This window comes from Aedes aegypti, chromosome 1, assembly GCF_002204515.2.
Source record: "Aedes aegypti strain LVP_AGWG chromosome 1, AaegL5.0 Primary Assembly, whole genome shotgun sequence".
In the NCBI taxonomy this organism is placed as follows: domain Eukaryota; kingdom Metazoa; phylum Arthropoda; class Insecta; order Diptera; family Culicidae; genus Aedes; species Aedes aegypti.
In genome coordinates this window covers 238,586,649-238,700,423 of record NC_035107.1, presented here as the reverse complement: position 1 = coordinate 238,700,423, position 113,775 = coordinate 238,586,649, and the positions used below count along the sequence as shown (strand labels likewise).

Sequence of the window (113,775 nt, the reverse complement as noted above, 5' to 3'; positions counted from 1 at the left end):
TACTAGAATACCTCTACGTAGAGTGTAATTATATAATAATTCAAGGAAAAATATAAAACTAGTGATGCATAACAAAAAATTACGCAAAAATTATGTTTGAAAATGTCATGTTAAGGTCGCCTCGTACCGTTCTATGTCACCATTTACCGTGCACACTAGTGCACCATTCACCGTGCGTATAGTTTTCGTCATGATTTAATTTTGTATCTTGATGAAACGTTGTTGATGAAGCAACTATGTTGCTAGAAGTGTGTGCACTCATTTTTAAGAGTTAAATAATCTTCACTTACAATAAAAACCATAAAAAGTTTAAAAATTGGGTTAATAATATTTTTTCCTTAAAATCGTTATAGGAGGTTTGACTGTATTGTCCTAACCATTCCATATTCACTCATAAACTAAATGTAGAGTTGTTTATTGGCGACATAACAATAAATTTAATATTACCGAATAATATCATGCCTTTTACACTAATGCACGGTAATAGGAACCATATATATTAAAAAGGCTCCTTTCACCGTGCATTTGGGTTTCGTCTGAAACACAATAAAAATTCTAATTTGCATTAAATCTCCTTGCTCATACGATGAAATACATCTCACTAATAGTATACATAGCGAAAACTTGTTGAAATTTTGAAAAATTTCATACCCTATCGTTAAAATGAAAAACGGGAATTTTTGGCGTTTCTACTAAGAGTGTTGAAAAATCTCATTATCAAACAGAATTCACATGATTTCGACTACATAAACTAGGTATTTCAAAATGTTTTGTTACAAAAACTACTTCATTTTATCAGTTTTATCTTATTTTGCTGACAAAAGAATAATTTGTGGAAATTGTATGAATATTCTGTGGGAATTTGTTTATGTGCACGGTGAATGGAGACCGCACGGTGACTGGTGACTTAACGGTACCGACATTTTTTTACAAATGTCATTTTAGTGCTAAGAAATATCTCTAAAATAAAAAATCAGGGAATCTCATTTCGGGGTGAAATTGATCACTTGTCAATGCGATTATTGTTAGTTTTCAAACCAACTCTATATAATAAATTTGAGGTCCCTGAATCCGAATATGCTTGCTAAATTCTTAACAATACAATAGTTATAGAAATAATGAATAGTTAAATTTCAAGAATTACGCGAAAAACACTTAAATGTATGCAATTTCCTAGGGAATTTCTCGATATCTAACAGAAAATTAATTATTTTCACCAAATGATCAAATTGGTACGAGTTTTGGTTATGAAATCTGGTTTGACGATATATCTCAAGCATCCTCACAAACTTTCAGGTTTATACCATGTTCATATCATTGTTTAGAACTAGAAGGCTATGAATGTTTGTCAATATTGCACCGCACATGATTTTGGAATTTTACATTATTTTCATAGAAATAAACATTTTTCAACGCAAAAAACTTAACAACACAACAAACTTAACAATTCAACAATAGTTACAACAAACAACGTTCATTCACTGCAGGTAAAATTGATATTTGTGCTCCATTAGGAAGAAATAAAATCGAGTGACACGGTGATCAATTTCAATCTACTGATCAATTTCACCAGAATTTTGCTTCATTGTTTACTAAAGATTCTCATCAAAGTATTGTTCTGAAATACGAATAACGGAAAATGAGATAAGATGTGTACGTCGTTCTCCTAAGAAATCTGAGAATATTTCCGGATATCTCAATGATTAAAATTCAGACAGATTCTAAAAGAACACACTTTAAATAAATCGCAGTATCCTGTGAAATAAATCACCGAAATTGAACTGTAAACAGTAAAAATAAATATTCTCCTGTGAAATCTACTATTCTACCGACAAATCCGTGAAATCAGCTATTTTACCGGAGAAAATCGGTGAAATCTACTATTTTACCGAAAAAAAATCCGTGAAACAAACCATTTTACTGTAACCCTGTGAAATACTACGAACAGTTCGGTAAAAGCATTATTTTTACCGAACTTCTGTGAAATCGTTTGAAAGCCGCTCTGGCAGGCTTAAGTTTCCTTTTGTTTCAGTTTTTGCAGACTACTTACAAGCAGTGTAAGCTGACTCAGTGGTAGCAAGCCTGCTTCCTGATCGGCAGGTCGGGAGTTCGATTCCCGGTCTATTTTTCACCGAACCTTCAGCTGTTGAGATTACGGTGAAATTTCACCGTAATCCGTAAATTTTTTTTAAGTGTGAAGACAAGATTTTTTAGAACTTGTGAAACAATCGAGCAAAAAAATCGAAAAACAAAAAGGTTATTTATTTATTTATTCACCGTCCTTGACTACACGTCACACAGACTGAAAACTTAATATTATGTACTTTACTTAAATTCTATCTCTTATCCTATTAACAAAAACGTTTTTTGACACATTGAAATCGAACGAATCGCTGAATCTGTTGAATTCTCGTAGGCAAGTGCATTAAAATGGCCATAATTTGTCCGATGGTGTGGTATTGCTAGCATCGAGGAGTAACGAAGCTGACGGGGTGGCACGTACAAAGGGATTTGTTCAAGCAGCACAGGGCTGTCGATGTTGCCTGGATAAGGCGGAAGATGGACGGGATCATTCCACGGAAGATTGCGTAGTGCAAACCTAATGAATTTCTTTTGTAGGGGGATTAGGGGCATAATGAACATACGGGGCGAGATGGACACCCTCTCAATATCTGATAATACACATAATTCATCAAAAGTTCATTCACTGCATGAAATCTGTAATGCATTTGAAATGCTTGACGGTAAACAAAATATTTTTTTGCTTCAATTGTTCATTAAAATTTGACTTAAAATTTTTCTCAGTTTCAAATTGGCATATAAGCAAGACCGTGGAAGAATCTAATTTTTGAGCAAAGTAACGAACCCAGAAAGGTTCTTTTTAGCTATTATGATTGAGGGAGAGTCCTTTTGCATATCGGAATGATTGACAGTCATTGAATATGTTGGAATAACTAAATTTCATACAGGTGTTCATTTCGCCCCGATACCTTTTTACCAGCCTTGTTTTCGACCCAATTTTCTATCTCGCTTTTCTGACATATGATATGATTTTTATCACTATGAATGAATGTGGCACGTCGTACTAACATCAAACTTGAAAACTAGCCGGGGGTAAATTAAAAACATTGCCATTTAAGGGTCTTAAAACGAACATTTGCTTAACGTGTCCATTATGCCCCTAATTCCCCTACACGTTCAATTTTGAGAATCAGCGTAGAATAATAAGGACACCATACGGGAGCAGCGTATTCAAGTATACTACGTACAAGTGAGCAGTAGAGAATTTTCAGTGCATAAATGTCTGTGAAATCTGCAGCATGCCGACGAATAAATCCAAGAGCGGAAAAGGCTTTGGCCGCGGTAACCCCTATGTGTTCGTTGAATTTTAGCTTTTCGTCGATGATAACGCCCAAGTCGCAGATAGACGTCACCCTTTGCAGAAGAACCGAATCGATTGAGTATTCAAAAACGGTTTTGTCACTGCATCTACTGAAGGAAATGACCTTACACTTGGTACCGTTGACGCGCATTCCGTTATCACCGCACCATATCCCTTTCGGGACGGACCATATTTGAGTGATTATTTCAAAATTTACCTTATAAACTCATCATCTCGTAGAACAAAACCTTCTTTATTTTGGCTATTCTATCACTCCATGAACTTTTTAGGGTCAAATTTATTTAGGGTCAAATAATATCGATAAACGTCATCGTCACGTGATGTTTTGAATCTTAGAGAGAATATGAAGTATTTTTATCTCTCGTACATTGTTTTCGTTCCATTTATAAAAAAAATCATATAAATTAAAGTATATTATTATTTCAATGTACATTAAAAAACATAATTATTTCTGAATTTTTGGGTCACCTTATCTTAAGAAAGAACACCCTAATGACGAAATAAAAAAATACGGGTCCAAAATTTTTTAAAAAGGCATAACTTGAACAATTTTCTAAAAAATAAAAAAAAATTTTTTTTTTCGAACATCGACCACCTTGGGGACGGACCAGCACAATTGTCACTATAGGCACGGCAATAAAGTACAGATTTTTATTTTTAATATATCAGTTTATCTAAGTGTTAATATAATTTTAAACGTAAAAGAAATGAAATGATATTTTTTATATGAGCGGATAATCTAGACTCCATAACTTCATACATTGTTTAATAGTTAAGTAGAGTATTTCAAACGCATTTCATACATCATAAACAACATATTTGCGAGTAATTCCAGTAGGGGCCTTCCTTAGCCGAGTGGTTAGAGTAAATGACTAAAAAGCAAAGCCATGCTGAAGGTGTCTGGGTTCGATTCCCGGTCAGTCCAGGATCTTTTCGTAATGGAAATTTCCTGGACTTCCCTGGGCATAGAGTTTCATCGTACTCTCAGGTAATAACTATGGAAGTGCTCATTGAACACTAAGCTGAGAAGCAGGCTCTGTCCCAGTGAGGATGTAATGCCAAGAAGAAGAAGAAGAAGAAGAAGACCAACATGGGCTGCATACATCAATAATATGCAATTTAAGGGACTCTGTGGTTCGGAAGCAAATAGTAAGTAAAGGTTTTCAGAACCGGCATACATTGTAGAACACCAAAATGGATTATCGCGTCAACTTGGTATTGATCGATTATCAAAGCAATGGAAAATTCAAAAATTACGTCCATTGTTTTTAAGTCAATCTAAATCCTCCCCATGTTCACTATTACGCTTTTTCCCACATGCACTGTTGCACTTTCATACACCTCCACTCCCCTAAATGATTGACGTAATTTTTGAACGTTCCCCTAAACTTTTACTTTGTCTTAAACTTTGCTATAGGAGATTTAAAACATTAAATGTGATTCCCAATCTATTTCAAATATGGATGTATAAAAAATTAAAGTTTTTCAACCAAAGCTATGAGTTTCTGTTACGTAGTTTTAGAACGGTACATCATCCTTGTGATTCGTATGAAATCACTCATTCATGTTTTAATGTAATATTATGCACTATTGTGGACATTAGAACCAGATTCAGTCACTTAATTCGATCAAAATACTGAAAATGAAAATTGGTAGTCCACAACGAACATCGACCGGGTAAGTGCCGGCACCAGCACAATTGTGCTGGTCCCACTTTGTCCCTCCAGAAATATTTGCTGTGTGAATCAATTCTCATTTGGTCTTCACCATTTCAAAGAATGACTCTTTCACTCTCGATTCGTATTTGTACATACCTAGAAAAAACGAATAGTTGAAAAGTTGCGACAGATAAAACTTTTTCAATTCTTACGGTGTTTGTTTACTTTTTGTTTACCCTGAGCTGGTGTTTTCTAAACACGATGTAAACAAAAGCTGTTGTGCTTGATTACAAGTATCAATGATAATTCAATAATCGAAATCAAAAAAGTTTAGTAAAACAATGATTTATTGGCTGAAATAATCATTCAATGTCAAGGGTGCCGAACAGCACAATTGTGCTGGTTCGTCCCGAAAGGGATATCAGCAGCGTATTAACATCCTCTTGAAGTGCAACACAGTCCAGCTGCGAAAATATTGTACGGTACATCTTCATATCGTCAGCAAATGATAGAACGAACGACGACAGTAGAAGACTTAAGTCGTTTACAAATATGTTGAATAGCAACGGTCCAAGAACGCTACCCTGAGGTACGCCCGATGTGATGGCAAACGATCGAGATCTCGCAAAGTTGATCACCACGTATGCGGATCGGTCTGATAAATACGAACGTAGCCACTCTATGATCCAATCCGGAAATCCGATATGCATCATTTTATTGACGATTGTAACATGTGGAACGGTGTCAAAAGCCTTTGCGAAATCGATATAAACGGAATCAATGTGACGTCTATGCTCCAATTCACGAGATAGTGTGGTAACGTAGGACATGAGATTTGATGTTGTGGACCTGCGCCTCATGAAGCCGTGTTGAGTGTTGGAGATGATCGGAACTGCTACATTGTACAGTATGATATGCACCATTTTTTCAAATATTTTGCTCATGCAGCACAGAATAGAAACGCCACGATAATTAGAGACAGAACTGCAATTCCCAGATTTGTGAATAGGGACAATGCAAGCCTGTTTCCACAATGCTGGAAATGTCTTCTCACTGAGAGAACGATTGAAGATTTTGGTGATAGGGTCAGCTAACATAGTAGAGCAATTCCTTAACAGGAGAGGGGGAACGGCGTCTGTGCCCTGGCCTTTCGAAACATCGAGTTCATTGATAGCTTCTAATACTTCGTTGCAGGAAAACTGGATAACAGGAAGCGAGATGTCGATGGTTGGGATGTGAGCGAAACAATCACGACGGGGTGCTGCTCTGCTGAATACACTTTCAAAGAATGACGCGAACAAATCAGCGGCTTCTTTGTATGTACTAGCGTGGGAACCATAAAGATGGACATTGCTGGTGATGCGAGTAGTGCCTTTTTGTTTTTTCACAAAGTCCCAGAATAACGAAGGGTTTTGTTTCACGTTAGTCTGGATCGTGCTGACATAGTTTTCGTGAGAAGATAGTAAGAGTTCTTTGTATGCAATCTCCACATCATGCAGATTTTCACGTTCACTTTCGGATTTCGTCAAGAAGAACCGTTTACGTGCCTTTCTTAAGATGTTTCGCAGATTCCTCAGTTCTGCACTCCACCAGGGCTTGCTGAAAGATGAAGTGAATTTTCGCCTTTTTCGGGGAACGTGCTTGTTGAAAATCCCATACAGTTTGTCGTAGAAGCTGATTAGCATTTCATCCACGCTGCCGCACTGTAGACCAGTCAATGGCGGCAAGTGCATCGTTCAGCTGGTCGTAATCACAAGCATTAAAATTGAAATTGGAATTTTCGATGGAGTCGTCAGGTTCAGATATCAACTCCTCACATTCGTCAAAGATTAAAACAAAGGGCATATGATGGTTGTCAATGGTTAAAAGTGGGATAGGTGGAGGAATGAGGTCAAGATATTCCGGCAGACTAACAAATGCCAAGTCTAGCAACCTGTCGTTGATGTTTACGAGATTGTTGACTTGTTGAAGACCGATTGCCAACATGGCCTCCACAAGGGACTGTTCAGGTTCAGAGGAAATGTTTGATGGAATGTACCCGTTCATAGCGTCATCCAATTGCCAACGCAGATTGGGAAGGTTGAAGTCACCAAGCGAAAGAATGATATCCTTTTTGGACGAGATGTTAGCAATGTGTTCAACCGCACTTGCATGAGCAGAGTAAACATCGGTGGGAGAATTCGGGGGAAGATATACAGCCACGACATACAGTGACCGGTGTGACATCTTCACTCGGATAGTCACTTGCTCAAGATGTTCACAACTCGACAGCGAAACTAACTCGCATTTGAAGCGGCACTTAACGGCAATCAAAACCCCACCTCCTCTTGAATAGTGACTAGTAGAGCTGTTACGGTCGCATCGATAAAAAACGTAATCCGGCGAAATTTCTGCACTATCGATGTCAGGTCGAAGCCAAGTCTCAGTGAAGACTAACACGTCGTAGTCGCAACTGGACAATAACAACCGAAGTTTTGATATTTTGGTGCGTAGGCCTCTCACGTTCTGGTAGTAGAGTGAGAACAAGTGTTTTCCGGGTGGTGCAGAGAATGTGCCATCACAGGTCGTCGGAGGTTGTGCGTTGTGGTCTAATTGCGGCGTCGATGAAACACTAGAAGCAGCGGATGTTACTGCAGAGAAGTTGCTCAGCATTGGACTGTACTTGCCTGCATTCACGATTCGGAAGACCTCCTCTCCATGCTCAAACACAGGACCGGGATGACTGCTGAACGCTGGCAGGAGGGGCTCGACTGTGATGAGAGGATTGGAGGCTTCCTTTGGGCTAGCAGGCGACGTGAATCCCGGTGACCACAGCGAATTTTATTGCGTCCCAGTTCCTGGATGATTTGATGATGATTTATTGCACAGTTTAAGTCAAGTTCATCACAGGAGTGTCCGGAGTAAAAACATCGCGGTTGCTTGGAGTTAAAAAACGTGGAACTTTTGAGGGAAGTTGAGATCGTTGAGCGCCAAAATCTTCAAATTCCCGAAACTTAATACCTTCGGGCCAAGTAGCTGGGTCTAAGGCTTTGGATTTCAGATCCGCGTCAATTCCAATTTTAAATGACACGAATGTCAACGAGCTGATATCCATTCCCTTTGGGACTAATTTGACAACAGTAGGGTCTGCTTCTATTTCCAAATTGGCTTTTACCGTTGCCATTACAGCATCGGAAGAAACATCCGGTCGAATCCGAGATATGTAAAGCCAAAATTTGGTATCCTGTTGTTCGACGTAGGTAGGAACGGCGACTACGTTACCGACAGATTGTTTAGCGCCAGTTTTACAAGCCTCAGTTACACGAGTTTCATTCTGCTCCTCGCGTTTGCGCTTAAACTGCATGCGTTGACCTACAACCGGCCATCTGCTGCGTGCGACTGGGGTCAAAGAAGATGTAGTTTTAGAGGCCATCTGTTGAATTTCCGTTCGGAGCTCGGTAATAGCGGTTGTCAGCGACGATAGTGGCCAATCATCGTTTTGTGGTACAGAGATTGCTCAAAAATGTGAGTTTTCGAACAATTCCGCACATTTATCACACATCCAGAATAAATTCTTTTTGTGCGACGTGAAATACGACTGCAAAGCGCGAGTCACAGTGGTGCAATTCATGTGGAATGCAGATCTGCAGTAACCACGGCAGGTAACCAGATCAAGTCCAGTAATTGCTTCAGCACATTTGCCGCATGATTTTGCCATTTCTGCGTCCACGCGTATGGGATGTGAGCAAACGCCTTTAATTATGCACGTACGGTGTTGGAGAAGCAGACAAGCGTTTTGTGTGTGATGGTTGTTGAATATCCACAACGGCTACGGAATGCCGTGCAAGCTTGCGTGCAAAAATCAATTTGTCGTGATCACCGCAAGATGTCGCTGTTCGCAGAAAAATGAGCGTGGGTTGATGGAAGAGCTCTTTACTGAATCGCGATAAACACTTTTTAATAACGCAAAACACAGCACTTTCAGGGCAGAATATCACAAAACTCCACTAATATGGGTCGAATAGTGCAAAACAGAGTCCGAAAGTAAACAGTCTATGAATTAAACAACTTTTTGTAATTTGGGATGGTGCACAAATTATGTCCCACTTAATATCAATTTTTTCGACCCCCTCCCTCCCCCTTGTCACACTTTTTGCATGAAACCATTGATAACAACATGCTAACAATAAAACGGCACTGGGTCATTAGGATGAAGTCATTTTTTTTCTTCTAAGCAATGGGGGGATAATCTGCTCAACAGACGCCGTGTGGGGTTAGGGACCATTTACTACATGCAAGCAGTAAACAGGACTACACCCCCGACCCACTAAACCATTTCCATTGCCGCCAAACCCTTCGTCTCTCCGGGACCACCACGAAGGCATTGCTTCGGAGAGGGGATATTGCACATCGCATCCTCCAGGTTAGCTGCGTAGCCATGCAGCAACGAACATCGATGACACGCTTATGGGGGTCCACCAAGGTAGCATGCTGGCGCATTGCCAGCTTCCCGGGTGGTCCTCACCTCCCGTTGTCCGCTGAAAGCGGGCAGGGTCGACCACTAAGCCCGCGCCCAGCTGCACCGCAGGTATCAAGAACTGATACTGCGGGCTTCGCAATTTGACCTACTGAAGGCTCAGGCCCTATCAGCTAGCACCAGCTGGGATTGCTGACGAAGGGGCCTCCACCTGCCCCGAACAACCAGAGGCTCGTATCCACCCAGTAGGCCGGCGCCACGACAGCAGCGCTACCAGGATGTTCTCCCCGCGGCCACTTAATCGCTGTAAGGGTCGATTTCGACCGTAGGGCACCGGTATGACCTACGTAGCCGACTGCGAACCCTTGGACCACCTGTTGTTTAGCGTCTGCACTAGCCACTCCTCGAGTCCACTCGCCACCTCCTTTGCAGTTCCGAGACGATGTGGGTGATAGCCGATGAAACGGCATTCCAGCCAAACTCGTCTTCACACATCCTCTGGACCAAATTGTCCGGAGTCGTGTCCCGACCGCATGTGGCAAACATGCGGTCACGCATTGTGCGGAAACGCGGGCACACGAACAAAACGTGTTCCGCCGTTTCCTCTAAGCCTGCACAAACTGGACATTCGGGAGAACCCGCATGACCGAAACGGTGTAGATACTGTCTAAAGCATCCATGGCCCGAAAGGACCTGTGTTAGGTGGAATGTTAGTTCCCCATGGCGCCTATTGACCCAGATATCTAACCTCGGAATCAACCTGTGAGTCCACACTCCCTTGGTGGAACTGTCCCACGCACGCTGCCATTTGACCATGGAGGTCAGTCTGGCAGTCCTGCGTATGCCTCTTGTGCCGCGCCTTTCGAAACACTCTATGTCTTCCATGATAAGGATACCAATAGGCATCATACCGGTGATGACACAGAGTGCATCGTGTGACACGGTACGGTACGCGCTCGCAACCCTCAGGCACATTAGCCTATAAGTACTCTCTAGCTTGCTACGGTAGCTATCGGTTCTCAAAGCCGTGCCCCAAGCCGGGCCACCATACCTCAGTATGGACGAGGCGACACTGGCCAGAAGCTTACGCTTGCTGGCGTACACCGCAGAGCTATTGGACATCATCCGGGACAGTGCCACAATAGCTGTGGAGGCTCTCTTGCAGGCATAATCGACATGGCTACCGAAGGTAAGCTTGTCGTCGATCATCACCCCCAAGTGTTTGACGGAGCGCTTCGAAGTGATCGTGCAGTCGCCTACACTGATCACCGCTTGCTGCACCGACTTTCGGTTGTTGACAACAACAGCCTCAGTTTTGTGGTGAGCCAATTCCAGTTTCCTGGAGCTCATCCACTCCTCCACAATTGCGATCGAGTGGGCTGCAGTCAATTCCACTTCTTCGATCGATTCACCGTAGACCTCCAGCGTAATATCGTCGGCAAAGCCAACGATGACCACACCCGCCGGGAATTTTAATCTCAACACCTCGTCGTACATGACATTCCATAACACCGGACCCAGGATGGAACCTTGCGGGACTCCTGAGGTTATGTGAAAGCACTTCCGACCCACCTCTGTGTCATAGACTAATACCCGATTCTGGAAGTAACTTCCGAGAATCTTGTACATGTACTCGGGTATCCCCAGACGCAGGAGCGCATCAGCAATAGCCGCCCAACTGGCACTTTTAAATGCGTTCCTTACATCCAGAGTCACTACTGCGCAGTAGCGAATACCCCTCCTCTTACGCTGGAGTGCTATCTCAGCGGTTTTCTTAACCGACAGAATAGCGTCTACGGTGGACCTCCCTTTCCGGAAGCCGAACTGGTTGCCTGAGAAACCATTTACACCCTCGGTGTACCTCGACAGTCTGTTGAGGATGATCTTCTCGAGCACTTTCCCCACCGTGTCAATCAAGCATATTGGTCTATACGCCGACGGGTCACCGGGTGGTTTCCCCGCCAGGCTCTGCCTCTTCCACGCATCTGGAAATACTCCCTCGTCCAGGCATATCTGCACAGCAGATCTGAACATACCGGGAGCCTCCAAGATTGCGAACCCTACAAGTTCCTCATCCTCACTCTATCCTCATCGCCAGCCCCAATCCCCGGCTGTCCTACAAAAGGAGGCCATGGGCTAGGGTTGTGGCGCGGGAAGAGCCCCTCGATGATCCCCTCCAGCATCTGTGGAGATTGCTCCGTAGGAGCAATTGCACCTCTTGTCTTCGCCATAACGATCCTGTAGGCATCACTCCACGGGTTCGCGTTGGCACTCAGACAGAGTCCCTCGAAGCAGGCCTTTTTGCTTGCCCTTATCTCGGGCTTCAGCGCGACTTTGGCAGCGGTGAACACCGCCCGTCGTTCTTCACGCTCCTGCTCGGTACGTGCTCGCTGCATCCGTCTCCTGGCCCGTAGGCAGGCACGGCGCAGGTTCGCAATAGCTTGAGTCCACCAGTACGTCGGTGGTCTCCCATTCCTAGGGTGGACTTTTCTAGGCATGGTCGCATCGCATGCACCCGTAAGCACCGCTACCAGTTCGTCCCCGCTTAGGCCGAGTAGGTTACGCTCACGGCGAAGCGCTTCCCTAAGTACTTCATCATTAAGTACGATGTCTTCCACCTACGAGGGCTTGGCCTTGACCTAGCCGCTTCCTCAACCCGCTGCCTGCTGTTGTTGTAGTCGATACTGTAGCGAACCGCCAGGTGGTCGCTGTGAGTGTAGGCATCGTCTACCCTCCAGTTCGAACTACTCGTTAGGCCAGGACTACAAAAAGTAACGTCGATAATCGACTCCACTCCGTTACGGCATGATCGACATCTAGCACGGCCAGTGCCTCTAGCAGGATTTGACCTCGCTGGTTCGTGTTACGGCTTCCCCATTCCACGGCCCAGGCATTGAAGTCACCCGCTATTACAACTGGCCTTCGCCCTGTCAGCGCGGTCGTCATACAGTCCAGCATCTGCGTGAACCGCTCGGTCGACCAACTCGGAGGCGCATAGCAGCTACAGAAGAGGACCCCGTTTACCTTGGCGATCACGAAGCCCTCGTAGGTAGTAGACACCAACTGCTGGACAGGGTATTTACCCGTTGTCTATATCGCCGCCATTTTTCCGGATCCATCCACGACCCAGTTGCCGTTGCCGGCGGGTACTCGGTATGGGTCCGATATGATGGCGATGTCCGTCCCCCACTCAGCAACTGACTGATACAGCAGTTTCTGAGCTGGGTCACAGTGGTTCAGGTTCAGCTGCGTTACCTGCACTGTGACTTTTCGTTAATGGCTCGTTTGAAGGTCGGGCACCTTGAGCCTCCCGTTGGGTGATTGTTGTTCACGGACTTGCCGGAACAAATCAAGCACTTGGGAGGGTTCTTGCAGCCTAGTGCCTTATGACCTTCCTCACCACAACGCCTGCACAACTTGGTCCTATCAGGGCCTTTACAGCCCCAGGACTTGTGTCCAGGTTCCCTACACCTAAAGCAGATCACCGGTTGCTCATGTATGTTCAGTGAACATACTGACCAACCAACCTTGATCTTACCTACCTTAGCGGACTTATTTGCGTCCGCCACAGGTAGGTGTACTAAGGCCACCTGAGTACCTGTCGGACCTTTCCGTAGCTGAACGGCGGTAATGGGCACCTGAACTTCACACTGTTGCCGCAGTGCCGTGACGAGCTCTTCTGCGTTGGTGATCTCATCAAGGTTCATCACCTTCAGAGTCACTGACTGCGTCAGAGCCCTCACTTCAACACCAGCGCCAAGGACCTCTTCCGCCAAACTTTTGTAGGCGGCGCCCTTGCGCTCCTTGTCGCGCTTAAGCTCGAGAATCATTTCACCTGTACGAGTGCGTCACTGCGCATCGCCTTCAGGACTTCCGAGTACTTGGACTCTTCCGTCTTGATGATGATCGCATCACCCTTTTCGCGCTTGGCACCTACCCTCCTACCTTTCTTAGGTCTGGTATCCCTGCACTCCTGGTTCTCCTGTTTCTTCTTCTTCTTCTTCCTCACTACGGTTGTCCAAGGGGCTTCCCCCCCCTGCTCCGCCCTGACCTGTGGTGATGGAGGACCTCTCAAAGGTCGCAACCCCCTGTTCCCATCACTCCGTGAGGGGCCAGCCTTTTCGGGCCCACCCTTCTCGGCTTTCCGGGACGCCTGGCTGGGGTCCGATTTTCCGGCACTTCTGCCGGTTTTCGGGGTTAGTATCCGCCTGGCCTTACGAGCGCCGCCGGGTAGCTCCTCCCCTGACGGCTGCCTCGCGCGCTTCTGCGATTGCTTGTTGTAAGCATTCGCTTCCACGCTTTTGGGGCTACCCGCGAAAACAAAGGGTTCCGTCTGGGTAGACTTCGGCACCTTCAATTCCACGGGTTCTGCCGCAGCCGCAGTCACCATGGGTTCAGCATGGTTCTGCTTGGTCGCCAACATTGACTTACGAAGTCTAAACAAGGCCTGCTTGAGGTCCTTGCTGATGTTAGACTTCAAGGACGCAAAGTCAATTATGGAGTCGAGCTGCTGTGCAGCCACTTCCATCGCAGAGAGCCCATCTTCACTTTTATTGATGGCCCTCATCAACCACGCTCCATCCATAACTTCACCCGATGCGTTAGCCGGGGATGAAATATGGTTTCCAGCACTGGCACTACGTGCGCTGCTGCCTCCTCCTGCTTCTACTCTCCTCAACGGAGATCTAGCTAGCCCACTTCTTGCGAAGGGGTTCGCTTCCCTACTACTGCTACTACCTGCACTACCACTACTATTCTGATTATTGTTTGAAATTGTATTCATTTTTGGATCCCACGAGTAGCACGGGAAAAGAGGTCCACCACGCCAGAGCCTTGCATTAACGCGGTAAGGGACAAAATACTGTGAGGGGTGCCCAGGTGCCCCACAGGCTCCGTTAATGGCCGAACATCTTTTTCACCCCTTCGACCATTCATTCCTCAGCACGGTTTTTCGCATCACACCTTGAATTGGGGTTACCCCGTTTGGTGGACTCTTACCACCGGAACAGGTCGTCCGTAGTTCTATTCTATACGCCGGAACTACACGGCTAAGGATGAAGTACATTGGGTTGAATACATTGTACACCACAGTAACCTTTTTCCGGCCCCGAATTCATTCGATGAAACTCGCGGACCGACCTTCGACGTTCAAGGTGGACTGGAACAAGCGGCTGACACTGGGCGACCTAGGCACACGCGGTTCAATCGGGGTTTCGGATTAGCACTAGATGTTCACGGGTGGTAGGTTTAACAAGACTGACTTTTATTCAAAGATGGGGCTTCACTTTTATAGGGTAGCATATTGGTTAGTATTAGTATTAGAATAGTTAATGCGCATGCAGACGATCTTGATGAAATCTTAGCGGCAACAACTTTGTTGACGTGGAGGGTAGTCTTACCAATTCCAGAAATTACTTTGGATGAGGATGTGTTACAGCGAGGAAGTTGCAATCTTCGGCATAAGGAACTGGTGATGAAATTCTTTTGAGAGCTAGAATCTAACAGACAGCGTGTTACAATTTTGTGTCCATTCTTTCCATTCCACAAGCGCAGTCGGAAAAATTACTGTCGTCGAGACACTAAGCTCCTCACAATTCATCAAAGCAACGTTCGATTGGTTCTCTTGAGGTTGTTATTCTGGACTATCCGATGGAGTAGGACTAGTTTCATGCACGAGAATTCCAGGGTTGCTAGGGCATGGATGACAGAACTGTGCGCCAGTATGTGATGCTTTTTGGAACATCGATGACAGGTTTTCCACGGGCACGTCTGAGCTGAATGATTAACCCTTCGAAGACAGTTAAAGCAAAGCTTCTGAATTTTGACGAAATTCAGTCTTTCGTCCTCGGAGCACTCATTGAACTCGGGGCAATGAAACAAAAAATGATCTCCACAACACATCTCACAATCTGATCGGGCCGACAGACTGCAGCACTCTCGCATAGTTTTGCAGATAGTTTACCATAGACACGTATGAAGGTAAAGATTCCTCATCATCCTCTTCTTCGTCAGCGGTACCACCCAGAATAGCTGCCATGTTGTCGGAATTAAGACGGACACAATGATTCTCCCATTTCCTCAGGGTGTTCGGATCGATGCGAATGGACAGCTGGAAAACTAACAGCGAGCTCCAAGCCTGTGTGTCTTCTCCCAACCGCTTAAGCACTGATAAATGCTGCTCGAAACTGTCGACAAGATTGAGCAACTCTTCTGCCGATTCTCGTTTCATCGGCGGGGTATCGAACAATGCTTTAATGTGGCAACGAACTATTTGACGCTTGTTTTCGTGCCGCAATTTCAAAGTTTTCCACGCATCACGGTACCCATCCTGACTATCCGGAACGGAATTCACTATTCTTGATGCGTCACCCTGAACCAGACCCTTCATATACTGAAACTTTTCGTAGTCACTGATTTCTGAGCGACAACCGATGGCGGAATCGAAAGCATCTCGAAAAACACACCAGTCTTCGAGCCTTCCACTAAATTGCGGCAAACTTAAGGCCCAAGTAAAAATGGAGCAAATGTCAAAAGTGAAAAAGCAGTTTTCGGCGTTAAAATCGACAAATCGAAAAAAATAAAAACACACAGCTGTTTTATATGCAACATAAAAAGGCTGTGTGTTCTTATTTTTCCGATTTGTTGATTTCAGGACGAAAACTGCTTTTTCATTTTCGACATTTGCCTCATTTTTTCTTGCACCTTAACTCAGGATACCGAATGTGCGATACTGCTTGCGCGCATTGTTTGGGTGTCGGAGTACACCTTCCCTTTTGTAGCTTGAGAATAATGCCACGCATACCATAGTATGACTAACACCAAAATCTTGGGAACAGTTCACTACGACACAAAGTCTCTGCAGTCTTCACTAACATACGGCGAGAGAGCTCCGAAATTCACTGCTGATATTTCAGCCACAGCGATCACGACGGTACGAATTAGTGAATTTACAACGCAACGACACACACTATCACCGTTGGCCCGTAGAGGTTCCGGGTTCCTTGTAGGGATCGACCGGGTTTCTGGTTCATCGAACAGAACCAGCGAAGAAAATGTGATCACCTACAAGCGAGAAAAATTACCACTACGCGCAGATACAGTTTGATAGTCGGCGCTAACACTTTAGCTTAGTTAAGCCGACGGCACTACCACGGGAAGTTTGACGCTGTTACACTCGCTACACGTGGTTGGTGTTAATCGTCACTCACTCAACCAGCGTGGCTTCCGAACACGTGCATACGCCTAGGCGATCTCGCGAATAGCATACGCACACACGCGTGTCTCCAATAGACGCAATACGCGACAACGAACAGCGTAGCACAGCACACGCGCACTCGATTCTGTGGCTGTGTATGAGCGACTCGAACGACGCGCACTTTCTTCACGCTCTCTTTTTTTGCTGTTTGAGCCACGTTTCTCACACTACCTACGCGCAAGTTGCATGCGCAAGAAAAACAACGAACCACGCGGCTGGTCCGAACACGTTGACGCTTCGAAATTTTCACTTATCACCGCGGCTCCACCGGTCAACTGTCCAAAGAATCCGGCTCGAAGGATCACTTTGTTCACCACAGTAACCTTTTTCCGGCCTCGAATTCACTCGATGAAACTCGCGGACCGACCTTCGACGTTCAAGGTGGACTGGAACAAGCGGCTGACACTGGGAGATCTAGGCACATGTGGTTCAATCGGGGTTTCGGATTAGCACTAGATGTTCACGGGTGGTAGGTTTAACAAGACTGACTTTTATTCAAGGATGGGGCTTCACTTTTTTAGGGTAGCATATTGGTTAGTATTAGTATTAGAATAGTTAATGCGCAAATTTGTATTAATATTGTATATAGAATAATATATAAGATACAATTCTATTGGATTTACAGTTTCAAGGCCAAAACAACTTTCTCTCTATACAATCTGAAGCTTTTTACCGTTAAGGCTCCCCCAGACCTAAGCGACTTTTTACGGCGACAGCTACAAAAAATCGTCGCGATTTGGCTGATGTTTCGCTGCATGCATTGTTTGATGAGCGCGTCTAAGCCACAGCAACGCGATTTCGCGTCGTGTCAGTCAAGATGGTTCCATAAAAGAGTGCTTGCAGCAACACAACAACGAAATCGCGACGGTTTTTTGTCGCTGTCGCCGTAGAAAGTCGCGTAGATTTGGGGGTGCCTTTAAGTCCGATTTGAAGTTAGTTTTAAGCTAGGATAAAGTATTACAGATTCATTTTTATTTATTTGGTATTAAACATACATTATTAAGTCCAATGTGTCATAAAGAAAAAAAAAGTTAAAACGAAGAAAAAATAATCTTTATTAAAGAATGAAAAAAAACTATTTCCTGTAGTGTTTTGAAAGTTACGGCCTAACGAACATTGGCCCGATAATCAATTCGCTCTAACAAACTTCGGCCACTTCGGTCCAACGCAATTCTACGTAAAAGCCTAACAACCATTAGCTCTTCTTCTACCAAGGGGGAGAAAACTTACGTCAACTACCAAGGGTCCAAAAAAAGTTGGAAGTGCAACTTTGAACATGCATATCTCTGTCTTTTCGAAGCGATTTTCAAAAAAAATCAGCAACAAAACCGGACAATATTCAAGACTGATGTTATTTTTTGGGTTTTTGAAATAGATACCCAAAGCAAAAGGCACTTCCTAGTTTTTTGAAAAACGCATTTTTTCACAAATCCAACAATAAAACAAAATTTTAAGGAATGATATGTAGTTTTTTCGACATTAATTCGATTGTTTGAGTGTAGTGAACATGTTTGAGCAGAAATTGAAATATTTGATTACACCCAAAACATTTTTTTAGTTAAAATATAACGAAAAACCCTATTTATTTTGGTCCCGTTTGCCTGTGTTTCAAAATTCGAAGCCATGATATATAGTTTTTTCGACATGGAATTGATTGTGAAAGTCAAGTGAACATGTTTCAGTAAAAAAATGAATTTCCGATAACACTAATAATTTATTTTACCCAGAAAACCACACAAAACGTGATTCCTGAGCTTTTTGTTTGTAAATCAAAACTGAAGGCTATGACATATATTTTTTTTTGCAAAAAATACTTGTGGAAGTTGTTTGGGGCCCAGATAGCCGTAGCGGTAAACGCGCAGCTATTTAGCATGACCATGCTGAGGGTCGTGGGTTCGAATCCCGCAGGTCGAGGATCTTTTCGGGTTGGAAATTTTCTCGATTCCCAGGGCATAGAGTATCTTCGTACCTGCCACACGATATACACATGCAAAAATGGTCAAACGGCAAAGAAAGCTCTCAGTTAATAACTGTGAAAGTGCTCATAAGAACACTAATCTGAGAAGCAGGCTTTGTCCCAGTTGGGACGTAATGCCAGAAAGAAGAAGAAGAAGAAGAAGTTGTTTATTTGACTATCACAATAAATTTTACGCCGAAAAAACTATATGTCATCGCTTTGAATTTTGAGTTGCATAAAACGGCTCTAAAATAGGGCCTTCTTTAGTAGTTTTTGTAAAAGAAATTTGAGTGTAATCAAAAATTTATATAACTTTCAAATATGTTCTCTTGACTTTAACAAACAAATTTGTGTTGGAAACATTTGATGTCCTAGGTTTACAAACAAACGGATCCAGAAAATAGATTTTTGTAGTACAGTCGACTCTCCACATCTCGATGTTCTACATCTCGATATCTCTCCCTATGTCGATGATTTTTCCGGTCCCTTCAATCTGCATACATTTTCACTCTCCATATCTCGATATCCTCCTTATCTCGATATCTCTCTATCTCGATGTGATTATCGTTCCCAATTTTCTCTCCGTATGTCGATATGCCCATTATCAAAGGTTACTAGACTAGATTTGAGGGATTCAAAACAATTTGCGAAGACGAAATGACATCTGTTTGTTTTTGATTTTCCTAGTAACGGAGTGATTTTCAATCTAGTATTCATTAAAAATTTGTTCTAGGTCTCGATCTCTCCCTATCTCGATGGTCCCTTCGATATCGAGATGTGGAGAGGCGACTGTATATTAAATAATACAATTTTTGTGTCTTATCAAAAGTTTATATTTCTGCTCAAATGTGTTCACTTGACTCCCACAAGTAAATTCTCGTAAAATAAATTTTAATTGAAAATCAAAACTTTCTGTTTCTACTCAAATATGTTGAATTGACTTTTATAAGCAAATTTGTTGCGGAAAAACTACACGTTATCTTCTTAATTGTTGATTTACAGATGAAAAAAAAAACTTTATTTGTGTTGTTGGCTAAAATTAATTTTGAGTGTTATCGGAAGTTTATTTTTTTTACTCAAACATGTTCACTTGACTTCCACAATTAATTTAACGTCGAAAAACTATATGTCATCACATTGAATTTTGAGTAACAGGCGTACGGGTCCAAAAATAGGGTTTTTTTGCTAGTATTTTAGATAAAACAAATTTTGAGTGTTATCGAAAATTCATTTTGTTACTCAAACATGTTAACTTGACTTTTACATTCAATGTCATATCGAAAAAACAATACATCTTCGCATTGAATTTTGAGTTACTGACGACCCGTTCGGGGTCGTTTTACGTAATATTATAGGTAAAAGAAATTTTGAGTGTAATCAAATATTTCAATTTCTGCTCAAAAATATTCGCTTGACTTCTACAAGTAAATTCAAATGTAAGGTCCCCCGGGGCAAGTAGGAACTAAAAAGTAGCAGTTCAGCAAATTGTTCAATATAATTTAAAAAATATCAAATATTTTTCAAATTTTATAGCTTAGTCACCTTACGTCACCTTATTTGTTGATGGTGGCACGAATAGGCAGTGATGATTACGAAATATACAGTCGATTCTCCATAACTCGATGTTCAAAAGACAATCGACTCATAGAAATATCGAGTTATAGAATTTACCGTTACAAAAAATCCTAAAAACAAGGAGCAAAGTTTTTTATTTCCAATACTGTTATGATAACTTCTGTTAGGTAGCAAAGTTTTCAAATAATAGTTTTTAAAATACCATCAAAGGTATTTTAAGAACTATTATTTGAATTTTTTTTTCAGAATTATCGAAAAAACTTATCAGTTTTACTGATAAATAAAATTTTTATTTTTATGTTTTTCTTTATTTTTCATAACAACTTGCAAGTATTCATTTATCTCCAAACAAGAATTACTACAAGTTTCCTCGAATAAGAAGGATTTTTTAAATAGATATCAAGCTACGGATAGAAATTTACCTCTCACATGACATCGACTATTGGAGATATCGAGTTATGGAAATATCGAAATAAGGTGAGTACGTAGCATGGAAATTTAAAGGGATCGAAAAATCTATCGAGTTGAAGAATATATCGAGTAATAGAATATTGAGATGTGGAGAGTTGACTGTATATCAAAATATGGGTTGTTGCTATCAAACGAAAAATCAATCATAGGATTTCATGTTGGACACATATTTGATGTAAATGAAGTACCTACAATGCACCATGATGGCTACAACGTAGCGTCACGCCAACGACCATCCCACTGAAGTTTGCCATATTTTTCATGCCTAATAATATTAGCATCTTTATACACATGAAACAAATCTTGATTCATGCGTCTGAGTCGCATAGTATTTTCTATAGAACTATAGTTTCCCACAAAGTTTTTTCCGCAGCACTTTACACTCGAAAACACCGAAGGCTTTCCGGTCTGCCGCATTTAAAACCTTCCGTTTCATGCTCGTTGAGAGCCACCGGAAGAATCAATGTTTTATATAAGGCGAATTTGGTTTCCGTTTGCAAGTTGCGGGACCTAAGCTGTTTATGTAGTTCGTAAAAGGCCCTATTCGTAGCCGCTACACGTTTTTGACGTATGACTACGCCTTTCTTCTCTATACAGGAATGAAAGGTTAATGTCGTTTACTTACTGAATCCCACATACCAGTCCAAATAGTTTAATAAGTGTTTTAATAGAGAACGTTGATTTCAAGCAAATTTATAAATAGGGGTGCAAGAGAAAAGTTGCCGTCATTTGCTTTTCATTCTTCGCTTGGCAGGCAAAAGATCGGCTTGCTCTGACCGGGCGTGCTTCTCAGGCACAGACATCGAAAGCCCCGTGCTTCTCAGGTACAGACCCTCCCCGCATGTCTTGCTTCGCTCAAATCAAACTGGCCGTCGACCGACCGACAGAAGATGCCGTCCGAAGCCAAAGCCATCACTGCTGCCGCCACCAAGAAGAAGAAGAGGAAGCAGTCCACAGGAGAATGAGATGGTTGTGGCCGCCATCGCAGCCCTAAATGAACGGAACGGGTCCTCCCTGCAGAAGATCGAGGAATACATTGGTGGGAACTACAACTGCGATGTCGGAAAGATTGCAAGATTGGCAAGAGGAAGGAGGTGGAGAAAATGAAGGCAGTTCCCAAGCAAAATCCCACCAAGTTTCAAAGGCCGGCGCGATGAAGAAGCCGCCACCGCAACCCTCATCGGGCGAATTCAACAATTCAAGGATGTACAATTCAAGGATGTACATGGATGTAGGATCAAGGATCATCGAATGTGTACTAAAGAATATGTGTAATATGTGTTTACCACATACAGTCAGTGACATAAGTTAGTAACCAAATGCTGTTTTTCCATACAAAATGCCCAAGTTTGGGGTGCTGTATCTCAGCTTCTGGTAGTCCGAATTGGCTGAAATTTGGATGACGAACTACAAATAACTTGAAATTTTGCCTGTAAGGGAATCATTACATTCCAGTCATTTTATATAGAGTTTCAGAGGGTTGTTCAAAGACAAAAGTATGTAATCGAGTGACTTTTTAATTTAATTCTAAAACGATAAGTTGTGGGTGGTTGGTTTGTTGTACAAAGTTGTTCAATTTCAGAAGTCACACAAATTTGCAGAACACACCAACTTTCCACGAATTATTGTTTTCGAATTTAATTAAAAAGTCTCTGTGCACGTCTCAATACTCGCTTCATACAAAATATAGTCAGTTTGTCAATAGTTAATCAAGTTAAAATTTAAATCTCGCTGTCAGTTTGTGTAAATAGCTCTGAAAAAAAAGACATCTCTAAGCAGTGCTCTACACAGAAATTCACCAAGAAATTCCTTCGGGGATTTTTCCTAGCATTTCTGCGCGGATATCTCTAGGAATCTCCTAAGAAATACCTACCTGTAAGAACCTCACAATGCATCAACTTGTTTTAAGGAGAAGTCCTCTATGATGCATGGTGTACAGCGTATGAAGCATATTAGCGAGATCATAGGTCAGTTCCACAAACTCCCTCTTGATCAGCGCAATAGATCGATTCGCCATATGTCGCCGTCTATGTTGCATTAGCGGTTGCTCGTATTCAGATGAAAATGTTTTCGGGAGTTCAACGTGATTATAGTTCTTCACAATTTCTTTCTCAGCTCGAAGGTTGAAGTGTGCTCATAGGTACAGTCAACACTCCCTTACTCAACCTTCGTATGTCAATATCTAGTTAGAGAACCATAGTAAAATTTGGTGTTCATGGTTACTTCCATGGTCCCTTGAATCGCATATTTGCACTGGTTTAGTATTTATTCTGTAACACGATATCTCCCTCGATGGTCCCTTCTTTATCGAGTTATGGGGAGATGACTGTACATCATATCTTGTGGTTGCTTCTCGTGCGATTATTTGCAAAAGCATCATTTTTACAGCACTTTATAAGGCCTCCAAGGACCGAAGTTTAGTTGTTTATGCTTTATTTTTGTTGTTTGTTTTTTGTACCCTTCATTTATGAAAAAGCGAATTATGAATTAGATTCTAGTTGTTAGATTAACATCTTCACTGTCCGATCATAGAGGACAAGAGCTGTCCGGCCATAGAGGACTTGCAATGGTTTACAAAAAGGTTGCTTTTTTTTTGAAATTCGACATTTTCTAATAAATTTTGCATTGTGATTGATGCAAAACTTACTGAAGAGCGGTTCCATTTGAATTCGAATGTCGGTTTACTTTTGTATTTTTTGATTTGGATGAAATTTTGCACATGCTTTCTTTATGCCCAAAAATGCCTTTTTGCATCATCGGCTCGCCATTTTGACTCTAGCCTTACTTTTGAGAAGGGCCTAAGAAAAAAATCCTTAATAATTTTCAAAAAATAAAACTTAGCAACGGGTTGTCCGATCAGTTTGGTGCCTTCCGCAAAGTTTTAGATTATTGTTAGGACTATCTGGAAAAAATATACACTGTAAAAAAAATGTTGTATTTTTATATATCGAAAAGAAAGCTTAAAAATCAATTTTCTCAAAAATCGTATTTTTGATTTTTTTTTATATGTTAAAGTAGACAAAAAATGAAGTCTTTTGCACAGTGGGTCATGATGGAGAAATCATGGACAAAAAAGTTATGATTTTTTGAAAATAGTTGAATTTTTGAAAATGGTCATAATAAACTTTTTAAATATTTTTCAACTCGATATTATGAAAGTACGCAAAATTTACAACAAAAAAGGACTGCTGAAAAATCAGGCTAACTTTTACCGTTTTAAAGATACAGCGATTTTAATACAAAAACATGATATAATTTTCAATTTTCGGTCATTATAATATAACTAGAAACGGTTTGTCCGATCAGTTTGGAGTCTTCCGCAAAGTTTTAGGTTATTGTTGGGACTATCTGGAAAAAAAATATACACTGTAAAAAAAGAAATGATGTATTTTTTTTATATATCGAAAATAAAGCTTATAAATCAATTTTCTCAAAAATCGTATTTTTGTTTTTTTTTTATTTTTTTATATGTTAAAGTAGACAAAAAATGAAGTCTTTTGCACAGTGGGTCAAGATGGAGAAATCATGGACAAAAAAGTTATGATATAAAATTTTGTTGAAAGTGGTCATAATAAACTTTTCAAATGATTCGGTAGCAATTAGCAAAATTTTCTCATACACCTTTTTTGTTGAAAATTTTGCGTACTTTCATAAAATCGGGTCAAAAAGCATTCAAAAAGTTTATTTAGACCATATTGAAAAATCAACCTTTTTTAAAAAAAATCATAACTTTTTTGTCCATGATTTCTCCATCTTGACCCACTGTGCAAAAGACTGCATTTTTTGTCTTCTTTAACATATAAATAAAAAAATCAAAAATACGATTTTTAAGAAAATTGATTTTTAAGCTTTATTTTCGATATATAAAAAATTACAACATTTTTTTTACAGTGTATATTTTTTCCAGATAGTCCCAACAATAACCTTAAACTTTGCGGAAGACTCAAAACTGATCGGACAAACCGTTTCTAAGTTATATTATAATGACCGAAAATTGAAAATTAAATCATAATTTTGTATTAAAATCGCTGTATCTTTAAAACGGTAAAAGTTAGCCTGATTTTTCCGTAGTCCTTTTTTGTTGTAAATTTTGCGTACTTTCATAAAATCGAGTTTAAAAATATTTAAAAAGTTTATTATGACCATTTTCAAAAATTCACCTATTTTCAAAAAATCATAACTTTTTTGTCCATGATTTCTCCATCTTGACCTACTGTGCAAAAGACTTCATTTTTTGTCTACTTTAACATATAAAAAAAAAAAATCAAAAATACGATTTTTGAGAAAATTGATTTATAAGCTTTATTTTCGATACATAAAAAATACAACTTTTTTTTACAGTGTATATTTTTTCCCAACAATAACCTAAAACTTTGCGGAACGCACCAAACTGATCGGACAAACCGTTTCTAAGTTAAAATTTTTTGAAAATTATTAAGGATTTTTTTCTTAGGCCCTTCTCAAAAGTAAGGCTAGAGTCAAAATGGCGAGCCGATGATGCAAAAAGGCATTTTTGGGCATAAAGAAAGCATGTGCAAAATTTCATCCAAATCAAAAAATATAAAAATGAAATTTGGGAAAAAAGTCGTCATTTTCTGTGGAACCGCTCTGAAGTCAACGTACGGAGACAGTTCAGCTTAAATTATAAGACACATTTGTGGCTACACTTGTATGAAATTTTATCGTTTCACATTTTTTTGAGAGATTGTATCAGAGTGGAACTTTTAACAGCTACTGTTTGTTTACGTTTGGACATGGAAACGTCATAGTTTGTATACACTGTAAAAATGTGTTTTGGTGTAATCCTGGAATACTAAAATCTTAAAATCATTATTCGTTTTTGGAAAATTCAAACTGTCCGGGCTTAGAGGCTGTCTGGCCATAATAATAATAATTTCAGAGCGCCCGGATTTCGAAGCAAAAATATCCGGATACATATATCGTCGAAGCAAGAGTGTAATTTATTGAACGAGTTTTTATCAGTTTGAATATCATCACTTGTTATTTATAATGTCATATTGTAAAAAAAAAGATTATTTTTCATATTTCAGTAAAATATTTCATCCTTTTAGTAGTCTAGGAGACGCTACTTAACGCCCACTGCAATTTCACAAATGTCGTCCAATCAGTTCAGATGAAATTTGATACTTAATCAATTCTTAAGGTGACACGGGAGACCGTGTTATTTTCCCTATCTTTTGTCTCACTCTAACAATTATCATCAACACTTTGTGGAAGCAAATCTCGAGTTTTAGTGAACCGATGAAGCTTTATTGGGTTGTACACTACATATATAGAATCATAGTGATACATTTTTCGCATCGATATATGGAGTGGTTCTAGGGATTTGCTTCTTCAAATGGATAGGGTGATTATGATGACGTCCCGTGCGGCCTTAATATGTCTCATCCAAAAGTCAGTTTCATTTCATTATGAACTGCTCACCATAAGGAGAAAGTGGCTGGCACTGGCCAATATGCGACCTAACTGTAGTTGTATACACCTGTCAAGAATCTCAAATTACGTCACAATAAAATTCTGTACAGAACATGCGCAATGCGTGTCGACTGGAACCGATGCAGCCAAAATTGGATGTAAAACTCGAATGTTGGTTTGAAACTACCGTTACTCCACATCTTATAATGTAAGTCGGGAATCTATCGTCCTTATTCCACTTATGTCTGGTGTTATACCCAGGGATGGGGTGCGACTCAAATCTCTTTCGGTGCTACACGCGCTGCTGCGAGATAGCACCCAAAATTCGAAAGAGACGTGCAGGAGTATATTTCTCTGGACTGCACCCTGGCTGTGCTGACACGCAATGTGCTTTGGGATGCATGGTATCGAGTTGTCTCATTTTCACTCTTTGCGTTTCGTACACGCGTAAACAAATTCACTTGAATTCATTTCATTAATATGTGACTGTCACTACTCTTAAACACGTTGAACATAATTCGTCACCACCTTATGTTTCTGACTTTACCAAATATGTCAAGATCCACAACAATAAGTTTTTGCAAAGCACTTATTAAGCTTGTCCGCTTTCAAAGCATACTTTGTTGAAAATATTCTAGAGTGGATTTTGTGCTATCACGAAAGAGACTGAAAGAGTAGAGATTGTGCTTTGCTTTGTCTCGCACAAAAACAAATAGTCTCCTGCGCCTTGCTTTGAGCTTACTCGCAAAGAATGGGAGACGCACAATCATTTTCTGAGTGGCACGCATGTTTTTGGCACTGCACTGAGTTTTCAGACATTCCCTGGACCCCAACTGGGAAAGAATTTGCTTCTCAGCATAGTGTTTGCATGTGGTCTTTCACAGTTAATAAACGAGTGAGCCTACTTTAAAAAATTATCATTTTTGTTTGTGAAAATGCCTTATGAGTTGTAAGCACTAAAAAACCCAATTTCAATGTGCCTACATCAATATGTTAACAAAAAATATTATTTCCAATAATATCAAAATTATTGCGTAGTACTGAGATAATCAAACTAAAATTTACCCGACACGTCATTTTAGAGATTTTTTCGCTCTAAGTTTTAGAAGAGATGAATCCAAAAGTACAATTATTGTTTAGAGTTTTTCTACAGTACCTTGGCTCCAAGATAGGCTCAAGATAATTCGGTTCAAATCCTGTGAGTTCGAAGGTCATTTCTCTTCCGCCATAAAGCTTGAAACTGGCGTTCGCTGAGACCGCTTAACACATTTGGCTTGATTTTACAAAAAGTTGACATCAAAAATGTGTCAAACTTATTCCTCATGAACATAATATTGAACCATGAAGAAGTGTTCAATTTAATCTTGGTTGCAAAAAGCCATGCCATGCCACATTTGAAGCAATTTGCGTATTGTTTAAATCCTATTACATTAATATTCGTCTGCTGAAGCTAAAACATCAATGTCACAAGAATAGGCACAAGAGCCTTTAACAGTAATTGGTGTATCATGATGTGACAATCATGAGATGTAGATAAAATACTCCAATTTAGTTAATCAAGCTACTATACAAAGTTTCTGTGCTTGATTAAATGTAATCATTACCAAACAATCTACAGTTCTCGAAAACTTATTCAAATAGTCTCAAGTCAGAAAAGTGAACAAACTTACTTTATCGATCCTACGTGTTTCGCAGACGAAATTCCACAATTTCCGCTCTCACCCAACTAGATTTTTAACTTGTAGAACGTTTAATTCCGGATTTACAAAACGACGAAAGTAAGATTTTCAACTTTCGCAACCTAACCGCTACTTTCGCCGCTCCGCTGTATGGAGAGACAAAGTGACTTAACCACGAATCAAAACAAAACACTACTTGAGCCGATTTTACACTGATAGAAAAACGACGAAAGTAATCGAATGAAACGGCTTATCATTTTGTTATAATTATTTTTGTGGAAAATAATAGAAACTACCTAGTTTTTGAACGCGACCTGATTGTAAGCAAAATTTATGCGATGTAGACGGCGAAAAAATGTTTAACAGGTGATTCATTTTAAAACGGGTTTAGAAGACAGGTTGTGATTCTTCTTAATTAATTTTCTCAAAACCGTATGAAAGTTACTTACGTCGATTTGAAAAAGTAATCGAGAGTTCTAGAAACTAAGAGACGAAAATCACCTACAACCTTCAAGAAGAGGCAAGTGATAGAGATTTTAGAACTTAAACACAGACAAACAGACGTAACGCTTAGAACAAATTTCTTCAAAATCCATCGCCCAATCACACCATCATCATCTGGTGAGCATGTTGCACGAAAAGGTGTTTCGTGACTTAAAGATCCTCTATTTCGTAACATTATTGCAGGTATGATATGTCTCGATACACGAATCTAAAACAAATCGACTAGAAACGTAAACCTGTGCTCATTTTATAGCAGGTTTTATAGTATATGCATGTCTATTCACCTTGTAGTGTTTGAGTTGTTAGCTCTGCATTGCTGTTAATGCATTTTATGATTTTTTCAAGTATTAATTGAATTTTGTAAATACACTTCATGTCCCTTAAAATAACTCTTGTTTTCTTATGTATTAATAGCCTTAATCAGCTGAATATTACGCTCTCAAATCCATAATCATCCGCATGTTTCAATACCATTCTCTCAATCCCTACGATACACGCAATCGGTATGCACAACACGCATGCGTCTGGTGTAGGAGAAGCAAACCATCACTTCTACATTGACAGCATCCGCGAGGGCACGTGCGTTTCAGCGGTTTCAGCCGGCAACAAGAACACGCCGATGCCGGTTTCTGTTTGACTCTATGTAGGTGTAGGTTTACGATAATATAAACTTTATTGTCCGCCGGTTAATCGCTTCAACATGGAATACGCTCTCTAAAGTTGGACTGGTGGTTAAAATGGGAACTAATTAATTGAAACTGTTTGGAGAAGTTTCCCTGGATAGGACATTGTTGCTAGAAGACGTTGTCCATCGAATCTTTAGTGATGTTCATTGTGGTATGGGCCATTTTCATAGCGAAAACGTCAATTGAAAAGAGTAAACACCTAAAACATGATGTCATCATCCCAACTAGCGCCACCAAGCGGAGAGCACTGTTATATTGGACGGCCAATTAAAAAAAAAAGATAAGACGTCTGTAAACAAACGCCGAACTGTTTTGGCACATTTTTAAACAAGGGAGTGTTGTTATTGTCCATAAAATCGTGCGAGATTCAGATAAGGGCAAATCTACGATAATTCAAATTGACTTGGGGTATTTTAGGAGCCGGCTAGAATATCAGTCAGTGTTCCGGTGACATTGAACGTGAACGTGTTTCTGTGTGTTTTTAGTTGTGTCGTGATAAACTTGTTGCAAAATGGCCAATCCCAATCAGGAGATTAAGTACACCAAGGTAAGTGCGGGGATCGGAATGGATGGATGGATGGGCCTGTTGGAATTTGGTTACATCAATAGGAATATTTTCCCACGATTCAGCGATGGTCACGCAATGTGGGTGTAATCCATCGAACAGATGAATACTACATGCCCACCTAGAGTTTACTAGCTACCCGAGTAGGAACGTATAACTAGCATATTGATAGGTACATACCGTATTTAGGTATTGTTCAGTAGTTCAAATATTGAACACACCTTATTCAGTATTATTATGGGATTAACATATTGATCACAGCAGCCAAAAATGCCTCAGTGAGGTAGAAGTAAACTATTTTAGTTATTAACGTTTGCTGGATGTATTTAACTACAATTGAAAAATTTCATCAATTCTTCATGTATTATTTAAGTATTGCAATGCTTAATCTAACTATTAGTTTGGTGTTGTTATTTTTAGTAAGTTAACTCTTATGTAGAAATCTTCAATACCTTACTCAACTGATAAGTATTGGAAATTGGTAGAATATTTCAATTTGTTGTTTTGCATCAAATTTCTCCTGCTCGGGTAGGAATGAAATGTGTCGAAGTCTCAGCCAGCAGTGAAAAACGTGAGATAATCGGTGTTTACCGTGGTTCAGCAGAATTCTATTTCGATTTCAACACACGCCATGCAAATGAAACAGCAGCATATTTTGCTCCGTCGGGAATGTGCTGCCGTACGTACGGTTTGAAAGAGTAGAAAAATTAGCCCGACATGCCCTACTGGAGGCGTCCTGCTGGGATGCAGAGCTCCCTCCGAATGCAATAACTACCTTAACAATGTTTGAGTTACTCGAGAAATGTCTATCCAGAGTTTGGAATAATGTAATGTCGTGTTATTGTATTAAAAAGACATATTGTTCAGTCGGATGATATCGACATAATCGATGGAAGATTCCGTGCATGCTCGATGGTCAATGTTGCTGGAAAAACTTTATCTCATTCCATACTTACTAATCAGTATAATTTAAAACATGACATTTATATTCCCCTTAGCCGAGTGGTTAGAGTCCGCGACTACAAAGCAAAGCCATGCTGAAGGTGTCTGGGTTCGAATCCCAGTCGGTCCAGGATCTTTTCGTTATGGAAATTTCCTTGACTTCCCTGATGGACATGGAGTATCATCGTACCATGAACCACATCGTATATACGAATGCGCAAATGGCAACTTTGGCAAAGAAAGCTCTCAGTTAATAACTGTGGAAGTGCTCATAAGAACACTAAGCTGAGACGCAGGCTCTGTCTCAGTGAGGACTAGGGTTACCATATTTGCTCTCACTGAAAAGAGTACATTTTGTCAACTCTGTAAAAGAGTACTTATGAGTACACTTAGCCTTCCTTGAAAAATTTTAAATGCTTTACTAATTAATAATTTTGACATTTTCTTGCAAAAAAAAATGTTTGATTCTTAAGGCCCAAACGCAATGATAGCGGAATGGTAAGGGAAAGAGGAACCGGTTCGCCAGTATGAAACACACCGTCCTGACTGAGCTGTCAACGAACGGAAGTGAACCAAGTCTGAGTCGACAAACATGCTATAGTTCATGCTGGCGAACCGGTTCCGCTTTTCGTTGCCGTTCCACTATCATTGCGTTTGGGCCTTTAATCACAGCCACTTTTCATACATTTCAATTAAAATTAAGTTTTTCAGGGAGACACTATTCTCAACTTTTCATCAATTATTTTACGAAATTTAACTCTTATTTTTCTCATGCTATACTTTCTTACTATATTGAACATTGACTCTAGGTGAATCGATTTTGTCAATAATTTTTTTTTAATTATATTTACGATACCAAAAGTCGTTCGATTTTTGAATATAATATTGTCTTTCAAATGAGGTTTGTTGTAAAAGTTCATAAGAAAATGTAGAACAATTTGAGTTTGTGAAGGTACCGAAAGATATGAGAAGAGTGAAACGTGGATTTATAGAGAACCTCAAGCATTGTCTTCGATTTAAGTTTTATTGAGGACTTTTTAAAACATTATGAAGCTTAGAAACTTGATTGATTTAATAGTTTACTCTTTATGATTCTCATACTACACTTCAAACTGAAACCTTTTCATTCCCTCATCTTTGTTCATAAAAAATTGCATCGTCAAAACGACGTTCCTATAAAAAAAAGTTTGATAAAAAAAAGTTGCTACAATAAGATTAAATAGATCAAAACAAAGTGATTTTGAATTTTGACTGATTTTTTTTTAATTGAAAATAATTAGTAGGTTGATTGTGTGCCAGTTTTAGTCGAAAATCGGTGAATTATCTGTATTATCATGGAAAAAGGTTTCTTCAACAAGTTATTCGATTTGACGATTATCGCCAGTACTAACTGAAAAAGAGTACACTTGAGCCCGTTTAGCAAAAAAGAATAGTACACAAATTTTTAAGGTAAAAAAGAGTACTTGTAATCTAAAGTGAGTACGTATGGTAACCCTAGTGAGGACGTAAATGCCAAAGAAAAGAAGAACATTTATTTTTATAAAAGGGTGTTCTGTGCATTTTTAGACATTTTTATTTTCTGGTGATAAGTAGATATAGACATCTTAATTAATTACATTTGTCTAGAATACCCTCAATGTGATTTTTGAAAGTTGAATGAGTCTTAGATATTTAACTTGAACCAGAATGAGTCTTAGATATTTAACTTCATCAGATCAATTTATTGAAACCCCTCTCATCGCGACAACATGTCTACTTGTCTACTTTCAAATTAAGAGCTTTTGGTTTAAGTGGGAATATTATAAGTTGAGTTTTGGATGCATTAGGAGAAATCTTCCGTTTTTGCGGACAAAAAATACCCAAACTTTTTTGCAATCCATTACAGATGACACGCTGGCTTCGTCCTTTAGCGGAGAGGTCTATGTCATCCGCAAAGAAAATGCGTAACACCGTCTCTTTCAAGAAGTGTTTCTGACTTGGTGTTCTGATAATTACATTGAAATTAACGATTAGACAGATAACTTTGAATTATTCTAACAATATATGCTGGGAAAATAAAGTTTCTTAATTTCACAATCAAATGCTTTTTCTATAGCTACAAGAGCAATACCAGTAGAATAGCCTTGTTGGAACGAATCAAATTTGTTACACGTAACAGTTGATAAGTGGTCGAATGTCCATGGCGGAATCCGAACTGTTCATTGGCAAAAAATATTTTTTTGTTGATGTGGACCATCAATCTGTTCAAAATGACCTTTTCAAAAAGTTTACTGATGGAGGAAAGCAAACTGATTGGACGATAGCTAGAAGCTTCTGCAGGATTTTTGTCTGGTGTTAGCATTGGAACAACCTTAGCATTTTTCCATTTGTCAGGAAAATATGCCAATTGCAAACATTTGTTAAATATATCAACTAAGAATGATAAGCTACTTTCTTGAAGTTTCTTGATGAGGATGTAGAAAATTCCATCATCGCCAGGGGCTTTCATATTTTTTGAATTTTTTAATAATAGTTCTCACTTCTTCCCAATCAGTTCCCCAGGAATTTTCGAAAACGTTCTCTTGATTGAGAATATTTTTGAAGTCCTGAGTAACTTGATTTTCAATTGGACTAATAAGTCCTAAATTAAAATTGTGCGCGCTTTTGAACTGCATAGCAAGTTTTTGAGCTTTTTCGCAATTTGTTAGTAATAATTTATTTTCCTCTTTCAGTGCGCATCGTACCTTCGTGCTGTGCGTACACGAATTCTCTCTGCTCTTGGAAGTTTTCTTAAAAACTACCTAAAGCAATAAAACAGTACTTTTCAGTGCTACAAAAACAGTACTTTTCAGTGCTAAAATTAAAAACGGTACTTTTCAGTGCTACTAAAACAGTACTTTTCAGTACTACTTTTTCTACTATTGATCCCTTTACGATCCTTGTTTGGACCCGTGCCTTCGATTTTTCGTTGGACCCGTTGGCGAAAGCTAGCGGTGGTAATCCTTCTTGGACAACGTCTTGGGAAAAAACCTTTTAAAGGTCACGTCTTCTTTCGTTTATTAATTAAACATGGTATCAACAACAAACAAAAGGAAGGGTGAATCTCTGAATTCACTACTTCCTTCCAAAAAAGTGGGTTTTAAAACTGTCACTACACGTGGAAAGAATGGAAGAAAGGACGCTTCCCCGGAATGCGAACTTTCTTCCAAGGGTGAAATGAATAATTGTATCGAAATGAGCAATCAGTTCGATGCTCTAGACAAATTTTCCGAACACCAAATCGAAGCAGCCTCTAGCCCAGGCTCTTTGATTCAAGTGAGGAAGCAAAGAGTGCCGCCTATCGTGGTCAGTTGTTCCGAATTTGGGGGATTTAGGCAGGAGATCTTGAACTCCATTAGGGGAATCAAGGTTTCCTTCCAAATCGCAAAGAAAGGAGACTGTCGCGTTTTGCCGGAAACTCTTAAAGATCGTGAGCTTCTTCTCAAACATCTTGAAGAGAAGAAGCACAAATTTTTTACTTATGACGACAAAACTGAACGTTTGTTCAAAGTTGTCTTGAAAGGTCTCTCAAGTGACTATAAATCACCTGAAGAGATCAAAAATGGAATAAATGATTTACTTGGATTTTCCCCAGTCCAAGTAATCATTATGAAAAAGAGAACCCAATCTGGCATTGTTCGGAAAGGGCTTTCTCAAGAATTTTATTTAGTTCACTTTAACAAAAAAGAACTAAATAATATTAAAGCTTTAGAAAAAGCGAAACTTTTGTATGATGTCCGTGTAACATGGGAACATTTCCAAAAACCTGGAGGAAATTACCAGAACCCCACTCAGTGCCGTCGGTGCCAAAAGTGGGGTCATGGTACAAAAAATTGCCGCATGGATGCTAAATGCATGATTTGCGGAGGTTCTTCTCACGCCAAAGACGTCTGTCCAGTGAAGGAAGATACCACCAAATTCATATGTTGTAATTGCGGGGCTAACCATAAGTCCAATTTTTGGAATTGTCCTTCACGCAAAAAGGTCATTGAGGCTCGTGCCAGGCAGATGAAAGATAATATCCGTTACGATAACGGTCGTTTCCGGAATTTGCCTGGTAGAGTATCGAACAATGCTCATTTTTCAGTTAACGATCGCTTGATCATGAATCATACCCATCAGGAAGATCATAATCATGCTCATTCACAAAATAATTTTAATCCGTCGGGTAGCCGTTCGAATCTTTCTATTTCGAATGTATCTACCCACGGTAAATCCTTTGCCGATATCGTATCAGGAAATTCGAACTCCTCCCCTGTTCGATCCATGGGTACCCATTCTACTTGTTTCAAATCAAATGGAAAAAACCCTACCGCCACAGGTAACTCCGCTTCTTCGTCTACCGGAAATTCCAATGGGAAATCACATGACATGTCTGCCTCTGATTTTAATTTTCTAACTGAACAATTGAATCTAATGATTGATGCAATGTTCAAAGCCACCACTATGACTGAAGCAGTCCAAGTAGGTGTAAAATTTACAAATCAAATTGTTATTGGATTACGTTTCTCTAATGGATCCAAATAATAATTTAAATATTTTAAATTGGAATGCTCGTTCTCTGAATGGTAAAGAGGACGAGCTGTTTAATTTTCTTACGGTTAATAACGTGCATATAGCAGTTATTACCGAAACGTATTTAAAACCTGGATCTAAACTCAAAAGAGATCCTAACTTTTTTGTTTATCGTAATGATCGACTTGATGGGGCATGTGGGGGAGTTGCAATCATCATTCATAGGCGTATAAAACATCAACTGTTTTCATCATTTGAAACTAAAGTTTTTGAAACTTTAGGTGTTTCTGTTGAAACACAGTTTGGTAAATATACTTTCATAGCTGCCTATTTGCCTTTTCAATGCTCTGGGCAGCAAGTTAATTTGCTCCAAACTGACTTGCGTAAATTGACTCGCAATAAGTCAAAATTTTTTGTCATTGGTGACTTTAATGCCAAACATCGGTCATGGAATAATTCTCAAAGTAATTCCAACGGCAGAATTTTATTTGATGAGTGCTCCTCAGGATATTTCTCAATTCAATACCCTGATAGCCCCACATGTTTTTCCTCTTCTAGAAATCCATCTACGATTGATTTGGTCTTAACCGACTCTAGTCATCTTTGTAGCCAACTGATTACTCATGCTGATTTTGATTCTGATCATGTCCCTGTTACATTTCAAATATCCCAAGAAGCGATTCTCAATCCTATCAGCTCCACTTTCAATTATTTACGAGCCGACTGGAATATATATAAAACGTATGTTGACTCCAATCTTGATGTTAACATTTCTTTAGAAACTAAACTTGATAGTGACAATGCTCTTGAAACTTTAACAAATTCCATTGTTGAAGCCCGGAGCATCGCAATTCCAAAATGTGAAGTAAAATTTGAATCCGTGATTATAGACGATGATCTTAAACTCTTGATCCGTCTTAAAAACGTGAGGAGAAGGCAATTTCAACGCACTCGCGATCCTGCTATGAAAATTATATGGCAGGATTTGCAGAAAGAAATCAAGAAACGTTTTGCTCAATTAAGAAACAAAAATTTTGAAAATAAAATTTCTCAATTGGACCCTGGCTCTAAGCCCTTTTGGAAATTATCGAAAATCTTGAAAAAACCTCAGAAGCCAATACCGGCATTGAAAGAGGAAAACAAATGATTACTAACTAATTGCGAAAAAGCTCAAAAACTTGCTATGCAGTTTGAAAGTGCGCACAATTTTAATTTAGGACTTACTAGTCCAATTGAAAATCAAGTTGCTCAGGAGTTCGAAAATATTCTCAATCAAGAAAACGTTTTCGAAAATGCCTGGGAGACTGATTTGGAAGAATTGAGAACTATTATTAAAAAATTCAAAAACATGAAAGCTCCTGGCGATGATGGAATTTTCTACATCCTCATCAAGAAACTTTCAGAAAGTAGCTTATCATTTTTAGTTAATATATTTAACAAATGTTTTCAATTAGCATATTTTCCTGACAAATGGAAAAATGCTAAGGTTATTCCAATTTTAAAACCAGACAAAAATCCTGCAGAAGCTTCTAGCTATCGTCCAATCAGTTTGCTTTCCTCCATCAGTAAACTTTTTGAAAAGGTTATTTTGAACAGAATGATGGCCCACATCAACGAAAATTCAATTTTTGCCAATGAACAGTTCGGATTCCGCCATGGACATTCGACCACTCATCAACTTTTACGTGTAACAAATTTGATCCGTTCCAACAAATCTGAAGGCTATTCTACTGGTCTTGCTCTTCTAGACATAGAAAAAGCATTTGACAGTGTTTGGCATGAAGGTTTGATCGTAGAATTGAAAAACTTTAATTTTCCAACATACATTGTTAGAATAATTCAAAGTTATCTGTCAATTCGTACACTTCAGGTTAATTATCAGAACTCCAGATTTGAAAGACTTCCTGTAAGAGCTGGTGTTCCTCAAGGCAGCATTTTGGGACCAATATTATACAATATTTTCACATCTGACTTACCTGAGCTACCTCAGGGATGTCAAAAATCTTTGTTTGCGGATGACACAGGCCTCTCCGCCAAAGGACGAAGCCTGCGTGTCATCTGTAGTCGATTGCAAAAAAGTTTGGATATTTTTTCTTCATACTAGCAAAAATGGAAGATTTCTCCTAATGCTTCCAAAACTCAACTAATAATATTCCCACATAAACCAAAAGCTCTTTATTTGAAACCTTCAAGTAGACATGTTGTCACGATGAGAGGGGTTCCAATAAATTGGTCAGATGAAGTTAAGTATCTAGGGCTCATGCTAGATAAGAATTTAACTTTCAAAAATCACATTGAGGGCATTCAAGCCAAATGTAATAAATATGTAAAATGTCTCTATCCCCTTATTAATAGAAAATCAAAACTTTGTCTTAAGAACAAGCTGTTGATATTCAAACAAATTTTCAGGCCAGCCATGTTGTATGCTGTACCAATATGGACTAGCTGTTGTAATACCAGGAAGAAAGCTCTGCAGAGAATTCAAAATAAAATTTTGAAAATGATTCTGAGGCTTCCTCCCTGGTATAGTACCAATGAGTTACATAGAATATCCAATGTTGAAACATTGGAACAAATGTCAAATACAATCATTAATAATTTCAGGCAAAAATCGTTACAATCTTCCATTGCCACGATTAGTGCGTTATATGTTTAGGTTAAGTTAGGTTAGGTATATTAATTTTTTTTTTCTCTTATAAGCAGGTGAAATCTAAGGGTATGCGAAATACCGAATGATTCCGTCAAATACGCTTCGAAACGAAATTCCGCGGAATTCCACGGAACTCGCACAGGCGAAATTTTTATTTTGCTATTTCGTTTCGTTTCGACAAATTGTTAAAATATTTCCACGGAAAATTGAAAACAAACGAAATAAAACGGAATTTCGCGAAATTCGAGTTTTATTTCGAACAAAAAAAAAGCAAAGCGTTTGCTTCTACTCCTAGTTACAGTCAAAAATGGGTCCGTATTATGGATCAAATCGACTCATATCATGGATCAGAACACTATAACAGCAAATTATCTGCGAGGCAAACGAATGGTGTGCTAGTGAAAGCATACGTTTTGGCGTTTCTTTATGAATCGTCTTATCTTGGATTCATAACTGTGGTATGGGTTTCAATGCCCCACAAATATGAATCTAGGCATATGTATGACAATTTATTTCCTACGAATGGAGCAAATGTGTTTAAGGTGATTATAAAACGAAGCCAAACTTCGAATTTTCAAGTGTACAAGACGAGAAAATCTGACAACAGTTCGCTTTGAAAATGAATCAAAATGCTTGCTTGCCGGTGGTGACCAATGGGATAGATTTTCAACTGCGGAGCACTGTTTGGTTTTCAAGTCTTGTGTTCTTGAAAATTTGAGGTGTAGCTTCGTTTTATAATCACCTTAAGCATGTTATTGTTGATTGCGATGCTGTATAGATTTATGGTTCGCGTAGGTAAAATGGGTTCTGCGTATTTGCTACTCTATTTATTGAGATATTCTCCGTTTAATCCAACTTTGATCCATATCTGTGTGCTATTCATAACTGTGGGATGACTGTAGTATTGACTGGTCCGCAGGATATGATAAACTGCACTGCCGTTAAGGTGAAACATCTCGGAATGCAAAGATGGCCGGCACAATGGCCGACTTCTCCACCTACTCACGTTTTTAAGGGCACAAAACTGGGGAAATAGTTGGCAAATGTTCCTGATCTTCTTATTTTAAGCTTTCTGCTAGTGCACAAAGCCAAAATAAAAAGTGCACTGTTGTGGGATGCTTTTGTCACGAGATTTGTGCCTTTGAAGTTTTAGTGCAATCTTAGAAGTTGATTCCAAACTGTTTCACCTTAAAAAGTTTCCAAAAACGCCCATATGCCCTAAATTCCTCGCGGCGAATAGCCCAGGAAAGGAACAACTGCGTTTGATGAACTACCGCAATGTTATCTTCCATAAGAATGAAGAGAGCAAAACCACGGTTTCCTCCGGGGAATATCGCGTGTCCTTTTGAGCAAATCCGTTAATATATCGCAAAAATTGTTTGTGCACAAATGTCAAAAAAAAAGCTGCGGAGCGTGAGTCCCTGATGTTCTGGATTTGCTCATGTGGTGCAGATTATTGATCCGCGCATTAGTTCTCTCTCTTGCTTTCCCGCTATGACGTCACTTTGAACTCTGCATAAGAACAGCGGGAGAATAGAAGAGAAAACTAATAGTACGCATCAATGAGTAAAGGCTCTCCGCGATTTCGTTGTTGTGTCATAAAAGTCTACATGTAGCAGCGAAACCGCAGCGATTGTTTGTCGCTGTCACCGTAAAAAATCGCGTTGATTTGGGTGATCCAAAGCCACACCTTAAACCTTCAAGAGCACAAATCTAAAGAACCAGAGGTTCATTCAAGCTGAAAACTCTATCGTTTGGTTACTCGATGGTCAATCGATCAGGTGTTCAGTTTGAACCGCTGTCAGGTACGTTAGATTTGTGCTCTTGAAATTCTGAGGTATGCTTTCGATTTACATTCACCTTAAACAAGGAAGATGCATACATTATTTTATATCGAAAAATGAATCTAGGTTCATTCACGCTGTACCACACCACCAACTCCCTCTCTCCTCTTATAACGTGACATAATTTCCTCACGACCCCCAATTAAAAAAGCGAATATTGATAATATATCATTACAAAATTCTCTAGTTTCGCCATCTTTCGATCGATTTTGATGATTTGTTTTAGTAAAAATCACAAATCAGTTATAAATTTGCATGTACCGTCAAAATTGTTTTTTTTTTTTTCGATTTTCGCACATCTAAATCTCGAGAAAAAAAATAAGCCAATCATTAAATTTAGCTGATTGGAAGACGGATTGTCTGAACGAACATTGGTGAACTTGTCAATCTTATTTGCGGTTCCTCTATGCTATGTAGCCCAGGTTCAAAACTTTTTTTTTCGAAATTTTCAAATATTTTTTAAAATACTCTCGAGGCTCAAAATTTAGGGAAAATGTGATTTTGTAGTCAGTTTTACACAAAGATTCTGAAAATGAGATAATATCAACAATCCTTATATCTTCCAGAAATCGTCCAAAAATTCCTTCACAGTTTGCATTCATCCAGATTTGATCCCTCCAAGAATTAATTCTCAGTTTATGCAAGGCTTTTCCAGAAAATTTATTAGGAATTTCTTTCTAAATTAACCCCAACAGGCAATCCTGGTTAAGTTGCTGTCGCAATATTTCTTGGAGTTTATTACTTTTGCAGTTCTTTTAAATTTATCTTGATTGATTTCTTAGGTATGTGTTGATGGATTTTTAAAATTTAATTTAATTCAATACCCCAGCAAATTCTAAAGCAAATATTCCAGTGATTCCTCTGTTCTACTTATTTTTCTTCATCTTTCTGGCGTTATGTTCCAACTGGGACAGAGTCTGCTTCTCAGTTTAGTGTTTTCATGATCACTTATCGACTTGTGTCGTCCCCAATCACATTCATTCAAGCCACAAAGCATAAAGTACAGCAAAAAATGAATGTTTTATGGTATATGTTAGCATAACATCAAATCCACATGATTAAAAAAATTGTAAGGCATTTCTAAAAATCAAATTAATTTTGGGCTCCTCTCATTTTTTGTTTTAAATGTTTGTAAGTGCTTTTCAACCTACTTCTTAGTTGTGGCATTTAAATTAAACCCATTCATTGCCTTGTGTGAGTGTTAGATATATTGAAATGAAACCTTATAAAGTTATTAAGAAGATTTCAAAGAAACAGAAAAAAGTCTTACCAAAACATGTAAGGATTCCGCTGAGCAACGCTAAGGTTTCCATATGATAGAGGATTTAAAAATACGTTTTTTATGCCTATTGTCAAATTTCCAGCTTTTGACAAGAAAAATAACTTAAACGTGTATTCCGCGAAACAAATTCAAAAATTTCGTTTCGTTTCGAAAAATTCCGTGAGATATTTGATTTCGTATCGAGTTACACGAAACATTTTTAAATTTCGTTTCGTTTCGTCATTATCAGCGCAAGATATTCCGCGTATCGTTTCGTTTCGTATCGACATGGAAAAAATCCATATCGCATACCCTTAGTGAAATCAACTCACCTGTAAAAAAAACTGAACTGCTACGGCAAATGAAATGTAATATGTTGTTAACAAAATGTTAATGAAATATTAGATTTGTTTTACCAAATTAGGATGATAGTGTAGTCAAATTACACAGAACACCTAGATATAAGAAATGAATGTAATGTTTGGAATGATACTAATGAAGAAATTAAAAAAAAAAAAAAATATATATATATATATATATATATATATATATATATATATATATATATATATATATATATATATATATATATATATATATATATATATATTTTCCTCTTTCAATGCCGGTATTGGCTTTTGAGGGTTTTTCAAAATTTTTGATAATTTCCAAAAGGGCTTAGAACCAGGGTCCAATTGAGAAATTTTATTTTTGAAATTGTTGTTTCTTAATTGTGAAAATCGTTTTTAATTTCTTTATTTCCTAGTATATAGATCCTGCCTTATAATTTTCATAGCAAGGTCGCGAGTGCGTTGAAATTGTTTTCTCCTCACGTTTTTGAGACGAACCAAGAGTTTAAAATCATCGTCTATAATCACGGATTCAAATTTTACTTCACATTTTGGTGTTGCAATGGCTTCAACAATGGAATTTGTTAAAGTTTCAAAAGCATTGTCAATATCAAGTTTAGTTTGTAAAGAAATGTTAACATCAAGATTACGATCGATATATGATGCATATATATTCCAGTCGGCTCGAAAATAAATGAAATTGGAGCTGATAGGATTGAGAATCGCTTCATGGAATATTTGAAATGTAACAGGGACATGACCAGAATCAAAATCAGCATGAGTGACCAGTTAACTTCAAATGTGGTAGAGTCGGTTAAGACCGAATCAATCATAGATGGGTTTCTAGAAGAGGAAAAACATGTATGGCTATCAAGGTACAGTCAACTTCCGTTCGTTATAAATATCAAACCTGTAGCCCACCTATTGAAAAACTGTCACCAATCGGGCTGTTTTCTTAGCTGTAAAAATATTGAATGCAATAGAAATTCAGAGTTACCAACATTGATAAATCGAGCTTCATGTCAAAAAGTGACATTTATCTTCGTTTCAAGTGAGCTATAGCCCACCTAACGGGAGCCCAATTAAAACGAAGCTTACCTAAAGGGAAATATTCTTGACTCTTTGCGAGTCAATTTTCTCAAGTCAGTTTGAAGCAAATCATTTTGCTGTCCAGTGCTTTAGAATGGCAAAAGGACAACCATGAAAGTACATTTTATAAGCTGTGTTTCAAAAGAATCACCTAAAGTTTCGAAAACTTTGGTTTCAAATTACGAAAAAAATTGGGTTTTTCACGCCTATAAATGATGATTGCAACTCTACCACATACTTTATTTAGTCGAACATAACGATAAACAAAAAAGTTTGAATCTATTTTGAGTTTGGATACAGATTTCAAATCAGTTAATCTATGTAATATATGTCATTAGCAGTTGGAAAAATAAATAGCTCTTCCTCTCACCTTTCAAATAAGGAGCATTTCAATTCGAAGTTTGTATTTATTTATTTTATTTCATTTATTTATTCATATTAGTAACTTAAGACTAATTGTTTGAACGTGAATATAGCATCCACAAGCGTTATTTTCATTGTTTTTGATAGTAAATGTAATTTCTGATTATTGTAGTGTATTCTGACACAATTTCGCTATCCAGGACAATTTTTGTCATATATTTCTTACTGTCCTAAATAATGTAATGAAGCAAATAAGTGCAAAGGTTTTGTTCGCCCAAAGCTAGAAACAGCGTCTGATTGTCGTATACTCTGGTGATAAACTTTCCACCTTGCAAAATTACACTTTATTGTGGAAAATTTTAGTTTGTTTGATATCAGAGGATGGAGGAGTTCTTAGAGAACGTGTTTTTCATGATCACAATAACATATTTTGCCAGGGTCATAGTTTTGAGGCCATTTGCGTCTTATAGGTTTGATGTGGCTTTTTTTTGTTAAGGTTGAATAAAAAATAAATACGGAGGCCTATAACAAATTTTTAAGGATGAAATTTGTGCCATCGGTTAGAGACAACTTATATCAATACCAGCTCATAGGTTTTGAGCAAAACGGAGCCGCTTATCACACTTATATGAAGGTTCAATCAAAGCTCTCCAAAATTAGCCGTTTTTTCGAAAATATGTTTAAGTCTCCAATTGTCCAGGTATGAACCAATTCTCTCATATGATATGGGCGTATGCTGGAGACAAGGCCTGTGAAGAATCCCACGCCATCGTTGATGTCTTAGAAGCTTTCATCACATATTGAACTCGTCGTCCGCATGTTAAAACTTGAAGGTTTCACTCCAATTCCAATCCAATTCTGGTAAGGTGAAAGTAACAGATAAAAATCATATCCAAAGCGAAAAACTGAGTCTAAATAGATAAGTGAAATAGTGCAAAGAAAATGCATCTTGCCGTATTCTAAATCCGTCGTATCGTTTTCAGTTCCGTCGCAATCAGTTTCCAGATTCGTCTCACAACTTACGGCTCACTTTGATATATTGAGTGGTCAAATCACAACATATCAACGCTATAACATTCTCAATTTTACGCGGTCGGAGAGGAAATTTCATGAAATTTCGTGAATTATAGAAGTTTTACGGCGTGTTATTGGAATGAAATCCTTCAGTGAAAAAGTACGAAGGTTTCCCATAGCGAAAATAAGTGCCCGGCGATGTAAGTCACACAGGGGGCGGGAAGAAACTTCTATCATAAAGTGGTGTGGCTGGTGTCGATCGTTAAGCATTTCTTTCAAATCGTGTTCGTCCATGCGATTTCGGTGAAAAAGGAAAAGTGGATAATTGAACCAATTGAACTGAAGTTATTCAACAAAATACAGTAGTTTTAGTGCATTTTTGGTGAACAAGTGTACAAACTATGACAGCTTTCACAAAAACACAATGGAAAATGAATCTATGTTGCAGGTAAGTTGGAATATTCGCCGTAGTGGAACATTTTAAGTTTGATACGATGAATAATAGCGCTTACGACGAAGTAGAACGAAACCCTATGTGTTATTTGTGTAATTATGTGAGACAAATATTTTTTTATGAATTTTAGCGGTTGATCAGTGGTGATACGTGTAGCATAATACAGATCTTTTGCTTTTTTTATTAAGTTTACTTTGCTCGTAGCCTTTTATACAATGCATGGACATTTTCAGTTCACTTAAACTTCCATTGTTCAAATGATAAATCCTGATTTACAATCGCTGTCGCAATGCTATTATTGAACCGAGAAGTATTTTTGCGATTCTAGTTACGACATTGAAAACTCCTATGTAATGGAGTAGTTTTGATATGCAGAAAAGCGAAAAGTATATCGTGGTTTTAAAGTACTGGTATAGGGAGCCGGATCCTATTCTTGGCACTTTTGATTCCCTTGGGCAGTGGGGTTTTTGAAAGCTACTGAGCTCATATTTGGCCACAATATGCGTTGTATTGAAGGGCTTCTTATAGGTCTTTTCACAAGACGTTTCAAATCAGCTGATTTGGAAGCTGTTTAACAGTTCTTGTTCGGAAATGACAGCCCCTGTGTGCACCGCTCTTCGGCAGATGTAAACAAATGCATAGACGGATCTGTCACATGAAAAGGCCTATGCAAAGTTTTAGACAATTTGGCCTATAAAAACCCTTCATGCCAAAGTGAACCATGGATGTGCCCAAGTAGCTCTGTACTAAACAATTTCACAAAAATCAAAATTTCGGGGATTCAACCAGTCACCCCTTAGTTCTAGTTGCAATACTAAAACAAACTACCAGACAAATTTTTATCCAATTTGGCGAAGATTAGGAGGTGCCTCAAGTCGAATTTGTGTTTTTTGGCTATTTTTTACATTCAAAAAATTCTAACGAGAATTTGGAAAAACGAAAATTAAAATAAATACCAATAGATGAACATATTATTAGTACTTTACAACTTTGAGAACACTGTATGCCGATTAGAGATGGTTTTGACCTTATGAAATTAATTTCTGTTCATTAAAGTACCTGTAAAACATACATTTCTCTACAGTTTTTGTTCTACAAGATTCTTAACCTCATGCCTAATCATGAAAGTTCAACCGTAGTATCATTCCTTTGTCATTTCTGAACATTATTGTAGTACACCATTTTTGTATCCGAATTACGGATAAATTGTAAAAAATCGTTGGAACTACGACATTCCTCATTCCCCTGTATTTAGAGCTGCTGCCAAATGGCGCAATTGCTGACATGTTACAAAATTGAACATAGTAGCTTTGCCTTTTCAATGATGGATGATGATTGAAGAAAACAGCTATCAAATGTCATTAACGCAGTCGTGTTTCAAACAACATTCGCATTTACATATGTGATATAGCCCCGAGGTTAAGCTTCTTGACTACCGATCTTGAGGATTTTTTTTTTATTTCAAAGTATTGTATATTTTGGTTGAATTTGTTTAAAATAATTACATTGCAATTAATTACATTTCAACTTGTAGATAAAATTCTAATTCGTTGACGTCTACTACATTATCACAACTATTGATAAAGATAACGTAATTGATAAAAAATTTTAGAATTTCTAATATTTGATTTCTACTAACAAAGTTTAGATCTGGATGTATTAATTCTTCAAAAGATAGTCGCCTTCGGCCTTGAAGAGCAATCGTTACCAAACGTTGTAGACACGTCCATGCCGCCGTCACTCTTGGGCACTCGCTAAATTTATGCTTGATCGTTTCGGATGTTGCGTTGCAGTGTAAGCAACTCTCGCTGTCCACTCGTCGAATCGTATACTATAGTTTGCGATGCTCATTTTTTTCGTTTGTGAGCAGATACCATCTACTGCGCTGCGAAGATGTCAGTCTCTTGTTCCCGATGTTATTCCATACATGCTTCCAATTCACTGCTGGGTAACGTGTTTCCACTCGTGGTTGCTCGGTTTGGTTGATGTACAATCGATGAATTTGGTCGGAAGATGGATTTTGCTGAATACGAGGTGGCAATCGAGGAAATACTTGCAGATTTGTGTTTAGACATGGAGTATTTGTTGGAGGTTGGAGGGGAACTGCTTGAGTGAGGTAGGAGTTGTAGTATGGCATCGAACCGATCTCCTGAATGTGCCTGTTGAGCAGTAGTGCTTCGGATTTTAAAGCTGGAAGCTGGAGTTTTAACCCCCCTTGATCTCGTGGTCGTGCAAGCTGTTGCATCGGAATTCGTGCTGGATGTCCTCTCCATAAAAACGTTCCCATAGTTGCAGTAAGTTTTGCTACGTGGACGGCATTCAAAGGGAGAATTGAGGACAAATACCAGACCTTTGCCGTGATGAAGGTATTTAGCAGGATTACTTTCTGATGTATAGTGAGTGAACGCAGGGAGTGAAGAAACAGCTGTTGTGCTACTTTTCCGACCAACGCATCCCAATTAAGGCTGATCATACGGCGGATATAGTTGGTAAATACTACACCCAAAATTTTTATTGTGTCATCCGATCTTAGCCAATCAACTTGTATGGGGTTTCCATTTACGAAACCAACATCAATGGAAGTTGTCTTATTCAGGTTTAATAGTGCTCCAGATATACTTCCGAAGCGATTGAATATATTGCGCATGGCTTCTATGGTGTTGGCAGATGAAACGAAAACACTAATGTCGTCGGCATATGCAACGATCAAGTCACTTCCACAAACACGTTCTAGTGAGGAAAGTAGAGGGTGTAGGTAAAGCACGAACAGGTGCATCGAGATTGGGTCCCCTTGTCGCACCGATCGTTCGATGGGGAACGCTGCCGTCAAATGCCCATTTATTAAAAGACGACAGTTAGACATGGATGAGATTCGAGAGAGCAGATCCACGAATCGGGGATTGAAACCGAGAGTGCGCATGTTGTTAAACAGAAATGAGTGTCTTACCCGGTCGAAGGCGTGATCCAAATCAAAGCTCAAGAGCTTCCCTCTCTGTTTTCGGGCTGTGAGCTGAGCAATCCTGTCTTTCAGCGTGGCTTGGAAGATGTTTCTGTGATCGTTCGAGCATTTTTGTGAGTTGCTGAGGATTCGATGGGCACTCATTATTTTTTCGAGACGCATTTTCGAAATACGGGAGAGTAACTTGTAATCGAAGTTGAGGAAGGAGATCGGTCGGTACGAACCGACAGTGTTGCCACGCCCCCTCTTTTTAACTAGAACGATGACACCGTCAATGAACTTCGATGGAAAATTAGATGCTAGAGCATCGTTTAGAACGAGGTTCAGCTCCCGATGAATCACATCAAAAGCCCGATGGAAAAACTCCTTCGGAAGTCCATCAGGTCCGGAGCATTTTTTTGACGAACTTGTTTTGATCGCGGTCCATATATCCGCCGTAGAAATCTCATCCATACACGCATTATTTATGGCATCATCATTTGGAATGATCCGGTCACACTGGAAGTCGTTTTGTTGATCTATTCTCGCGAAACATTACTAAAGGACCTATGTACAAATGAGAGGCTCTCTTTGTTTACTTTCTCTTTGATCAATAACTAAGTCACATTAACCTCTTCTGTTGCGTTTTTTGTATGAAACGCTAGTCAAGGAAATTGCCTTTCGATCTGTAGTGAAAAACTTCCCAAAAGCTTTAGTATTCCACTGTTATAATCGCAAGAGAACGAGAGAGGAGAGAATCTCTCATTTGTACATAGGTCCTTTAGTAATGTTTCGCGAGTATTGCTCTGTTTGGTTCGGAGTACAATTCGGAGAAGTATCGGTGCATATGTTGTTGGATAGCTTGCGAATCTTTGATGGCCTCTCCTCGCTCACAATCAATGTTTGTTATTACCGTGCGTTTTCTTCTCCTATCGCCAAGCTGGAAAACAGAGATGGGCTCTCCGGCTACCAGATGCTCGTTTATTCTCACGAAGGCATGTGAGAAATTTCGTTGCAAGGAGAGCATTTCCCCTTTGAGACGGTTGATTATTGACAACATTGCTGGATTCTGGTAGTAGCTATTGTAGGCTTGTTGCAAGTGATCATGGAGTGCTTGCTGCGCGTGATGAAACTCTTCGAAAGTTTGTTTCGATTTCCATTTGAAGAAGCTAGAAATTTTCGGTTTACCGTATTCTAGCCACCAGTCGATCCAGTTTCGATAGTACCGTTTCTAACGAGTCCAGAATTGCCGTCGTACCTGGAGCTCCGCAAGGTTGTCTTCGGTGAGCAAGTGCGGACGAAGCGACCTGAATCCTCTCCCTAGCGCTTGTCCGAGATGAGGTAAACAGACACGGAGAGAGACAGCCATGTGATCACTAAACGAACATGCGTGTGTATGCACTGCTCGTAGTTGCTCGCACAGCCCACCGCTAACGTAGATGCGATCTAAACGTGAGGATGAGTTCGCAGTAATGTAAGTACGGCCAGCATCTCTGGAACGTAATTTCAGCCAAACATCGTGTAGTTGTAGTTTTTGGATAGCGGCTTGGAGGGAAGGGCTCATGTTGTGTCCCGTCGAGTCGCACTGCCGCAAAACGCAGTTGAAGTCACCCGCCAAAACAATATGTTCAGTAAGGTGACGAAGATAGTAAGCGATCGTATTATTGAAGAAGCGTTCTCGTTGAACTCGGAGAGCCGTTCCCGATGGTGCATATACACAGCAAAGAGTGATGTCTTGAACGCGCACAGCCACTAGGCGACCATCCAAGCTTTTTTCTGTATGAGAAAATTGGATGTGTTCCTTCAAGGCGATTGCAGTGCCTCTCCGTGTGTGGTCTCCATACGTGGCTATAACGTTGTAGCCTGGAAGAGTGAGTTGTTCACTTTCCACCTCCTGCATAAACAGAATATCGATGTCGGTTGTGCGAATGAATGTTCGTAGCGCATTGATTTTAGTAGGGTTCGTGATGGTGTTCACGTTAACCGTCGCAATGTTATAGCTGGTGAAGATGGTAGCTTAAGCAAGGGGATCTGTGTTTGGAGCGTCATCGGCATCATCACACCGCATCTTTTTGCCGGCCGGTCGTTTGTGTGATGATCTACTAGAGGTCGACGAATCGGTTTCGTTGCCATCCGTTTTCTTTCCAGAACGGCGCGTTACTCTTGTCCATGAGTCTTCCTTTTCGGTTTGCTGTGTGTTCGGCGGTGGTGGGCAGTCGTTATTTTTCTGCACCACATTTGCCGGAGGGGGCATCATACCACTGGTAGATGGCTCGGTAGCTGTCGGTTCAGGTATCAGCTTTTGCTGTTTTGAGGAGATGGGTTTCGGAACGAGCGGTTTTGTCCCGAGCTGCTCCGGTGCAGGAGACTTGCGAGCAGATTGGAGGTTTTTTCTGACGTCAGCGTATGACGTGTTGCTTGCCGCGAGTTTTTGCAGCAGCAGTTTTTTATTCTGCACGCAGGAAATACCGTTGTGCGCTAACTCGTTGCAATGTCTGCAAATGTGTTGCTGGCCAAAAAAAGACACCATAGTCGTTTCGCCGTCAATATTGACGTAGGATGCAATGTTTTTCTTGACAATCATCCTCACGATGCGGACGCCGGATGGGAGCCCGTGGAAGAAGTGTTTCTCGTCCCATAACTCCTCTCGAATAGAGAGTGTCTCTCCGTAGGCGCTCAGAAAGCTAACGATTTTGTCGTTGGTGACATCCTCGGATAGGTTGTACAGTTTGACGTCAACCGCCCCGTCCTCCATCACCAAGCGAAGCTTGTACGATTTCCCGTCAACGGTCAATTCGTGTTTGTTGTCGTTGTTCTCCACGGCTTTTTGTGCTACCTCTAGGCTAGCGGCTTTGACAAAAGCGACTCCGAGATTGCGGCTGTATTGGACCCGCAGCACTTCTTCTCGTTTCAGACCGAGCGTCTCGCCTACGAAACGGTGAACCATTTGATGATGACGGCATTTTCGGTACATTCGCATAATCAATGCGGAATGTGTTCTCGCGGCGTTTAATCGCGGACATAGCGCGGCGGTGTTTGAAACGCGACGCGAAAACTCACGGTGATTACTTATCGTGGTATATACTTCGAAAAAGAAAAGATCGAGGATAGCCGGTGAATGGCTCCCGCAGACGACAGCGATACAGAGATACGACTATTCAGCTCGGAAGTTGAGCACTAACTGAGGATCAGAGTTTGATTACGGGAGTTCATTAAGAGTGTTGTTTTTTTACCATGGACCAAATGACTCATAAAACCATAGGAAGTTAATACGACAGAGCAGAGTGTTTATATCCTCTAAGGATTTATGCAATTATCTATCTATCTGACAATTTAACCAAGTTTCATTTATGCAATAAGTGACTACAATATCCTCATTGGTCATTGAAATAATTTGTTTGAATTCATTGAATTTGTTCATTTGGAGGGCACAAAATCTTTAGCTTTTTACACACCATATCGAAAGCTTCGCTTTTTACACACCATATCGAAAGGTATTAAAGCCGATTTCATTACTACTCCCGGAGTGCACCAATTTGCAGAGGTGTTGTTAGTTGAAACATTATCTATTATCGTAAGTATGTGTGAATAAAATTCAAATAATATTTTTAATATTTTCAATATAATTCAATCAAATGAATTACACAAAATTGCGAATTCAACAAAATTCTTGTAATGTTCAATAAATTGCCATTTAAATGGCATTCCAGCAAACAGCAATCGGTAGTAACAGTAGCAACATCATATCTCCAACAGCAGCTGCAACGTTTTTGACTTTTAGTAGAGGATACCAACGATTGCTACGCATCGGATTTGAAGGATCTCAAGAACTATATAGGAGAGGCTAATTTGTTTTTGACTTTCAGGCTAGAGTCAAGGAAGAAATTGGGAGTGGAGTCACAGGAAAAACTGAAAGGTCTATTAATCACGTTGTCTTTTTTTTGGATTTTCATTGCTTCTTCTCTTCAATATGTTTGAGAAAAAGTTCACGACCTTAAAGAATTTTATGTAAAACGCGTCAGTCTCCTTCCTTTGCGATTTGGAAGGAACCCTTGATTCCCATAAAGGAAATCAAGATCTCAAGCCAAAATTCTCTAAATTTGAAACAACTGACCTCGATTGGTGGCACCATTTATTTTCTCACGTGACTCAAAGAGCCTGGATTAGAGGTTGCTTCCATTTGCCATTTGGTGTTCGGAAAAGGTGTCTAAAGCATCGAACTGATTGCTCATTTCGATTCAATTATCAACATTATCCATTTCACCCTTGAGTGAAAGCGCGCATTCCCGAGAAACGTCCTTTCTTCCAATTTTTGCCACGTTCAGTGACATTTTTTAAACCCACTTTTTTGGAAGGCAGTTGTGAATTTAGAGATACATCGTTGTTTTTGTTCGATATTGCAACCTTGTTCAGTGAATAAACGAAAGAAGAAGTGACCTTCTAAGAGGTTTCTATTTTCCAAGACGGTGTTAAGGTGAAACATCTCGGAATCCAAAGATGGCCGTAACAATGGCCGACTTGTGCCCCTACTCACGTTTTCAAAAGCACTAAACTGTAGAAACAGAAGGCAAACGTTGCTGATCTTCTTATTTTAAGTTTTCTGCTAGTGCACAAAGCCAAAATAAAAATTTCACTGTTATTGAATGCTTCTTTTGCGAGATTAGTGCCGTTGATGTTTTGGTACAATCTTAGAAGTTGTATTCCAAACTGTTTCACCTTAAAGAAGGATTACCACCGCTAGCTTTGGCTAACGGGTCCAACGAAAAATCGAAGGCATGGGTCCAAACAAGGATCTAAATTAGATCAATAGTAGAAAGGAGTAGCTCTGAAAAGTACTGTCGTGCTATTGTGTTCAATTGACAAATTGTTAAGAAAAATTATACCGTCATAACCGATGGAGGATCCCTCACATTCTTGATAATCAATGTTGCTAGCAAACCTTTATCTCGTTTCACACTAACTTACTTCTTCCTCCGTTTGAATTTCAGGCCACATTGCCAGTTCCGCTATGTGCCGCGATAATATTTATCACTGAAAATAGTTTCGATTGGGTGCGGTCGATAAATCATTCACCTTTCATCGCCTTCCCTTCGGACCCCAACCGGCATTCTTCGTTTTGGTTGGTGTGACCCAGTGTTCGACCTCTTCCTCAGCCCGGCTCGTAAAATCCCTGCCAAGCCATCTCTACTCGCGAAAACAGATCTGCGTGGATCGATTTTTATGACCCGAACGTAATTTACATTCTCATCGGCTAAAATGCATAAACAATTTAAAACATTTAATACCTCACTCAGTCACTGACTGGCGATGGACCTCGGCGGAGGAATCTTGCGCCATCACACTTTAGTGGTCCCTCAACTCGGGGGTAAATTGTAGGCACCACAAAGAAGTGAGAAGTGGATTCGAGGGATAACGGACCCAATAAGTTAGGCCTCGGTCGCGTCCTGCGCTGATGCGCTTCGTGAGCCCTTCATGGAAAGATGCTATCGCGAATTACGACGACGACGCATCGCATTACTTAAGTCATTTGTCTTGTTTGTGCTTTTTTGTAGCTTTTTTTCCCACCTTGGTTGACTTTTGTGCAAGCAGAGGGCGTTTTTTTGGAGTATTTGTTATCAGCTGTTTCTTCTGGTGTAAGTTGGTATTGCAAGATACTATCTTCAACTATCTTGTTTAAGGATATGGCTGAGTAGTTTTTAAGGAATTTATCACTAGTTTCCATTTTCTCTGCGCCCATACTTCAGATGAATAAGAAAATATATTAGAAGCTAATAATTTAAGGGCCATGATTTTGTGGTCTCAAAAAAAAAATATACTTAGTTCTACTACTTTTCAGCGTAGGTATTTTTCAGTGCTACTTAAACAGTTCTTTTCAGTACTTTTTTTTCTACTATTGATCCGTTTACGATACTTGTTAAAACCCTTCGAGTTTTTGTTGAATCCGTTAGCGAAAGCTGGCGGTGGTAATTCTTACTAGACGCCGTTTTGGGAATAAAGACCTTCTCTGCTTCTTTCGTTTATTCACTAAACATGGTTGCAACCACGAACAAAACGAAGGGTGAATCTCTGAATTCCCCACTTCCTTCTAAAAAAAATGGGGCTTAAAACTGTTACTAAACGTGGTTAGAAGAATGGACGTTTCTCCGGATGCGCGCTTTCTGCGAAAGGTCAAATGGGTAATGTTGATAATTGCAAAGAAAGAGCAATCAGTTTGATGCTTTGGACAAATCTTCCGAACACCACATCGAAGCAGCCTCTAGCCCAGGCTATTTTAAGTAAGGAAACAAAGAGTGCCACCAATCGTGTTCAGTTGTTTCGAATTAGGAAGATATAGGCAGGAGATCTTAAACTCCATTCGGGGAATCAATCTCTCCTTCCAAATCGCAAAGAAAGGAGACTGTCGTGTTTTGACGGAAACTCTTAAAGATCGCGAACTTCTTCTCAAGCGTCTTGAAGAGAAGAAGCACAAATGTTTTGCTTATGATGACAAAACTGAACGTTTGTTCAAAGTCGTCTTGAAAGGTCTCTTAAGTGATTGTAAGTCACCTGAAGAGATCAAAAATGGAATAAATTATTTGTTGGATTTTCTCCTGTTCAAGTAATCATTATGAAAAAGATAACTCAATCTGGCATTCTTCGGAAAGGGCTTTCTCAAGAATATTTTTTGATTCACTTTACAAAAGTGATCTTTAAAACAATAAAGCTTTAGAAAAATAAATACTTATGTTCGATGTCCGTGTGACATAGGTTCATTTCCAGAAACCTGGAGGAAATTTCCAGAACCCCACTCAGTGACGTCGGTGCTAATTGCATAATTTTCGAATATTCTTCTCACGCTAAGGACGTCTATACTGTGAAGGAAGATACCAAGAAGTTTGTATGCGCAAATTGCGTAGGCAACCATAAGTCTATCTTTTGGGATTGCCCTTTGCTCAAACGAACCGTTGACGGAAGATTTAAAATTATGAGGGTGGGCAAATCTTAATCTGTGCCTAATACACCTAATCTTTTCAATAACCCTATTGCAGTATCATGAACTTCAATTTTATATTAAAGGTTAGCCAAACATTTGGTTTTGTACCCAAGAAATAGAACAAGAAGTGAATAACAAGAATTGCTTGCATACCTATCTATCCTACCACACGAATTCAAACAACTTCTATGAGCTTGTCCTTACAGTTTGATTAAAAAGTACAAATCTGGCTACAGCCTGAGGTCAAGTGTCAGTGAAAGTGCAACATTGAAAAATATTCACCTTCTTACCTCACATCTATCTTTGGGGCACAATGACTATAGCATAGGCTCTCTGTCGGTGCTAGCTGATGCTCTCATTCCATAACAGGATGCACCGTTTTTCCTTATTCTCGTTTCATTTTTTTGCCATTACCAAGAACACGAACGATGAAAGTCAATCCGGTTCCGACCGATGATGGTACTTATGCCAATGACTCACGCTCAACCCGAGGACCATTGCCAGAAAATTAGCGCTAAAACATAATTTCTTAATTTTTCACGCTGTCAGCCGGCGTCATCGATGTCCGGTACCACAACCAACAAAGTATGAGCATAAGCGGCTCCCCAAGTGCAGCCGGGAAAAATTGCGGTGCCCTTGTCCCGAATCGAGAGCTCGACGCGTGTGGGTCACTTATCCCAAACCCGGACCAACCGAGGGTCGGGCATCGACACACATATTTTTCGGTCGGTTTTTGAAAACCGGGTCCGCCGATAAACCACACTCCACAATGGTGCGAATCGACAATTTGGCAGGAAAAAAATTGGTTTTTCTGGTTTCGTTAATTTTAGACATATTTATTATGACTTCAGAAAAGTTGTTCGAGTTTTGTATCTCTTTAGAAAAAAGAGAAAAGTTGAGTAGTATTTGATTCTTTGACCTTGACGCTTGCTCCTGTGGGGGCGGGCGATGAGGGCAGGATCAAACATGTCACGCGTTGGTTGTTAGAAGTGAAAAAGTGCGTGGTCCGTTAGAAGTGTTTGATCCTTCGACCTTCACGCTTGCTCCTGCCCAGACAACCAAAATGTACGTATAACGAAATCACTTGGAGGCTTTGTATATGCAAAATTTCACTTATAAGATGTCGCGAAACGGCCTTCTACGTACAAAAGTGAAGACGATATGCGTGCATATATTATGTGATGAATAATAACATACAATGCGAGTGTATAAATATTCTACCGAACTAACCTGTGATCTAATGCGACTTAACTTATGATAACAAATGTTGATTTGACAGCTGCTACGGATTGATTCGACTTACTCTGTACGAGTGTACGGGACGAAACAAAATGTACAGATGAACCCAGAAAAGAAGTGTTTTATGCAAGGAAACTCATCAATCTGACGAGTTTATGCACGGTGTTTTGCGGGTTTGATGTGATTAGTATGAATAAACGAGTTGTAACGTGAACTTTCATGCGATTTCTGGTTGTCTGGGTGGGCAGTGCGTCAAGAAAGCCCGAGAAATCATCAGTTGTTTTCCCTCTCGGGTCGCGCGCCTATTTTCTCTGAGTGTGGATTGTTGCTGCTTAGTCAAGGATGACGGATCAATTGGTGAGCTCGTTTCATGCTACTATTTCTAATCTATATAATATGTATGACTGTACATTTAATCGTAAATATGATTTTTCAATAAACTATGAATGGTTCGTCACTGTGAGTGTCGACATAAACTCTGATTTATGAATGATTTATGTTTAACTTTTTTTTTTTTCAAAACACCCCTTTCTTTTTAACTTTATTTTTGTAATTAAAAAAAAACTTTGAATGGTTCGACACTACAAGTGTAGGCTTGCGAAAGGTTCACTTTGTTCAACAAACTTTGGATAGTTCGTCACTGTAAGTGTTGGCATAAGAATAAGAGTGTTAGGAATGTTACATTTAGGTATTTGTTCAACAAACTTTGAATGGTTCGTCACCTCAAGTGTCGGCATAATTTTCCTCTACATAGAAATTGTTCAATCAAATGAAAATATTATGTTTACATATAAGCATGTTTAAATCTCACAAATATTTTTTTTATCATGGTCTTATCGCTTATCAAAGTGAATTCTGTGACCCAACGATCCTCCCCATTAACAAACATCCCTCCCAGTAACCTTTGTGGAGATGCAGAAGCAAACACGGTCTCCAAATAGCAAATGTTACACACTTACATTCCTTTCCCTAATCCCACCTGACTGCAAGGACCTGGCCGGCGCCGTCATTGACCCTGTATAAATAGAGGCACTGAATTATGCACACTAAAGAAGATTATGGCCAATCCCAGCCGAACTTCTAGTTGATTCTTTGTGCATTTTCACTGACTTCGGTCAATCACGGAATAGCAACCATTGATATGTGTAGTCACTCTAAGCTAAGCTAAGCTAAGCTTTTCAGAAAAAAAAGAAAAGGGTTGTAAAGGTTATTGATGTTCACATTTTGAAACTAACTTTTCAATACCGAAATTCAATCTTTTTGAAAATTCTATTATGAGCAACATTGTTGAAGACACTTATGAATTTACTGGTCTTTCCGACATGAGGAAATTTTCCTGCAAAAACTACAAGAAAATGATTATTTCAAATTTCGACTTCGGACCATTGTGCCTTCGTCGACGTATTCACTCGTTGCTGATTTGGGCTGTGCGCGTTCGACTTTGCACGGCGATGATAATAATTAACTTTTTTTTCTTCCTTCCACAATCGAATGGAATGAACGTGGACGTGGTTTGGTTGTTGTCTTATCTTTTCACTTCCACCCAAATCGAAGGTTTTTTTTACCTTTTTTGCACCCGTTGTCTCCAAGAGCAGCGCACAGATGAATAATTGAATAAAGCACATTACCACACTGCCAAAGATGACGACCACCGGGAAGATTAATGGTACATTTTGCCGTGGTTAAATTGTCGAAATGTAAAACATGGATGACGTTACACAATAAGCTCTTTCTTGGACGTTTTTTGTTCCTTTTGCTGATACAAGTGATTTATCATAACGGTTACGACCTTCTCTGCAATCAAAGGCCGGTGGGATGGATTTAATCGGAATTGATTTTCAGCCAAAATGAAGCAATTCAACTGTGATTACAGGTCTTTTCAGTTATATTCCGTAGAAGCCCATTTCATTATTTTTTTCACTGAGATTCAAACCTAGTCCATCATACATAATTTTTAATGAACCAAGGCTATTTTAAGGATCATATGGTCGGGGTTCTGCTAAACCGCACCAAGTTCAAAGTGACAAATCTGAAGGTCTCTAGAACCTCTGGCAGCAGGATCAACCACAAGCAGAATGAAGAAAAAGTGATTTTAGAGAGTCATTCTGCTTAAAATAGAAACTTTCAAGATCCTCCGTTAAAAATTGTGATTTGCGTTGAAATAGAGACTAAGCCTTAAGGAAGAGATTTGCTACCACTCCTTAATGTGTACAAACCATGTCCCGAAGATGGTAACCGATTTATTTTTTCAATTATAATTAAAATGAAAATCAGTTCCATATACAGTTAACCGGAAACGTAAGATCATGCATTTTCAATATCTCAAAAACTAGACGTGCAAAAATATCATGAAAATGGCAACGGATTTAGCAACCCTAAATTGAGTGACTAAAACTTTCAACTGTTTCAATTGTTTATGGCAGGTTCTTAAATATGAACCGGCTTAGTTTGAGTTTTGTAAATTAGCACCTTTTTTCAAAATTTTGGAAATTTTCAAATATATTTTTAGCGTTTTATAACATACCGTTTTGATTCGAAGCAGTGGCGCGGGAAGTGGGTAGGACGGGTAGGACATGTACTACGAACAAAAACACCTGGGTAGGACAGCCAAAGGATTGTCCTATCCACGAATCAACAATAAAAAAACTTCGGTACAAAGAAAAAAAACTCACCGTTTATTACCTAACAATATATTAGAAAATTAGAACAACGTGGTTGTAAAGGCCTGTTTTTGTCAAAAGGGTGCTTAGAAGAATTTTTCCAAAATTCACTCCAAAAATCTTTGAAAACTCTACTAATTTTGATAATTTCCTCATATAAAATTTGTTTTCCAAACCTATTCCAGAATTTCGTTCAAATATTTTTCACAAATCATTCAACAAAATTCTCCAGTTGTTACTCATGGAGATCTTCAAAAGACTACTACAAAATTTCTTTCGAGGAACTTTACAAAGGTTTATTGCAGACTGTTTAAAAAAAAAGCTAAAGAATTTTTTATACAAGAACCCCTGCTAGAATTTCTCCATGGTCACGTGGATTCCATCAAGAATTCATCCACGTTTCCTCCCAGAAATACAAAATTTCTTGAAGAATTATTTGGAAGAATCTCTTTTTAAAGGGATTTTTTCAGCATTTCATGCAAGCATAACTCTCGCAGTTTTACCAAATATTTTTTTAAAGTATCTCAAAGAATTCCCATGTTATCTTCAAACTTAATTAAAGTTTAACACCAGTTTATACTTTAATATTTTTTTTTTCAATTATTCATCAGATCATTCTCATACAAATTTTTATAGAGATAATTCTCAATGTTTTTCGAGAATTTCTTCAGAAATCCTGCGGAATACAATCCCGAGATTCAATTGATTTTTTGATTACATTAGCAAATTATCTGAATTTTTTTTCTAAACTTCCACAAGAGGGTGACTTTAAAACATAACCTAGTTTTATCAAAGGGTGCTCTAGGTTTTTCTTTAAAAATACCTCACGGACTTATTTGAAAGAAAACAATTCTTGGAATTTCCCTGGAGACATTGCTGGAAAAATTTCGGACTTTTATTACTTAAGGCTTACTGGGAAAATCTCAAAGAACTACTGTATGAATTTCTGTAGAAATCTCAGAAGGAATCTCTGGATCAATTGCTAAAGTATCTTTGGAGTAATTCTTAGTTTTAATCTTATACAAATCCTGAAATACAGAGTTGTGTTTCAATCTTCAACCTTGACGCTTGCTCCTGCCGTGGCCGGCGATGAGGACAGGATCAAACATGTCGCGCGTCGATCGAGTAAAGTGAAACAGTGCCGCGTCGATCGAGTAAAGTGAAAAAGTGCCGCGTCGATCGAGTAAAGTGAAAAAGTGCCGCTTTCGATTAGTTCTTTTTGATCTTCCGACGTTGACGCTTGCTCCTGGGGAGTGCGTCAAGAAAGCCCCAGCAGTCGTCAGTTGTTTTCCCTCACGGGTTGAGCGCCTATTTTCTCTGAGTGCTTTTATATAGCTGAGCAAACGAGTGAAGCTGAAAGAGGATTGTTGCTGCTCAAGGATGACGGATCAATTGGTGAGCTCGTTTCATGCTATTGTTTCTAATCTATAAAATATGTATGACTGCACCTTTAATCGTTAAAACGGTGAGACGTAAATATGATTTTTCAAAAAAATATGAATGGTTCGTCACGGTGAGTGTCGACATAAACTCTGATTCACAAATTATTTTTTTTTATTAAAAAACCTTCTTCTTTTTACTTTTTTTGTAATTAAAAAAAACTTTGAATGGTTCGACACTTCAAGTGTAGACTTCCAAAAGGATCACTTTATTCAACAAACTTTGAAAGGTTCGTCACCTCAAGTGTCGGCATATTTTTTCTCTACATAGATATTGTTCATATCAAATGAAAATATTATATTTACATATAAACATGTTTATATCTCACAAATAATTATTTATCATGGTCTAATCGCTTATCAAAGTGAATCCTGTGACCCAACGATCCTTCCCATTAACAAACATCCCTCCCAGTAACCTTTGTGGAGATGCAGAGGCAAACACGGTCTCCAAATAGCAAAGATTACACACTAACAGTCCTTCCCCCAATCCCACCTGACTGTAAGGACGTGGCCGGCGCCGTTATTGACCATGTATAAATAGAGGCACTGAATTATGCACACTGAAGAAGATTATGGCCAATCCCAGCCGAACTTCTAGTTGATTCTTTGTGCATTTTCACTGACTTCGGTCAATCACGGAATAGCAACCATTGATATGTGCAGTCAGTCTAAGCTAAGCTAAGCTAAGCTATACAAATCCTGAAATACAATTTTAAAGAAAATCCCTAGAATTTTCTGGAGAAAATTCCATTTCTGTGGTTTTCCTTGGGAAAGTTCAAGTCACCCCAATCCTAAAAAAATCTTGAAAAAATTCCTTTGAAAAAAATCACTTTTAGAAATTTTCGAGGCAATATCTAAGCATTTGGGTGAATACCTGAATTAATCTCTGAAGAAATTCCTAGAGAGCTTTTAAATATAGTAACTTTCCATTTCTAGTCTAGGGTTCAGGATTGTTTTTTGCTTCACTGTGCACAAAATACTTGCACAACCTTTGTCCTACCCATGGTATGAACGTGGCCGCGCCTCTGATTCGAAGTGTCCGGTTGCTTCGAATTCCGGACATAGCCCTTCAAGGGCTATTTTCATTGCACCGTGCCGGGCCTGGGCCGGGTCTCGTCCGGGGCCCGACCCGGTTATGTTTTGAATAACTTTCTTATGTTTTATATGTGGGCGTTCACACCAAAGCTACCCCCCCCCCCCTGGTCAAACCGGGGTAAAACCGGGCTGTCAAAAATATCGTCGGCAACGATATTTGAGACCCTCCGGTGGCTGCACAGGTCTTTGTCATGTATGTGCAGTTGTGAGATCTCTGTGCATTACCATGGTTCAATGTGAAGCAGAGGTGTCAGATTTGTTTTTATTTGTGTTACCAGCGTTTGCGACAAAACGGAATGCATCCGAGACGGGTGCGCTTGAAAGATATTTTTAGTGGTGGTTTAATTTTGGGAATTAGGCAAATTTCCGTAGTACTTCTAATTGTTTATTGAATATATATCACCCGTACTGGAAATTTAGATTGTTGAGAAGTAAATTGTTTGGCTGCATGTCGTGAATACTTTGAGAATGTGTACTTGACATGGATAGTTTTGTAGCTGCGGGGTTATCGTTTTTTTGCAATTCATTGGTCTTTGTTCGATCGTCTCGATCTCTGGTAATGCTGATGAGAGACTAACAGTATTGTGATTGAGGCTAACAGAGTTTAAAATTTCTATAACTGTTCTCCAAGGTATTCTTTTAGACATTCCTACAGAAGTTCATCGTCGAAATCCTCCAGGGATTCTTGAAGGAATTTTCATTGGATTTACGAACGTATTCTTTCAGAGATTCCTTCAGGAACCCATCCAGGAGGGTCTTCAGGAATTCCTCTAAAAGTTCCATCAAGAATTCCTCTAGGATTTTATTCAGGGATTTGTCTAGGAGCTCCTGCAGGAATTCCTACAAATATTTCCTAGGAGTTCGTTCAGGAATTCCTACATGTGGTCCTTCAGAAATTACTCCAGGAGTTCCATTAAGGATTCCCCCAGTAGTAGTAGATTACTGCAGGGGTTCGTCCAGGTATTCCTGCAAGTATTCCTCCAAGAATTCCTCAAAATATTCCTCCAGAACTTCCTCCAGGAATCCCTCCACGATTTTATTCTGAAATTTCTTCAAGAGTTCCTTCAGGAATTTTAATGGGAGTTCCTTCAGGAATTTCTCCAGGTGGTTCTTCAGGAGGTCCTCAAGGTATTCCTCTAGGATTCTCTCTAAATATTCCTTTAGGAATTCCTCCGAATATTCCTCCAGGAGATTCTTCATGAATTCCTCCAAGAATTCCTCCAGGAGTTCCTTCAATAATTCTTCCAGGAGTTTCTTCAGAAAGTTCCCCAGGAGTTCTTTCCGGTATTCCTCCGGGAGTTCCTTCAGGAGTTCCTCCAAAAGTTTCTTCAGGAATTCGTCCAAGTGTTTCTGTAGGGATTATTTTCGAAGTCCTTCTAGGTATTCATCCAGGAGTTCCTTCAGGAATATCTCCGAAAGATACTTAAAGAATTCCTTCAGGAATTTGTCCAGGAATTCCTCCAGAAGCTTCTCCATGGATTACTCCAGAAGTTCCTCCTGGTATTCCTCCAAATATTTCACCAGGAATTCATCCAAACATTCTCCCAGGAGTTCGTTCAGGAATTCCTTCAGAAATATCTCCAGCAGTTTCTTCAGAAATACCTCCAGGAGTTCCTTGAGAAATTTCTCGAAGAATTCCTTTAGAAATTCCATCAAGAATTTCTTCAGGTAGTCTTCTAGTAGTTCCTTCAGAAATTCCTTTATGAGTTCCTTCTGAAATTCATCCAGGAGTTCCTTCTGGGATTCCTCCAGGCGTTCTTCCGCTAAAGATGCCTAAAAAGATCTTTTAGGAGTTTTTCCTGGTATCCCTTCACGAGATCCTCCAGGGAATTGCTCAATATATACCTCTAAAGATTCCTTTAGGAGATCTTCCAGGATCTCTTGAGTATTTTCTTAAGAAACTCCCCAGGAATTTCTCCAGGAGACTCTTCAAGAATTCATCCAGGAATTTCTCCAGGAAATTCTAGGCATTCCTCCAAATATTTCTCTAGGAATTCCGCCAAATATTCCTCCAGGAATTCATCCAGGACTTCTTCGAGTAATTCCTTCAAAAATACTCAAGGAATTACTCCAGAAGCTCCTCTAGATATTCCTCCAGGAATTGCTACAAATATTCCTCCAGGAGTTCCTTCAGGATTCCTCCCAGGAGTACGTCCAACAGTACCTCCTGGAATTCCTCCAGGAGTTTCTTCTTAAATTTCTCCAGGAGTTCCTTCAGGTATTCTTCCAGGAGTTCCTTCAAGAATTCTTTCAAGAGTTAATTCTGGAATTCAAACAGAAGTTCCTTCAGGAATTCCTCCAGGAGTCCTTCACAGGATTTCTTCAGCATTTTCTCAAGGTATTACTCTAGGAGTTCCTCCAGGTATTTCTTTAGGAATAGCTACAAATATTCTTCCAGGAGTTCTTTCAGGAACTTTCAGGTATTCCTTCGAGAATTTTTTAAGAAGTTCTTTAGGATGTATCTTCACGAATTCTTCCAGGAGTTCCTCCAGAAGTTTTTCAGGAATTCCTCCAATAGTTTTATGCATGGAGCGTGTAGAAGATATCTTAATTACGGATTCTAGGCAAAAAAAAGGATAGGAATTTGAACCAAAACCACCGTGAAAAGGCCAGTTTTAGGCTTTCATCGCGTCCGGCAATTCGATGCAGCACGGTATACGTATTTTACAACATAATATTTGTCAGATTATTTGTTGGAATCGCCACTACAAAAATTATATCCGCTTGGAAGATCCCGCATGGCTTTCTCAATCTTATCTCTGTAAAAGTATTGAAGGTAAATACTGACAAAAACAATTGTCAGGAGAAATACCAGAAGTAGTCTCCAGAGAGATGGTGCATGACAATTTTTTTAAGTCCGGCTAGAGGCATTCCTGGATTACACGTTTGAAGAAATTTTGAATGTTTTAACTGTTTTTTTGGTACAAGTTCCTTGGCAAAAACCTCATGCATAGCATCGGGGTTCATTTTTAATTTGAACATCTAGTCACCCTAGAATCTTGTTTCTGGTTTCCTTTTTCACTGTTTTGTTTTGATTCTGCGTTCCGTTCCACAGCGTTCCATCTCACTTCAATCCGTTCCATGAGCTAAATGACGTTTGAATCATTTTTAATCTGAACGATGTGCAAATTAGCGGGGTTCAGATTAAAAAACGTTCAGATTAAATGTGGTCAAACCAACGGGGGTACCCGGTAGTACTATGATAAAAATTTTGTTAGATTCGTGGCAGATTTCTGAGAAAATGTGTGAATGATTTTTGTTCTAATATCCAACAGATGCCTCAAGGAGATCCAAATGTTTGAAAACAATTTGTTCAATGGTATTTAGATCCGCAAGCGAAGCAAAGCTTCACCGGCCTCCTAAGCCACCAACCTCTGATGTCTCATCTGCTCAAAGTCTTGCCCCTCGTTGTCCTCTGCGCTCTGGGTTAACCAACCGTCATCGTCCGTCGCCCCTTGTTGGTGTCGCGTCATGAAAAGCGTTGATAATAAAATTATGAAATTAAGTTATTAAGTCCACAAGATTTATGAGCCGAGGAGAAAACGACGAGTGTGCGAAACGTTGCTGCCTACTTGCCGATGCTGCTTTCTGGCTCTGGCCCTAAGACAACCAGATGCTACCTCAAGAGCTCCGTATACCACCGCGATCTGGGTGACTTAAGTTGTGGAAAATGTTAAGTAAGTTATTTTCCTCTGCAGCCGCGTCCCCCGGACGTTCCTTGTTTACGACGCGGTCACTTTGCCTTGCACCAGGGCTGTGTGCAAATGGGTGTCTTAAAACTAGGAACTTGAGAGACCTCTTTCCTGAAAATAAAGTCCAAGAAGAGACCATACATGAATCAAAAAAATATGAAGCATTCGAACATGAATCATGAGACAAGGGTTTTTTTAAAGAGAATTCGGCCTGACATTTCTAGAAGGATACTTGGGAATCACGATAAGTATTACTCTTGAAATCACGACAAGTCATGCTGTTCGTTCAACTGTATGTGTTTTTGATGAATTTCATCAAAAATTAATTCAGGTTAATTTAGGCATATGCCTAAAGATTTATTTAGGTATTACTCCAACATTTTTTAAACTTTATTTAGGGATTATTGACAAAAGTAACTCCTCAATATATTGATAACAGAGAACCACTATATTTAAAGAGTTATACATAGACGTATAATCACAGAAATATGGCCAGAACACTTTTTCAAGGGGCGAACTCAAACTTTTGCACAGAAGTGTATATGTAAACGGTATCTTCTACATTCGTAAGCATATCAATAAAGAGACTTTACATTAAAAGAAGGCTTTTTAGAGACTTGCAATAAAACAGTTCTTAAAGGAGACTTGCTACCAGCCCTGTGCTGCCGACCTGTGTAGTTTTTTTTTATTATTTTACGCGAAAAAGTACTACAATGTCTTCTGCTCTCTCCAGGATCGGCTCCGTTGCGGACACTGCGCTGCTGCGCTTCTCAATGGAGATCGTTGTCTCGGGAGTTCAGGGCGGTAGCGGCGGTAAAAACTGGACCCGGTTTGTGTAAAGCCGCGGCTCATCGTCGTCGACACGACAACGAACGGGGTGATGTTTTATGGCTAATTGCCTGAACCCGAAGCCCCCCGGCTGTTGTCTGCTCGTAGCTCGGTGCGAAATCGGGAACCTTGAATCATTTTCTGATCCGAACCACATTCTGACATCTACGGATCGTGGGGAAATGAGTTTGTGGCGGTGTGATCACAAATCTCCTGCAGGCGGTCCCGAAAAAGGACGGACTAATGGCACAAGTCTACATCGGCGATGAAGGGCGAATCTTATGCAACCAGCAAAGCAGTGTGTGGAACCGGGAGCAGAAGTCCCGGAGGGGAGAATTTACATTTCAATTTTGCAGATTGCGTAATTGGCGGGTGCAACCCCAATTGCACGGTGCATTACTGGAACTTTTGCCGAGGCTTAATTCCTGTTATCAGAGTCCATTATTTATTCATCGAGATCACCGCACTCAATGAATTCACCAGAAAGGTGAAAGCAACTATGCTTTGTGAGTCTGCGACCGTTTTGATCGTAAAAAATTGATCATCAATAATTCTGCATTCACCACTCGAAAGGCATGGTGTCCTAGTATCCTCTCAGTGAATTTGAAAATGATTCATGAATGGAAATGAAAGTATTGAGCCTTCATCAAGTTATTTTTCCTTTTTTTTATCATTTATCATTAAAGAATATCTCTATCTAATAACCATTAGGTCCACATTCAACAAAAAATCATATTTAGGAAATTTTAAGACACTTCTGTTGGAATCGCAAGTAACTGTATTTTGAGTTTGATAAATGTGTTGTGGAATTATTTAAGCGATACTCAAATTTTGATCTCTCGCTCTTTTTCTCCAAAAACACTATCCGGGAAGGCATTTTGCTTTCCTTAATGCTGCCCTGTACCATATTTAGAATTTTTACATTTCAACGCCATACATCACCAAAACTCCCATCAGTTCTTTGCTTTAAATTGAGGTAACATCAATTTAACACAACCTTTATGAAAAATGGCTTATCCAATCTCTTCATTGCTTATTAGTGTTGTATTATCAGTTGGCAAAATTGAGTTCATTGCCGTGGAGCGTATGATCAAAGATTTGCAGAGCCAATCGCAACTTTTGCTCTGCTGACATGATGAACCCCAAACTTTTGTTTGTAGTGACGGCGATAAAAGGATCGCTTGTTTGGAGTATATAGTCGCAACAAAATCGCTTTGGAATGGTGATATTTTTACCTGAATTTCGGTGACAGTTAGAAAATAAACTAAGTGTTCACTCGGAAAATTCCTTCAATAACCCCTTGAAGAAAATAACAACAGTTCACGGAAAAATCTTTGGAAAAGTCATGGAAGAACTAGGAGATATCTTCGCTGGAATAATTGTAGGCGGGCATTGCAGAATTTGCTCTCATTTGATTTTGAAGCACGATCAAAACAAGCCAAGAAAAACATCCCATCTGTTGCTGTTCGTGATCGGCAAAGTTTCGCAAGTTGTAACAAGTCTGATAAAAAGGAACACCGACGAGAACCCCAAAGAGAGAGCGATAATAAAATCTATTTTTCTCGCTTGTTTACCTTTAGGGATAGGTGTTTTACTTTACTGGCACTAGAGTTACATGTTTCTCAGGAGCACATAAATGTACTGACGAGCCTCCAACCAGACCGTCGCCCAGCTCATCGGAATCCTACGCATTATATAACCTCAATTATTTTCTTCGGTTGTCATTCACTTTGTTTATCACGCGTGCAGTGTTTGTTATTGAGAGTTATGGTGCGGACTTACAAAAGAACTACTGTAACTAGTTTTTCGGCTTCACAGTCATTAAAACGATTGCATTGATTACTTTGTTATCTTCGCCTACGTTTCGGTCCGGGAGTGGACCTTCTTCAGGGCTCGATATCAAATCAACAAATCAGCATAATTTTGAAAAAAAGTGAAAAAGTCGGTATTGAAAGGGTTGCTTCTTCTCCACAACGGGCATCGATCTGATTGTGTTTGGCTTTTCCAACGGTCTGGAGGATTTGGATTAGGGTTATTCAAAATACTAATCTAGAGGTTTCGCAATAGTTACACCGGGTTTGAATATGGCTCACTATCTGAATTATAGGTTAGTATACCTATACCATACTCAAACCCGGGTTGCTTCTTCTCCACAACGGTTGCAAGGGTTTAATAAGGTAGCGGTTGACAACTTTTTCGTTTTTTTTTTTGTTTTGGCTCCCGTATTGGAAGGAGGAAAATTTGCTGCTAGCAGGATTTTCAACGTCGACAAAACCTCTGTGCTCACTGTAAGTTGAACATTTTTTTCTAAAACTGTTAATTTAATACATGAAAATGTTTCAGGTTCAAACAAAACACTCGAAAGTGTTTGCTTTAAAGCGTCGACGTCAGGTGGGATCTGTAACATCAGCAGAAAGAGGTCTGATGTCCACTGCATCCATCTGTATTTCAGCATCAGGACAGATACTTCCACCAATGATGATATTTCCCAGGGCTCGATTGACCGACAACTTGAAGAAAGGTGCTCCACCAGACACGAAATTTGTCTGCAACTCGTCCGGTTGGATGACGATTAAGGAGTTCAACACCTGGTTCGAGCATTTCCTACAGCACACTCGTCCAACGATCGATAATCCGGTCCTATTGATTCTGGACGGACACAGCTCACACACCAAGAATCTTACGTTCGTTGAAAGAGCCCGAGAATCGTTCGTCACAGTTGTGTGCTTGCCTCCCCATTGCAGTCACAAATTGCAACCTCTGGATATCAATTTCATGGGGCCGTTTAAGACCTCTTTCTCACAGGCGGTTGAGGATTACCTTAAATCCCATCCTGGTAGAGTTTTGACACTAAACGAAGTCAGCAAACTTTTTGGATCGGCATTTATGAAGACTTCCAATGCAAATGTCGCCATCAATGGATTCCGTAAGGCAGGCATCGTTCCATTGAACAGGTATATTTTCAATGACAGCGATTTTGCACCAGCTGATGTGACAGATGTCCTACCTGGCACTGATCCCAGGGAAGATAATGATCCCACATGCACTGATCCAGATGAGGAAAATGACGATGAAGGGCCATCACTAATCTATGAAGATACACTATCGAATGAAGCAAACAAGGAGAATAATGTTCAAGGAGGTGAGAATCAACATAACAATATGCTGACTCCAAAATCGGTTCTGGGGCCAAGTACTTCGAATACTCCGACTGGTATATCTCGAAGCGTCTTCAAAGTGTCTCCATCGGACATTATGCCTCTCCCCAAAACAACTACCAGGAAAATTGTTCGGGGACGAAAGCTCACAACATAACATCTAGCCCTTCCCGAGATGAGTCGAAGACAGCGCAGGCTTTGAAAGATATTGACCAGTTGAAGAAGGCAAGCAAGATTGAGCAAAGATTATTTCCAACAAGACTGCAGAAACTCCTAGACCCAAACGTGGACGACCTAAAGGAACAAAAACTACAGCAAAAATCATGGCGCCTCAAGATTCGCTCTGTGAGTTTTGTGGAAATTGTTTCAGCGCTTCTAACGAAGGACAAGATTGGGCAAAATGTTCCTAGTGCCTTTTGTGGTTTTTTGAGTGCAATGGTTCTCAATGCCCTCTGTGTGCTTGTTTGTAAGCATCAGTTTGATATTAATTCGCCTTACGGCAAATTTGAAATTGAATGAAATAACACAGTTGAAATGAATTCAATAAAAATCGTTTTCGTTTTGTTGTAAACCTTTAGTTTTCTTCTTCCTGGTATGACATCTCAAATGGGGCACAGCTTGTTTCTCAATGTTGTATGAGTATTTTCACTTGAGAGCAACGTATAGTAGGCAGGCTTAATATCCTTCATGTGTGAAGCTGTAGTGGTGATAAGGGGTCATGCACGAATTACCACGCTCCAAAAAGGGAGGAGGGGGGTCAGGCTCAGCATGATAAGTCTGATGCTCGCATACAAAAATGCGTCAAAAGGGGAGGGGGAGGGGGTTGATAAAGCCTAAGTTTAGCGTAATATAATTTGTTTACCATCCCTAAGGGAACATTCATTAATTTCATAGCCTAAAAATTGATGTTTCGAACCCTCTTCTTATTGTGTGAGATCTTCAATTTTTTTGAATGGATCATCTGTTTCGCTTCTTAAACCCTCATTGAAAACGTGTCGTAATTTATGGAAGCCTAAGGGGTCGGTTTCATATAAGTGTAATGTGTATGTGATGAGTTATAGACGGTAAGGTTTACTAAACTATGCACATTTTTATTGGTTTTAATCGAGCCTCAACTATAGTGTTCATTTTACCCCTATAGGTGTTCATTTTGCCCCTAAGGGTGTCCATTTCGCTCCGTACCTAATCTAGCAACTTACTTAGATACATAATTTTCAGTTCATTTGTTTTTGTTTTTAAACATTTTTTTTATCACTACAAATCAATGGAACGTGAAGTATATAAGTTATAGTTGTGGACTGACATTGATTTCTCTTATTTTTTGTTGAATTATGGGCCTTCCAGAGGTGTTTGCTTAAGGTGTTCATTATGCCCCCAATCCCCCTAAAACAAGTTTTTGAATCTTAAGTGAGCTGTGCATAGAGCGCTGCATAAGACGAGCCTAACCTCACTTATTTGACAGCTGCTGGTCCTGTTGTTTACGTTTCGGACTTTTTTCCATCATTTTTTCATCTTCGTTTTTCTATCACCAGCATGCTGATGGTGACGATTTTCCACGGTAGGAAGTTAGAATAATACAATCCGTGGGTATCTGCAGTGGATTTGACCTCTCCTCGCAGCAAACTATCACAAAATTAAAAATGATTCGAAAAAATTACTAAGTCAAAACTGTAAACAACAGGACCAGTACCTGTCAAAATTGATGCGTGACGTCACAGTGCAGTGGAGTATTCGATCAAAGCTCAGTAAAAAACAAAACACGATTGGGGTATTCTGACATACCTAATATATGGTTAATAATTGAGTATATATTTGTATCAGTCAGTGGCGCAACTAAGGGGGGGGGGGTTTGGGGGTCAACCCCCCCCCCCCAGAGCAGATTTTTTTTTTCATAAGAATTATCAAATATATTTTTGAAATTTAATACTAAAATCCACAAAACTGGAGCAGTAAGTTGTGTTTACAAATTATATTGTTAGTTGTGGCTTTCTTATTTGAACACCTTCGAAGAGGACTAAATTTTCTCGCTTTTCTGATAAATATGCTACAAGTTTTTGAAGAGAAGTTTGTCAAACAAACATATCGAAACCGATTCAAAATATGCATTTTTCATCAAAATTCGATCTTGAAAAAAAAAATCAGTTGGCTCAGCATTTAGCCGAATTTTATGACTTCCAGAGAGCACGTGAATTTCCGGATAAGCAATTCATTAGTTTTTAATGATTACAAATAAAAATTCTAGGAAATATTAAGGCTCAAGAATCCATCATTCAATCATCAGCAATCGTCAAAAACGAAAAAGCAGTTTTTTCGTTTAAATTTAAAGAAATCTTCATGAAAATCTATCATTGCAATCCAGATAGCAAGTGTAATGCAATGATAGATTTTCTCGAGCATCGCATAAATTTTGAGCAAAAAAACTGGTTTTGAATATTTGTAAAACGATGATGATTATTTTCCTCTTCATGGTTCCGTTGCTGAAAAATCACAAATTTTCGTCTGCAATCTGGAAATGCTTCAATATCTGCAATGCTATTTTACCTTCGGCAAACTGCTAATGATCGTCGCAATGCTTTTACTGTGACTTGCGCTGAAAGATCATACCGTTCGTTGAAAAACTTGAAAACGTATGTAAGGAACAGAACTGACGAAGGGTGATTTTCAAAGCCAATGTATGTGCGTGCCTCCAAATGTAGCCTGGAAAAACTTCAGAACAAGCTACGAAAAAAGAAGATTTGAATGATATTTTAATCCAGTTTTGTCATCCCTATTTAAAAAGTAGAATTTAAGATAATATTTGTAAAGATTGAAATGTTCTTTGGAACCCGAAGGTTTTTCCGTGACTAACAAACGTATTTCGGAAAACTTTCACTAGATAAAACAGATTCCTTTGAGTAGCGTTGTAACTCTATTTAAAAATGTATGTTCGAGGTACAAGAGAATAGCCTAATTTTGCAAATGGTGTTAAGTTTTTTTGTTTAATGTTAATCTAGCAATATTTTGCAATTTTTCTCTTCGAATTTTTTTACACTCGTTTCATTTTCCCAAAAACACATTATCTCACATTATCTTCATGTTCAAAAAATCCCCCCTAGAGCCAAATCCTGGTTGCGCTACTGGTATCAGTATAATATTGTGCATTTCTTTCACTACTGGATTGCGAAGTGCGGTTTCATATGTGCGAAAATGCGAATAAAAGTGCGGGATTGCATCGAAACGTGTTGGTGTCTTTTGGATTGCGAAGCATAAGCCCGCTGAAGACGTCGACTCGATTTGATGCAATCGCGCACTTTTATTAGCGTTTCCGTACTTGTAAAATTTTTGGGGTGGTCAAGTGGTGAAGGAATGCGCAATACTGCCCATACTCGCATAACAGTCCCATTTTTATAGGAAATCCCATAGAGTATGGGACTGTTATGCGAGTATGGGCAGAATGTCGCTTGCTCAAAATATTCAAATCGCTATTAGGTATTTTCGTTTCCTGAAACGTTTTCAAATTCACGGAGAGGATCATGTCTTTCGAAAGGTGGGTGCAGAGTTGATGGTCATTTTTTTTTTCAATAACGGTTTCCGACACGCTGTGAATGAGATACGTGAATGCAATACCATTTAATTCCGAAGCCCATCTTGTCATCTAATTGCTTTTCTCGTAAGACAATGCAATTATCCAGCAGTACTATGATGTAACTAACGTAAGGTTTCGATCACCTATCAACTCTCCAATCTAAGGTAATTGAACTTTCTTTTGAACGCACTGGACGTCGGCGACGTTGGCGCAATCTGATCGCACCCAGCAGCGGAGACAACTCGATCGCTAATAACCCCCGGCGAAAGCGTACACTTGGCTTCGCGCTAATTTGCGTCACATTGTAATCTAGCAATTAGACGTAATTCCAGGTGCAAGTCTCTTACACCATCGTCTCGGGAGTACAACCTAGTGCGACGAAATCTGAAGCGCCAAATCTGATGCAGCCGCTCGCGGACTGGTACCTACAGTATTGGACAATGGATTTGCAACTTTTCTCGATTTGTCATACCAATTGTCATCTTTAGAAGGCTAGATCTGAGTAATATTGTTGTTTGCTATCGGACATTTCTGAAACCTATATCAAATTTTCGATATTTATTAAAATGTCACCGTGTCATACTGTCACACGACATTCATCCCACAGTTTTAACACTACTTCACGATAGTGGCCACTTGGTCCTCTTTCGCAGTTAAGTTGAGAGTCGTGAATTCGATACTCATCGAGAAGACGTAAAACATTTCTCGCAAACTTCACTTCAATTTGTCCATTCAACCCAGTTGAAGAGTATACGTAATACCTACATTTTCGGTAGATGTTATAATTTCCACTCGGCTGGTTAGCCGCATATATACATACGAAAAAACTAAGACCTTGCTTACCAAAGTTGACAGTTTTTTTTATGTAAATTCAAAAAAGTTACAAATGTATTGCCCAATACTGTTTCTACAATCGAGCGCAATTTTTGTCCCACTGAGCCCCATACTGAGCGCGCATTTGTCCGGAACAGAGATGGATCACCAGTCGCAATAACCAGTACCGGCCAACGCGCTAGAGGGAGGTCCATCTTTTTTCTCGCTGGCATCGATCAGTTGCGATTAGATCTCGTTCCAGCTTTGAAAAGTGTGTCCATCGGGGCCGCAGTTTTCCACGACCAGAGAACTCCCCTGGAGGTCTCCAGAGGCAAACGCAATTAGCAAATACGATAAGCATCACGTGGTGGTATCCAGCTTGCAGCCGTCGCCGTCTTCGTCGTCATCCACACATGTGGTTCAATTACATTTTCAATTGCGACACCTACTTACCCGTTTGCAGAATTTGTTTGTTGGCATTTGGATAGGTTGGATACCGGCAGCAGCATTGGCGGACAAATAATTGCGATAGATTAGCGCGACGGCTCAGCGGTTGGTTAACTAGTTCGTTTAGATGGAATGAGTTTGTAAGGACGCTGATTGGATTTGGGGTGATGAATATAGGAGCCTAGCATATCCTAGCGATAAAGTCCGCGGTTACAAAGCAAAGTTATGCTGAAAGTTTCAGGGTTTGATTTCTGGTCGCTCCAGGATAGTTTCGTAATGGAAATGCCCTTGACATCCATGGGCATGAAGTATCATCGTGCTTGCCACACGATAAACGAATGCGAAAATGGTAATTATGGCAAAGACAATAACCGTGGAAGTGCTCCTAGAGCATGAGAAGCAGGCTTTATCCCAGTGGGGCCGTTATGCCAAGAAGAAGAAGAAAAAAGTAGTAAGGAAATTGTAGGCCAAGAATAGAATCTTCAAAATCGTAAATTTTGTTTTTCTTCTGGGGAAGATTGCTGCCATAAAATTACCCTAACCCCAACCTAATTCGCGATGACGGAGGCAATTACCACAGTTGACCCTATGCGTGAAGCTCCGATTTCTTTACATGGCAAAGCATAGGAAGTCAATTTTCAAATGCTTCTAAAAAATTCAAATCTAAATTTAATTTAATTCTGTTAAGTGTATGGGGTTAGATTTGTGATAAACTATAGAATCCACAGAATATTGAGGAAAAAATATAAAAATCAAAACATGTACTGAAAAGAATTTAAATAGCTATTGTAATTAATTTTATATAAGCATTTGAAATTTCACTTCCTTTACCTTGCCGGGTTAAATTTTCAACGCTTCACGCATAGAGTAAACTTTTTCCAGATGGCAGCACCGTACCTTCGTTAGAGCGAATACACACCCGCTTGAACTGGCGTAGATGCAGTCGGAGTCTATGGTCTACAGTGGGTCAGTGTAACTGCAACATAGATTTCTCCCTCTTCCTCTGGTTGGTCAGCAACCTGACGTGACAAGCGAAATTGTTGAAGATCACCAGCACCAGGCTTGGGAACTGTGACCACTATTTACCACAGTTCATCGATTCTGCCAGTCAACCAAAACACAAAGTAGCAGCAGCATCAATACAATCAGGCGTTGCGCAGCCAACGGTTCACACACTGCGTGAATGTGTATGTCTCTCCACTATGATCGTTTTCGGGCATCCATCTCGAGGTGAATGATTGAATAAAATGTTAAACAATTCAATCGCTAATATTTCGCTTGTGTTTTCAACTAATTGAAATCTATTAGCGCTAATATTAAGGTGAAGATAAATCGAAGCCAAACCTCAAATTTTCAAAAGCACGGATCTGGAGAACCAAACAACCGTTTAAGCTGAAAACTTAATCGATTGGTCACTCGATGGTGGTGACCAATCGATTAAGTTTTCAGCTTAAACGGATGTTTGGTTCTCCAGATCCGTGCTCTTGAAAATTTGAGGTTTGGCTTCGATTCATCTTCACCTTAAGCAAGAGCACAATCATTCCGTTGCGATGCATTTTAATAAACAGCGATTACGATTGCTGAGAACAATACAGTCATTTTTACCTTACCCAAAATATGTTTTGAACTTGAAAACTTGAAGCATGGCTCCGGTTTATAATTATTTTAATATAGTGTATGTAGTGTTAGACTGATGCAAATTTGGAAGTTTTTGCTCCCCTATGCTTAAACGGTGTCAATTATGATGAAAATCATTCTACCAAAATTTGAAGTGATTTGGAAGAAATTTGGTTGTGCACATGCCATTTGTAGTTTATATGGAAATTACTATGGAAAAGCCAAAACTTTTGTGTTCAGTCTTCTATCCGCTCGTCATAATAATATATGAAAAAGCGAACACACTCATCCCATGTAAAATCTTCCCAGCTACAACTTTGCCGTAGACCATATTTTGTTTGGACGTAAGGATAATTTGTTATTCTTGATTCCAAAGTCTAAACCATGCTGAGATAATCATTCAATTACTTCCAGAGCAACACTGCTTTTTTGCTGTAGAACATAGTAGCCTGGATTACTTTGATCTATTCTTCCCGCCAGGAGCACCACGGTTGCCTGCCGAATAGTTGGTAAAGCTTACTGAAGGCAAAACCACTTTATGATGATGAATAACAATTTTTCCTGACGTCCAATCAAAATGTGGTCTTCGGCAAAGTTGTAGCTGGAAGAATTTCACATGAGAAGAGTGTGTTCACTTTTTCATAAAATATTATGACGAAGAGATATAGGGCTGAACACAAAAGGTTGGCGTTTTCCATAGTAATCTCCATATAAACTTCAAATGGCGTGTGCACAGTCAAATTTCTTCCAAATCATTTCAAATTTTTTGAGGATGCTTTTTACCATAATTTAAATGGTTTAAGCATAGGGGAGCAAAAATTTCAAATTTTGCATCACTCTAATGTTGTTGCCGCTGGGAGCACTGCCAATGCCCAATTTGTAGCTAGGTTTGAGCCACGACAGTAGGAGACAAAGGCAGGTTGTCAAAAAGAGTCGATAGAGATGAAAACGTTGATTCATTATACATTTGAGCATTTCTATACAATGTGAATTTGATTGTGCTACCTAAACTATTATTTCAATTATTAATCTAAACTATTTACATGCAATGTGTTATTCTATCTAAATCTAATATCTAAAAGTAAGTGAAATGATGTTGAGCTTCTTCGGATCCATTATATAATTCTATCAAAACTATTACAGTGAACTGCGATCCAAAATGGTATTAGCGAATTAGACTATTGTCCATTTGTTGCGTCGGTGAGAATAGATCGGAGTGGTACCCAGTAGAAGCACTGAAAGTGTAAGATTGAATTCTGTAACCTTTGAAATTATACTTATATATGATAAATAATTACTTACAGTTTAAATCTGTATAAAACCGCAGACTCTAGTCTGAGTTTATTATGCTGCTGACAACCCTGTGTCTGACCGAATTCCTTGATCTGTTCCCCGCCAACAAATGTAGTGTACCCCAAAATGTAGGGCGATACTTCTCCAAATTGATGTCTCGAGATTCGATACTGTCTGTTTCAGTTTTCCGCACAAGTTCAACTGACCTGATAATTTCATGCAAAGTTTCAATGCATTGAAATTTTGCTATATTCAAAGCTAAAATGGCTTTTTCGACTTTTTGTTACATAACAAAAAGCTCCAAAATTAATAAAAAATATGCGCTCTTCATATCGATACCTCCCATACACGATGGTCCTTTTAAAATCGAGCTATTGAGAGTTGACTGTACATAATATTGGCCCAGTTCCGCATTTTACACACGTTTTTAAATTAAATTCGCATTTTACTTGAGCTAATTCTGTCTGGAATTAAAATTACAATTTTCACGCATTGAGTTTATTTTTTATTGCTTAAGCTTACAGAAGAAGTTCAATAAGTTTCGATACCAAACATGTCGGAGTAATATTTGATAATTACTTTAGCAAACAATGATAATATATAGGGTGGACCGAATTAGAACATGGGGGGTCCGAATTGCAACAGGGTTGGTCCAATTCGGACCTTTTGTAGAATTTTGTTCAAATATGTTTAGTCATGTCCTTGTAGGAGATATCACAAAACCCTCTGAGAGAAAAGTGTGCGCGCTAAATCAGGCTTTATCGAAAACATAAAATTCATGCCGTTCATCGTGTTGAAAAGATAAGGCCAAAAAACTGTTAATAGGTCCGAATAGGACCATGTTCCCCTACAGATGTGTTATTTTTGTAACTCTAATAAAATGTCTTGAAAAACAAATATTTTTATCACAAAAACTTTTTTTTTTTCTATCTTTATTAACGAGATTTTTAGCCCTGGGCTAGTTCATCTCGGGACCAACGGCTTTACTTCCCTTCCGAAGGAAGTCATCACTACTGAAATTTTTTAGTGACTATCTCGGGGATGGGATTCGATCCCAGGTCCTCGGCGTGAGAGGCGTGTGTTCTAACCCCTACACCAGGTCCGTCCCCACAAAAACTTTAATAACTTTTGAACTAAAATAGATATCAACAATCTTTTTGCATAAAAATTTGCGTTTTGTTAAATTCTATAAGTCGTTCATAGACGACTTTTAAGAGAAACTCATATTAGAAAAACTAGAGTTGAAAAACTTATTTTTGTTGGACCACCCTGCAATAATTAGGAAAAAATGATTGGTCTAATTTTGAGCTACGGAAAAACTTTTTTTGGCAAAGTTTATCAGAATTTCAAGTTTTACCGCTTTGCCTAAGAGTATATACCGGTATTTTTGCAAATAAAAAAGTTAATTATATGATTTGTGTGATATTGTGAACCACTATAGTTTTACATGACACAGTATGAAAACTTACATTTTTAGAAACAATTTTGTAGAAGATCATTTTGTCTAAAATTTTATTTTAATGCTAAAAATGCAAAATCATAAAGAAATACATACTATGAACATCTTCAAAATAGTTTTAGAGCACTATCTTTCTTATTTCAGATTTGTCATCAAAGCAGTTTATGAACGACTTTAAGAACCTAACAAAACGCAAATTTTCATGCAAAAATATTGATGATATCTATATTAGTTCAAAAGTTATTAAAGTTTTTCTGCTTAAATCCTTTGTTTATATTTCAGGGCATTTTATTAGAATTACAAAAATAACTCATCTGTAATTTTTTGATATATTATACAATTTCGTTTTGTCTTTTGAATGCCGTTAAAAGATATTTTTTATGTTCGCCCCAATCAGAGATATTCTCAATCAAAGAAGGCATGTTTTTGAGAGAAAAACAACAATAACTCCCAAACGGAAGGAGATAGCGAGTTCCTTCACTCACCAAATTACGCATATTTTGAAGCTTTAAAACTGTTTCATAGACTACTTTGATGAGATATTTGAATTGAAAACCCTAGAGCCAAAAAAACAGTTATGTTTGGACCACCCTATGTCACCGTAGGAAAATAGCTCTAAATCGGTCAATTTAAGAGATACAAAAAAACTTTTTTGGCAAAGTTGCTTGAAATTGAATGGTCTACAACTTTACTGAAGCATGTATTATATAATTTCTACAAATAAGAAAGTTAGTTACACAATTTCTACGGAAATGTGGTCCACCCTAATTTTCAATACAGCAGGGATTCGCTGATTGGAACACGACTGCCTTTCATCTAGCGAATCCGACCCGTTGGTTGGAACGACTGACAGCTGATGGAAATGCTCCAGACTAACGTATCTGGAGAGCAAATCGTCACGAAACGCACATATACATACACATTTGTTCTATATGTGGAGACTTCAATGCGACGGTACTCAGACGTCAAAATTAGTTTGACATTTTATCTTGACATTCAAGTGCTTTTTAGTCGGAATTTTTTCAAACCAGCGAACATCCAACCATCGAGTCATTCCATGTAGCGGACCCCCAACGAGCGAATCCCCACTGTAACAACAAACAAAGGACCTTACTAATACAAACAACTTTGTAGAAGACCTTTTTTTTCTAAAGCTCAAAATGCATCTTTCCGCGTAAAACTGATTCCTGGACCATTGTGCACTCGCAAACCACTTTACTACGACGTCACGGTACTCTTGCATCGTACGCGGTAAACGAACAACAAATGACAGCAAGTCGACATAATATGCGTCGATTAGCCTACATATAAGCCTAAAGCTGACACCAATACCAATACACAGAATGCGCTTGGTGCGCACCTGCACAATGATTAAAAGTTGTATGCGAACTTATTGAACATCCTTTACATCGGCTATTGTATTTTCGTTTTCGAATGCTTCCTTCGGATTCATTCCCAACCAACAATACAGAGTCACAAATGAACATGCAAGTTCAACCTTCTGTCTGTGCCAGGGCGTCTAATCGGCCTCAAATTCAAATCGTAATAACTTCACGGAATTTCAATCGATTTTATATTTTTATGCTGTTTTGGAATGAAAATTTAATTCAGTTTTACTTAAAAATATCAGAAAATTCAAAATATTATGAATCTGGCCGGAGAGTTTATTGTGACAAAGGGTTTTGAAATCTTCATGTTGCATTTTTTTTGTTATCAATTTCACCCTAGTTTACGGAAGAAATAAAGAACCATCCATCAAAACGTAAAGGATAATGGCGGAGGGGGTTACGTATTCTTATGTTTATTAATTTTTATTTTCATAAAACAATCGACAACAATGATGGGGGGTTTAGAACAAACCGCTTAAATTGACATACAGGGGATAGGCAAAATGATTGAGATAGGCAAAATTTTGCCCAAGGTCATATAAATAAGTTGCGCTGTAAATACTTCTATTAGCATCACCTTCAAAAATCTTGATGTTTTTACCCATATTGATGTGTTTTCGGACATGTTTTGAATTGGCCACATCCCCGGGGCACCTGGAATCTACTATAAAGTGGTCATGGCAGCCGGTGGTGCTGGAAATGCTTCGGAAAGCATAACCTTTGAAAATCATGAAGTTTGATGCCCATATTGATATGGTTCCAGATATGTTCCTAATTGACCACTTCCCCCAGGGCACCTGGAACCTTCTATAGAGTGGTCTGTGCATCTAATGGTTCTGAATACGCTGCAGGAAACATCATTTTTAAGGTTGATGTCCACTTGGATATAGCTCCGGATAATATTTACATGATTGGAAATACAAACATGACTGACCATGCTTTCCGGAACCAGTTTTACGGAAATGGTCATATTTCTGAAGATTTCCAACCAATCTTAATGCGTCCGGTGGCATTCAACTTCCTATTAGTTCTAGTTTCTAGGAAAATTGCAAACATCTATCTATCAGGTATCAGAAGGCCGGCTCCAAAGGCACGTTCCCCACCAGTTGGGAGATTTGTGCCATCGCCATATTTGAGCCTATTTCATCATCTACCCGATGGGAGAGGAAAGGGAAGGGAAAGATGGGAGGAAATAGGAGTGGGGTCCCTTGAAGAGGGAAGATCGCATAAGCGAAATGGGAGCATGTAGCTCCATACCACAATGGGTTCGAACAGCGCCCTAAAAAGGGCACTGCAAAACGCATGAGCGTAAAGAGAGCCTATAGCTCATTACCACAGCGGGTTAAGAATAACAGGATGTCCTGAAGATTCAGGCTTCTGTATTCAGTTTCACTTAATAAGTGTTTACCAAGTAATTGGAATCGCATTTGCGCAAAAACTGGACAGTTACATATCAGGTGATACGAAGTTCCATAATCGGAGTCACAACTATCACACACAAATGAGTCAGCACGCTGAATATTTGCCATGTGATAGTTGAGTCGGCAGTGGCCTGTCAACGCTCTGACCAAGGGACTGCAATTCTGCTTTGACAGATTTGTTAAATACTTCGCCACCTTTGGAGATGGCTCAGTAATATACAATTTTGTTTGACGACACGACTCCAAACTATTCCAATATTGCTTGTGCTGAGTTGCCGCCCAAGAGTTTATCTTAAGCTTCACCCAGCACTTCGAAATTGGAATAGCCGGCTCAGGGCCAATGAAGTCATGCGATGCTCCATCGCGAGCTAGCTCATCAGCCAATTCATTTCCAGCGATGGAAGAATGGCCAGGTACCCATACAAGGTTTACAGAGTTGACTGAATTCAGTTCCTCAATTTGAGTTCGACATGCGATAACAAGCTTCGACCTTGAGTTGGCCGAAGCGAGAGCTTTTATAGCAGCCTGACTATCTGAACAGAAGTATATGACTTTACCCATTACGCGCTGTTGAAGTGCTGATTGCACTCCACACATAAGAGCAAATATTTCCGCCTGAAAAACGGTGCAGTTTCTACCAAGTGAGTAAAACTGATTCAGCCTTAGCTCACGAGAATATACTCCTGCACCAGCTCTACCTTCAAGAAGGGAGCCATCAGTGTAACATACTATATTGTTTGATATACTTCTTTCCAAATAGCCAGACGTCCACTCTTCCCGTGAAGGGAATTGTGTGGTAAATGTCCTGTAAGGAAAGTGACAAGCAATTGTGAGATCACTTGGAGCAAGGACAATTTTGTCCCAATTCACCAAAAGTGGAAACAACGAAGTGTGTGTAGATCTACGATTCACTGGATTTTTCTCCAGTAGATCCAGTACCCATAAACGGTAAGAGCAAGAAAGTGCTTCTTGTTTAAGATATATGTGTAGTGGCGCAACGTCGAAAAGGGCCTCGAGCGCTGCTGTGGGAGTTGTAGAGAACGCACCAGACATCGCCATCAAGCACATCCTTTGGAGATGGCCCAATTTTGATTGGATTGTTCTCACTTCGCCCTTTTGCCACCACACAAGACATCCATATGCCAATATTGGTCGAACAACTGTTGTGTAAATCCATTTGATATATTTGGGTTTGAGGCCCCAAGTTTTACCAAAGGTTCGCCGGCATTGACCGAAGGCCATACAAGCTTTTTTGACACTGAAATCAATGTGAGCTGTCCATAAAAGTTTGGAATCTAGAATGACTCCGACATACTTTACTTGATCAGTCACATTAATCTCAGTGCCAAAAAGACGTAAAGGTCGAATTCCATCACGGTTTCGTCTTTCCGTAAAAAGAACAATAGATGTTTTATTCGGGTTAACCGAAAGGCCATATTGGCGACACCAACTCTCGACTACCTGAAGAGCACTTTGCATCAGTAAAAGTAAAAGTAGCAAAAACTGGGTCCACAAGGTTACCTAGATAGAAGTTCCCTCTACGAAAGTAGGGTTCTTGAACTAGCGCCACTTGGGCTGCACCATTTTGCATGAGTCTGCAAAGATTGATCGTTGCTGTTCTTTTATGCTGAAGATTGATCTGAGCTAACCTAACCGTAGCCACTACCCAAACTAGGCAGGATTAAGCTTTTTGCAATCTCAGCACGAAAAAGACCAGCAACGAAAAAACCAGATCGGTATCTATTTAAAGTCGCCAAAGGCGAAAGAGCACAGAATACACTGTGTAAAACGCATAATGCGAATCCATATAGGTGATAATTTAAATTAAATGTCAACATATTCATAATCCCACCCTTATTAAGCCTCAAGATAGAGACTGAAGAAGGGCAGCCGATTATCTCGGAGAAACACAAGGTCACCTGCACCATTGCTCCGGGTAGCACAGGAAGGACTCAATACTGTGGAGGGCGCCCTGGTACCCCACAGGCTCCGTTTGCGGTTAGGTTGAATTTAGACCCCCCTAACCATTCATTCTTAGGCACGGTACGCATCACACCATAAATTAGGGGTCACCTGTGAGGTGGACTTTTACCACCGGAACAGGCAGTCCGTAGTGTTAATTCTTAGCCAGTTGAAACAACCGCTACCGACACTACGCGGCTATCTAGGCTGCTCGGGAAAAGGAGGTTAATATTGATGATTAACTCCTGACGTGCCCAAGCAGCCATTTTGATGTGTTTGATGTGTTTTCGGACATGTTTTGAATTGGCCACATCCCCGGGGCACCTGGAATCTACTATAAAGTGGTCATGGCAGCCGGTGGTGCTGGAAATGCTTCGGAAAGCATAACCTTTGAAAATCATGAAGTTTGATGCCCATATTGATATGGTTCCAGATATGTTCCTAATTGACCACTTCCCCCAGGGCACCTGGAACCTTCTATAGAGTGGTCTGTGCATCTAATGGTTCTGAATACGCTGCAGGAAACATCATTTTTAAGGTTGATGTCCACTTGGATATAGCTCCGGATAATATTTACATGATTGGAAATACAAACATGACTGACCATGCTTTCCGGAACCAGTTTTACGGAAATGGTCATATTTCTGAAGATTTCCAACCAATCTTAATGCGTCCGGTGGCATTCAACTTCCTATTAGTTCTAGTTTCTAGGAAAATTGCAAACATCTATCTAACTTTACACCGCACAAAAATACAAGCGACAGAAAAAATGACATTTGGACATGACCTCAGAAAATCCGGAACATCTCCGGTGTCCAGTGGCAAATATGCATGGCCCAGAAAGTTCCTAAAACTGGACCAAATTTGCCGTCGACTGCTTCCAGATGCATCCAATTTCACCCATTTTTAATAAAGTTATAAGCATTTGAATTTGGGCAAAATTTTGCCTATCTCAATCATTTTGCCTATCCCCTGTAAGTAATTAATGGAAGCCTTTAATTGATTTTGCCATTGATTTCTTCCACAGCTGTTCATCAACAACCAGTTTGTGGACTCCCAGAGCGGTAAGACGTTCCCCACGCTCAACCCAGCCACCGGTCAGAAGATCGTCGACGTTGCCGAAGGAGACAAAGCCGATGTGGACATTGCCGTCCAAGCCGCAAAGACTGCATTCGCTCGCAGCTCTGCATGGCGCCAGATGGATGCCTCGGCACGCGGCAAGCTGCTGCACAAGCTGGCCGATCTGATGGAACGGGACATCAACGTTCTGGCCAATCTGGAGTCGCTGGACAATGGCAAGGCGTTCGGCGATTCGGTGTTCGACATGAACTGTGCCATTGACACGTTCCGTTACTACGCTGGCTGGGCGGATAAGATCCACGGAAGCACGGTTCCCTCGGATGGTCCGGTAATGACCTATATCCGCAAGGAGCCAGTTGGCGTCGTTGGTCAAATCATTCCCTGGAACTACCCGGTGTTGATGTTGACCTGGAAGTGGGCGCCTGCTTTGGCCACCGGATGTACTCTGGTGTTGAAACCGGCCGAGCAGACTCCACTGAGTGCACTGTACATGGCCGCGTTGTCCAAGGAAGCTGGCTTCCCGGATGGCGTTATCAATGTGGTCAACGGATACGGACCAACCGTTGGAGCCGCCATTGTGAATCACGCCGAGATTCGGAAGGTTGCATTTACCGGTTCGGTCGAAACGGGTCGTTTGATCACCGAAGGATCGTCGAAGTCTAACTTGAAGCGGGTCTCGTTGGAACTGGGCGGCAAGAGTCCGCTGGTGGTGTTTGATGACTTTGATGGTTAGTATAGCAAACAACCTTAAATAAATTCAATCTAAACCTTTTAACTTTCTTTTTAATTTCAGTGGACGAAGCCGTGGAAATCGCTCACAACGCAATCTTCGCCAACCATGGCCAGAATTGCTGTGCTGGAAGTCGCACCTTCGTCCAGGAAGGCGTTTACGATAAGTTCGTGGCAAAGGCCGCTGAGATGGCTAAGGCCCGTAAGGTCGGTGATGCATTTGCCGAAGGTACCCAGCAGGGTCCCCAGGTGGACGAGGAACAGCTGAACAAGATTCTGGGCTTCTTCGAGTCCGCCAGCAAGGAGGGTGCCAAGCTGCAAACCGGAGGAAAGCGTCATGGAAATGTGGGATATTTCGTGGAGCCGACGGTGTATTCGGATGTTACGGATGAAATGCGTATTGCTCGTGAAGAGATCTTCGGACCGGTACAGAGCATTCTGAAGTTCAAGACACTGGATGAGGTTATTGAGCGAGCCAACCGCACAGAGTACGGGCTGGCTGCGGGAGTTCTCACGAACAATCTGAACAACGCTTTGGTATTCTCGAATGCTGTTGAAGCTGGCTCCGTTTGGTAAGTTGAAAAGAGTTTCTCAAGTCGATTAGATGATTGTAATCAAACACATCCTTCTTTATCGAACAGGGTCAACTGCTACGATTACGTCATGCCAACGACTCCATTTGGCGGCTTCAAACAATCCGGCCACGGTCGTGAGCTGGGTTATGACGGCATCGAACTGTACACGGAAACCAAAACCGTAACCATCAAGCTGCCATCGAAGGTCTGATGGAAAGGTCACCGACATTCCCGGATCGTCCCACAACGAACGGATGAAAGTGAAATCTTCCCTGTTCGAACGATGAATCGTCGTCGTTTAAATAAAAACAATCCGTTCGAGATCAATTAACGTTTAAAATTCATTTTTCATTATCCACGATCCAGCGATCGAGCTAACGAACGCCCTCGATTGATTATTGCTCTCGCGTGGTGAAAACCATGCGCTATATCACAGTAGTTCGCAAGTTTCGCTTTTTTTGGGATCACGACTATTAAACAATATCGCTCGAACTATGTTTGGTATAATGTCGTTTTTCCTTTTGTTATTCCATTTACCTAATATCACGTCGATTTGTATGAATTTGACCCTAGCAACCATAAGCACTAATAATAAGCCCAAAATCAGCATCATACATCATATCATGCATACAGGTATCATAAGAGCTTTACAAATGCAGAGACGCCTCATAACAGCACCAGCGCGTAGAAACCTTATAACTGCACCATTAATGCTTCTAAATCTGATGCATACAGGCAAAAAATCAGCACTATATTGGATCTATATTCGCAAATAAAGAATTTTTCAATGTTACTCTTTGTATTGTTAAATATGTGATACAGAGAATCTGAATAAAATTATCTGCATCATAATGCACGCTTTTTCGCCTTTTCTGAATGTAGCTGTTAAAACCTGTGTAATCAAAAACCTCCAATCTTGAACAACCGAACGTACACTTAGTTTCAGATAGATGTCATACCGTTGGGAACCACTGGTCGATATTCAATAAGCCACACTTCTTCCAGCTCTACCAGCAGTCACCCTCGTTGCACTCAACCAGAAGGACATGCTTGTTTTGTATCGTTTTATTATCTTTCTGACAGCAAATTAATTCACTTTCAAACACACTCTCGGATGGCGAGGCGGTGGCGACAGCTCAGGATACCGAAAGCAAACAAACGATCGATCGATGGCTACGAACAAAAGTAAAGCGAAAAACGAAAGTTCGGGACGGCCGTTCTGGCCGTTTCTGTTGATATCCTTCCTTCACTGCTCTGTACGTTGTCGCCATAGAGGAAAAGGGTCGACCAGAGCGCGAAACTTATTACCTTGACAAAATTCTGGGAAAGTTGTCGAAAGGAAATTAATGGACGCAGTCGGCTCTCCGGGCAGGGCCAGGCGCACACAATTTTGATAAGCCATTTCTCCGATCGGTTAATGTGAAATGGGTGAAATTCTGGCACCCGAAGAAAGGGCCTCCAGGGAATTTAATTGGAATTAATTACGTGTCACTGGTTGGTACATGGCATATTGGTAGGAGGAATTGTGTAACGTGTGTCATAAGTTAAATATGATCAGCCCACTTTAAATAAAAAAAAAAAAAACAATTTTATTTATCTAGCTATTTTGATGCGACCGGTTAGAGTTTATAATGATCTCTCTGTTTTGGCTTTTCCTACACCAGCATCTAAATTGACGTACAAGAACGGGGTTCGTAAATTTAGATCATAAAAACGAGGAGTTTACGCAAGTAAGGAAAATTGTTATTGAATCGTGATGTTTATACATTTGAATGATAGAAGGAATGGAAAACTATAAATTGATACGTTAAAAGTATATATTTATCTCGATCACAACAAATTCCAATAAAGCTTGTTGTCGTTTATTTCTGACCTGACCATTCATGTGTTACTTTACTTAATTATTGAGAGCCACTTATAAATTTTGCTCCAAAAACCACAAACGACATATCGCTCTTGTTTCGAATAAAAACTGACTCACTGCTGATGTTTGGTGGTATCGTTTTCCAGCTGGTTGCATCCGATCGATTTCACGATTTGCGGTCGTCCCCTGTACTACACTACTGTCAATTAACAACCGTATTGAGGTCTTTGGTAGTGACAGTCGGTGGCAGTGACTGTTTTGATAAGTTTTACCTTGACTGTGGCGATTCTGCTTGCCATAACATGTTGATTGAATGTGACGACCATGAATGTGGGTTGGGATTGTTCTTGGTAGATCTCCGGTTGCAGTGGAAGTGATAGGAAGTTATACGAGAAATGTATGGTGAATTTGATTCCTTCAGCAATAATCAACAAGTGTCGTTTTGCGGTCGAGGAGATTGCAGTTTGAACTAGTTGTCGAAACGAAATATCGAGATAGCACATTTAGAGCCACGTGATATTGGGAGCTTCGTTTGAGATTCAGTGCCTTTCCTACTCAATTAACGTATCATTGTTTCCCAACCAATTATCCGTGGACCACCATGAGGGCCACGAATCTAGTTGTTTTTCATGATGGATGCATGAATATGAATGCCGAATTATTTACCATGCTTAAATGCAAGAGATAGCCGAAGCGGTAAACGCGTAGCTATTCAGCAATATCAAGTTGAGGAAGTTCGAATCCCATTGGACGAGAGTCTTTTCGGGTTGGAAATTTTTGTCGACTTCCCTGGACATAGATTGTCTTCGTATCTGCTACACAATATACACATGCAAATATGATCAATTTGTGGAAAAGGTTTTATCCTTACTTCCTCAAGATAGACTTGGAACGACCGGACTGAGAGTCAAGCGGACGAATAACCGAGTATAACAGAAGGCTCTCAGTTAAAAACTGTGGAATTGCTCATGAGAACACTAAGCTGAGTAGCACCCAAGTAACCATAGAGCATTATATCATTGCATATACAGTGAAACCTCCATGAGTCGATATTGAAGGGACCATCGACTCATGGAAATATCGAGTAATGCAACAGCAATCATTTGGAAAGCTGCTTAAAGGGACCATCATAGTAACCATGAAATTTGGTTTCTAGTATGGTTCTATGAGTCGATATCGAGTCATGGAACATCGACTCATGGAGGTATCACTGTATAATGTAGCTTCATTGCCGTAAGCCTACCATTAAAGCAGTTTAAAAGTGAAAAAGGGCCCTTTTACAGTTGCACTAATGCAAAAACGACGATAAAGCAATGAAGCAATCTATAAAGTAACATTAGTGCAGCAGTGCAATTTATAAAGTGATATTAGTGCATTGATATATTTGTAATGTAGACTTAATGCTAAAGACTGTTCTTTTTATAAAGTGGACACTTTGTTTGTTCTATATCTTTTTTATAAAATCGTAATCGGTTTTCTGTGCATTGTTCAACTATTATTCTACAAATATATGAAAATATAAGATCTTAGAAAATGCTTTTGGTTGAAGAGCTCAATAGGTTTTCCAAAAACTCCTAAGAAAAACTGTTCGTCAAAGTTTAACATTTTTTTTCGCAAAGCAAAAATCCTTATTTTTATGAACAAATTATATGTTTGTATCCTTTACTATTCTACTGAAGGTATAGCTTTAAAAAAATCAATTATATTCCACCATTCTCTGACATTAGGTAACTTTAGTGATTTACCCATTTATGGCCGAATTTGCTGATACACCATCCTTTCACTCCCAGCAAAAGAGAAAAGTAAAAAGCGTGTTCAAAACTAGTTTGGTTTACCGAAGAAACTATATTTGTACAAACGAGAGCTGATTCGTGCGTTTAAACTACAGTCTTAAGTACAAATTTTACTGTTCATGGTAGTTTTACTAAAAGGCCTCATACTTTTTAAATCGTGTACGCATATTTATCGATCTACAGCAAATTGTAAATGATTTTCTCCGAATATTTCAATTGGTAATCTCAGAATAACATATCATGAAAATAATAAGTGGAAAATAAAATCGATTTAATTACAGCAGTGTTGCCAATTTTGATGATCGTCAATGTACTTTGAAAAGTCTTCTAAGAATAAAGCAATTGTGTTTATATTGTGATTTAAATGTGACGTATGGACTAAATAAGTAACTCTATGAAGACGTAAGTGATTGTTCATATTAATACTATATTAGGACTTCCGTCAGGACGAACTTTTAACTTAAAAATTCTACTCATATCGGTTCCCTTCAAATTTAAAATAGTTTTCCCTAAAAAATATAGAGGAAAATTATTTCATTATAATTGGAAAATTAGTGTTCCAAAAATAGCTTTATTTTTCCCATCAGGCTTCTGATTGACGATGCTTTCGAAGAACAAGCCTTTTTTGAAAATAAAAAATATAAATTGTCGAATTTTCCAGCCAATTTCTAAAAATTATTGATATTAATACCATCCAAAAATCGACCGTTCTTATCGTAGTTCCATATTCGTGTGAAAATTAATTGTTTTGGAGAATTTTTATTATCACAACATTGTACAATACTAGTCGAACGATGTGCAGAAAACCGTTTGAAATTTCATTAATAAATTAAAAAGATACTGCATGCACAAGGTGTCCACTTTATAAAATGAACAGTCCTTATATTGCTTGACAGCTCTTGAAATATGTCGAATAAAGGCAATGTTCCATCAATGTTATTGAAATGCCAGTAGAATACGTGCAATGTTATAATGCTTGTGGTTACTTGGGCAGGCTCTGCCCTAGTTGGGACGTAACGCCAAAAAGAATAAGAAAAATTGCAAATGAAACTAATGAATGAAATGCAACCTAAATCAGTTTTAACATCGAAAGCTACAGGGGATAGGCAAAATGATTAAGATAGGCAAAATTTTGCCTAATATAAAAAGCTTATAAGTTTTTGAAAAATGAATAAAATTGGATGCATCCTGAAGTAGTCAGTGGCAAATTTGGTCTTGTTTCATTACCTTGCTCGGCCATGCATATTGGCCACGGACATCAGAGACGTTCCGGATTTTCCGAGGTAATGTCCAAACGGCAGTCGCCTCTCCCTTACCCGATATTCGGTATCTCGATATGGAGTTAGAGTCCCATAGTAAAAGCTGAATTTCATTGCTATCTCGATGGTCCCTTGGATCACATTTGCACTGGTTTCGTATTCTATATCTGAATACCTCCTTATGGTTCCTTTCAATATCGAGTTGGAGAGAGTTGACTTTGTACTAAAAAATATGTTTTTGACGAAATCCATTACAGCATCCTTGAATCAAAGCGAAATATTTACCTGCAGGTTTTTTTTCGTAATCCCTTGATGATCAACACGAATGAAGTACTGACAGAATGTCAGAGCAATCATCCATCTCTATGAAATGAAAGAATCCCTAGAGAAACTCATCGGTGTCTTGAGCACCTTCAGGAGTCGACTGGAGAGGAGGCGTCCAAACAGCCAGGTTTGGGTTCGTCGATTGGTGGAATGACATGTACCGATCAAGTGGGACCCACCATGAAGGAGCAGTTCGCACATTCCAGAGAAGTCACACCATTCAGCCACTGAGACAGTGACGGCTGCAACTATGATGAATCCAGAGTCCACTTTGGATGAGCTGTCTGGACCGTTCTGTGTGCAAAAGCCTTTCCACTCAGAGACTACTGTATTTTCCTACGTTTGAGCACAGTCAGTCATCTGAGGAGAGGAAGATATCAGAGTCCGTTCGGGAGGAACTCTCTGGTCAGTCCTGTCGCAGACCCAGCTTCTTCACGAGGTGTCATCTACTGTATAACCGGATTTCGACCATGGAGAATGGTACCTGCTATCTAGTGGTAATCTGCAAGACGACATTGTGGCTTATACCAACCAAGTGGGGCTCACTACAGAGCAGCACTACAGACTGTCGTTTGTAAAGTGAACTTGAAGACATCGTCATCTCGAATGATGCTTTCCACTCACCGGAGATTTGATATCCGTACTCGTTCAATCAGAAAGAAATATTTGGAGTTGAATATTTCCAAATCGGTTGCGTTCGTGGAAAGGAGTTGCAACGCTTCGGATAAGATTCCAAGGCCAACTAAGAAATGGCATGCAAAGCCATTCAAACCACCACCTGGGCCTTAGCCGTATGACACAGGCACCGCAAAGTAAAAAAAAAACACCACCTGCGACATTTGGAAGCCACCTAATCTCAGTTCAGGTCGAGCAGAAGCTAAACTGTACTGAAACTTTCAGTGGAATGTCTACCCGGCATGTGAAGATTACACGTTGAAAGAGGTTCCTCGATCTATGTCAGCTACCCAAACAAACAAGCATCATGCCGATCGTACTGAGTCTGATGAACAACGATACGATGCTTCTTCGAAGCAGATAAATCAAATCAGGAAGCGGCGCGGTAAATGGCTGGGCATGGCGTACCATTGGTACCTCGCGTACATGCAGGAATAAAATAGACCCCTTTGTGCGGTCATTAGCCTCTTGTCCAGCAACTCCTATCCCTCGTGGTACTGGCCGGGGTACGATCGGGGTAACCAACCCCCGGTGGGAACTTTAGTCGTTTGCTGACAGGGAAGGGGGGGGGGGTTGCTTCTGCAAGTCTGGAGCGTCTATACTCCATGTTAGGAGCGGCTCACAACAGCGTCTGTTCCCCATGTCAGGGGCGGCTGATCATCGTCCGAGTGCCAGAGAAGGACTCCAAGCCAAACTGCGCACTATGGTTTTCCGAACATTTAGTGGGAATGGTCTTTCGGAAATCTAGGGGGTTGGTGTCAGACCCTGCAAGCCAACCGTAAAAACACATCAGCACAGGAACGTTAACGAGAGAATACGGACCGGAACAATCGGAAAAGACCACAGCGAAGAAAATGGACTAGCGATTGGAAACGCGGCAACACACGCGAGCTGGGAACAGCTTTCATTGGGATGGATGATATCCAAAGGTGCGTGATCGGGTGGCGGTCGAACAATGAACGAATGTGCAAGTTAATAATCAAAGGCCGATTCTTTAACTTCAGCATAATCAACGTGCATAGCCCACACTCCGGAAGCACTGATGATGACAAGGACGCATTTTACGCGCAGCTCGAACGCGAGTACGACCGCTGCCCAAGTCACGTCGTCAAGATCATTAAAGGAGATTTGAACGCTCAGGTTGGCCAGGAGGAGGAGTTCAGACCGACGATTGGAAAGTTCAGCGCCCACCGGCTGACGAACGAGAACGGCCTACGACTGATAGATTTTGCCGTCTCCAAGAACATGGCCATTCATAGCACCTATTTCCAGCACAGCCTCCCATATCGGTACACCTGGAGATCACCTCAGCAGACAGAATCGCAAATCGACTACGTTTTGATCGATGGACGGCACTTCTCCGACATAACCGACGTCAGAACCTATCGTGGCGCTAACATTGGTGATAACTGGTGATGGTGAAAATGCACCCAAAACTATCCGTTATCAATGGTGTACGGTACCGACGCCCGCCCCGGTACAATCTCGAGTGGCTGAAATAACCGGATGTCGCCAATTGGTACGCGCAGCATCTTGAGGCAGCGTTGCCGGATGAGGGCGAGCTCGATAGGGCCCCTCTTGAGGACTGCTGGAGGACAGTCAAAGCAGCCATTAACGACGCTGCCGAAAGCGTTGTCGGATATGTGGAACGGAACTCAAGAAACGATTGGTTCGACGAGGAGTGCCAGGAGGTTTTAGAGGAGAAGAATGCAGCGCGGGCTGCAATGCTGCAGCATGGTACGCGGCAAAACGTGGAACGATACAGACTAAAGCAGATACTGCAAACCATCCTATTCCGGGACAAAAAGCGCCGCCTGGAAGAGGTGGAATGCCAAGAGATGGAGTTGCTGTACCAAAGACAAATTAAAGACCCCCATGTCCCTTGCAGTTGCCCAAAATTTATGGCCCATAAGGTAATCTAGAATGCCGTTCAAAGTGTACTGCGATCTGTCAAACTTGGGTACCTTTTGCACTACCGAGGGACGAAATGCAGTACTAGAAGTGGTACCCAAACTGAGCCCGAGTGGGACGGACCTGGCTGTACCGTTCTCAAGAAGCGCGGAAGTTTTATCAGAAGCTCAACACATCCCGCAAAGGCTTCGTGCCGCTAGCTGAGATGTGCCGGGATAAGGATGGGAGTATCTTGACGGACGGACGCGAGGTGATCGAAAGGTGGAATCAGCACTGCAATGAACACCTGAATGGCGCAGAGAACACAGGCACAGAAGGTCAGGACAGCGAAGGCGATGGCTACGTCAGCTCAGCAGACAGCGGAAACCAACCATCTCCCACGTTGTGGGAAGTTAAGGATGCCATTCAACAGCTCAAGAACAACAAGGCCGCTGGCAAGGATGGTATCGGAGCCGAACTCATCAAGATGGGCCCGGACAGGTTGGCCGCTTGTCTGCACCGGCTGATAGTCAGCATCTGGGAAACGGAACAGCTACCGAAGGAGTGGAAGCAAGGCGTTATATGCCCTATCTACAAAAAGGGCGACAAACTGGAGTGTGAAAATTATCATGCAATCACCATCCTAAACGCCGCCTATAAAGTGCTATCTCAGATTCTCTTCCGTCGTCTATCACCTATAGCAAACGAATTCGTGGGAAGTTATCAAGCAGGTTTCATCGACGGCCGCTCGACAACGGACCAGATCTTTTCCGTGCGGCAAATCCTCCAGAAATGCCGTGAGTACCAGGTCCCTACGCACCATTTGTTCATCGATTGCAAGGCGGCATACGATAGTATCGACCGCGTAGAGCTATGGAATATCATGGACGAGAACAGCTTTCCTGGTAAACTCACAAGATTGATCAGAGCAACGATGGACGGTGTGCAAAACTACGTGAAGATCTCGGGCGAACACTCCAGTTCATTCGAGTCTCGGCGGGGACTAAGACAAGGTGATGGACTTTCGTTCCTGTTGTTCAATATTGCGCTTGAAGGTGTCATGCGGAGAGCCGGACTTAACAGTCGAGGCACGATTTTCACGAGATCCGGACAATTTGTTTGCTTCGCGGACGACATGGATATTATTGGGAGAAAATTTGAAACGGTGGCAGATTTGTTCACCCACCTGAAACGCGAAGCAACAAGAGTTGGGCTAATGATGAATGCGTCGAAAACAAAGTACATGATAGTTGGCGGAACTGAGCGCGACAGGACCCGCTTAGGAAGCAGTGTTACGATAGACGGAGATACCTTCGAGGTGGTGGACGAGTTCGTCTACCTCGGATCCTTGCTGACGGCTGACAACAATGTTAGTCGGGAAATACGAAGGCGCATCATCAGCGGAAGTCGTGCCTACTATGGGCTCCAGAAGAAACTGCGGTCAAGAAAGATTCACCCCCGCACCAAATGAACGATGTACAAAATGCTCATAAGACCGGTAGTCCTCTATGGGCATGAGGCGTGGACTATGCTCGAGGAGGACTTGCAAGCTCTTGGGGGTTTCGAACGCCGAGTGCTAAGGACGATCTTCAGCGGCGTGCAGGAGAACGGCGTGTGGCGGCGAAGGATGAACCACGAGCTCGCTCAACTCTACGGCGAACCCAGTATCGTGAAGGTAGCTAAAGCTGGAAGGATACGCTGGGCAGGGCATGTTGCAAGAATGCCGGACAACAACCCTGTAAAGATGGTGTTCGCTACGAATCCGGTCGGAACAAGAAGGCGTGGGGCGCAGCGAGCTAGGTGGATTGACCAGGTACACCAGGACCTGGAGAGCGTGGGTCACAGTCGAGGATGGAGAGAAGCGGCCATGAACCGAGTGAATTGGCGAAATATTGTTGACGAGGCTTTATCAAGATAATTGATGTGAAGCCAAAGAAGTAAGTAAGTAAGCAAATCAGGAAGCCCACCATCATATTATAGTCCTTGAACAGCGTCAGTCTGCGTTCACCAAAAAAAGTGACGACCGGACGTGTCATCCAACGCCGAATGCCAAGGAACTAGAACCCTGACCCTACACCTCTCATAGCCCAGTGAAGTGTAGATGTCCTATAATACACAACCAATGGTATCAGGTATCAGGTATCAAAAGGCCGGCTCCAGAAGCACGTTCCCCGCTATTTGGGAGATTTGTGCCATCGCCATATTTGAGCCTATTTCATCATCTACCCGATGGGAGAGGAAAGGGAAGGGAAAGATTGGAGGAAATAGGATAGATTCATAGTTCAGGTGAAGATGCATTGAAGCCAAACCTCGAATTTTCAAGAGCACTTATCAAATATAGAACTAGGCAACCGTTCGCGCTGAACATTTGATCGATTGGTCACCACCAGCGAGTAACTCTTGAAAATTTGAGGTTTGGTTTCGATGCATCTTCACTTTAAATCTGTTTAGGATGCTTGCAACTTTGTTGTCTCATTTTTTTTCCAAAATCCTTGCTTGATTTCCTGGTGATAATTTTGACAGATGTCTGGCAAAATTGTATGGTTGATTTAATTCTTATTTGGAGATTCATTAAAATTACTCGATTTAATGTTTGTTATTTTGTTAATTCATTATTTCAAATAAATTGAATTTAAGAATTCTAATTTTCAGAGATCTTCGAAGAGGGTTGCAGCCAGGTTGGGAACCACTGATATAGCACTTCTAATTACTGTCATTCTTGATCACAGTGTAATGTTCACAATACTGCTGTGATGTTTCAAATCGATTAGTATGATGATTATACTTAGAATGGCACTTAATTATGACACCGCAGTTTAAACAAACATGTCCACCCAATAATTAATCAAATCGAAATTGCAATTATCAATCCAAGCGTTTTCTAATCTGGATGACGCAGCGTTAAGTCCACCGGTTATAAATTTTTGCAACAAATCGTCTCTCGGCTTAGATGTTGGAGTCAAAGCATCATGGAGTCCCATTCGGGGACGGAGCACTGCAAGCAAAAGTCGGTTTAGAAAGCATCGAAGCAGAACAAAACGCAAAATCGTGTCAACTATGAAGAAACGCTATGATAAAGATACGGATTGTGACGCTGTTGGTCGCCGTTCTTCTGCTGGAAACACTCCGCCCAAGCGATGCTGCGGTAAGATATGGATTGCGAACAATATCTTCGGTAACAAAAGTTGATGAACTAAACTTACTCTCAAATAGATGACAATGAAGCAAATCAAAGAATCCATGGAAACTATGAGGAAGGCGTGTGCCCCGAAATTCGATGTTCCCGAAAGTAAGTGATCACGAGCGGTAATAATCTTGACTTCAAAAATAATTATCATGATTATTATTTTCAGCAACTCTCAATGATCTTAAGGCAGGAAACTTCCGTCCCGATGCGAGCAAGGATGAGAAGTGCTACGCTAAATGCATCGCCCAAATGGCTGGCACAGTAAGCTCTTCGAAAACTAATTGATATTGAATCTCTCAAAACTACGTTTATCCTTCTGCAGCTCACCAAGAAAGGTGAAATCAGCTTCTCGAAAACGACAGCCCAAATTGAAGCTTTGCTTCCAACGGAACTAAAAGCCCCTGCCAAAGAAGCACTTAAGGCGTGCAAGGAAGTTCGTAAGTTATGCTCTGAAATTAGCTCCGTGAAATCCTTGTGATTTATTTTTTTCTCAACCATTCCTTACAGACACCGATTACAAGGACAGCTGCGACAAGGTGTATTACTCCGTGAAATGTGCAGCTGATTTCAATCGTGATGTATTCATTTTTCCTTAGAAGACAACCCCCGCCAAACGAACAACTGGACTATGATGATGGATAATCCCGCTTCCCGTAGAATAATGATATATGTTACATTGGTTCAATGTGTTATATGGTCAAACTGTGTGTTTTACTAACAACAACATCCCGCACCTTAATGGTTAAGACGTTTCGTGTTTGAAATTAAAGTTAAGTATTTCAAATGAGGTTATTCAATAAATACACCATTGACAAATGTTTTGCCAAATTAAAGCACGTTGGTATGCAAGGGTCTTAGAATTCTGTAGAAAGTATCACTTGTATATACATCTTCTCTTTCTTACCAGCATTGAAATCGTTTGATTATACGCCGATTTGCTGTTAAGTATACAGATGCAGAATATCATCTGTAGAAGCCCAGATTTTGTGTGGATTTTCTTTTCTATGAGGCGTAACACTTTAGACCACCCCCCCCCCTTCTAGCGACACGTAATTGGTGGACTACACCTAATCGTTGGTCATATAAACGAACGCTCAGGTTGCCAAGATGAGGAGATCAGACCGGCTATTGGAAAGCGCTCACCAGCTGACGAACGACAACGGTCTACGACTAATTGATTCAGCTGTTTCCAAGAATAAGGCCATTCGTAGCACATACTTGCAGCACAGCCTTCCAAACCGATACACCTGGAGATCACCACACCAGACAGAATCACAAACCGATCAGGTTCTGATTGACGGACGGCACTTAACCGACATTATCGACGTCAGGACCTATCGTGGCGCTAACATCGAATCTGCCCGCTATCTGGTGATGGTAACATCGCTAAGCTGAAATTTATGCAATGTTTACAAAAGTCTATCAGTAGAATTTTTCTATCTGAGGGCTATACGTGGAAAGTTCTAGAACGACAGTTGCAGGACCAGGAAATTTACCGTTTCTTCCTTGAGTTGAATGAAGTAAAATGGGATATTCACAATTTACTCTTCCTGGACAAAGTATCATGTGACAATAGGAGCAATGAGCATGCTTCGAACAAAAGGTTATGCTCCCACATAGGTGAGAAGTTAGTGTTCAGAAATGAATTTGTTAGGATGTCACCGTTGCTCTCTTCTAAGCTTACTTGGTTACAACAGAATACTTGAAACATATTCAACTGATGGTACCTTCACTCGAGCAAAGCTTTTCGATTTCGTCCGCCAATTCATATCGTCTGGTTACGTGAAACGGCATCCTGGTCAATGTTCTGTTTGGATCATGGACGGAGCCAGAATTCACCGCCACCGTTCGATAGTAGATTATCTCCGTTCAATGGGCATAATTGTCATTCTCTTACTAGCTTACGCACCATTTTATAATCCTATATAGCTGTTTTTTGGAAGCACTTGTAAAAAAATGCGTGGTGAACAGTTCAACAGATATTGCAATAATAATTGCAAATGCCTTCAAATACTTCAACGAAAAGATCCGTGTCAACATTTTCTGGAAGTGTGGGTATCTGCCTGGGGGAACCTTCGACCCAAGTAAAGGATTGAACCAGAACATGAGAGAAATGGGATTTTGACTGATGTTAGTGTGTTTGAAACAATAAATATAATAATTGCCAGTTGGCAAAATAAAAACACCGAAATTATGTTCAAATGATTCATTTCAAATTATTTTCATTCGAAAAAAAGAAGGAAAGTGAGCTCAAATCACTCGTGGTCAACATCAATACAATCGGCCACAGTCTGCGACAATTCCGTCGAAAATCGATTTTCTTTTGCTGTAACTGAGTTGTTCTCTGCACGCAACATCTCATCGTATTCTTTGTGCTTTGTTTCCAGTAGTGCAATGCCTTTTCCCATGATGAAAGAAGTTTTCTGAATTTGTGCGTGATCATTTTTGAGAACTTTGATGATCCTATTGTAAGCGTCGCACAATGGGGCAGATCGCTGTTTTGGACGGCCAAAACCTCTAGTACTCTAGTTATGCACCCTAGAGGTTTGGTGTCTTGGACAAAGTGTTTTAGAATAACTTGTACTATATTTTGACACATTCAGATTTGATCTAGATAAGTGAAAACTGATCTAGATCAGTTTTATCTTTTGATAGGAGCGTCCTAGCAAAAAACTTTTTTCTGCAAAGTTGTTCATTGAGGAATTTTTGACATTTCTTCGGAAGACACTTACACTCTATCACTGACGTGGATTACAATATATGACAATTTAGTAAAAACAGTCAAAAAATCGATTTTGACCATTTTTTCATACAAAAAAAATGTTAAAAAATATTTTGTCATCAAGTATCAGAAGTTTAACTATAACAAAGTCAATTTACATCATTTACTAGCAAAATTTTCAGATTTAATTATATTTTTGATAAAAACAGACTAAAAATAGTGTTTTACAAAATCCAGAATAACTCTTGAAGCGGCAGATGGCGGCAGCTAATTTTTTGTTTACGACTAGTCAAGAACATAAGTTTCATTGTCCCGAAGAAAGAAAAGTGGGGCCACGTGGGGCTTTTTTGTTGTGGTGGTTTGAAAACTTGATGAAAACATGTTAAAAAATGCTTATATTTGTGAAACTTATCATGAATTTATATATTTCAAATGTATTTCTAAAACATATTGCATGTTGACGAAGTGATTTGAAAAAGTCATCTCCAAACTGGTATCGTATAATATGGCTTTTATTAAACACAATACTATTACTCAAAAAAATCAAAGGATAGATAGATAGGTAGATACACATATGGGACAAATTATCTCGAATTCCGTTTAAAAGTTTATTGGAATACCAGTTTAGAGATGACTTCTTCAAAACACTTCGTCAACATGCAATATGTTTTAAAAATACATTTGAAATATATAAATTCATGATAAGTTTCACAAATATAAACATTTTTCAACATATTTTTATCAAATTTTCAAACCACAACAACAAAAAAGCCCCACGTGGCCCCACTTTTCTTTCTTCGCGACAATGAAACTTATGTTCTTGGCTAGTCGTATACAAACAATTAGCTGCCGCCATCTGCCGCTTTATGAGTTATCTTGGATTTTGTAAAACACTATTTTTAGACTGTTGAAATATAATTAAATCTGAAAATTTTGCTAGTGAATGATGTAAATTTACTTTGTTATAGTTAAGCTTCTGATACTTGATGATAAAAAATGTTTTAATATTTTCTTATTAAAAATTGGTCAAAATCGGTTTTTGACTGTTTTTACTAAATTGTCATATATTGTAATCCACGTCAGTGATAGAGTGTAAGTGTCTTCCGAAGAAATGTCAAAAATGCCTCAATGAACAACTTTGCAGAAGAAAGTTTTTTGCTAGGACGCTCCTATCAAAAGATAAAACTGATCTAGATCAGTTTTCACTTATCTAGATCAAATCTGAATGTGTCAAAATATAGTACAAGTTATTCCGAAACACTTCGTCGAAGACACCAAACCTCTAGGGTGCATATTTAGAGTACTAGAGGTTTTGGCCGTCGAAAACAGCGATCTGCCCCAGTGTGCGTCGTTAATGGTGCCTAGCAACCTGTAAGTCCAAGCGACCTTTCTCTAGAAGCGTGTCACTGTGCACAGGTACAGAAGAAAACAAACTGATTATGCGCAGGAGGTGTTTCTTGTACCATAAAACGGGGTAACTTTGATAATGCGGGTAATCTTGATAGTGCGGGACCCCGAACATATTAAATGAAATAACGAAGTTTCTGTCAATCAGTTAAGAAAAACGAATGCAAAACTAAAGAATATTAGTATGACACTTCATGTCAAAGCTATTTTCATTGGAATCAAGTGCATTTGACGATTTTTATGCAAATATTAAAAATTTACAAGATTTTAGCATCTTTGCAACGCCTACAAACAATCTGTTCTACGACCACTATTTGATAAAGTCATAATGAGTTCGTCACTTACCCATGACAGCCTAGTTGTAGTGGAACATGAATTCGGTCTCAAATTTCTTAGCGAAAACCATTTTTACAAACTGGGACCATTTTTGAAATCTAAGTCAAAAATTTCCATGTAGCGTTCGCCTAGAAGTATGCAACGCCCCATAAATGTTCCGTAATTGATTCAATTTTGTTCGATTTATACTCCATTATCAAAGTTACCCCAAAACAGAAAACCGACTTTCGATTGTATGAAAAATTATATGTCTATTCAGAATAAATCTTTTGGCAATTTATCAACTGCAATCGACAGTTTGGATACCAGTACTTGTTTTAAAAATATAAATTATAATTCTTTGAAAAAGCATGCATAAATATACAAGTTTTCTTCGTAAAAACTATCAAAGTTACCCCGTTTTACGGTACCTACTTTGGCTGTAGTTAATGAAGCTACGGAACGCCGGACATCACTTGCAGAGCTTCGCGAATCCATATCCAGTTCATCTTGAAGGTATTCTTCGTCCAAATAGAGTGGTGAAAATCGGGAAGGTCCTTCACCAGAATCCAACGGGTCTCCAAAGTCGTCATCGAATATCTCATTTTTTCCACTTTGCGATCCATATTTGTCACTGTAGATGCCTGCATCTTCATCGCAAAACAGATCACTTGCAACTGAGTTATGCAATCCGGATTTATTCATGGTTGAATCACATGAAAAACGGATTAATGAATATCGTTTGCTTCATGGCGAGCTGTTTATTTATGTTTTTTCGCGGTTGTAGTCACTCCTGTTGAAGCGAAGTGAGCGAAACAAAAACAACAACAAACTAGTTTATGAAGTCCCTGAATATCATTACAGTGTGTAATGGGTTATTTCAAGTAAAAGCATGTGTGTATTTTTGAGGAACTTCTACCCATACGGCGGGTGTCGCTGTATCCTTGTTGTCACTAGTTAGAATCGCTGTACATATTTGCATTTAGCGTGAGATGTACAATACTTCGGGCACAGAGAAGATGGTGGCGTCGTATTGCAGTGGAAAGAAGCAACCAAAATTTCACGCGTTTTTGGTATGTGAGAGTGACTAGCAACAAGGGTAGAAATCAGAATCCAAAAACAAGATTATGACTCATGATATCATGATTCTAGTGTGTTTTCATCTTATAAAAATACACCATGATTTGGACTCATGATATCACGAGTCAGATTGCCGTAACGCAACACACGCGTTAGATTTTTGTTGTTGATTGCTCGGAATCATGATTCAAATGCCAAAAATGCTGAGTCGCGCATCCGTTCATGATCGACAAAATAAAAAAAAAGTTAAAAATAGCATACATTGAGATTCGAGCTAAGAACCTTCAGATTGTAAGCCACGTACTCTACCACTCAACCGCCTCGTTAATTTGAATTAGGAGTGATCTATACGAATGAGATGAAGCAAAGTGCGCCGCTTAGTGTTTTCACACTGGATGTTACGCTTATGAATAATCATGATGGAACCATGATATGTGATCCTGATATTATGACCTAACCAATTTATGAATTTCATGATTTGTAAATCATGGTATGGGGATCAGATTTTTATCCGTGAATGATTCGCTGAGGAGATTCGAAAATTGAATTTGGTGAGTTTGTTCCGATCTGTTGCCAAGGCATAGTATATGCGCTGGCCAGAACGTCTACCGAACGTATTTAATGGCCTTAACATTCCACAATATCCCGTGACACCTATAATAGGTCGTACAGTTCTCTGCATCTTTCCTAAGTAGATGTTCAGTCAATCATTCCTAATCATTCGCAAGCACGTGGCCGAGACAGCTTTCAACTATTGGAGGATGCGTTCATCTTGTCTAAGAAGCAAAACTTAGCAGGTACCAAATATTTGACGGGAAGGAGGCAACCCTCATACAACGGTTTACGATTGTACTACCTACGAAATTGTGCGAATTGATTAATGCTAATGCAAATGCTAATCACAAGCCTTGAAATCTTAAAAAAATGTACCGTACCATTTTTGTAATCTTAGCCAAAAATTTCCATATAACGTTATACGCCTAGAGGTGCCCAGATAGCCGTAGCGGTAAACGCGCAGCTATTCAGCAAGATCAAGCTGATGGTCGTGGGTTCGAATCCCACCGGTCGAGGATCTTTTCGGGTTGGAAATATTCTTGACCTCCCAGGGCATAGAGTATCTTCGTACCTGCCACACGATATACACATGCAAAAATGGTCATTGGCATAGTAAGCTCTCAGACAGAGCTGAGAAGCAGGCTCTGTTCCAGTGGGGACGTAACGCCAGGAAGAAGAAGAAGAAGAAGAAGAAGAAGAAGAAGGAAATTTCTGACTTCGATTACAAAAATGGTCCCAGTTTGTAAAAACGGTTTTCGCTAAGACGTTTGAGACCGAATTCATGTTCTACTATAACTAGGCTGTCAAGGATAAGTGACAAACTCGTTGTGACTTCATCAAATAGTGATCGTAAAACAGATTGTGAGCGTTGCAAAAATGCTAAAATCGTATAAATTTTTAATATTTGCCTATAAATCCTCAAATGCACTTGATTCCAAAGAAAATAGCTTTGGCATGAAGTGTCATACTCTTTACTTTTGCATTCGTTATTTCGTTTAATATGTTGTGGGCCACGCACTATCAAAGTTACCGCATTATCAAAGTTACCCCGTTTTACGGTATTTGTAAAGGGTCCTTAAATTCAGGATCCCAATGTTACGGCCTTGAGCCCCTCGGCCCACTCTAAAGCTAGCCCTAAAGTATCAAAATAAGGGATAATGAAACAATCCCTGAGCCTCGCTGATCCAAGTCCCTTCCACAAATTATTCTAGTCTTGCAGGTTTTAATTTTGGGATCTTACACATTGTCAAACACATAATTTATCTGCTGATGTCCGAGAAAATTACAAAAGAAGAACGGCATCGGCTTACACTGCCAAGAATAAACAAATTCCCCTATATGAATATTTCCCATGCTTCCACAAATCGTTGATCGAACATCATGCATTTATGAAGGGAAACCGTTGATACATGCATAAAAAGCCACACAAATTACATCACCCAATTTTTGAGCAAGTCAATGAACTTGGCTCTTAGTACACAAACTGCAGATACTCATACTCGAGACGAATTTACTGCGCAAAAGTCGTACTCTTTCTACGCACGTTTCTCTGCCCCTGCTGCTAAGCCCAGTACAAATACGTTTCCGTCAGTCTCAAGCCTATCATCAACCGAGCTGGCAGCCCTTGGATCATCTATCTGCACACGGTATGTTCCCCGGCATTAGACACCCGTCCAGGGCACCTCCAAAGGGCATTCGAAAAATGATACGATCCTATTAAATGCTTTCTTCGGTGCGCTCTGCGTGCTCCCCATTATGTTGCAGCCGCCCGGCCAGCATCAGCCCTCATACAGTGCCACACATGCTGAATACTAGGGTGGGACGGAAAAATTAAATCATAAGAAACCTAAATTACCTTTCTTAAAGTTGATCATTCTGATCTCAGAAGCTACTGTGAAAGTTTGAGCACAATCCTTCAGCTCTAAAGGGGGCTAAACAAGCTTGAAATTTGTATGAAGAAAAGAGACCAAATAAGTGGAAAACGGCTCCAATTACATTTTCGACCATAGATGGCATAGATGAAGATTCTCCAAACATTATAGAAAAGACAACAAAAACAAGCGGAAGTCTTTTCGTTTAGAAACAAAAATGTGGCAGATTTCCTCCACACAACCTTCAAGCTCGTTTAGCCTTCCTTAAAGTTCAATTCCATTCAAAATTTCACAGTAGCATCTGGAAATTTGAATAAACAACTAGGGCGAGTGTAACTTACAGGTTTGATTTTTCGCATATAAAAATGGGCCACCTTACTGCACACATTGCGGATCACTCGGAAGGTATGCGCGCACGCCTTCTTCACTTGGCTCTCATTACGTAACGCGACAGGGTGCGCGATTTGTTCGCGAGCATCTCGAGTGGGAAAGAAAAGTATAATTACGATTATGGCATTCATTTCTCTTCCTCGCTTCGAATCCTCACACGTACGGCTTCCATTCAGTGGAGGACCTTTTTGTTCCATATTTTTCCTTCTCCAACTGAGCCGTTTCAAAGGGATGATTCAGAACGCAGTCGAAATCGAAAACCTTCCGGTCTTTCTCGAGATATGTTCGGTCACCTTTCAGTGGTTTTCGAATTGTGTCCCACCAGAACAAAGATCGGTGACAAGATAAGACGCCTCAGTCGATAAAATCAAATGCCAAAACATCGAAATAACAAAACGACGAAAAGACAAAATTAAATGTAAAGATGATCAAATATATCGGAATATCGATATTTTGCTTTATATTTTCGATATTTTTGTATCGATTTTCATTCCATTTTAGAAAACTATTGTAATGATGAGAACTAATTCACTGATTATGATATTGAATTCCTTAAAACTGAAAGCGTTTAACGTTTCAGCTGAGTCGTCATTATGACGTTTTGTGTTTAAAATATTATTCCGTAGCCCTGCAGAGCACTCCTTATCAAATTAACACACGTTGAGGACAAGGGAAAGAAGAAGCGGATATTGACGCCTACAGGCTTTGGCCATGCGTTTGTAATCCGGGCCATCTTGCCAGAGCAATTTATGGCAATCGATTAGCTTTCGTTTAAAGATCATCGCATCTTGGTTTGGTGCCTTTTGGGGGAGAACCTGTCCAAAGAGGAAAAGAGTTATTCTTACATTACCGACTTGCCATGGTGGAGAAATATTGCAGTAATTTTACGCAGTAATTCTTGGCATGCGCAATCAACGCGTTCGATCGTGAATTAGTGGGCGTGAGGTGAAGATGTGATTGATGGAATCGACACAGCCTCAGGAATACGGTAACACGAATCGATTGGTTGTAGGTACCAGAATGCGAGATTTTGGCGGAACATTCCTTAGCTTAGTGGTAAGGCATTCAGAAGCTGTCTGGATTTGATTCCCGGTCGGTTCAGGATATTTTGTAATGGAAATTTTCTTGACTACCCTTGGCATAACGGTATCGTTTTACCAGCCACACGATTTCGTAATTTTAGAAAAGCTCTCAGATAACAACTATGGAAGTGCTCATTTGAACATTTATCTGAAAAGCAGGCTTTGTCGCAGTGGGAACGCAATGCCTAGAAAAAGTTTTAACCGAAGAAAAAGATTGGAACCTACCCAACGTTTCAAGATGCGCAACTTCAGCATGAACACGAGAGTATAGAATGACCAAATTTAAGTTGAGCAATTCTCGCTGAAACCAGGTCGCCATCGATACCCATCATTAGAATTCCAATTTTATGTCACTGATCGCTAGTATATGCTAAATCTAAAGGGTGGTCCTTTCGGGTTTCTCAAATTGGTGGACCCCTCGTACGCCAGCTAGCTAAACAGTTTGCGAAAAGGTCATTTTTTTATAAATCTCAGGTATTTATTCACGTGATATGTCTTATATTTCCGTTCGAACACATAACAAACTTAGTGGGATCATAAAGAGAAAGGATATGGCTTTCATTTGAGACTACAAAATAACTGGTGGCCATTTTGAATTTGGCCGCTATTTTGAATTTTGTTAGAAAAAATGTTTCTTCACCATTAGCGCACCACTCGTTAAGAATTCTGATGTCACCATCAGAAAGCTGAGAAAAAACTAAGTAAGATAAGTTACAAAAACTAGGTGAGCAATGGACTAATGCACGAGTTTACTAATTTGACGTTTGAGCGGTGCCGAATTTATTCGTTACCATGGTAACGTAAATAACACGACACAGCTTAAACGTCAAATTAGTGAACTCGTGCACTGGCCCATTGGTCCATGGTATTTACCCTATGAAATGAACGTTCATGTTCTACGATTTTGACGTACCGCCAGTCGGGGTGACATTGGGCCTGGGGGGTAACATTGGGCCAAAAACGAAAAGTGTTTATTTTGCAAAATTCCATTAATATACGGGAAATAATATCCAATACAATACCTAATACGGAAAAAGACAATTCTCTAGAGCTACTGTACACACCAAAATTTTATTGCTGTAAACAAAATGAAATTTGCTGCATCTTTCAGCAAAGCAAATTCGCATAAAAATGACAGCTGGTTTACTGATCATCCAGCACTTTAACTTGCTGAATAATCAGCATTTTATTATTCGTTACTGTTGTGAGATTTCTTGCTGTTTTCCAGCAATTTTGGACCGCCAGGTTTGGTTGATGAAACATTTAGGTAAAAAAAAACTGTTAAAAATGTTATTTCGTGACATAGGGAGACTTACGGCTTCGGCACCACTCGACTATTATCGGCAACCAAATTTCAAACACCAAATACACAGTATTTTTCTATCAAAACACATCAGTGGAAACATTCAGATGATTCTTTGTTCTGTCCGCTTCCCGCTGGCGCGATATCCGAGACTAAATAAACGATATAGCCGGAGATGTCATCAATTCAAATGAGCACGCCTCAAAATGCGACTGATTTGGAGCTGCCGAAGTGATTCACCAGCAGTTGTTATGGGAAAGTTGCCGAAGAGATTGAGGTTGCCGACAATAGTCACACTGACAAGAGATGTTTGCAGCGTTGTAAAAACGTTTCCAAAAACATGTTGACAAGTCTGTCGGTGTGAATCGATAGAGGATTGAGCAACGCATAAATGTAAATAGACAAACACGGAATTTGTCTGCTGATGTCCGAGAAAATTACAAAAGAAGCACGGCATCGGCTTAAGCTGTCGAGAATACGTAAGTTCCCCTAATATAAACATTTATTTTCACAAGTATAAATAATCAAAAAAATCGGCGGGAGGTAAGGGTTTGCCATTCTGGTATTGTTGCCATCCTAGAAATAAACACTTCACATTGAGTTATTCATCAATTATTAGTATTTCGTTTAAATATAGTACTTACTCAGGTATTCCGAGAGATAAACAAAAAAAGTGCGATTAATAGAATTTTCATAAACCTTGCTGATTTGTAAATGAAACCAAATGAAAGATTTTTTTTCTCTTTTTTAATTGTCTCGGTTGATAAGTGTTGCTGGAGTTCAGTAATTATGTTTACTGGTTTACGGCAAAATTTCGAATCGATTGCTGGTTATCAATCATTTGTCATATAAATTGCTGGAAACCAGTAAACCTGATGATTTGACATGTATCCAGCAAGTTTAATTGCTGAATTCCAGCAAATAATTTCAGAAGTGCTGTACATCAGCAAAATTATGTATTGCTGAATTGGTTTCAGCAAATGAAATTGCTGGAAGACTGATCAAAAATTTGGTGTGTATTGAAATCCAAGCCATAATATGCAATTGTTTTATTTAAATAGTAGCACAAAGTTCAGTATCATAAAACCCATAAATCAACTCTTACAAAAAATGTACACGTGAGCAATGCTGAAACGTTATACATAATGCAATTGACACTCCACTGATGTATCTTGGCCTTAATTATAAGGCAGAAAATTTTTACTCTACTCATAATGATATGTATTCCAAAGCAAATATTTTATTGTATTCATGTATTATTTTTGTATTTTTGGGTTGACTTTGTGCCAACATGGAATCATCGTTTCAATTTGCGAATAGACCATTTCCGTGAAAAAAATGTATTAGCTTATATGCTTCCTTTCAATTAATAGGACAAACTTTCCTAAGAAACTCATGTGTTTCAAAGCCTCTAAATATTGAAAAACCATGAAAAACTGGCGGCACGCTGTTATGCCCCACGGTCCTTTATAATTTCTCTCACCATGATTTTCACGAGACCCTTTTTTCCCCTATGATTTTACCGACCGGCAGTGGTGAATTTTTGGTCAGCTGATGATTGTCAAAACAGACATGGTTTTGTTTTTATTCATGTCCATATACAAAATCGAATTTGTAAACAAGCTCCTCCAGCTCCTGCTGTGAATCTGATACTGGAAAAAATGGAATTTCGACAACCCAGGTAAGTTCCTTTTCGTTTACTGCAAGCGGAAAACGTTGTAAGGATCATGCTGAACGCATTTAAACAGCGATTCAATGCTTTCAGGGCGCTTCAGCAGCAGCCGAGCCGAGGATTTCGAGCACCTTTCGACATTCTAATGGGATGATGTTGGAAGGACTACCGATTTAGACTAGCCGGAGGAAATGACATGCAAATTTTCCCCACGAAGCAAAGCATCCTGACCAATGCCCGTGTCCATTTGTTTTTGAAAAAGTCACCCTCGCTATCGCCTGCATCATACCGGAGAGCACAAGTGTAAGGACCGGAGATTCAACGTCACATTATTCCAGTTGTGTTGTAGTGCAAAAGCAGCCCACTGCTAAGTAGCCATGTTTTTGAAGTCAGCATCAAGCTCAAGAATAATTACTCACTTTGGCCAAATCGTATCAATAATAATTTTCAATTTTCTTAAACTGTTTTCGAGGCTCATCGTGGAAAACGTTTTCTTTCAGAATCAAATATATTAAGCGTTTGAAACTGTGTTTCTTTAAAACAGCATAAAATAGTATTGAACACCCCATGAAATTTGTTTCACCATTCTAGATTGTTTGTCCCGAAACGACTATTTGTTTACTAACATTGAACTGTCATGGGGAACCATATCCCATTAGGAACCAGAGATGGTGGCTCGTTTTTTTCCATGAGGTATTATTGTGGTGCCAGAAGCCTGTTCAAAAGGCATTGGCATCTTGATAGCACCGGGAAGAGCCTCAAAAGGAAGCCAATGAAGATGTGCATCAGCGTCGTCATTGGTCTCATCTATCTTCGATGCCATCACTAAAACTGCCAAAAAAGGATGGACGAAAGACTGATAAGAAGGTTAATGTCGTATTCTTTCAATAAATAAGAACGACTTTTTTAATTATGGCGACATCAGTCGGAACTCTTTTTTTTTATATATTTTTTTCAATAAGCTCAAACCACTTGTAAACCGTCCGCATCAAAATTCGTTCTAAGGGCGATGACATATTGCAGGAGTAGAGAAGGGATAAAAGGAGAGAAAAGAAAAGAGTCAAAGCTCTCTCAATGCAAACTATATGGAAAACGCGCTTACCTGGTATACTGAAGGCGAAGCGAAGAGGTTCAAAGAGTTCTGTAAAGATCATTTGCTGCTTCGACGCGCAAGAACGCTAGTGAACGCTAGAGGAATGTGATATGACTGCGCTCGTTTTGGGCGTGAATGGAGCACGGATCAGAACGTTTGGTAATGTATTAAATCCATAAATAGGAAAATTTATGATTGATGTATTAACTTTTGTAACTTTTTTTTTTGTAATTTTATTTTAATCATTTTACAGTCATCTCTCCCTTACTCGATGTTCTGTATCTCGATATTTCCCCTAACTCGATTGAATGTGCGGTCCCTTCAATCTAGCATGCTTTGATACCTCTGTAAGTCGATACCTCTATAACTCGATATTTTCATGAAAAGTTCCAAATGTTCTCCAAACGTTAATAAATTTCATGAATTTGATTGTTATGATTAAATTGATAGTAAAAATAAAGTTTACTGCCAATTTGTGGATGCTATTTTTTTTATTTTTTCTGAACGGTAAAAAGTGTCACATAGGTAAATGTGGTAAAATTGTATTGCTTTTTTACGTGAAAATAACTATTCTGAATGTATTTTGTCAAAATTATAAAAAGTTTAAAATTTTCAAAAATATGTGTTCTGTATCTCGATACCTCTCTAACTCGATGATCCCTTCAATTGACTGTTTAACGAGAAACTTGCGACGATCGACGCACCACCATAATTCATATAACGGAGGGTATTAGAACTAACATGGAGGTGATGATTTTGCAATTTGGAGGTTAAAATCACCTCCAAACACTAGCGATCTTGCGGTGGGATGTTGACGTTTGATCACGAATATCGAGTAAGGGAGAGTTAATTGTAATTACAACTGATTTATTAATACACTGTTAATCAGTATTTTTGTTTTTCAAATTATTTCATTGCTTTCTCCAGTTGATCACTACTTCAGAATATCCTTTTTCATTAAATGTGGTGGAAGAATTCCTACTTGGTTTTGCTGGCGTAAATGAAAAACTGTTTGCGAACGTAAACAAGAATAGGAGTGAATAATATTGTGCTTGTTCAGCTCTAACCTATCTTTTAAGTATCTATGATACTGACATATTACATTACTAACATTTTTCAACAATAAAATAATAATGACTAATTATGATTCGTCAATCGAATATTACTTATTTCCATTTGTTTTGTTTCCTGTATATATTTTCCTAATAATACGAGATAAAAAGATGTCGAGGAATATGAACAGTTGATCATGTGAGCCTGATGTTTGATTTAAACTATCAACAGTTTAAACATTCGCTCTTGTATAATTTTAAGAGTTCTCTTGGCTTTATATAACTCCATTCAGGCGATTTGAAAAACAGATGGTTCACTGTCAGAAGGTTTAGCAACCAATAAACTAATACAAATATCTAAATTAGAAAATAAGATGAATTTTCATCGAAATTCAACTTCAAAGAAAATGCAATATTATTCGTCCCATCCTCACCTAGGGAGACTTACGGCTTCGGCACCATGCGACTGTTATCGGCAACCAAATTTCAAACGCCTAATACACAGTATTTATCTATCAAAACACACCAATGAACATATTCAGATGATTCTTTGCTCTGTCAGCTTCCCGCTGACGAGGTTTGCGAGACGGAACAAACAATTTTGCCAGAGATGTCATCAATTGAAATGAACACGCCTCAAAATGCGACTGATTTGGAGCTGCCGAACAGATTCGCCTGCAGCGCTTATGGGAAAGTTGCCGAAGAGATTGAGGCTGCCGACAATAGTCACACTGACATGAGATGTTCGCAGTGTTGTAAAAACGTTTCCAGCAAATTTTTAACAAGTCTATCGGTGTGAATCGATAGAGGATTGAGCAACGCATGAATGTAAACACACAAACACGTAATTTGGCTGCTGATGTCCGAGAAAATTTCAAAAGAAGCGCGACATCGGCTTAGACTGCCGAGAATACGTAAGTTCCCCTATCTAAAATAAATCAATCCAATCCAACGTAAAACAAAACCAAAACAAGGCCATAATGGGTTCCAGCCAATTTGATCGGATAAACCTTGAGTATCTGATTTTGCAAAACGCCTCTAAAATAATGAATTCACATAAGAATTCTTGATTACGATGCAATCAAGTGACAATTAAATTTTGTGAAATTTTTATAAATTCCGTGCAATTCTATGGCGTACATAAAACAAACTTGCTTCTTGTGGATTGCTTTGTCAATGCGGTATAGAAAAAAAACGATAAGACATCTCAAACCGTATTACCTAGTACAAACAGAAGTCGAGGATGTAAAAGAGAAGCGTACGCGTTGAAGGTCTCTCCATGCATGTTGTATGAAAATCGCGCTTACATGGCATACTGAAGCGATGCGAAGTGGCATGGAAAGTGTGCTAAAGCGTGAAAGCAGTGCGTGTGGTGCTTCGACGCGTCAAAACGCTAGAAGACTATTTAAACTAATTTTTGCAGCACTCATATTGTGCGTGAATTTGGATCTGATGAAAATAGTTTTGAGAAAATTCAATTGACAAACACAAAAATGGTTCTTATTTATATTTGAAAAATAAAATGTGCTTTGTACCACTGAACTGATTTTCAATATTATACAATAATATTTCCTAACTCAAAATTATCATTTGGCCATTCCATAGAAAACAATAAAATCTCACAATGTTCCATGACTTATAAAAACAAGAGTCGTTATATTTTCAATTATTATAGCCCCAGCTTTTACTATAATAAAGTGGTAAATTGTTCTCAAATTTTACCTTAAAACGAACTGCATTTGGAGCCATTCGTGATCTTGTTTATGACATCGATGATTCAAGTTTAGAAAGGATACCCATTAAACGTTTACAGTGCTCGAAGGAAAGGTAGACATTTAAAAGAATATTTCATTCCATAGATACAAACATGATCTAATATCTATAACTAGTGTGTTGCTTTAGTAAATGTAAAGCAATTCTTTGTTCATAACAATAGAAGTTTAATCATTTAATTTTGTGTGAAAAAAGGCATTAAACTTCAAATTTCTCGAAAATTATACTTATTTTTTTAATATTCGGTTCACACTTAAATTATTTCACCGACCTCAGTAAAACGTTTCGCCGAGAACCCAACAGCTGAGAATTCGGTAATTTTTCAATCCACATTTTTTGCCGAAATCTCGGCAAACTTTACCGAGATTTGGTGAACATCCGAGATATCGGTAAAAGTTTTGCCGATTTTGTTCTCGGCGATTCTGTTTAAGTGTGTTGGCCTAATAGCCATCATTATGCACAACCAGTACACACTTAGAAAATATCACCGACTCCGGTAATTTTTTTAGCGAAATATAAACCGCTGAGCGCTCGGTAATGTTTTCGGTAAAGCTAAGGATTACCGAAAATAAAATAGAATGATCATAACAGAATAAATTTCATATTGATTTCAAAGTCCATCGATTTATTTTGCGTTTTCGTTTTTATACCGTTTGAGTGGATACGAGTAACTGACACTGAAGAAGACTGCAATTGGTAGTCGAAATACGCGTATCTGTCAAAGATAAGCATTTAGGAGCGGAATTAAAAGATACACGGTACTCCATCTACTTTTAAGTTTCTCTATATAATCGATATACTTAATTTTGGGTAAAGTTAACTCAAAAATTAGGTAAAAATATTTCTCCGTGTAGCTCATATGCAACTGTTCACCTCTTTTGCAAAAAACCGCCACCGAATCCGTCATAGGTGTTTATGTTGGTTAAAGTGATGATGCTATCCAGAAACGTAATTGAGCAGTTACAACAACGACAAGTACTACAACGAAAATATTTTATTCAACCTTAAACAATAGGTTTTTTAATAAAATCACTCAGGTCGTACCTACTTACGGAAAACAATCAGAGAATATGAAACGGATGTAATACTATCGCGTTGACTATCACACCGAAACAAATATGGCGGCCTCAAAAATATCAAATTACAATTTGATCGGTTAAGGTGATTATAAAACGAAGCCAACCTTCGAATTTTCAAGTGCACAAGACTGGAGAATCTTTCAACAGTCCGCGATAAAAAAAAAAAAACAATCTACAGTTAACTCTCCCTTACTCGATATTGAAGGGACCATCGAGTTAGGGAGGTATCGAGTTACAGAACACAAAACCAGTGCAACTGCGATCCAAGGGACCATCGAGTTAGCCATGAAAACCAACTTTTACTATGGTTCTCTAACTCGATATCGAGATACGGAATATCGAGTAGGGGAGAGTTAACTGTAATTACTTGCTTGTTGGTATTGACCAATGGGATAAATTTTCAACGAGTAGCGCTGTTTGGTTCTCAAGTTTTGTGCTCTTGAAAATTTGAGGTGTGGCTTGGCTTCGTTATATAATTACCTTAAGCATTGTAGCACTACGAACTGAAGTACGGTGAAAAATTACAGTCTACGGCAAATCTAAATAATTTACAGTTTTTTCGGTAAATAAAACGACGATTTCGGTAAAAGTGGACGAACATTGTTTTGATTTTCCTATATATAATATAGGGGGTTCGGTAAATCTCGTTTGTAATACCGAAACTTAAGTTAAATATTTATTTACAGTACGTTGCCGGTAAAAACATTATCGAACAAAGAGAAAAAATCTAAGTGTGTACCGAATATGTTTTGATCTTGAATTAATCAATTTGTCTTTTTAATAGTTATTTTGGTAGTGATTCAAATTTAAGAACTGTGTCATGAAAATCTGGATTAATTATTCATTGGTTATTTCATTAACGTGCTCAAT

At 39.6% G+C, this 113,775-nt stretch overlaps 2 protein-coding genes across 2 annotated transcripts; both read left to right on the top strand.

Moving 5' to 3' along the window:
- The first annotated feature begins 29,306 nt into the window (after window positions 1-29,306).
- On the top strand, window positions 29,307-84,859 carry LOC5563729 (retinal dehydrogenase 2). The gene is made up of 4 exons (XM_001647964.2): window positions 29,307-29,627; window positions 83,163-83,943; window positions 84,009-84,516; window positions 84,586-84,859. The coding sequence occupies exons 1-4, from the start codon at window positions 29,592-29,594 to the stop codon at window positions 84,728-84,730; spliced, it is 1,470 nt and encodes a 489-aa protein (XP_001648014.1). The 5' UTR covers window positions 29,307-29,591; the 3' UTR covers window positions 84,731-84,859.
- A 10,401-nt stretch (window positions 84,860-95,260) lies between these two features.
- Window positions 95,261-96,344, top strand: LOC5563727 (general odorant-binding protein lush). The gene is made up of 5 exons (XM_001647965.2): window positions 95,261-95,469; window positions 95,538-95,613; window positions 95,678-95,772; window positions 95,834-95,948; window positions 96,019-96,344. The coding sequence occupies exons 1-5, from the start codon at window positions 95,395-95,397 to the stop codon at window positions 96,105-96,107; spliced, it is 450 nt and encodes a 149-aa protein (XP_001648015.1). The 5' UTR covers window positions 95,261-95,394; the 3' UTR covers window positions 96,108-96,344.
- Window positions 96,345-113,775: the final 17,431 nt, after the last annotated feature.

What these genes read in the sequence shown, in the direction of transcription:
- LOC5563729 (XM_001647964.2), top strand. Translation starts at nt 29,592, where the DNA reads ATGGCCAATCCCAATCAGGAGATTAAGTACACCAAG. An exon ending in GGTGTTTGATGACTTTGATG is followed by an intron (nt 83,944 to 84,008) that starts GTTAGTATAGCA and finishes TTTTAATTTCAG; the next exon opens with TGGACGAAGCCGTGGAAATC. An exon ending in GTTGAAGCTGGCTCCGTTTG is followed by an intron (nt 84,517 to 84,585) that starts GTAAGTTGAAAA and finishes TTTATCGAACAG; the next exon opens with GGTCAACTGCTACGATTACG.
- LOC5563727 (XM_001647965.2), top strand. Translation starts at nt 95,395, where the DNA reads ATGATAAAGATACGGATTGTGACGCTGTTGGTCGCCGTTCTTCTGCTG. An exon ending in TCCGCCCAAGCGATGCTGCG is followed by an intron (nt 95,470 to 95,537) that starts GTAAGATATGGA and finishes ACTCTCAAATAG; the next exon opens with ATGACAATGAAGCAAATCAA. An exon ending in TCGCCCAAATGGCTGGCACA is followed by an intron (nt 95,773 to 95,833) that starts GTAAGCTCTTCG and finishes ATCCTTCTGCAG; the next exon opens with CTCACCAAGAAAGGTGAAAT.